At 35.2% G+C, this 123,745-nt stretch overlaps 8 protein-coding genes and 1 pseudogene across 15 annotated transcripts; 1 reads left to right on the plus strand and 8 right to left on the minus strand.

The window, feature by feature from the left end:
- Window positions 1-819: 819 nt before the first annotated feature.
- Window positions 820-4,191, minus strand: LOC132171168 (putative protein phosphatase 2C 51). 2 transcript variants are annotated; one of them, XM_059582411.2, is made up of 6 exons: window positions 4,035-4,191; window positions 2,919-3,228; window positions 2,319-2,569; window positions 2,084-2,210; window positions 1,581-1,755; window positions 820-1,326 (listed from the first exon to the last, which is right to left on the minus strand). In XM_059582411.2, the coding sequence occupies exons 1-6, from the start codon at window positions 4,182-4,184 to the stop codon at window positions 1,089-1,091; spliced, it is 1,251 nt and encodes a 416-aa protein (XP_059438394.2). In that variant the 5' UTR covers window positions 4,185-4,191; the 3' UTR covers window positions 820-1,088. The 2 variants fall into 2 exon arrangements, with proteins under 2 accessions (XP_059438394.2, XP_059438395.2); XM_059582412.2 differs by having other exon boundaries at window positions 2,919-3,209; window positions 4,035-4,122.
- Window positions 4,192-7,302: 3,111 nt separating this feature from the next.
- EOL1 (ETO1-like 1) lies at window positions 7,303-13,335 on the minus strand. Of its 3 annotated transcripts, XM_059579851.2 has the most exons (7): window positions 13,123-13,331; window positions 12,718-12,899; window positions 12,384-12,589; window positions 10,545-12,257; window positions 9,909-10,200; window positions 8,226-8,535; window positions 7,303-7,706 (listed from the first exon to the last, which is right to left on the minus strand). In XM_059579851.2, exons 3-7 carry the CDS (start codon window positions 12,509-12,511, stop codon window positions 7,477-7,479), a joined length of 2,673 nt encoding a protein of 890 aa, XP_059435834.1. In that variant the 5' UTR covers window positions 12,512-12,589; window positions 12,718-12,899; window positions 13,123-13,331; the 3' UTR covers window positions 7,303-7,476. The 3 variants fall into 3 exon arrangements, with proteins under 3 accessions (XP_059435834.1, XP_059435835.1, XP_059435836.1); XM_059579852.2 differs by having other exon boundaries at window positions 12,384-12,901; XM_059579853.2 differs by lacking the exon at window positions 7,303-7,706 and having other exon boundaries at window positions 8,414-8,535; window positions 9,914-10,200; window positions 12,718-12,901; window positions 13,123-13,335.
- A 4,896-nt stretch (window positions 13,336-18,231) lies between these two features.
- Window positions 18,232-26,866, minus strand: LOC132169058 (uncharacterized). Its single transcript, XM_088511051.1, has 9 exons — window positions 26,380-26,866; window positions 26,136-26,303; window positions 22,742-22,999; window positions 22,188-22,280; window positions 21,981-22,082; window positions 20,390-20,691; window positions 19,628-19,775; window positions 19,196-19,521; window positions 18,232-18,843 (listed from the first exon to the last, which is right to left on the minus strand). Exons 1-9 carry the CDS (start codon window positions 26,843-26,845, stop codon window positions 18,232-18,234), a joined length of 2,475 nt encoding a protein of 824 aa, XP_088367177.1. The 5' UTR covers window positions 26,846-26,866.
- Window positions 26,867-36,666: 9,800 nt separating this feature from the next.
- On the minus strand, window positions 36,667-37,843 carry LOC148587931 (uncharacterized; annotated as a pseudogene).
- A 4,080-nt stretch (window positions 37,844-41,923) lies between these two features.
- Window positions 41,924-64,493, minus strand: LOC132169060 (uncharacterized). Of its 2 annotated transcripts, XM_059580150.2 has the most exons (11): window positions 63,638-64,493; window positions 63,397-63,546; window positions 61,005-61,154; window positions 57,499-57,576; window positions 54,670-54,741; window positions 53,533-53,586; window positions 53,324-53,419; window positions 52,632-52,913; window positions 50,435-50,623; window positions 49,996-50,339; window positions 41,924-42,652 (listed from the first exon to the last, which is right to left on the minus strand). In XM_059580150.2, exons 1-11 carry the CDS (start codon window positions 64,224-64,226, stop codon window positions 42,041-42,043), a joined length of 2,616 nt encoding a protein of 871 aa, XP_059436133.2. In that variant the 5' UTR covers window positions 64,227-64,493; the 3' UTR covers window positions 41,924-42,040. The 2 variants fall into 2 exon arrangements, with proteins under 2 accessions (XP_059436133.2, XP_088373134.1); XM_088517008.1 differs by lacking the exon at window positions 53,533-53,586.
- Window positions 64,494-71,292: 6,799 nt separating this feature from the next.
- On the plus strand, window positions 71,293-73,431 carry BIL4 (Bax inhibitor-1 family protein). Its single transcript, XM_059582403.2, has 4 exons — window positions 71,293-71,785; window positions 71,907-72,020; window positions 72,731-72,888; window positions 73,013-73,431. Exons 1-4 carry the CDS (start codon window positions 71,536-71,538, stop codon window positions 73,217-73,219), a joined length of 729 nt encoding a protein of 242 aa, XP_059438386.2. The 5' UTR covers window positions 71,293-71,535; the 3' UTR covers window positions 73,220-73,431.
- An 882-nt stretch (window positions 73,432-74,313) lies between these two features.
- FKD1 (FORKED 1) lies at window positions 74,314-78,664 on the minus strand. The gene is made up of 7 exons (XM_059581676.2): window positions 78,227-78,664; window positions 77,662-77,787; window positions 76,557-76,989; window positions 75,218-75,448; window positions 75,055-75,104; window positions 74,899-74,956; window positions 74,314-74,805 (listed from the first exon to the last, which is right to left on the minus strand). Exons 1-7 carry the CDS (start codon window positions 78,629-78,631, stop codon window positions 74,591-74,593), a joined length of 1,518 nt encoding a protein of 505 aa, XP_059437659.1. The 5' UTR covers window positions 78,632-78,664; the 3' UTR covers window positions 74,314-74,590.
- A 9,749-nt stretch (window positions 78,665-88,413) lies between these two features.
- On the minus strand, window positions 88,414-91,599 carry LOC132171139 (2-oxoglutarate (2OG) and Fe(II)-dependent oxygenase superfamily protein). 2 transcript variants are annotated; one of them, XM_059582375.1, is made up of 3 exons: window positions 91,315-91,599; window positions 89,014-89,766; window positions 88,414-88,896 (listed from the first exon to the last, which is right to left on the minus strand). In XM_059582375.1, the coding sequence occupies exons 1-3, from the start codon at window positions 91,591-91,593 to the stop codon at window positions 88,645-88,647; spliced, it is 1,284 nt and encodes a 427-aa protein (XP_059438358.1). In that variant the 5' UTR covers window positions 91,594-91,599; the 3' UTR covers window positions 88,414-88,644. The 2 variants fall into 2 exon arrangements, with proteins under 2 accessions (XP_059438358.1, XP_059438357.1); XM_059582374.1 differs by having other exon boundaries at window positions 88,414-89,766.
- Window positions 91,600-92,640: 1,041 nt separating this feature from the next.
- On the minus strand, window positions 92,641-101,080 carry NEK4 (NIMA-related kinase 4). 3 transcript variants are annotated; one of them, XM_059583469.2, is made up of 15 exons: window positions 100,957-101,080; window positions 98,968-99,103; window positions 98,817-98,883; window positions 97,787-97,852; window positions 97,598-97,644; window positions 97,434-97,479; window positions 97,226-97,306; window positions 97,088-97,130; window positions 96,901-96,950; window positions 96,735-96,816; window positions 96,578-96,627; window positions 95,442-95,515; window positions 95,141-95,192; window positions 94,059-94,520; window positions 92,641-93,542 (listed from the first exon to the last, which is right to left on the minus strand). In XM_059583469.2, the coding sequence occupies exons 2-15, from the start codon at window positions 99,051-99,053 to the stop codon at window positions 92,907-92,909; spliced, it is 1,842 nt and encodes a 613-aa protein (XP_059439452.1). In that variant the 5' UTR covers window positions 99,054-99,103; window positions 100,957-101,080; the 3' UTR covers window positions 92,641-92,906. The 3 variants fall into 3 exon arrangements, with proteins under 3 accessions (XP_059439452.1, XP_059439451.1, XP_059439450.1); XM_059583468.2 differs by having other exon boundaries at window positions 100,952-101,080; XM_059583467.2 differs by having other exon boundaries at window positions 100,910-101,080.
- Window positions 101,081-123,745: the final 22,665 nt, after the last annotated feature.

Here is a 123,745-nt window from a genome sequence, read left to right on the forward strand (position 1 = left end):
TCTATTAACTTAAGCTTTTAGGACAAGTGGTGATTTAACATTTCATACAATACGATATAAATATAGGAGTAGTAGTAAAGGAGAATGGTATAACCAAAGGGCAAAGGGAGGATAGAGTAATCACATTAGATTAAAAATCCTTTTAATGCGGTTTAAAACATGGGAATTCCTAAATGGAATTGCTGATTTGAGAGTACGAAATGGGATTGTTAGAGCCTAATATAATTGAAACCCTTTGAATCCACGTTAAGAGTAGATCGAGAAATGCTATACACTCTCACACCTTCACTTCAACACTTTTTTTACGTGACTTTTAAAATTATTATTAAATTTAGAATAATTATTATTAAATTTTGATTAATGATGATTTTAAAAGTCACCAGAATAAGAGTGTGTAATATCACTGTAAGTGATGTCCGGCCTTGCTTGAAGAATGGGGGGAGTCAATCATGTGGATAGACATGTTAATGTGTTTCTCCATTGCAGTTAAGTTGCGTTTGGCAATGTAATTTCATAGGCCAAAAGTGCAATTTAAAACCAAATTACAAAAAATGAATTGTTTGAGATTGTATTTTAAAAAAATTGCGATTTGAAAAGGTAAAGAGCCTGCGTTTTCAAATTCTAGGCATTGTAGTACTTTTTTTTAAAATGCACAATTTTAAAAGCTAAACTATAATTTTTAAAGGCGAAACTACAAGTTTCCTAAACGCTTATCTGTGTTTTTAAATTACACATTTTTAAATCATTATTTTAAAATCGCAAACCCAAATGAACCCAATCCTATGACATTTAAAAAAAAAAAAAAAAAAAAAAAAAAACTATATAAAATGAGTCCCTTTTCTATTCAAAGGATTGCCCCTTTAATTCTTTTACGCATTACATAAGCACACACCTCATTCCATTCTCACATTGAAAGAGGGAGCTTGATTTTACCATGATATAAAATACCAAGGAAAAAATAAACGTGGAGCCTATGCTACAAAAGAAGCAAAAAAATAATGACCTTACAAGAATATGACTACAATTTTGGTATAGCCAACTATCTAATTATCACATCTTTCTTTCTTACAAGTTAACCCAAAAAACCATCACAGTGGAACTACAATAACTGACAAATTATCCATGCTACCTTTCTCAAATGCTGTATTCACTATGCATTCTGCCAATGAGGATGAGGCTGAGCAAGAACCTGAATCATGAATAAGATCACACACATCTTGTGCTGTCAAGCTCTCGAAAGTACCGTCAGTTGATACCACCAAAAATCTACTATCAGCATTTAGAGGTTGCCAACTGGTCACTTCAGGCACAGGTATAACACCAAATCTGACCACAAAAGAATGAAAGAAGAAGCTGCATCTTAAATAAATGCGAATATGATAATTGGCGAAAGTGTAACATGAAAATAGATTGGGGCTTCTTTTTCACCTTGTGTGTGTATTACTCATACCTATTCTGACTGTAATACAAAATGGAATCAAGTAACAAAAAAAAACTAAAAAGACAGGAGAAAATTCGGCTATAATCTAAATATTGCTCAGGAAAAAAAAGAAGCTATCATTTTAGATTGGAAATCTCACCTCTTTAGATACACATCACCAATGGATCGGGACATAGCGAGCACGCCATTGACTCGAGGCACACCCCACAGAGAAACATAACCACCAGCTGCTTCGATTCGAGCTCTTTCATCATCTCTATCTGGATGATGATCTTCTGTTAGTTCAGTAGCTGAAAGACTGGTTGTCAAATTACCTGCCATGGTCATCGAAACAAGCAAACAACAAGCTATCATGCTAGCAATAAAGTAAATTTAGTAGTGGATTTCATATTGTTTAATATACGAACAACTGCTTAGCAAAGTCATACTTCATGTAGAAGCACTAAGAGACAAGTGTTTATTGCTATTTTAGCACATATCTAATGGATACAATTACACTCAACTCATCTAAACCTAAAGTTAGGGTCAGTTATCTTTTGGATGCAGGTGATTAAAGAATCAATATCATTAGCCTAAAATTAAAATAAATTTTTTTTTTAAAAAAAAAAGTAAAAGAAAATATCAGATAACAAGTTTGCTGACCAGATTCAATCTTCTCTGTGCATAAAAGGGCCTTTGAGTCCCCGACATTGGCAATTAAAATCTGCCCATCAACAAGAAGAGCTACAGTGGCTGTGGATCCTGATGGAAGCCTCTTTTGAAAAGCTTCCTGAAAGTACAAAATGGAACATAAATGAATATATGAAAAAAAAAAAAAAAAAAAAAAAAAACAGTTTAAAGAGCACAAAGAACTAAGAAGTGATTAGGTTCTACTTGCCTGAGAAAATTTGACATCAATGTCATGGATTGCCATCAACAGTGCTTCTTTTAATATTTTCAAATGCGATATTTCATCAGTTACAGGTAAAACTCCCTTGTAATGCGTTATTAGCTTGTACGAGTTGAATAGAGCATGAATGTACAAGTAATCTAACAGAAGTTTAGAAGCCATCTCACTCGCTTCATTACCTCCATGACCATCAAATACTGCCACAACACCAACTGTAACCTCCTCAAGCCCATTTTTGCCTGCATCCAAGTCAAGCTTCAACTCTTGCAACAATACAAATACAATATATATATATATATTGTCTGAAAAATGGTGCACCTACAAGAGTCTTTCTTCAAGAAATGACATCTTACTTTTGTTCAACAAATGAGACAGTAAATGATTTTAGGGCGCCCTATTATTGTATTCGTTGTACGTATATATTTTTATTCTCTCTTTCTATCTTCTTCTTTCAGTTTTGTTCTGTTTCCACAACTTTTGCAAACCCAGAATGCAACCTCATGCGTTACATCAGAAATTTATAAGTAAAATCCAAACTACAAATAAAATCACTCCTAGCAATGGTAACTTTCAAAAGAGAGACAATACCAAGAAGCAGTATCTTCATATGAAGATGGCATACAATACGATCCTCTTGGTATTCCCTATGTCCCTGAAGTGTAGCAGACTGGCAGTTCACAGTCTGATTTTGAGGAGATCCAGCAGAAAGAACCCACTCAGAACATTCAGGAGACTCTAACACGGCGAAAACCCCACCTTCATCATACGCCATCATACATGACACAGATACTCCATATGAAGATGGAATCATAATAGCTAACAATCCTAACATAACTCCAATTTTAAACCCTTCCATCAATTGATGATATAACTTCACTCCTGTGAAGAAAAAGAAAGTCTAGAATTCACAGAGGGAAGATTTTAACTCCGGAAAAAATCAGAGAGTACAAAGAAATGCGCAGATATCGCAGTTTGGTCCGCTACACAACAGGTGAAAGTGCATAGAAATAAGACAAAGGTTCTCTAATAAACTGACAGTAAAAGTTACATTAAATGGCTGGCATAAAAGTTCATTTCTGCTAACATGGCATCATATTTTCAACTTATCAATCTACGGAAATATATCAAGTAAGAAGTTAATCAGACTTCAGATTTCTCGGCATTTAGTACACAAACAAAGTTTTGGCAAGCAGAGGTTGCAAACAAACATAATATACAGATAAAATATAATCATTAGTGAAAGAAATACCACTTAAAATCAATCACATTTTAGGACATAGAGAAATGGATTAATTAATTGAAGATTAGCACATAACCCATTTGTATTGCTACAAAAAACATATATTAAGCTTAACATGATAAGTTATGGAATAAAAAAATAATAATAACAAAAACCCCAAAATGAAATCATGTACTATGAACTTTTCATTTAGGTATTTATGTACAATGGCGTGTTTTAGCTGTGTTTACTAGTTTCTGAGAAATTGATTAACTATAATTCTATTTAGGGAAACCCATTTCACTGTTTCTGCCAATAGATTAAAGGACTTCGTTTGCCGTACAAACCCTAAATGTGAGCACGAATATCGCAACCACGGAACCTTCAAGCACAAAAGGTTTTCACGTTTTGTTTATTTTCCATCGGTTTCCCAGCAGCCAAACTGATTCTATAGCTAAAAGAAGAGCGATAAGAGTGATCGCTACCTCGCGAGTGAACGTTGCGGCAAGGCAGAGTCTGAGACAAACGAATTGATTACGACGAGCGACGGAGTGAAAGACTTGTAGATGTGACTTCCCTTCCCCCTCCCTCTCACGTCCCCTGCGTGGATGAAGTTTAAAATTTTGCAATGGCATCTCAAGAATTTTCTCCTATTAATTTCATTTTTTTTTTTTTTAATATGCACAAAGTACCCTTTTTTCCTTTTTTTTTTTTTTTTTTTTTTAATTTTTATAAAAAAAAAAAAAAAAAAAAAAAAAAAAAAAAAAACTAAAACAAAAACAGAAGAGGAACTTCACCTGTTAAGTGATACCCAAAAACTTGCAAAGCTGTATTAAACTTTAAAAAGATTAAAATGCCACCTATAACATTAGGGTTTGAGGTTAAACCAATGGAGTATAAGTGAGATGTCCCTTGTAAGTTGTACCCCTATATTTAAAAATTATTTAATTTTTAAATAATTTTAAAAAAAAATTAAAGAAAAATTCGTAATTTAAAGTTTAATATGATTTAATGAAAAATATATATATAAAAAAATATTTAATAAATTGATTTTCCGTGCGCACACTAAATGCAGTAAAATGTTTTCAGGAGAAAACATTTTCAGGGAAAATGACTTCCTTGAAAATATTTTCCGACAAAACCCATTTTACGTCGAAAAAAACGGAACTAAGTTAACAACATTCTGTTAATTAGTTTTAACAATAATCCAACTCGTTTATCACGTGTTTAACTCGTCACATGTATTTCAATACCCCTCAAGATGAACAATTGTATGTTAAGAATGTTCATCTTGGATAAGAGTGATTGAAAAACTTCTTAACTAAGTGCCTTGGTGAACAAATCAGCCAGTTGATTAGAGGACGAAACATGAAGCATTCAAACTAAGCTAAGTTTGATCTTTTCTCGCACAACATAGCAGTCGATTTTGGTCCTCTCATGGAAAACCGAGTTAGCAACTATGTGAAGCACTGCTTTACTGTAACAGAATAAGAGTGCAATTTGAGGGTGTGGTATCTAGAAATCCTCAAGTAAATGGAATAATCAAAGTTAGTTCACAAGAAATAGCCGCCATTGAGTGATACTCTGCTTCTGCAGATGATCTGGAGACCGTGTTCTGCTTCTTGGATTTCCAAGAAATCATTGAATCTCCCAAGAAGACACAGAAAGCTGAGACTGATCTTTTGGTGTCTGGACATCCATCACAATTTGAATCACAAAAGGTTGTCGGGGAGCTTGCATAAATTGACTCAAAGTATGCACTGAGTATGTTAAATTAGGTCTAGTAATTGTTAGATACAATTGCCTACCAATTAATGTTCTACACACTCTGGGATCATCAAGTAATGCTCCATCCATAGCAGAAAATTTGGTATTTGACTCCATAGTCAATTACTTACTCAAGTAATTAACCAACGTCATTGAGAATATCCAAAGTAAATTTCGTTGACATAAGGAAATGCCTTGAGAATTTTGAGCAATCTCCAACACAATGAAAAATTTCAAGGGACCTAAATCCTTTAACTTGAATTGAGTGTCCAAAAACACAATCAAATCTGCAATAGCTTGACCATCATCGCTAGCTAAAACTATGTCATCAACATAAACTAAAAAAGGGCCATAAATTAGGAGCCTTTAGACTTGGTAAACAAAGAATAATTTGCTTTGGATTGAGTAAATCCATGAAGAAGCATAGTTGATGAATATTTGTTGAACCATTGTCATGATGCCTACTTTAGGCCAGATAAAGATTTGTTCAACCGACAAACCCTATTATCTCTTTTTGTGCCAAAACCAAGAGGTGGTTTCATAAACACTTCTTCATCCAGATCTACATGCCCAAAGAGGCATATGTTTGGTCCATGTAACTTATTTAAGGTCCATAGTGCCCAATTCTAGCCATTATAGCCGATGCCAGCTAAACAATCGCCGATGTTCATGTTTTGGCCATAGTAGTTGATGACGCCTAGAGTCGTCGAAGTACAAGTTTTGGTTATAGCCGCCGATGTTCCAATTAATGCCATAGAAGCTATTTCTCAGCCTTTTGATGTTCAAAATCAAACCTCAACGTACATGATCTACTGTTAGGTTTGCGGGGTCGTATTAAGACAAGAGTTACAAGAGTTTTAAAGACAATGGTTACAAGAGTTCAAGAGACAATAGTTACAAGAAATCAAGAAATAATCGTTACAAGAGCTCAAGAAAGTTGAGTTCTTGACAAGAGTTACAATTATGGTTGTTAATGTAGAAGTAAAAGAGACATGTAACATTTATACTATTTTTTTATAAATAGAGTCTTGTATACAATCAAATAATCAAGTGAAAAGAAAAGATGTAACAAAGAATTTTGAACATCTCTTCAATCGAGTGCGAGACTAGTCCAAAAGACAGTTAGTAGGGACATTGATTGATGGACTTTGGTCGAAATTTGAATGAAAAATTCAGGTTCAATGGCCTTGGACTATGATAGCCACCTTAGTATAGGAGGAGATGGGAGATGCTTAGGGAAGACAATCTTCAAGCTATCGTGAAGGCAAAGAAGCCACTAGTTGGTGGAAGTAGCTCATCTTTTACAATCACCCAACAGGACAAAAGGTTATGATGACATTATGATTATGCAAAGGGAAATGAAAACATGAGCAACTACTAATGATTGAACTTATAGAAGAAGGCACTCAAGTAATTGAGGAGAGTGATGCATTATAGCGTTCCATTTGTCAGCTAACTCTGGCCACTTTATTGGATTAAAAATGCTATAAATATTTCCATTTGCTCACTTTTTGACGTAACAGCAAAAATGACAATTAAATAAGAGTCTGTTTGGACTTGCCTTTGAATAACCTAAAAGTGTATTTAACACTAAAAAAATATATTCGAAGAAAAAAATTACATGTATGGTAAAACAAATTGAAAGCGCTTTAATGGTTCAAAAAGCTAAAAAATAACTAAAATACACTTTTAGCAAAAGCTTAAAAATAAAACTTTTGCTAAATAACTTTTTTTAACTTAAAAACTCTATTTTTCAAACACAATCCAAAACAGGCTCTCAAATATGCTAGACTTACTTCCAAATGCTCACTTTCATTTGTTATTTTATCCAGTAATTTGCACTGCCACGTCAGGAAGTGAACTCTTAAAAATATGTGTAGCACTCCTCTTTATTGGATTTTTAAATTATCAATCAATTTATGCACATATTTTCCTTTCTTATATATCAGATAAATACAAAAATTAATGAGTATGAGCACTTAAAAGGGAAGTCCACAATATTCTATTTGTGACAAATTAAATTATATTACCAAAAATATTAAAATACAAATTACAAAATTTGGGTGTAAAAAAGATATGACATGGATCTTACATGCACAAGCTCACTAGTATACAAGGTGGCGATGAAACTTGACTTTTGTTTTTTTTCTTCCTTTTTTTCTAAGTCATATATTGTTCAGGGCCGTTTACACGGCTGTGAAGCTCCAACATTTCTGGATGGTTTGGCTCAACAGAAAGAGCAGCTCGACAGTCACGTAGTGCGCCCAACACATCGCCAATGTGCTCGTGGAATGCTGCCCGCAGATGTAGAAGGTGAACGTCGGCTTTGAATGCAATTGCTCTTGTTAATTCAGCAATGGCTTCTTTCTCCTTGTGCCCGTCCATTAACACTGCTCCAACCAAAACCCACAATATGAACACAGTAATTACCATCCAAGCCTAAAAGGCTAAACTAACTAGTCTGAATGGGGGGCTAAACAGTAAATTTGAACCAAAGAATATGTAGGTACAACCTGAAAGGTCTAAACTTCACCATGACACTAAAGGTGGCGAATTTGAATAAGAAACTCTTGTTCTTTGACAGCTTAGTGATAGTTGTTCCATAATCTTGAACAAGACTAAATCAATGGAAGACTTGCACTACAGGATATAACATTCCATGTAATTTATGTTAAAGAAATTTTTTAGAAAGGGTGGTTGAAACCTTTTCTTTTCTTTTTTTTGGGAGCGAAGGTCGAAACCATTTAACCTTGTAGATTTTGGTATGGAGTTACACCGGCAACAACAATCATCATTTAGTTGTTGTTGATGTCTTCATATTCAATTGTTTGAGATCTTTAAGACTTACAGAAATCTTAGGCACTACTGAATTCATGCAGGTAATGGGGATTAAGGAGGAAAAATCTAACCTGCAGCTCGATATCTGTAAGGGTACACCCGGAGCGGATCTAACTGGGTGACCATCTCCAGGTCTGCCTTTGTGAGTTCACGATCGCAGTACTCGGACCTCTTTTCATAGGCAGATGCATTGTTTCGGGCCTTCTCAATAAGTTGGGTCATTTCGTCATATGCATTACCCTTTTCATTTCTAAGAAAATGAACCCGGGCAAGGCCCTGGTGGGCTCGGGTGTGCAGGATTTTAAGGGCATTAATGTAACAATCGGCTGCCAAGTCTAACTTCCCACAGTCAACATAAACACTTCCAAGATTGTTCAGTGCCTGCAAATGGAGATTTTAGGATTCAAATAAAGATGTATAAATCCAAAATTGTTTACTATGCATGTAACTCATGCCATTAACAGATGGGATGAAGTATGAACGGTCACAACTCTATAAATCTGGATCATTAAGACAGGTTGGCAACATGTTGGACTGATTAGCTTTCCATAGTATCGCTTCCATTTTACAACAAATATATTAACTTCCAGTCAACCATCAATTCACTTTGAAGGCTAAAATATTCTTGCAACCCCTAATACTGGTTAGACCATCCCCTGGTTAACACTGGATGCAGATTAAACAGGATTCATGAACATATACGCAGGCAAATTTGCCAATTTCACGTCCTCCATTAATGAAAATGATTCCCAAAAAACTTATCAAAAAAGGATTCCCAAAAACAAAAAAGAGTGGAAAACAAAAAAAGAACCAGAAAAAAGAAAAGGAAATTCATCATAGATCCTTCACTTAAAGGGGCAAAAAGCCGGGCTACCACCTATCAATCTAGATACAAATAAGTCAGCATTGAGATACGCTGATAAAAGAATCATATAAGAGCCGAGAGCGCTTTTGGTGAAATAAAATTCCATATTGTGTATCCAATTACTGAAAACATTACCCTCTGAAGCGTTCTCATGTCATCAATCAGTAGAGAAAATCTTTCGAAATGCTGAAGAATTTAATCCTTTCAAATGATAATTTAGAAACATGAGCCAGTATGCATTTTATATATTATACCTCTTGTACTGATCAAATTTTGCAGATAGACCAATAACTTTTTGAGGGGTTTCGGTAGGGAGGTATCATAAACTTTTGGAAACTTAAAGTGCCCAGAAACAGGCCTCATGACAGAAAAGACAGGATTATACAGAACAGATTAATATTTAGTGAAAAGCTATGCCTCTCATCAAGGCCAGCCAAATATGAACAAGATGATACAGGACAAGAGCTTCAATGATCAAAATATTATGCTTTGGATTTATCTTCTTTTTTGCTGGGTAGAAATACCACAAATGACAGAACAAAAACAGAAGTGGATATTCAGACAATAAATGTAGTCAGAGAAAATGAAATGGGTCAGCCAAAGTTTAATGTGTTCCAGAGTCCAGAGAGGCCCTTTTGGACCTGACCCATCATCATGTTTTTCTTTCCTCTTTTTTATTTTTTATTTTATTTTATTTGTCAACAACCTTTTCTAACCAGTGCAGCTATTGACCTCCGTTAAGCAGATTTGAGTAATCACAATGAGTGCAACATTATTTAATCACATCAATTTTGCAAAATGTACTTTTCTTTTATTCTATCCACCACTTGTTTCTCCAACAAGAAAATCATCATCAAACCTAAATCATAAGGGTGATAGACAACCATACCTGACCTTTACGCAGCCTGTCTGAGGGACACTTCAAGGCATCTTCAAGAAGTGAAACAACAGTTGAAGAACAAGATGGATCTTGACTAGAGTCGGCCAATGCATAGGCTTTCAGGAAGAAGGCCTCAAAGGATCTCTTGATTTTGATAGACTCCTCTGCTTTTCGGAGCCCTTCCTTACAGTGGCCAGTATCATATAAGATCCATCCCTCATAAACCAGCCGTTCATGTTCACTGGATGCATGTTGGCGAGCTAATTGAAGACTCCGCATGGCTGCCTCAGGACAGTTCAACCTGATCAAGCAATGGTGTGAGATTTCTATTGACCCCAATGTGAAAAGAATAGTACAACAACCTAAAATATCAAATAGGAGGAAAATGGAGCCAAATTCAGGATTTACAAAACCAGAAATAATTCCCAGGAGACAATATATTTAAACTCTGAATCTGAAAACCCTGAGCGGAATACTCACATTAGGTTAGGGATGAGCAAGGACAAAATCACAGGTTACCGAATCACACAAGAAAACATTTGGGTTAAATATACTTGATAAAAAAAAGGTGAGTATAATTCCAGTCCTTCAAACTCCAGGGATGAAATTATTACAGTGCCCAAAAATATTAAAAGCAGTACATACCTCAGGAGAAGCAAAGACTGCCTGAAGTATAGAACCCCTTTCGCAGCATCAGATTCAAGCATCTGGTAAATAACAGACAGAGATCCAATATCATCAACTGAAGACCACCTATCATACAATTGCAGCCAACAATCCGCTGTTGTCCAATTATCTACATGCTCGCGCACAAGAGTACGGAGCTGGGATGCTGCCACCCGTCCCTCAAACATCCTATAATCAGGGGAGAGTGTGAGAATTGCCTGAACATCACGAAGGGCTGACCGGTAATCCTCATGCGCTAAATAGAAACAAAACCGAAGTTCCAAGCATTCTAATGCAAGTTTAAACCCAAGAACCCGATTGATCTCTGCAAGCGCAGCTTGAGCATTCTGTTTCCTCATTAAGGAGGCAGCACGATACATGTAAGGGTAAGTAAGAGTTGGGTCCAACTCTGTTGCTTTCTCAAGGTCCTCCCAACATTTATCGCCTTCACAGTATAATGACCTCTCCTGGTGCATCCATCCAAGAGGGGTAACAGTGGAAATTTCAGAGCTGAGCCTCTCATAAGCCAAAAGTTTATGACCCTTGATGTAACCGAGTCTAGCCAAACCTACAACAGAATAATTATGGCCAGCATTCACAGCTGACTCAAAAAGAGGTTTGGCTTTATCATACTCTTTCCTCAAGAGCCTCACACATCCCAATTGATGAAATGCCATCAATCTCTGCTGGTCTGTTTCAGCAAACTCAATCAACCGTTCCAGGAAACAAGCTGCTTTGTCAGACCGAGGATCGAGGTTCATAGCAACTTCACTTAATAAACAGTACAGAGAAAATGAGGCCGGCCCAACCATTATTGATATCTGTTGTCTGTGAGCATGAATAAATATTTCCACCACCCGATCATCATTTAAACAACCAGGAAGATCACGTAAAAAAACTTGCAAACACGAGGCTGCTAAAATTGGAGTGTTCTCTTCAAGTGCATATTCCATGAGTCCCACCGCATCTTCTCTATTGGAAACCAGCGATGCAAGTTTCCTATCACAAGCATCTTTGAGCCTTTCACAACAAAACTTATTTGCAAAAACTAATATTTCCAGTAACAGATTTGGAGGGGCATCACTTAAACCGCCTGTCATACTAAACTCCTTCACTGCCCTCATACCTGATGTTGAGATATTGTTTTCAGAGAAATCAATGTCCTCACAAAGTGATTCTGTGAAACATCCATTTAGCATAGCATTAAAAGGAGATGAAAGGCCAGATATTTTCTGCCGGTCACAAACTATTTTCTCGTCTCCAATTCTAAAACTGACATTCGTTGAAACTTGGTTCCCATTCATCGAAACACACTCATGGGAATTAACATTGATATCAAGAGGAAGCTGAGACGCTACATCTATAGGCCCAAACTCTTCTGCACATTTACCACAAGTGCCAAGCAAGTCAGCTATAAGATCTTCCCCTTGCTTCTCGTACTTCAACCATGCCCCAAAGATAAGTTTCTCATGGACGGTTCTAGCCTTCTGCCAAGCTAAACGGAGGCTTCTCCGCATCAATTTGACCTCCCCAAGGCCCCTAAACACCTGAAATTGTAACAAATAGAGTTTCGACCTCTCTTGTGGAGGACATGACTCGAGTTCTTCATGAATTTGAGCTAAAACTTCCACGTAATCAACAGGTTTAAAGTATGGGAGTATCTGTGGCTCAGGGACCTTGATTAGAGATTCTCTACAACAATTTAAACCCCCCAAGAAACAAAACACATACCCAAAACTATTTTAATTGACTGAAAAATTAAAAATATAAATATAAAATAAGCTACTGAAACTGAAAATTTTGAGAAGAAAAACTTACATGGATGAAGAAGAGGACTGTGATGAAAGTTTGGAAAGTTTCCCTCTTTCTACTTGAAGCCAAGACTGCGGGTTGAGAGCATTGAGCTGTGTTTCTTTACAGGACTCGGAGGGAAAGAAAGTCCTCATTGAGAGATGAAACAACTCCCAGATCTCCACAATAACTGGATGGGTTTCTCTCTCCACACAATTCAAACACAGTAAAAGCTGGAGAAAGAAAAAAAGAAAAACAGCTCCTTCACAATTCACTACCCTTAGCTGAGACAAATTCCAATACCAAGCAAAAAAGAAATTGAAAAATAAAAAGTTTCAAATAAAACGAACAGTCACCATACCTATATGGGTTTCTTTCAAATAGTTGATCCACTCCAAGAATCCAAAAACAATTCCTTCGGGTTCGTGTCACTCACCAAAAGAACAAAAATTGATTTTTGTTCTTTTGCTTGGCAATCACTATCATACAAAATTATGTTGATTCTACTATACATAAATGATAAACCAGAACCTGCTTTGTTGCCTCTAGTTTACAACAGAATAAAATATCATCAGTCTCTTCAGCATATAAAAGCAAAAAAAAAAAAAAAAAAAACCACCAAATACCCACAAAAGGTTACGTAAGATCTCTACCAGAAAAATGACCAAACCCACATTTTATCCCACCCAATTTCTCCACAAAACGCCAAACTACCAATACCACAAAGCAAAGCAGAGAGAGAGAGGAGAGAGAGAGAGAGACCCACTTCAGTTTGTGGCTTGAATTTGCAGACCCAGATCAGAGTATAGGCGCTGAGACTGGAGATCAGACAGAGAGAGAGGAATCCAAACGAAAAATTATGACTTTAACTTTGTTTCTCTCTTTTTTGTTTGGTAAAAGGGAAAGTTTCTTTTCTTTTCCTTTTTTTCTCACTTTCCTTCCGTTGGAGACCAGAAAAGAGTTTGCAGTTACCCTTTGTGGGAAGTAGTACAAAACTTGAACTGAAGTGCTACAAAACAAGGAAATTAGCTTTGGATTTAAGGATTCAAACGACGTCGCTTTGTGAAATTTAAGCGTTTAAACTCTGTCGTTTTCGGGACTGATGATGTCTTTTTGGGTTAGCATTGCAAAGGCTGGTTGCGTTTACGGCAATAATTGTCCTACCTAATGGGGTCCTTCGTATTTAATGTCCATTTTAACAATGGCAAGTGGAAATTAATTTGGACAGAAGAGGGTCTTGAGCATATATCACTCACACCACTTACTTGGTTGTGCAACACTTGAGATTTGTTAGATAAAACCTCAACCACTCTTGATTAGACCGAATGGGAATGGATAAGATCCTGATTTCTTAGGTGAGGCCCACTACTTAGACCAAATATGATATGTAATTCAAAATTACTGTTGAATTTAGAATAGACTATTATTAAATTTTAATTAAATAATAATTTTAAAAAATATGTGAGAGACGAAACTTTTTTCTAGCATTACTCCTATAAATCACATATCCAATGGTCAATTTAAAAAAGAATTAGATGAGATGGATGAGCGTTAAAAAGAAAATACCAAGTCTCTTTTCTTATAAAGATTTTGAAAGTCTAAAATAATTCGAATCCTAACACTTGCTAATCAAGATTTTTAATATAGAACCATGCCTAAATAGTTATAGGGCCAGGGAGGTAAAGTGAATTGGAATTTTCAATAAATAAGTGTTCAAATTGCTAATAATTTCAGCAAAAATTGTGAGAAGACTTATATGAAACTTATGTGTCTAAATAAGTGTCAAGAATGATGGAGAATGCTAGATACTTTTCTGGTGTTCTTTCCCTTAGGATTTGTTTGAGATTACATTTGAGGTGTCTAAAAATGCGTATAAGACTTAAAAAATCCGTTTAAAGTGCTTTTAAAAGTCTAAAAAACTTAAATATGGCCAAAAAATTACTTTTTGACTTAAAAACTTTATTTCTCAAACTCAATCATAAACAGACTCTTAGTGTTCTTCACATCCTAAATGTATATTATTTTTTAAAAACAAAATGGGAAAATAATATCCACATAAAACTAAGAGGATATTAGAAGAACATTAGAAGAAGTTTTTATTTTTTATTTTTTTAGAAAATAATATCTATATAGGACTAGAAGGACACCATCTAACATTTCCCATGAAATGACCCACACCTACTCCAAATATAATGGTTAATTTTTTTTAAAAAAAAAAAAAAAACAAAAAAATATAAAGACTAATGGGAGAAAAACAAAAATAAATAAACATTTCTCTAAAATAGATATGTCGGTGTACATCATTCTATACAAATTGAAGTGCCTATTTCTTACACATAGATTATAATTTTGATTTAAAAATGTTTAGAATAACAACAATCGTACCTGAAATAATTCACCAATCTGATTTTAATTTAAGCCATTGATCCGTCTGATCAGTTTATTTTCTAGGTTTGATTCTGCGAATAAGTGGTAAGCATAATGTGTGCAACTGTGTGAGTGATTACATATTAAACTCTCTCTCTCCCAAAACTAGGAACAGACACATGTACATCTTTCACACGAATACACGATCTACGGAAACCAGCAAGCGCCGATGTTCTCGCCTTCGAATTATCCAAAAAAAAAAAAAAAATCGTAGCTAATGACTAAAATGACCCTAACTTCCCTCTATGAAATTTAGAATGATACGCTGCAATGACTCCCCCTCCGTTGTGGGAGGTGGGCACTAGGGAGATTCACGAATTTGATTAAAAAATAAAAAGTCTTACCAATTGGCTCCACTCCACTAACATTCCCTGTCAGTCAGGATCTGAACGAATCTTTTTTTCTTCCCAAAACACCAAAAACAAAAACTAATAATTTCTTCTCTTGAATATATGTGTTATCTTAAATTTGTAACCGTTTTATAACTTTGGTTCCGTTTGTTTTGACCTAAACTTATTTTTAAAAAATATTTTTCATATTTTTTGATATTTGGTGTGACAGAAATAATAGACAAAAGAAAATATTTTTCTTTTAATAGAAAAAAAAAAAAAAATTTAAAATTTCTATAAAATAGTTTTAATTTTTGAAAATCGTTGATCATTTTTTCAAGAGAATGATAGCACAAAGCTTTCTCAACGTCCTCTCTTAAAACCAACAATTGAGTACTACTTACTAAAAAAAAACTATTCAAGACTCCTAACGGTCACCCATCGGGGAGTTTAGAAACTTCCTGTCACATCTGTATTTTGACGTGTCATCCAACAGGAAAGGCCAAGAGCAACTCTTGATGTCCCATTACATTCGCGTTTTGACACCCATCTAACAAGGAGGTTCAAGTCCAATTATGTATGTCCTCTTACTTGCTCGTTATGATGCCTAACCAACGGAGAGGTCCAAGAACAACTATGTATGTTCTGTTACTTGCTCGTTCTAATGCCCATCCAACAAGGAGCTGGTTTGAGAGCAACTCTATATGTCTCGTTACTTGCTTGTTATGATGTCCATCCAACGGGAAACTCCTTTTGCACAAAATTGCTTACAATCTTACATTAAGGTTTTAAATAAAATACAACTCAATTACAATTAAGAACCTTTTGCATTGAATAAGGCCAAACTAAAACATAATGAAACACAAATCCGTTTGAACCATTACGTCAAGTCGTCAACCACGATTTTTAAATATGAAAAAAAGTGCCCAAATATTTTTAGGACTTGTCTATAGTATCAGTGCATCACACAAAAATTGTAATCCTAATAGCCCTTTCTATAAAATATAGCAACACTATTTTGAATGCAAACTTTAATTAAAATAGCGAACAACCTCCAAATGACTTGAAGTTTTTCATTCTAGATCCTAACATGTTAAAGAACATGTTTTAGGTCTTGGAACAATTTTTGAGTCTCTAGGGGTGTTTGGAAAAAAACTACTTTCTTTATTATATTTTCTATAAAGCCCGCTCTAATACCATTTGTTGGGAACTATGAGTGCAAAAACATAATTATGTAGCGAAAAATAATAATTCTCATGCGAAGATCAAAGTTTATAAAGAACATGTAAATAACTATGCTATTTAAAATTAATTTTCCAAATAAAAACTACTTGTAGAAAACAACCACTCCTTAACTTTTGCTTCTTGCTTCTTGTGAAACCTTGGCTTTTGGGTAGCAAAGTCGTAAGCAAAAACTTTCATGTTTCATGTGACGTTACGGCATCAGAGATAAAATCTTGCAGATGAATATTTCTTTTTCTTTCTAAATACTTTAGGAATACATCACAAATAACACCAAGAACTAATTGAAATACCTCGAAATGATATAGATATAAATATTATTTTTAGTACATAATGAATACACACAGGTGTATCAAACAAGTGCCACCGATGACAATGACATGACAACCACCATAATTATACATACCAAATATAATCCATCATCACACTAACTGATTTCAAATATCTTTATCACTTAAAATTATATTAACATTTAATAATATTGTTATTATATTATTATCGCACTAATTTATATGTTTATCTTTTGCACTAAATATATGCAAAAAAAAAAAAAAAAAAAAAATGTACATGTAAATGATCTATAAATTGCATTGAATATGGTTTATGGTATGATTAATGTGATTATTACATAGATGATTTTAAACCAATAAGCCTTGCTATTTATAATTTAATGATCCAGTAATGGAATTAGACATTCTATTTGCTAGGATTGTAATACATCAATCACGATGATCTATCTTGATCACGTGAAGTACTGGTGGTTTTGGATTAATGTGCTGGTGTTGATACAATGCACTTAAAGGTAAAAAGTTGTCATTCTTTTCAAAATCTGCCAAAAGGATGATCTAAAACTCTAAGACTTCTTATGACATTGATTTTAAATATTGAGAAGATTATGAACTCAAATATAAAGTGGAAGTCACTTTGATGCATTTAGAAGTATTGAGACCATTACTACAGTTAAAAGTCTTGATGCATTGGGTGATCACATGTAGCATTGTGGAAACACCATTTTTAAGAAGGAATCCATGACCTATATTTAAAAAAAGATAAGGAATTTTCCATTGAGATAGATTTAATTGAATAATTATTCTTAGTCTCTGGTTAGAGCATTTTGGTAAGAGTTACTAAATACTTTTTTTTTAGTAAATAATTAATCTTAGTCTCTGGTTCCCATTGGGATGGGCTTAGTTATTCACTCTCTTGGGAGCCCACTTTCTTGGCTATCTTTAGTAATTCAGGATAAGATATGAAGGTCTCATAAATTCCCAAGGCTGCCATGTATTTGGAAGTGCAAAAAGAAAAAGATTTTTGTCCTATAGCCAAGAAGTGGCCAAATTGCATGTAGGTGCCTTTCTCTTATTTTTATTTTTTTTTAAATATGATCTTTCTGTCTTGTCATTATAAAGTTGATGTATTGGATTATTCCACTATGAATTCGAATATGATGTACAAGATCCCGTCATCTAGGAGACCATTGTAAAAATTAAAAAATCAATTGTTTTTCTCCTCAAACTTAAGGTGAAGAGGATGTTAGGATATACCGTATACGGTAATTTTTCATGTTAGGGTACTTATTTTTGGCTCTCCTTTCACATATAAGCATATAGGATGTTAGCATATATATAGGATGACACTTATTTTTCCTCTCCTTTCACATATTTAATTTCATTATAAAATTCCACACTATGATTTTTCAGGATGCAATACCAGCAGAAGAATTCTAGTCCAACATTATCATATAATTTCATATAAAAAAACATTTTTTTTTTTGGTCAAACGCAGACAGTCACCCCACACAAACATAGAGAGGGAGAGGAAGAGAGAGAGAAAGAGAGAAAGAGAGAGAAAAAAAGGAAACAAATTGAATAGACACTTTAGAGAGGCACCGCCTTGTAGCTACGTTGTGGTACCTTCTTGAAGGTAGCCCATATAAGATCAAAATAGAGCGGAAATTGCACCATAGCAAAAAAGGTTACCGGCAGGCACGTCACTGCATATACCGGGAACGCTGCATATTTCAGCTTATCCTTTAGCACAAAGAAATGTCCCGCACAGAAGGAGATGAGCATTGAAGCTATGGAAACAAATAGCGACGTCAAGCCTACCAAGAGCTTTGTCGGCAAGTCCCTCCCAAAATCTCTCTCTTGGTAGCGTGATGTTAAGATGGCGAGGAACATGACCACAGCTGTGACTGAGAAGCAGAGCGCAACGAGCGATGCGATAGCGAAGATGTTGAATGCCGGCTGGTTTTCGAGCGTTGGAGTCCCACTGTCTTGGTTGACTCCTCCAGGGACCGCGGAGGATGTGGCGAAGGCCACGGTGGCAATGAGTGCAGCGACAACAGAGCATGATTCGGAGGTTTTGCTTAGCCAGTCGCCGCCTTTTTCGACGAGGTCCCTGTGGGTTTCGGTAAATAAGTCTTTTGGGGTCTGGCGCTGCCTGTTGTAGCGGGGGAAGAAATGGGGGGGCATGGACTCCTTGACGAACTACATGAAGCCAATCAAATGGTATAACGACCTCCATAGTTCAATTTTGACATTAATTAGGCTATAAATATGGGGCCATTTAAATAATTAAGAGTTATTATAGTCTAAATTTTATTTTATTGTATGATCAAATGGGTTTCATGCTGCTAATTTTAAATGACGTAGCAAAATATACTTCTATGAAATCTAATCTAAATCTTGCACGAAATGGTTCGTTTCCATTTTACTTGAAAATGGAGAGGGTCTTATTGATCTACCTTTACTATGCTTTTATGAAGCATGACTAAATTAATATAAAATCAGTAATGAGAAAGATTAATATAGAAATGAAATTAAGGGTCGGAATATATACCTGATACCACTTGATTTCCCATTGCATTTGCAACGCTGCACCAGGAATTAGCCATGGCTTATACTCTCCAAGCTTTGCGGCGAGATGCAAGGCACTATTCCCTTCTTTGTCCACAACACGAAACACAGTATCTCTCAGGATGTTTCTTTTAAGCAAGAGCTTAAACACATGCGGTTGCCTGTGCTCCACCGCCAACAGCACTATATTCTTATTCTCTGTATTCATGTCGTGTATGGCGACCGGAAAACGTTTCAGGATTTTCTCCACAATTTCAGTGATACCATTTTTGGCAGCAATTAATATTGGAGTCTCTTCCTTTTGTATTCCCTTCCCTGCCAATAACACAATGTGTAAAATTGGAATTTGATTGATTAAAGCAAAACAATTAAATTTGTTCGTTTGTTTTTTTTTTACCCATCAAATATTCATGTTGTTGTCGCCTGTTCTGCACCGTCAGCAGCATTATGTTCTTATTGTCCGGATTCATATCTCGTATGCCAACCGGAAAATATTCTTGTATGCTTTCTGCAATTTTGTTGACTCCATTTTTAGCTGCAACTAATATGGTAGTCTCGTTCTTCTCCCTTTGGGGGGTTTCGTCCCTTTCTGCAATTAATATGCTTATGCTTGAGCTTTCATTAAACAATTTGCGACAATCATTGCTAAGATGGCAACTTCTATATATGGACGGATTGAATTAGAGAAAATATTTATTTTTCTTTTACTGATCAAAACATTTTTTTTTTTTTTGACATGTCCGCACAAGAGGGGGGAAGGGCATTCAAACTAGTAACCTCCGCTTTATTAGGCGTGGTCCTTAGCCAATTGAGCTACCTCTTGGGGACTTTACAGATCAAAATCTAAAGTAAAACTTCTTGAAATAATTTTTAAACCTTAGTAAAACTTCTTATAAATTGTCAATTTAGGGTTATCATCTTTCAGAAGTTTGCAATATTAACTATCCCATCAAAATTTAATGACTGCAAATTTCTAAAATTTGGTACCTCTAAATTAACATTTTTTAAAGTTTGAGAGTATGATTGCAAAAACGAAAAAATATTAGGAGTAGTAAGTGAAATTTTCTTAAAAAATTTTAAACACCCATCATTTTAAAAAGTCCCTTAAGGAGTTTTGTAAGCTAATCAAAATTAAAGGACTAAAAAGGACAGGCTATTACGTACCTTCTCCACTCGCATCTTTACCCTCGAGTGCCTTACTTTTGTCTCTTTGGTTACCTTGTAAAGATTCAAGGGTCGGATCACTATTTGGCTTCTCCTGATCTTCTGAGAAATTGTCACTGTAGACGCTGCCTTCAGCAATAGTATTATAAGCACTTGTCTCGCCGTCTGTAGGCAATGTCGTTTTAGACGGAGGAGGGGTCGTCCCAGTGTTACCATATTCGTTCATGGAAACACGTTGAAGAAGTTCATTCATGATTTGAACGGACCACACGTGCTTCTCTTTCTTATCCTGTATCTTTAGTATCTCGGTAGATCCTTATTAACATAACACACAAACTAGTAAAAATAAGAAACAAATGATTGCAAATTATTGTATACAAGTATATTAGCTAGGTAGCTATATATATGTGTGTGTGTGTGTCAATGAGATGTAGCAGTTTATGTGTTAGTAATTTGAACAAAAACTAGCATTCTTCCATTGGGATTTGTTCTAGAGATTGCTGAATTGCCCCATTCGCTAGTCTATGAGAAGCGATATTTGCATCTCACTTGACGTGCTTCACACATAAAGATTTGAAGCAATGAATTAACATCTTTATATCCTCGATCAGTTGACCATATCGAGGAACTAACATCTTTAAATATTTGCTTTAATGAAATATTTCTCTAGAAGCACACCCAGAATCTGCATAAAGTCATAATCTCCACTAAGAATTTTTTGAATCTTCCTAGCATAGTCCCAACATCTATCTTTCGCATAATTGCCTCAAAGAAATTACATTCAACTCTATCATAAGCTTTACATGAGTAAAGCTTAAGCCTTATGTGTCATTCTTTCCCCTTCATCCAAAACTGCATTGTATGGATCGAGCACCTCATATTCCACCAAAATATTGTCAGTAATCAATCGATCGGGAATAAAAAGCATTTTGATTCTTCGAGATGATGCTAGGTAAAATCTTTTTCACTCTATTAGCTAAGACCGTAGCAATTAATTTATACAGGACATTGGAGAAGCTAATAGGACGATATTTAGTCACCTTGGAAGATGATTTAATTTTTGGGATGAGTGCTATATATATCTAGGTAGAACTATATATACATATATATATATATATTTAAGCGTCGTTATCAAGAACAGTGTAAATATACAGATAATCACATATCCATCCCCGTACCTATGTAATGTGGAATGCCACAAATTGCATATGGGTAGAAGGTGGTGAAACAATCATATATACTTATTCAATACCAAAAAATGTCTATCAAACAGCCACAGCATCCCTTCCTCCACCCTCCTCTTCCTAGGGCTCTCTGAGAATTCTACGGCAGACGTGTTTTCCTTGACCTCCATAAATCCTACCTTGCCAACTGGTTTCCAAACCCTAACCATCATTATTCACTGGGTTGTTTGTAATAATGCATCCCGGCCATTAAGCATAACCCTCCCTCTTTTGCTCTATTGGATCTGTTTGGGAGGTTATCTCTCATCTTTAAAATAAAACGTAAGTGATAAAAATCTTTGTCAAGTTTTTTATTGTATGTCTTATTAATTAAAAAGAAGAAGAAAAAAAAGTTAGAGGTTATATACTATACTGACAAACCTAGTCCAAGAACGACCAGCACTGCCTTGTATATAAGCTTGACAAATTCAAAACAGGTGATGTAATTAGGTGGAAATGGTTGCTTCAAAGCTCCATTGGTGACTTCAGATCCTGTACGAGACAGCATAATTCATTTGGATAGGATTTGATAAATGGTTTTGTAGAAATTCAATTGTAACTTCGATTGATGAGAAAAATAGTCAGTACCTTTTTTTTCCTTGTTAGTTTGTTTTGCTTCCCCTGCATGTCTTTCAAGGTCTGGATCTGTTTGAGCACTATTCTTTCCCATGATCTTGACTGGTAATCAACAAAAAAAAAATTAAAAAATTCTAAAAAAAGTTGAAAAAAAAAATATCAAGGGGGATCATTCTAATTTTTTAATTTTTTAAACAAATAATTTTATTTTATTTTTTTGAAAAACCAAAGGAGTCATTTCATTTTTAAAAAACAAATTAAACTTTTTTAAACCATTATTTTTGTTATTTAATTTTTATTTTTTAAATTTATAAGAATATTGGCGTGCGATTTTAACATGTCAAAAATTACTGACGTGCGGAAATGCGACACGTTAATAAAATTTTTATTGACGTGTCACTTTAGCCACGTCACTAATTTGTGACGTGTTGAAAAGTGTGATACTGTTTGCCAGGTCAAAAAAACCTTTTTTTTTTTTTTTTTTGTAATGTTTGTTCTTTTACTGGCTTTTGAGGGACATTAATATTGTTTTGATAATTTAAATAAGACATTAAAAACGAAATAATAGTTTAAAAGAAGTATGTGCAGAAAATAAAAATGAAAAAAATTCATTGACATACCATCTCGAACCACATTCCAAAACAATAGAAAGAAGCTGACGCATGTTCTGTAGTTCTCCGGATACTTGGGACGGCTTTTGTTTTTTGTTGATAGCATTGAAGTCTCCATATTATTCGGAGTCTTTTTGTCTAGCTGGGTATCTCTATTCTCGTCAATAACATTCTTTATTGTTGGGTCCAGCTGGAGCTGATCAACCCATATGCCTTCCAAATAACAACCAATGATAAATAATAATTCGTGATACAAAAGATATTATGAAAATAGGAATTACAAGCAAAAGAAATCTAGAAAATGGTATTCTATATATATATAGAGAGAGAGATCTAGAGAGAGAGAGAGAGAGAGTATGCTACTATGCTACCTACTATATTTTTATGAACACTTCACAAAATCCTCATTACCTTTCACGAGTTCTAACATTACATCTCAATGTTTAAAAATTTTTAATTTATAGTATCGAATTTTTAATTTTTTGCAATATGTCTCATTTGTTAGGGTTTTCAGTTAAATCTGGTCAAAATTATCAAAACACTCTTATTTTTTATTATAAAAAAATAAAAAATTGCATAGATTCATGTGTTGGTCAGGATTAATTGAATTTGCAAAAATATCTATTCTTGCACACCTTCATACTTTTTTTTATAAGAAAAAACAAAGAGTATTTTAAAAGTTTTGACAAGATTTAACGGAATATTCTAACGAAGGGTGGAACATTATAAAAAATTGAAAGTTCGATTTTGATGTCATTAGCTAGTGCTAATGTGCTATCCAACGTATTGGGTACGTATCATTGTAGCATTCTTGACCTTTAGGGAAGCAATAAAGAAGTTGTTGCATGACTTTTTATGGATTTTTATTTAGATTTTTCCTATATTTAGGAATGAATGAGGTTATTGAAAAGTTGCTACTAGTGCTTTAATAGTTGAGGATAAAATCAATGACTAAATGCCTTATGTTGCCATTGTTTATATTTAAGAGAACCACATTTAGAGTATGTTTGAGATTGTATTTAAGAAATAGAGCTTTTAAGTAAAAAAGATTTTTTGGCAAAAACTTTATTTTTAAACTTTTGCCAAAAGTGTGTTTTGGCTATTTTAGGCTTTTTGGACCCTTAAAAGTCATTTCAATTTTTTTTACCAAACTGATACTTTTTTCTTCAAACGAATTTTTTGAGTGTTCAACACACTTTTAAGTTGCTCAAATGCACACCAAATAGGCCCTTACTGGCTTCCAGATTGTTTTTGACCGTACCGTTTATACATCTTTTGATGATGATGTGATAATATTTTGCGTTACTTCATGTGAAAATGAGAAGTATAGTCAAATCTTGGAAAGGAGACCCATCAACTTAGTCCTAGCCGGTCCACTAATAGCTGCTTGGGGTATCCGGATTCATCTTTCCCAAAACTCTCTCTAAATAAAACCCAACCCCACGGACTCCTCCTCCCCTTACCCCTCTGATTCCATTTCTTCCTTCCCTCTCCCCTTCTTGCGTGCCTCTTTGGAGGCACTTCTTGCCTTTCTGAAGGCTATAGCAGCCTCTTCAGAGGCCCTATATATCTAACACATTTGGTGTTTTATCTACTTTCAATAACTGCATTGCCCCTTCCTCTCCTATAAATTGTCCGATCAACACCTTCATTAGCCGCTCACAATCTCGGATCTTCATCCTTCTTGAAATCCTTAGACTTGATTTTTTCAAAATCAGATTTATCAATTTCAGGAAGGCTATAGTGCTCACGCGCGACTCCACCTTGCTTGTGGGCGTCTCCGCTATTGTCTACCGCCAGACTCGTCCACATCTAACCACCACACATTGGAGTGTGTGTAACACGTGCTAGAGCATGCGCAACACATGCCTGCAAATAGATCTTACTCGCAGGCGCGTGTCCTCCATACGACATGGTTTGTTGATTGATCTCCGCCACTCTGCCACCTCCAATCACCTATGCCGGTCTCCCTGCGGCCTTCCACTGCCCTTTCATCCATCGATGCTACTATTTAGTTTGTTATGGGTTTTGTATTTTGCTTATCTATTGTTATTTTCTGTGTTTTTTAGAATTATTGTCGCCGTTTGTAATTATATGATTTTTGTGGTTTGGGGAGGATTGTAGAACTTTTTCATTTCTGTTCTTCTCCTTAGATCATTTGGTTGCATCATCTCTAGCACACCAAGTCTTACCGCCTTCACTGGCGACCAATTTTCTTGGTCTTCGTACTAAGAAAGTATAGGCCTGCGTTATTCATTTGATGTATTGTCTCTTTTTTTCTGTTTACTTGTCTTGTTTCGGTAGTCTAGGAACTTTTTGTTTGTGTTGCCCAGACCTTAGTCCTAGTTGCACGTTTAGAAAGATGAGGAATGTTGTTCTCAAAGGCGGTACTACTAACTGCAGAAGCAGATTTTCGCATGATTGAATTAGACCACGTGTTACTTATAAGACAAGAAGAGAATCACTTAAATGGTGCGATTCAAGGGCGGGCAAGAGAGCTTCTGATATTTAAGTTAATAAAGTATTCTTAAAAAAATATAATAGAGAGAGATCGAGTTTTGGAGGAAAAGATGCACTTATCTCCTTTTGGGATGATGATCATTTGTATATATATTAGACTCTCCGTTTGAATTGCCACTTGGTGAGCTTGTACAACTTGTACTTGTACAATAGTAGACGCTTCAAGGCTTTGTAAGAAGCCTTTCTATTCGGAAGACCTTTATGTCAATTGAGTCCTACGTAAGGTCCTCTTAAAAAAGATTGCGACTGACACAATTATTAACCCATATTACATGTGTAATGCTAGGTACTACATTTTCATTCCCATTCGGATATTCACCCGGATGACTTTTGTGGGAACCACTCCAACGAGTGATCTTCCATCCCACTGGCGGATCACTCGTCAAGTGAATAAAATTGAACAAAATTTTGTTCAATTTTTACTCCAAATATTTTTTTATTTATAACTAACAAAATAAATAAATAATTGAACAAAATTTAATTATTGTTTAACTTATAATAATTTATTGTCATTCATAACTTATAACTTATAATGTAACTTATAATTATTGTTCTTCTCCTTAGGGGTTGAGGGGAGGGGGGCATTTGGCCCCTCTCAACCCCCCCTCCCTCCGCCCATGCTCCATCCACTCATTGTGAAGGTAAAACCTTTTCATAAGTGGTTCTTAGTATTACACTATTACTCCAATTATATGCCGGCCTCTCAAGGATTTGGTGTCTTTTTTGCCTAGACATTTAGTTGTTGAGAGAAATGATAATGGGGAAGTAAATAAGAGCACGCAACAGCAATAGAAAGGAAGAAGGAAAGCGGTTTAATTAGTGTACTTACAGTGATAAATGATTTTGTGGTATCGTCCAAGGTGGCTACCACTTCTGAATGCGGAAGGCTTGCTCGCTAGTAGATGCAGCGGTGAGAATCCTTCCTGATTCACTGAGTTGACTAGGTCCATTTTTTTCTCTTGATCTTTATACAGCTGGATTATTTGAAATGCCAAATCTGTCAAGTGCAAAATCAAACCTGTTTTAGCATATTATATTATTTAAATCCTAACACAAACTAACTTAATGCTCACCAAAATAGTCTCCAGCTATGGCAACATGAAGAATAGTCTCGCCATCATTTTTCTTCTTGGAATACTCATAGCCATCAGAGCGACCACAGATTCTGAGAAGACAAAGGAAGGCTTCTTTTTTGCCATGGAAAGCAGCCAAGAAAAATGGGGTCTCGCTGTCCTTATTACGAGCACCCACCAATGAAGGATCAACTTGTGCAATGTATTCACACATACCCACACTCCCCATTGATGCAGCAACGTGAAGAGGAGTATTCCCATGGTCGTTTCTAATTCTAAGAGCCTCCTTGCCTTCTTCTTGTCCATTGGAAATTTCATCTATAAGTTGTTTGACTATCTCTTCTTGGCCATCGGAGACAGCTATGTGTAGTGCGGTGTCCCCTGACCTGGTGACCGTCACCTTGCGAGCCTCTGGGTTGCTTCCATATATCTCGACAACTTTATCCCATTCGCCTTCCATCGCCATTTGAAACAACTCATTCTTGATTTCTTCTCCTCCACCTACTACACTCGCCATTACTAGCTAGGAGCACAAAATGAAAAAGATTTAGGTTTTGGGTTGTGTAGGTGGTGAAAGCTGGTGAGACTCTGGGATTGGTGTATTGATTTATACTAAAAACCGAGTCCTCTGCTATTGCCACACTAAAACACACAACCACACCCCAAAAGGAATGCCTATTCCACATTCTCAAATAGATTACAACCACTTTAATCTCCCGACAATCAGAAACATAATAAACAAAAAGAAATCAAGAACAGTGCAATGTGGCTTATGATAATACATTTTCCGTAAACATGGTTCAGGGAAAAATGTATGAAGTAATTAAGTTTACTGGAGTACACCACTGATTCTGCACTAAGCTGAAATAGATGAAAAGTGAAGTCATGTTGAATAAGCAAAGAGATTAGGCTCTCCACAAGACGTGGGACTGAAGCAAACTATATATGCTTCACATGATCGATGAGTATTAAGGATGAATTTTCCCCATCTTTTTTTACAACATATATAATTTAATTACTCTTCTCTTTTTGAAAGAAAGAATTCCAATCTCATGACTTTAAAAAGAGATACGAGTTGTTTAAATGAGAAAGCAGAAAAATGATAATAAAGTAAATTAAAGGGGTGGCTAATTATTTCTTTCACTACATTAACTGGTCTTCCCACGAAACCAACCGTCCCCATACTTGTTTTAAATGATTTTTACCACCCCCCCCCCCCCCCCCCCCCCCAAAAAAAAAAAAAAAAAGAAAAGAAGAAGAAGGAAAAAGAAAATGTCCGAAAGAAAAGCATCATGTTGAGTCTATTTGGACTGCGGTGTCTTGTTACACAATGTATTTATAATTTATGTAAAGCAAAAGTAAAAGAAAAATGCAAGCAGTGGTGCTTTCGCCTGCAACTTGAACAAAATGACTAATATGCACTTCTAACTAAGAATTTCCCTTCAGGCCTACTTATCCAAATTAGTTGTTACGAGAAAAGGATAGGAACAAGAGTCTCACTTATTATTTAATTAGTATCTATATATGTTATTTAGTTATTAACTATCTATTAGAGTCTACGGTTAAGTCCTAAGTGTTGGGATAGTATTAGAAGTCTTAGGAGATGTCATATGTATCTCTAAGAGTTGTCTTTCAATTATGTTTCTATTTGGTGTTGTAATTAGTCTATATAACTTGTTGCTTGATTAATGAAAGTAATAGAGAATTATATTGGCAAACTCAGTTTGTTTCTTACTTTAGAGGCCCATGTTACCTCGAATCACCTTAAATATATCATTTTATGTTATTTTTCATTAAGTAGGCATGTAACAGTTGATCAGTTTGTCTAAAGCCTAAAGGGACTCCTAGCCAAACTACAAATCCTCTTCGCCTCATCCTCATTAAAAATCTCCTAAATGAGCGGCACTTTCTGCCATCTAGTTTTTTCATCAATAAGCACTTGAACTCTTGCATTTCTGTCCAAAACCCTCATTGAAGATTGAACTACATATCTAAAGGACTAGGGAACCATTTATCTTCTCAAATTTTTATGCTGGCCTGATCCCTCTCTCTCCAAATCAAACCTGCTTTTACAAGTTCTCTAACATTCCAAATACTTCTCTAGGCATACGACGACTTGTATCCAATTCAGGCCTCGAAAATTTTTCCATGGATAATACTTTCCTTAAAGATTCGTGCCACCAAAGTGTCAGAACTTTTAACGGCCCTTATTTCGCCATCAAAGCTTTATTGAAACATCAAATTCGAAAAAAAACTAAAACCCAAACAATAACACTCTCCCTTGGTTATTGTTAAATATTGGTGAAAAAATTTGAATGTCTCATAATCTCTTGAGATCACACGTGTTCTTGGAGGAACAATGAGCAAAGTCTTTTGCTTAAAAGCCAAGGACTAGCTATTCTATTCAAGTAAGTAATTCCTTCTTCATAAAATTCGATTTTGGTATGTGAATATTTTATTTTCTGCTACGCAAATTATATTTTTGTATTGTATATTCCCAACAAAAATTTTCTTTGAAACTCCAAGAGAATTCAGCCCCGGCATCAAGAGTGTGCATGCCAATATTTTCTTTTTGGCTCGATCTGGAAAAAGAAAGAATGGAAAAGAAAGAAATGGGGCAATATGTCGCCAATGACTCTTTCGAAGACTCCAGTGGTAGCTATATATCATGGCTATTCTTCTCACTTGACTCACTTGTTACATCATTTCCAACACGATTAGAGGCAAAAATGGTGAGCCATAGAGACTGATGAGACGGTGGCAATAAATTAAGGTCTTGCAGAAGAGGCGGTAGAAAAATCATATATGCATGCAATTAATGCATTGGATGGATCACCCGAAAGTGGTTTCTCTGAAGTATTGTTTATTGTTTATTAGATTTGTTGATGTAAAAGAAAGGAAAAAAGAAAAAAAGAATTTAGTTGAAAATAAAGGTCAAAGCTGTACATATATATGTTGGCCCTTTATATATTGGCCATTTTTTGGGCCCGATCATTTAGCCTTTGTGGTCTTATTTGATGACCTAGGCCTATAGTTGGTTTGCTTTCAGCGCTTTGTTGATTTTTATTTTGGTCCATAGTTACTATTTTGGCCCCATTTTTGGCCCTATTAATTTTGGCCCAACATTTTTAGCCTATTGTTGTTAAAGGCCTATCTCCGGTCACTGTCATTGTTGCTACCCACAACACCCATCCTTGTTGCCACTACCACCAACCGCAGCAAGTCTCCAGCCACCAACTCTAGCCTTCGCAGGTGGCTGCTATCATCTTTAGAAAAAATAAAATAACATTCAAACTGAAGCTTACAGAATTTTGAATTTAAGGGATATTAGGATATAAGATATGGTAATTATTAATTACCTTAGGATTGACTGTCATTATATTCAATTAGATTTGATTACCATACTTATCTGCCCCAATTCTCCTATAAATAGGAATTTTTTGTATTGTAAAAATATCAATTGAATAAGAGCACAATTTAGTCTTTAACGTTTCAATATGTGGATGTAAGTTATACAACAAACCTCATAAAATCTTTTGTGCCCCAATTCTTCTATAAATAGCAGTCTTTTGGTAAAAGTATTAATTGAATAAGAGCACAATGTAGTATTTAATGCTTTAATATGTGAACTTAAGTTATAGATCGAACCACATCAAATCTTTTGTATGCTTTTTATTCCATTCTGTTGTTCTCTTTTAATTTCTTTAGATTTCTGTTTTCTTTCACCAGGCTGGGGTGCATGAAAATTGAGAGTTTTTAAACATAAATACACTAAATTGAGAGTTTTTGAAGTTTAGGAGAGGAATAGAAAATACAATGAAAATTTAAGGGGATTAAGTGAAGTTTTCTTAAAAGTTTCAAGGACATGATCATACTTTTTTTTTTTTTTGAAAGGAAGGACATGATCATACTACTTAGCTCTCATGTCATTGAATGAGAAAATAAGAAGAAATAAGTAGATAAACTTTCCAGCGTAGGTAAGCTTTTCTCAAGTTATATTTCGAAAACTATTTGTATAGTCATTATTTTGTTATTAGTAAGAAATTTAAAACCACCATTAATCAAAATCCAATAATAATCCATCTCATATTCAATTGTGGTTTTAAGGCTATCTATGAGTGTGAAAAAATTGTGTAAAGAAGTGAGAGTAAGTGCAGCATTATTCTTTTGGAGTAACGCTACAAAACACTTACAGAAGGCTACTCTCTCTAGTTTCTAGAGATCGAGAGACTCTCTTCCTTCTCCTTAAAATGACTAAGGCTTAATTTGCCACCTCCACTTGTGAGGTTTTTCCACCACCTCGATCTAGTGGTTTTCTAAGGGACGAAGGATGGATCTTTGTCCCTTCCTCCTCCCATCCCCCCTTGTTTTCCTTCTTACTTTCTTTTATGTTGTTTTTGTCTTCCTACATAGTTGCTCTTTTTGGTTCCCCCAAATACAACCATTATCGATTGATCTCCACCCTTGGCCCATTGTCCACCGCCGCCGTGCCGCTCTCCACTTCTCTTCCACTCCCCATTACTGGTTGTTTATTGGATCTATAGTAATTTACTGATCTAGTTTTTTCAAGGCCAAATCTGTAAACCCCTGTTAGCCCCGCCCTTAGATGCGCCCCACCACTAGACCTCCTTGCCTCCCACTGGTCTTCTCGTCGCCGCACATGGATATATCGCACTTGCCTGTGAGTGTCTTCCACGCGCCAGGGTGTGGACCCCCTCTCATCTGCACGTGACCTTTCCAAATCATGGCTCCACCGTTCTCTGTCACTACAAAAAAAAATAGCATTTTCTGATGTGGCTATAGTACATATTTTGTTGTCACGTCATTAATTTTCTGACGTGGGAATTTTACCACGTCAGAAAATTATTTTCTGACGTGTGAATAGTACCACGTTAGAAAATTATTACAGATTTAGCAATTTTAAAAAATTATATATTTTCTGACGTGGCTACATTTACCACGTCAGAATTTTCTGACGTGGTAGTTTGCCACATCAGAACATTATATATATATATATATATATATATATATATATATATATATATATATATATATATAGAGAGAGAGAGAGAGAGAGAGAGAGAGAGAAATGCTATAATGCAATAAAATGATCATTTTTGGCCCATAAAGTGTTAGGTGGCAAGAGATCATAGGCTCCATTTATAATTGTTGTGGCCCCACCCACTGATAAGCCTATGACCTCTTACCACATAGGACTAATATGGGCCAAAAATGGTTATTTTATTGCACTATAGCATATCTCAGATATATATATATATATATATATATATATAGATCATTATTATTATTTTTTCTGAGTAGATTTATGACGTAAGACACCTGGCACATCAGGAAATCACCTCCAGTGGCCCTCCCAATTTCAGAAAATGGGCGGAATTTTGAACTTTTTTCCCTCTTTTTATTTCCCCCCTCAACTTTTTCCCTCTTCTTATTCTTTACCTCTTCATTTATTTTCCCCACACATTCTCTCTCCTGTCTCAATCTCCCTACTTCTCTGCGGTCTTGACGTACGGCAGCTCTAGAGGAAGAAGAAAAACAGGAGGGTGAAGAGAAAAAATTGAGAAGCATGCAGCAGATCGAAGAAAGCAGAAGAAGAAGAAGAAGAAAAAGAAAAGGAGAAAAAAAAAAAAAAAAAAAGGAGAAGAGAAGAAGAAGAAGAAGAAGAGGAGAAGATAAGAAGATTAATTTTTGGGTTTTTGTTTTTTCAGATTGATTTTTTGATGGTTGGTTTTAATTTTTTGAAGAATTTTTCGGTTTGAGTTTTTGAAAATGGAGATCGAAAAGAAGAGGGAGAGAGTGAGAAAATGGAGAAAAGGGAGAGCTAGAGAAAATAAGAGAGAGAGAGAGAGAAAATTGAGAAAAGAAGAGAGGGAGTGGCCATGGTGCAGATTTGCACCATGGTGCGTGAGGAAGCTGCCGTGCAGAGGAATTGCCAAAAAAAAAATAATTTGATTGAAAATTAATTTAAATTAATAAATTTTTTAATTGAAAAAAAAAAAATTTCCAGAAATTTTTTTTTAAAAAATTAATTAATTTTTTATTTAATTTTTCAATTTTCTGACGTGGCATCTCTACCATGTCAGAAAATTTTTCTGACGTGTGAGACAATAGAACGTCAAAAAATTCTGATGTGTGAGATAGTAGAACGTCAGAAAATTCTAACGTTCTACCCACTGGCATGTCAGGAAAATTTTTTTCCTGACACCTATGCTTCTGACAATCAACGCGCGTTAGAAGCGCCACGTCAGAAAACTCCAGTGAGAAAAAAATTGTTTTTTTGTAGTGTGTCGTCGCAGCTAGTTATTGGTGTTTTGTTGTTTTTCGACAACTTTCTTTGTGTTTTGCTGCCTTTTTTGTGTTCTTTGGGTTATCATCTCCTAGCTCTTTTGTGGACTAATCTAATATTGGAGTCTTTTGTAACTGGTGTTTGTTCCTCGTTGACGTATCCTATTCGGTTTTCGGTAATGCTTTCCATGCAATAACCACTTAACGGTGGTGGTTGCCTTTACCGCATGGGGCTTCTAACCAAGTCATTTTGCCCTTGTGTACCGCTTTGTGTAGCCCTTAGAGAGGCTCAAATCCTTTTTCAATCCATTGCCTATTGTTTGTTTCCATCTTTGTATTGCCTTTTTTGCTTGGCTTTTGTTGTTGGGGAGCCAACCCCCTTTCATTTGTTTCTTCCCATGTAACCCTTGTCCCATTATTGAATAAAAAGAAAAGAAAAGAAAAGAAAACATTTTCTTTGTAGGTAAAGTATATGGATTAGGTGATGACAGATGTGACCTCGTTAACAGAACCAAGGTTATGCTATATATTAAAAAAAAATAAAAAATCAAAATCACATGTGTGGGTAAAGCAGGTTAGGGTTTGAAATTTTATAATTTTCTGCCCAAAAAGTTTTCCTCTCCTCCTCTCCCATCTCGGCCTCCGCATGCCCACCACCAAGCACTATCACCACCAAATGCCACCCACACCATCACCGGCGATGCCCACCATCCAAAATCTGGCACGTGATTTGCATGAAATTTGGCTGAACGCCACCCACACTGCCACTTGTGTCTAAGGTTAGCAGGCTACTCATCCTCCTCCTCTCTCACGTTGTTCCCTCCTACGAAGCACTGCTGCCACTAAACGCCGCAACAATTGTGGTTGAATATGATTATTGATTGTTGCAGCTGTTTAATAGTAAGTATTTTAAATTTTAGGGTAAAGTCCACATACCCCCTGATCAAACTACCACACAATTGACAATGTTCCCTCCAAACTTTAAATTGTGACAATGTCCTTCAAAAACTAATAAACATTGTTAATATTCCCCCCAAGACTAGCAATGAGACAAAAAAGCCACTATAGATTTCTCAAAAAGACAAAAAAAAAAAAAAAAACCCTATAAATTCAAAAAAAAAAAAAAAAAAACACACACACACACACAAAAAAAAACACAAAAATAAAAAATTTTAATTTAAAAATTATACATTTTTACGGAAATTAAAAAAAAATTAAACTAAAATTTTTATTTTTTTAAACGGAAATTTTTATTTAAAAAAAATTATAGAAAACAAAAATTTTCATTTTTTATAAAAATAAAAATAAAAAAATCGAATTTTTTTAAAAAAATTTGGGCACCGCTTGGATTATTTTTTTGTTAGTTTTAGGTTTTTTCTAGAAGTTTTTTTTTTTTATTTTTGTTTTTATTTTACTAAGGGTAATGTTGTCATTGGGGAACATTGACAATTTTTTGTAGTTCGAGAGGGGACAATATTGTTACATTTGAAAGTTAGGCACTGTTTGGTTCACAGAGCAGACCCTTGGATTGGACTAGCTAACACTAGGTATAACTAGTCCTTTGTTTGGTAACACTCTATTTATAGGAATAGTCTATTCCCATGGGACTACTAATCTCATACACACATAGTTAGTAAAGCCACTCAATTTTGGGATTAAAATTAATGTATAAAATTGCCAAAAAAAACCTACCATTCTCACACCCACGAGGCTCTCACGATCTCAACCTCTCAAAGTGAGTCTCAGTTTTTTTTTTTTTTCTTCGTTCTCTCAGTTTTTTGTTTTTCTTTTCTCTCAATTTTTTTTTTTCTTCTCTCTCATTTTTTTTATTCCTTTTTTTTTTTCTTTTGATTCTCTGCAACATTTCTTTGATTCGGTTTCTCCATCTCTCTATTTTTTTTAAAAAAATTTCTATACCATTTATTTTTCTTGATTCTGTTAGACTGTTTCTCCGTCTCTCTTTCTCTGTACCGTTTCTCAGTTTTTTTTTTTTTTTTTTTTTGATTCTCTATAACGTTTCTCTTTCATTATGTTTCTCCGTCTTTATGATTTTTTTTTTTTTTTTTAATTTCTGTACCGTTTATTTTTTTTGATCGAGTTTGATTGACATTAGAATTCAAGATTTAGTTTGATTCTGTTTTCTCCAACTATATTGTTTTTGTTCGAGAAAAACTAAATGGGTATTGTTAGATTTTATCTTTTAGTAAAGTTTGGACCCAGATTTGATATGATGATTATGTGATTTTTTATATAAATAAATAAAAAAAAGCCCACATACATGACATAATTAAAAACAAAAACAAAAACAAAATTACAGTATAGTTGTTTATGTTTTTTTTTTTTAAAATGTCCTTGATGGTATCAATTGTATTTGTATTATATGGGTATTTTAGGAAATAAGATCACAATATGATTCCATTCATCAACATATTGCATTGTATTAAACTAAGGAATATGATTAGTTAGTCTATTCCAGCGTTACAACCAAACAAATGAATAAGAATAACTAATCTATTTCACACTCTTTTATTCTCCGTGACAGCTAATCATTTTATAATGGACTAGACAATCTGTGAACCAAACAAGGTCTTAGGGTGAGACATTGTCAATTAGATGGTAGTTTAAGGGGGTACGTGGACTTTCCCCTAAATTTTAATTGGCTCTATGTACGTGTTTGAGATTTTTCATATATGTTGTGATTGAATTGTCTTTCTTAGACTTTTCTCCTGCATGCTAATATTTTCCTGTTACCTTCTGATATTTGACTTCAATTTTCTCCCATTAGTGACGTGATTGAACTTTCTAAGAAAAGATAACACAGATTTTAGCTGTTGGGAGCTTAACCTTAGTCGTTTTGACATAAATGGGGCAATTCTTTCACAAATACAATGTGAACCTGTCAGCATTTTCTTTCTCCATACATACATTCATTAAAGGGGACATTTTTTTTTAATAACATATGCTTCTCACATGTTTTTTTAATAGTCATGGGGCACATGTCACTTTATTAGATTGTTTTGTATGAATTAACTACAAATCAGTTTGTAGCAAATTTCTGTCCCATAAAGGCTTATGTTCTGATTTAATCTCCTTTTTCCTCATTGTTTGTGGCCATGGGTATATTTCTTTTAGGGGTGTCAATTCGGTCCTGTTTTCCCGTTTTTGGCTAAAACCGGGGACCAGAACCGGGGTACCCGGTTCTTAGTTTTGGAAAAACCGAGACCCCGGTTATCGGCCGGTCAAGTTTGTACACGGTTTTGTAACCGGTTTATATATATATATAGGTACCAATATTGACGACATCGGGTGGTAAGGAAGACCTAGAGCTAACAGGAGAACTGGATCTCCACATCTTCAAAAGCTAAGATCTAATACTCTCTTTAGACATAGGCTCTACTCCAAGAACTCACAACACATACCCTTGGCCAAAACTAACCCTTAACCATGCCCAAAGACGCCAAAACCCAGGCTTAAGACAGGACTAATAGGTCAACCGAGGTTATTTGACGGGGTGGTTGGATTATAACTGAGAGAGAGATATGGGGGAAAGAAAGCATAATATATATATATATAGTAACACGGTAAAAACCGAGTCCCAAAAATCAGGTACTTGGTTTTTCCAACTCGGAACCAGAACCGGGTCCCCAGTTCTCGGTTTTTTGGTTTCTCAATTCCGATTCTGGTTTTCCGGTAATTTTTGACACCCCTAATTTCTTTTAAGATTTTAAATTTCTACGCTTTTGAGAGCAAGAGGTTACACAAGAAAAAAACTCATCATTCATTAGTAATTAAAACTCACCACATACGGTTGCAATTAAGAAACAAAACCAGCAAGAGAATTATAGTCCAACATTAATATATAATTTCATATAAAAACACTTTTCTTTTCCGTTAAACGCAAACACAGTTACCCATAAAAACAAAGAAAAAACAAAAAAACAAAAACAAAAGAAAAAAAAAAAAACAAATTGCATAAACACTTTAGAGAGGCACAGCCTTGTAGCTACGTTGTGGTACCTTCTTGAATGTAGCCCATATAAGATCAAAATAGAGCGGAAACTACGCCATAGCAAAACACGTGACCGGCAAGCACGTCACCGCATACACCGGGAACGCTGCATATTTCAGCTTATCCTTTAGCACAAAGAAATGTCTCGCACAGAAGGAGATGAGCATTGAAGCTATGGAAACGAACAGCGACGTCAAGCCTACCAAGAGCTTTGTCTGCAAGTCCCTCCCAAAATCTCTCTCTTGGTATCGTGATGTTAATATGGCGAGGAACATGACCACGGCAGTGACCGAGAAGCAGAGCGCAACGAGTGATGAGATGGCGAAGATGTCGAATGCCGGCTGGTTTTCGAGCATTGGAGTGCCTTTCCCCTCCTTCACTCCTCCAGGGACTGTGGATGATGTGGCGAAGGCCACAGTGGCAATGAGTGCAGCGACGACAGAGCATGATTTGGAGGTTTTCTCTAGCCATTCGCCGCCTTTTTCGATGAGGTCCTTGTGGGTTTCGGTGAATATTTGTTTTGGGGTCTTGCCCTCCCTGTTGTAGCGGATGAAGAAGTGGAGGGGCATGGAGTCCTTGACGAACTGCAAAAAGCCAATCATCCACCAGCCAGTATAAAGTATCGCTAATTTTTCAAAAAATTGGTGGCTCAAATGATCCAATATGGTTAGGTCGGATGGGAAAACATGTGAACTTGAATTAGAATGGTTTAATGCTATGATGAATGATATTATACAGTTTATGGAGCATAATGATGCTTGGGAGTTCATTGTAATCCTCCCATGCATAGCTAAACTAATTAGATGTAAATGGTTGTTTAAGATAAAAACTATAACCCAACCTATTTAATTAAACGGTTTAAACCTCTTAACTCTAATTTACTAATTTGGTGCTGAGTTTGTGGGTCGTGTTTAAAATTAAGAACCCAATAATGCTAATGTATATCATTTAAAATTAGGTATTACAAATGTGATGCTAATGGCGCAGCTCATGGGTTAGTTAAGATCGCGGTGCAAGAATTTACGGAGAAAATTGATAGGACTCCAAGTAGGACTCGTCATACACATCCGCCGAACCCACATTATTTGGTCATGGAGATGGATAAGGAAAACTAACGTGAAGATCATGGGCAGTAGTGGTGTTTGCCATGGGCCATGCTGTGCAACATGGCTGGGGTAATGGGGTTAGTGTTATTGTTATCTTATAATAGGAGTTAGTGGGAAGTTTACTTACTAGCACTACAAAAAAACATTTTTTTCTTGACCAAAGGTTTCTGACGTGTCAAGCATACTGACATGCCAGAAACCTTTTTTGACGTGTCAGTATTGACGTGTGTCAAAGGTTAAAAAAGCAGGTGTCAAAACTTCCAATTTTTTGACGTGCTAATTTTGACACGTCAGTAATTTCAGACGTGTTAGAAATTGGCACGTTTAAAACATTTTTTTGACGTGGCAATTTTACCACGTCAATATTTATTGACGTGGCAAAAATGCCACATCAAAATTTTTTTTGATGTGGTAATAATGCCACGTCAAAAAATTTTGACGTGGTAGTTTCACCACATCAATAAATTTCTTGACGTGGTTAAACTGCCATGTCAATATTTATTGACGTGGCACACGGTTTGATACGTCAATAAGTAGTGACGTGTCATAAACCTGCCACGTCAATAAAATAGGTAATTTTTTTTAATTTTTTTTTGTTCCTCCGTATATATTGTCTGAATTATTCGGGTTTATACCTGGATTTACGTGTTAACCTGATAGACAATTTGCAAGGTCCAATACAACACAAATATACAAAAGAACTATCCATCGTCCATATCTACAATTTACACATCTACTACATTGATACATCCAAAAAAAGTTCAAACACAACACAAATATACAAAAGAAGTATCCATCTGCCACATGTCTCTTTAATATTTCAATATTGGCGCCTTTGTGATAATCATATTATGATGCTTAACTTGATTATTTCCTATTTTATTGAATTCCTCATATAAATGTGTGTGGCGCCAGCATATGCATGTGGTATGGATTAGCTATTTAAGTCAATTTGGATGATCGAGTCCTGAACTTAATAGAGTAACAAAAGATATCTTTGCGGATTCTTGGGGTAATCAACATGGGGAACTGGCTGGAAGTATACACCCATGCCCTAGGCTTCTTGTGTTTGTCGATTTTCATTGAATTTGTGCTTTCTTAAAAAAACAACTTAGTATACAGCCCATGCTAAATCATTTGAGAAAGAAAAGAATTAGAGTATACGTCCATGCCTTATTCGTTGCTTAGGAAAATATATAACTTCATGCCCTTAGGTTGGCAAATATTAAGAAATCTATATATAATTGAAACATTGGCATGTTATTATATTATTTGAGTATGATTAGTGGTCGATATCAAAACCCTACCTTTTATCTTTATTGAATCAAAAATCAATTTTTTCTCTTGTTTTAATTGCGGAATTAATTTTTATCAAAATTTACCAATCATCGTGGGAATGATCACGTACTTGCATCATATACTACTGTTTTGATCTTGTGTACTTGCGAGTTAAAACGTAGCAAATATTATCTTCTCATTTAGGTAGTATTTGTCACAACAAGTTTTTGGTGCTGTTGCCGAGGATTGAGTTAAATTCTGTTTAAATTATTTCCCTTTACACTACAAAAAAAGGATTTTTTATTGACATAGGTTTACTGACGTGTCAGGCTATCTGACACGTCAGTAAACCCTCCTGACGGGGCAATCCTGACGTGTTTCAGTCGTGAAGAATGTGGGTGTCAGGAATTGGCAATTTCTGACGTGCCATATTTGGCACGTCAGAAATTCCTGACGTGTTAAATCCAACCCGTCAGTATTTTCTGACGTGTTAGATTTAACACGTCAGGAACATTTTCTGACGTGTCAAATTCTGACACGTCAAAAAATACTGACGTGTCAAATTTTGACACGTCAGTAAATTTTTTTAATTAAAAAAAAATCCATAAAAAAATTAAAAAAAGAAAAATTAATTTTTTAATAATTTTAAATTTCCTGACGTGCCAAAATTGACACGTCAGGAAATTTAAAATTATTAAAAAAATTATTTTCCTTTTTTAAAATTTTTTCTGGATTTTTTTTTTTCAATTAAAAATATTTTTTTTAGTCTGAAACAGTACATTTCTTCTTCCTCCCAGCTCTCTCCCTGCTGCCTTCTTCCTTCCTCCATTTGCACTCTCTCTCTCTCTCTCTCTCTCTCTTCTTTCCTCCATTTGCACTCTCTCTCTCTCTCTTCTTTCCTCAATTTTCAAAAACCCAAACCCAAAAAATCAAAAACCCAAATCAAAAAATAAACTTTATCCTTCTTCCTTCTTCTATCTTCTTCTCTTTAAATAAAAAATCAAAAATCTCTCAAATCAGATCAAAATAAACCAAATCAGAGCTTCTTCAAATAAAAAATCTCTCTTCTTCGATCCTCTTCTCTTCTCTTTTTTTTTTTTCCTTTTTTTTTTTGGCTTATTCTCTTCTGCGATCTTTTCTTCTCTTTTTTTTTTTTTTTTCTTCTTCTGCTTCTTCGATCTTCTGATCTTTTTTTTTTTTTTTTTTTTTTTTTTTTTTTTTCTCTTCTTTGATCTTCTGATCTTCTCTTCTTCTTTTTTTTCTTTTTTTTTTTTCTTTTTTTCTTTTGCTTCTCTTCTCTTCTCCTTTTGTGTTTTTTTTCTTCTTGATCTGCTTTTCTTCTAGCAGCCGTGCAGAGAGAGTGAGAGAGAAGAGGGAGATTCAGAGAGATTGAGAGAGAAGAGGGAGATTAAGAGAGAGAAAAAAAAATTTGGAATTAAATAAGAAAAGTAGATCTGGAGAAATAATAAATAATAAAAGAGAGAAAGAAGAGGGAAAATTAAATTGAAAATCCCGCTTTTTTGTTTTTTGACGTGCTAAATTTCTGACGTGCTAGTTTTGACACGTCAGTAAATATATATATATATATATACCTGGTATTTTTTTTTTTTAAAAGTAAAAATAAAAATACTGACGTGCTAAATTAGCACGTCAGCAATTTATTATATTATATTATATATCTATGTATATATATATATAAACCAGATAAAAAAAATAAATAAATAAAATAGAAGGCAAATGCAATGGGCCATGCCGGCCTTCCAATGCACATCCTGACGTGCCACATAGGCACGTCAGGAATATATATATATATATATATATATATATATATATATATAAAGAAAAAAAAAAGTGATAAAAGAATTCCTGACGTGCCATATGTGGCACGTCAGAAATTCTTGACGTGCCAGATTTAGCACGTCAAGAATTCCTGACGTGCCAAATTTGGCACGTCAGGAATTCTTGACGTGCCACATATGGCACGTCAGGAATTCCTTTTATCATATATATTTTGTTTTTATAAATCATGTTTATTTTATATTATATATGTATAAACATTATATTTATTGACGTGTCAAAGTAACACGTCAATATTTACTGACGTGTCTAATTTTGACATGTCAGTAAATATTAAATTATTATGTTATTTAAATAAAAACTTTTAAAATAAAATTGAATTTAAATTTACTAACGTGTCAGATAGTGACACGTCAGTAAATCCTGACGTGTTATATTCAACACGTCAGTAAATGTTGACGTGCCACTTTTGGCACGTCAAAAAAAAATTTGTTGACGTGGCAAAAAAATGGAACTGTTTGACACGTCACAAAATTGCATTTTTTTTGTAGTGTTAGTTTGTTATTTTTAAAATTTTAGTTTTAAATCTATTCTATTTTTATTTTTTACCAAAATCTAAAATTTTTATTTTTCTATATATATATATATATATATATATATTTGTTCTGTTTCAATTCTGCGGACAGCTTGCGTTCTGTTCATGCGATCGAGCGTATACCAGAAGCGATCAAGCACACACCTGCGATCGAGCGCGTACTAAGAACAATGTGTTTCTCACATGTTTTTTTAATAGTTATGGGGCATATGTCAATTTATTCGATTGTTTTGTATAAATTAACTACAAATTAGTTTGTAGCAAATTTCTGTCCCATAAAAGAGGTATGTTCTGATTTAATCTCCTTTTTCCTCATTGTTTGTGGCCACGAGTATATGTCTTTTGAGAGCAAGAGGTTACACAATTAAGCAAAAACTCATCATTCATTAGTAATTAAAACTAACCACATACGGTCGCAAGAAACAAAACCAGCAAGAGAATTATAGTCCAACATTAGTATATAATTTCATATAACAACACTTTTCTTTTCCGTTAAACGCAAACACAGTTACCCCACAAAAACACAGGACAAAAAACAAAAGAAAAAAAAAAACAAATTGAATAAACACTTTAGAGAGGCACCGCCTTGTAGCTACGTTGTGGTACCTTCTTGAATGTAGCCCATATAAGATCAAAATAGAGCGGAAACTGCGCCACAGCAAAAAACGTGACCGGCAAGCACGTCACTGCATACAACGGAAACGCTGCATATTGCAGCTTATCCTTTAGCACAAAGAAATGTCCCGCACAGAAGGAGATGAGCATTGACGCTATGGAAACGAACAGCGACGTCAAGCCTACCAAGAGCTTTGTCGGCAAGTCCCTCCCAAAATCTCTCTCTTGGTATCGTGATGTTAAGATGGCGAGGAACATGACCACGGCGGTGACGGAGAAGCAGAGCGCAACGAGTGATGAGATGGCGAAGATGTCGAATGCGGGCTGGTTTTCGAGCGTTGGAGTGCCCTCCCCCTCCTTGACTCCTCCAGGGACTGTGGATGATGTGGCGAAGGCCACGGTGGCAATGAGTGCAGCGACGACAGAGCATGATTCAGAGGTTTTGTCTAGCCATCCGCAGCCTTTTTCGATGAGGTCCTTGTGGGTTTCGGTGAATATTTGTTTTGGGGTCTTGCCCTCCTTATTGTAGCGGGTGAAGAAGTGGAGGGGCATGGAGTCCTTGACGAACTGCAAAAAGCCAATCATCGAGTATAAAGTATCGCAAATTTTACAAAAAATATGTGGCTCAAATGATGCAATACGGTTAGGTTGGATGAGAAAACATGTGAAATAACTACTCTTGAATTAGAATATATGGGTTGATGCATGCATGCTATGATGAATGATATGCAGTTTATGGAGCAAAATGATGCTTGGGAGTTCATTCTAATCCTCCCATAGCTAAACTAATCAGATGTAAATGGTTGCTTAAGATAAAAAGGGATTCAAAAGAAAAGAATGAGCAACATAAAGTTAACTAGGCCAGAAAACAATAATTATAATGAGACTTTTCGATCGTCAATCTCATGAAAAGATTCATTCAGAATTATTATGACACTTATGACTCATTTTAATTTAGAGCTTCTTTAATTGATCAATATTGATAATACAATTTTTATTTTTTATTTTTTATTTTTATTTAAGTGACAAAGGACAATATATTACCGTGGAAAATATATTTTTTTATACATAAAGATGAATCCAAAGGACAATATATATATTACCATGTCACTCTCAAAGCTGGCGAAACCAATAAGTACTGGATTAGGCCCCCCCGGCCCTGAGACGACCCCGATTTAATGTCTCCATATTAGTAACTACTAAAAAATATTTATTTCATAAAAAAAAAAAAATTACAAACCTACCGTCAATATTCTTTAATTAATGCCCTAAATTATGGTAAACAAAGTAATTGGAGAAGGCATTAGTATCATTTAATTTTTTTAAAACTTAATCAAACATTCTATTCTTGAAACAAGGCTTAAAAAAATTGATAGCCTTAAATAAGGAAATCAAATAATATTAAAGTCATTCTTGAATATTAGATTAAATGCTAAGAAGATGAGAAAAAGCATCCATCTCTTTTACACGTTCAAAATGGGAAAACAAATACTCAAAACAAACAACATTCATCTACTATAACATGTCGTTCAAAATGGGGGAAAAAAATAAATGCTAAGAAAATGAATGTTCCATTCTTCAAATAAGGTAAAGGAAGACCAAATTAAAAACTAATTAATGGTTTAGATTTATTTTCAGAACAAAATGCTTTAAAATAAATTTTACAAATAGAAGAAAGTGATCCAATTCTCAAATTAAATTATATAAAAAGACTTTATCCTTTTACAAATGGATGGATCGCTTATGGAATTTTGTTAAGAACACATTCAACGTACAAAAAGAATTTTTCGAAATTAAAGTTGATAAAAACTTATCTAAGATATTCAACAATGTCCTAATTAAGAAAGACTAAATGAATTAGCCAAATTAATAATTGAAAAGGAGATGCTAGAAAAACTTGAATATAAAAACTTAATTTGTAATTTTTCATTCTAAAATGAGAAAAATGATTTTTAAAGACAAATATAATATTAATATATTTAATTAATATTTAAATATAAGGAAAGAGCCTTAAACTTGTCGTCTTAGGTTTCAAAATGTATCGAGTTGGTCTTGATCACTCTCCCCTACTAATGGTAGCCTTGTTCATGGCAACACCCATACATTCTCTCTCTCTCTCTAAGCACATTCCACTTGGTTTTTGGCCATCTTTTGCTTCTTGGTTGTCTTCTTCACCATCTATCTATTTCTTTTCCGTAACACTCCGGTCCAAATTAACACTAGTAATAAAGATGGAGTATTTTAGACTTTAGGATTAGTTGGAATCATGTTTGGATGCTTCAGGTTGAGTTTCTAGGCTGGAAGGACCTCCGAGTCAGTTTTTAACCTGGAGGATGGATCCTCCAAAGGAGAGGATTGATCCTTTCTGCATAGGATGGATCCTCTGCCGCAAAGGATCAATCCTTAAGAGCCATGAACCCTAAGGCCTAGGATCGATCCTTAGGGCTTTTTGAAGCCCTAGTGCGGTCCTACCTCTGTATATTTGTACTTAACCTAGACCAAACATTGTTGCACAAATTCAAGGTATCGAGAGGCTGTCAGAGAACCTTGCTTAAGAGAGTCATTGTTTCATCAGTTTGAAAGTGCATTCGGGAGTTTCTAATTAGCCCCACACGATTAGTGTGTTGGGAACTATGAGTGCAAAAACATAATTGCACAGCGAAAAATTATAATTTCAAGCTAAGATCAAACTTTACGAAGAACGAGTAAAGAACTATGCTACTTATAATTAAACTGTAAAAACATAAATGACTTACTTCAAGAAATCAGGCACTCAATGGCTTTTGGGCAAAATTTTGCTCATTGCTCTATAATGAAGAATGTGTGATCTCAAGGATTATGAGACTTTCAGATTTTCTCATCAATGGCTAAAAATAATCAAGTGAGTGTGGGCTCTTTTCTTGCTCTTTAAAACTTCACTTATTCTCGAGAGTTAACTCAAAAATACTAGTTATTAGTAAATACTAAAGAATTGTAGAGATTGTGAGTCTTGTAATAGCTTTCGGCTTCTTTATTGGCTTAGCACAAGAGAGAGGAGAAAGATAAAAGCAATGCAGGGCTCCTTTCCGATTATTCTCGTACTTGTGAAAGCCTTAATTATCACATGTACATTATTTTTGAATGCCCAACCAAAATGTTCTAGCCAGAGACTAAGAATAATCCAATTCATAAAATAAAATATTTTATCTCAACGGAAATTTTCTTTATCTTTTTTAAGAAAAATGACTTCGATTCTTGAGAAAAACTTTCTCACAATACTACATGTGATTACCCAACACATCGGGAATGTTGACCGTAGTAAAGATTACATCCATAAATGTATCAAAGTAATCGACATTTCACATCTAAGTACACAATTCTCTCACGATTTAGAATCAATATCATAAGTAGTCTTTAGGAGTTATTTCCTATTGACAATTGATGTTGATCAGACAACCTCATCTACAAGCTCGTCTGCAACCGTCTAGACAGGCCTAAAAACGAGAGCCTTGTCTGAAGTCTGAAGTCCACAACTAGAAACCAAAATTTCTTTCTCAAGCTAGGAAGGAGATACTTCTAAAAGTTGTGATTTAAGCGATCCCAACATATGCCATGAGTATCTTTCTTTTGCCAAAGGAGTTGTATAAGGAGATAAATAGGATAATGCAATGTTTCTGGTGGGGATATAAGGAAAATGAAAAGATGATTCACTAGATGAGTTGGGATAAAATGGGGTGCTCCAATGTGCAGGGAGGCGTGGGTTTCAAAGATTGGTATAGAACCTAGGCAGTTTGGCTGCCACGATTATAAAAGCGAAATATTATCCAAAGGAAACTTTGGTGGAGGCAAAAGTAGGGAGTAGACCGTCTTTGGCATGGAGAAGGATTGTTTCGGCCTTGGACCTATTTCAAGAGGCGTTGCTATGGCAGATAGGGGATGGGAAATCTGTGCAAGTGTGGAGGGACAAATGGCTGCCAATATCTTTGACATTTGCTATTCAATCTCCATGTAGGGTACGCTCGGGAGATGCAAGGATACAAGCGCTTATGGATCCCATTTTAGGTGGCTGGAATCAAAATCTCATAAGGGATATCTTTCGGGAGGAAGAGGCAGAGATAATTCTAAATATCCCTGTGAGTAAGTATGGCCAAAGAGACATGATGATATGGAGAGTGTTAGAAGAGTTAGGGTTTGAGTCATTAGGGTTTTAGGGGTAGTTTAGTCTTTATGGCATTACCCTAATCCTATATAATAGGATGCTTGTATTAGGTTAACATAAGTTGAATAAGCCGAATAATATAATAACCTTCGCCTTTTGTGTTTAAACCGTTCATATAAACTATAACATGGTATCATAGCCTTAGGGTTTGAATCCTTTGTAGCAGTGTTTTTCTGCTATATTTGTATATATATATATTTTTTTTCAGTTGGCAGCACCGCCCAAATGGGCTTAATGCGCACACAGGCAATACCTTCTTAGAGCTAGCTCTCTAGAGCACTTTTTTTTTGTTTTTGTTTATGGTGACCGGATCTCTTCCAGTGAGAAAAAAAAAAAAAAGTATTTAGTTTGTTTTTTATGTTTTGTGATGTTGGCTCGCCTGTTCTGTGGTTGCCAGCATTGTCTGTAGTGGTTGGTGTAAGGTGCCTGGCGTGGTGCAGCAGCCATCGGGAAGAAAAAAAAAAAACCAGCACTATAGTTGCTGTTGGGGTGCGAGTTCTTGTTGCTGGGTATGATGGCCGGCATATTTTGTAGTGGCTAGAGTTTTCTGTCTTCTTCGGCGAGCTTCGGCGATACTCCGAGAAAGATTCGACGTGCTTCCAGTGACTTTTTTGTTCTGTTTTCAGTGTTTTTCTTCTGTTTTTAGATACTACTAACATGTTTTGTGTGTTTCCAACCAGTTTTGAAGCTCCAAAAAAGTTCCGGCGTGTTTACGGCGAAATTTTTTTGTTTTTCCAGTATCTGTTTTCCGGCGAAACTTGTTGGTTAATCATATGAAATATAATTATTGTTAGTTGTTGGTTGTTGTTGGTGATCGATGTATCCGAATGGCCTTGGTGTTTTGCGGCAAGAACCAATCCCAAGTTGTTATTGATCGATATATCCGACCAGTCTTGGTGTTTTGCGGCAAGATCCGATCAAATCTTAGTTGTTCAAGTTTCCGATGAGTTTTCGACCGGCGTTGTTATTTTGTTATTTATATTGTGTATTCCAAGTTGTTCCAGCTTGAGGGGGAGTGTTAGAATATGTTTTTCTAGTTGTTTTTCATTCGCTTATATCTTCCAAACTGGATTCATATGATGTATATGCTCCAACTTAAGGGGGAGTGCTAGAAGAGTTAGGGTTTGAGTCATTAGGGTTTTGGGGGTAGTTTAGTCTTTATGGTATTACCCTAATCCTATATAATAGGATGCTTGTATTAGATTCACATAAGTTGAATAATATAATAGCCTTCATCTTTTGTGTTTAAACCATTCATAGAAACTATAACTATGAGCAACAGCGTTGGGGGAATTCTCTGGTCGCAATACTTACTACTTGGCAAAGGACAGGAAATTTCATGTGGCAGGGGAAGGAAAACTATTTGGAGTCTGAAGGTTCCAAATCCATCCAAAGTTTTGTTGCGGCGCGCCTGCAAAAACATCCTACCAACTAAAGAAAATCTACAGAGACGTGGAGTTATCCAAGACGCCACTTGTTGTTTTTGTGCAGGAGAGGTGGAACCAGTGAAACATATATTGTGGGATTGTCCATCCTCAAGGGATGTGTGGGGAGTTTGTAATAAGTCCATACAAAAAGCTCAATGTGCTCGATCTGAATTTTTGGAGGCTGTGGAAGTAATAAGCAAAAGGTGCAATAAAGAGGAAATGGATTTGTTTGCAATTCTAGCACGAAGTATTTGGAACAGACAAAATACAGTTGTACACGGGGGACTGTTCCATCATCCAAATTATCTTGGGCATGATGCAGAGGATTTGTTGAAACAATTTGGACAGGCCCAAGAAGACTAGAGAAAAGGTGAACCCAAGGCCAAGACAGTAAGAATGGTGAGGTGGTGTTGTCCTCTAGGTGGTTTTTACAAAATCAATTGGGATGTCGCCATTAACACATATTTGAACAGGATGGGGGTGGGGTCATTATCCGAAATTCTGAAGGAGGGGTGATTGCAGCCCTAAGCATAGTTAAACAGGAAACCCAAGAACCCGCGGTAGGGGAGGCAATGGCAGTGTTACTTGCAGTGGAATTCGGCAGGGATATTGGAGTGATGGATGCTATTTTAGAAGGGGATTCGTTGCAAGTTATCAAATCCACCAATGCTCACTCTCCTAACTGGTGCACATACGGCCACATCGTGGATGATTTCAAAATAGTGCTTACAGGATACAGAAGATGGGAGGGTAGAGATAGCTTCGTACAGGAAATGCAGCGGCTCATGGACTTGCGAAGGATGCTATCCTGAGGCATAATGAGCATATTTGGATGGAGGAGACACCCCCATGTATTAAAGATATTGTCCATTTAGAGCGTTAAGCTCTTGTTGTTTAGAGTGTAATACTCCAGATATTTTTCCATGAATGAGATGACGAAATTAGGTCGACAATTTTTTTTATTTTTTTTTAAAAAAGGTTTTGATGGTGTCCTTTCTAATAGTTTAAAATTAAGACATTTATTTTATGATTTGTGTGGAGATCATGATTTGAAATTCTTGAAAAAGAACATGTGAATTAATGAAAAATGGTAAGATTCTTGACAATGCTAACTCATACAAAGAATAAACTATTTTCACTTACCGAAGCAAAAACTCATTAAAATTTGTTTAGGCATTTTTAGATGCCTCGACAAATCCTTTGAGTAAGGCTCCGTTTGTTTCAACCTAACATAATTTATGGAAAATGTTTTTCGTATTTTTTGTTGTTTGGTGCGACGTAAAATAATAGTCAACGGAAAATATTCTCCGTTTGACTGAAACATTTTTCTTTAATTTTCAAAAAATGGTTTCCATTTTTAAAAACCATAAACCATTTTTTGAGTTTGAACATCTTATTTTCAAATCAATAGACCCAGTTCAAACCATGTCGGGACTTACTTGAGACCCTACTGGGACCCACCGAGCCCCTACCCGGGACCCGTCAGGACCCAACAAAGGCCCCACTATGACCCAACTGAGACCCGCACGAGACCTACCTTGGACCCAACTAGGACCTAGCCAGGACCCCACCGGGAAATGGTTGGAACACAGCCGAAACCTGATCGGAACTTAGTCGGGACATTTTTATAATTTTTTATTTTCCATACATGCCAAACACCATAAAGTGTTTTTCACTGAAAACATTTTCTGACGGAAAATATTTTACATCAAAACAAACGAAATCTAAAAGAGAGCTTGGCTAATTCGAGTTAGGGTAGAGTTGTATGGGATATATATTGGCGTTTAAAGGTTCCATGGGTAATTGGAATGGATTATATTTGAATAATTTTTAATTAATAGGGATTAGAAAGCTTTGTCTGGACAATTGCAATTTGGAATTACAATTGTCGTTATTTGGAGCATAGTTATTCGAGAAAAGTTATTTTATAGTGAAATTATTATGAAGAAATTCGAGCTCTAACAAATTTTGTAAGAATCTTATATGCAGGTTTTGAGGAGAGACATATTTATAGCTAGCATAATGCTTATTTGGCATTTGGGCATGCTTTTATGGCCGGAATATTAGTTATACAAAAAGGATTGCGTCCATAGATATTTAAATTCTACAAATTATTGAATTATTATGTTCTAGTTTTGGTTATACTTTTATGATTTTTAAAAAAAATATTTGACATATGGAAAAAAAAATAATAATAATTAACAATTTTTTATTTTAAAAAAAAATATTAAATCAATAATCAGAAGAAGAAAAAAAGGTTAAGTAAATGAAATTTGGGATCATACCTCGTACCACTTGATTTCCCACTGCATTTGCAATGCTGCACCAGGAATTAGCCATGGCTTATAGTCTCCAAGCTTTGCCGCCAGATGCAAGGCACTGTTTCCTTCGTTGTCTACCACTCGAAACACTGTGTCTTTTAAGATATTTCTTTTGAGCAAGAGTTCATATACATGCGGTTGCCTGTTCTCCACCGCCAACAACACTATATTCTTCTTCTCTGCATTCCTATCGTGTATGGCAACCGGAAAACGTTCCAGGATTTTCTCCACAATTTCAGTGATTCCGTTTTTAGCAGCAATTAATATGGGAGTCTCCCTCTTTTTCATTTCATGGTTTTTTCCCGTCCCTGCAGCCAATGACACAATGTGTAATGGGCTTTGATTAAACTGTTTACAACATTCAATTCATCGATTAAAGCAAACAAATTTGTTTTTCCTTTACCGTTCAAAAGTTCATGTGGTTGCCTTTTCTGCACCGTCAACAACATTAGACTCTTCTTGTCTGCATTCATGTCCTGTATGGCAACCGGAAAATGTTCCAGGATGCTCTTCGCAATTTTGGTGACACCACTTTTAGCTGTAATTAATATGGTAGTCTCGTTCTTTGCCTCTCCAGGGGGTTTGTTTATACCTGCAAACAACATTGTGCAGGTAAAGTAATGTTTGGCCTTTCATTAAATAGATTGCAATTATCATTGCTAAGTTTTCTCTTTTGCTTGTCAAAAATTAAGGTAAAACTTATTTAAATAATTTTAATGCTAATATGAGCTATCAAGTTTAGTTTTGTTAAATCTCAAGAGGTTAGTCTAATGTTTTTTCTAACTCGTGATCTGTTATGGAGTCATGAGTCATGACTTCCACTCCAATTACAAGTCATGAAATCAAATATATTAGAAAAATATAAGTAGCAGATAAAAAATTTGTACTTCTCTTGTACTGAAACTAGCACTAACTGATGTTGTTTCTGTATTTTCTTTCTAAAAGAACTCAAAACAAATATAGAGAGAAAGAGAGAAAACACTTGAAATGTTGGGAATTATGCCCTAAATTTCAAATGATTTTATATCGATATTTATGTTGACATTCAAAGTTTGTAGTAAATATAAGTTGTTATTCACAGATTAAATTATTTGAGCATAAGACATAGTAGGAGAAAACTTCTTTTGTCACATATCAGGGGTTATATTCCTACAAGGTCATGCCATTCGAATTAAAGAATGCTGGAGCAACATATTCGAGGCTTGTGAAAACTATTGTTCAAACACCAAATCCGTAAAAATGGAGAATTCTACGTTGATGACATGTTTATTAAAAGCATCAAGGTACAACGTCACCTGTCTGATATGGAGGAAACATTTAGCATCTTGAGGGAAGTATAAGATGAAGTTCAATCCGGCAAAATGCGCATTTGGAGTCGCATATAGAAAATTCATAGGATTCATTATGTTCAGAAAAAGGATCGAAGCAAATTTAGAGAAAATTGCAACAATGCTAGAGATACAACCGCGCACAAAATGTGAAAGAGCTACAATCGCTCAACAGAAGAGTGGCTGCGTCAAGAGTTTCATCTCCAGATTAACAAATAAGTGTTTACCCAATTAACTAGGCTCTTCAACCTATGCTAGCGGCTGCACCCATTTTTCCCATTGCAGCTGAAAATGATTGATGTGTATAAAGTTTTGAGTTTTTTTGTACTAAAAAGTGGAAAATAATAATAATAATAATAATTGTTTTGTAGTATTTTTTTTTTTTTTTGGAAATTCTGCATAAACAGTAACAAGCGAGGGGATGATGGGGTTTGCCAAACACTCCCTAGGATACTTGGGAGTTGGGATCATCAAATTAATGACAACACTTACCTCCCTCGTTGAGATTAGGATCCACTCCAGTTTAAATGAACAAAAAAATATCCAATTAGTTATAATGGAGAGGTATTTTTGTCCCATCAAAAAATGAAAATACAAAAATACCCCTCAAATATAACTAATTGAATATTTTTCAGTCTATTTAAACTGAAGAGGATCCTATTCTCCCTCGTAGAAGGAGCATGCTCGGCATTTAATGCCGACCAACCCGCGATAAAGCGGAGTAGGGACAACTCTTTTGCCCAAGTCAATAATCAACTTTCTTAGGGCTACCACAAGCAACCCAACCACAAGACAACACGGAGCAAATAAGTACATGCCCACTTGTCCACTCAGCCAGGTAAACGGAGATATAAGAAGGAAGGTAAAGTCTTGCCCAACACACAACACATCCATCTACTAATACGAAGGGCTCCTTAACTAAAAGAGCCCTATAATTTTATGAATTTTATTAACTTAGGACTCAAAGTTTTTCTTCTTTGAACTTGTGTAGGAAAGATAGTCTATTGGAGTCTCTAAAGTTCAAAAAATCTCAATTTCACCTCTCGAGCTTTTAATTTGATGTAATCTATCCATTCCATTAGGGTTTGGCGTTAAACGAACATTAAAATTGATGAAATAACCTTTATATCCCTGAAACTTTTATAAAATTTCATATTTAACCTTAATTTTACATTAAAAATTTTAAAACACAAACTCCCACCCTCTTAAAAGTCTCTTGGGAGTTTTGTAAGCTAATCAGAAAGGACTAAAAAGGTTATAGAGGGTATTTACCTTCTCCAGTCTTATCTTCACCCTCACTTTCCTTGCTCTTGTCTTTCTGTGTATTTGGCTCCTGCTCTTTCCAGAAAGTGGGGCTGTTGGTGACGCTGCCTTCAGCAATAGTATAAGGCCGTGTCTCGCCCTCTGTTGGCGATGTCACTTCTGGCGCAGGGGTCGTCCCAGTGTTAACATGATCTTCATACGAGGAAACACGTTGAAGAAGTTCGTTCATGATCTGAACGGACCACGTGTGCTTCTCTTTCTTATCCTGTATCCTTCTTATCTTGGTAGATCCTTTTTAACATAATATACAAAGTACGATAACTAAGAAACAAATTAATGCATATTGTACGCAAGTATATATATTTGTCGATTAGAATCTTCTCCATTTCATTTGAACTCAATAATATTCGGTCAATTAATTATATTGAAAGGGTATTTTTGTCTCTTCAAAAAGTGAAGAGACAAAAATAATCCCTCTAATATCCAGAGGATCATGTTCCATATTTGTCAATGCCAGCATACATGTTAGCAACTTGAAAAAATTAGTGATTAAATATTTGTAATCAGTTTTTGTCATTGTATATAGCTCTTATACTTGCTAATCCATTTAATTTTTTTTGTTAGCTTGTCGGTCATAAAAACGATTACAAAGTAATGTCAATAACAGTTACAAGTAATGTCAAGAATACTTGGTTATATACCTTGTCCAAGAACGACCAGGAGTGCCTTGCATGCAAGCTTGACAAATTCAAAACAGGTGACGTAATTAGGTGGGAATAAGTGATCCCTCCAAGCTCCTGCATGTACGACACAGAACAACAAGTTTCAGAATGTTGATGGAGCTCACCTTCATCTAAAAAATTATTAATGTGGGGTTTCTCTCAAATTCTTGCATGTTGATGGAGCTCACCTTCATCTCTTTCAACTGGAATTGTTTGAGCTCCATTCTCTCCAATGGTTGTGACTGGTAATTACCAAAAAATTATTTGTACTATTTAGCTGTAAAATGCATCTTGAAAACAGCAAGCAAAATCAAGCATTACATTTGAACGTGAAAGTAAAAGTATCAATTCAACAATTGCTCTTTGTTTTCCTTAATAATGTCTTATGCTCCATTTGTTTCAGTATAAAATGGTTTTCATTGGAAAATATTTTTTTGGGCGCATATATTTTCTTAGAAATTAAAACATTTTTTTTGTCGAAAACATTTTTTGGGATGCATATGGAAAATCACAAATATTTATTATATTTTCATTCAATCATATTAATCTATAAAAATCAATATTTCTTCGTAACATAAAAATATTAGTATAAATTTTTGTTTTAATAAAAAAGATAATCTAAAAATTTGAGATCCGACAGTGGTGCACTAGGACACCGCAAGGATATTGTCAAGCCATTGCCAGGACCCACCATAAAAATTGACAAATACATGTCTCGGCCTAGGCCGAACATCAATGATGTCCCGACAAAGTCCTAACAATGTCACCGTGGGGTCCCAATGGAGGCCAAGTAGTGTCCTAGCCAAGTCTCAGCAGTGTCCTGACGAGGTTCAAGCAATGTTCTGTGTGGGTCCCAACGAGGTCCCAGCGGTATCCCAAAAAAGTCTTAGCTGTGTCCCGTGAAAGTCTTAGTAGTTTAAAAATGAGAAGTTCAAAATCAGAAAATGATTTACAATTTCAAAAAAGGGAAAACCATTTTATGAAATTTAAATAAGTTTTTTTTTTGGTTGTTTTCTATTGACTATTATTTTCCATCACACCAAACACTAAAATATACAAAAAAAAATATTTTTCAAAAATCATTTTACGCCCAACCAAATGGGTGTGATTTCTTCAACACCACATGACAAATTTCACATATCTAAAACCAAGAATATGATTAAGGGATCCTAAAATGAATTGGAACGATGCATACATAATTCTCATGTCCAGGCGTAAATCTGCCATGATAGGGTGTTCTTGTCATTGGTTGATATCTTTAATTTTAATATTTTTAATTAGTAGATAAAGAAAGAAAAAAAAAAGGAACAAATTCATTCACTTACCATCTTTAAACACTCCACTGTTTTTGTTATTTGTTGATTCCGTTGATGTCTCCGCTTTTGGTGGCTGGTAATCTTCGGTCAATGCACATATAAAAACGAATCAAGAATTAATAATGAGAAAACCTTTTGTCAAGACAATCCTGATAACACCCATTTCACAGCCATTAATTAATAACCGACATATAAGTAAAAACAAAAAAAGTGCACAAAAATAAGTTTGGATAATAATACACTAGATTTTAGGGTGATAAAATCTCTAAAGGGTTAACATTTCATCTCTAGGTGTTACTTTTGAATCTAAAAATGAGTTTTGAGGCATTAAAAACAAGTTTTGATGCATTAGAAATAGGTTTTGAGACATTAGAAATATGTTTTGATGCATTAGAAACGGGTTTTGAGGCGGGTCACGGCTGGCAAGTTTTGAGGCATTCATCGCCGGCCAGACACGTGGGTCTGCATGGCTATAGTTTTTTTTTTCTTTGGTGTGATTGTTTTCACTTTTATTTTTTGCATTTTTCTTAAATTGATGATGTATCACATAATAATTGGAGGCTGCAAAAAATGTGTTATCAGGATAAACCTGATGGTAGGGGCTTTCATTAATAATCCATGAAAGACTGAATATAAACGATATTATCAAAATAGTAATGTTATACAAACAAAGGAAGTCTAAAAAATGATATTACATAATGACATGCTCCTAATGCCCTAGAGAGTGGATTGACCACGTACCCCAAGTACTTTTTAGGGGTGGCTCGCAGCCACTAGGGTGGCTCGACCACCCCCCATCCGTGTCGGGGGTGGCCAATCCACCCCTGAGTGGTTTTCCAGGGGTGGATCAGCCACCCCCGCTTGTTTTTGGGGTCCCAAGCCACTCCAAAACCACTATTAAGGGTGGCCGATCCACTCCCTAAGGTAACTCGGCCACCCCTAGATACCTTGGGGGTGGCCCGACCACCCCTAGGAGTGGTTCAAAACCACCCCAAATTATTATTTATTTATTTTTTTTGTAATATATATATATATATATATATATATATTTTATTATATTTTATATTCTACAAGTAACTTAAATATAATTTTAACTATTTTTTCTCTTCGATATTCACAATTTTAAATTCAGATAGAGTAGAATAGAAAAGAATCGCAAACCCAAATGAGCTCGATGTAACTTGTTCCGACTAAAAACTGCCTGAACATTACTCGTGGGTCATGGCCACCCCAATATATGGTAGATTCCCAAAGCTAATTTGTGTCACTATTTATGCTGATCCTATCCCTAATGCACTCTTTTTTTCTTGTTTTTTTTTTTTTTGTTCTTGAGAGAAAACTTGATGCATACATGGCATTATAGATGGTTCCCCACAAAATTATGGAACATAAAACAGTGTAAGATAAAATTATATTGGTAAACACAATTCTTTTTTTTTTTTCCCCTTATATAAGTAAGATTTTATTGAGAAAAAAAAAATGACAATATTGGCGCTGGGGCAAACCCCAAAGAAAGCCTACTCCTAGGGAGGAGAACGGCCACAAGAATGAAGCACATAATAATAATAATAATAATAATAACCCTAGTTAATCTGAATTGATCTTTCTACCATAAATATGCATTTTGATTTTTGGTTAGTGGCTCTACTTCGGTTAATGCATTGTGTTTTTTATTGAGGTTGTACATGTACACTCATTAGGCATTCATGTTTTCATTGAAGAAGAGGAAATTTGTCAATGCTAAATAACAAAGTTTCAAAACTTCTCACTGGTTCACATCAGGCTAACCTCAGTGAATAAAGACTAAATCATGTCACTAGGACTTCTGTATACCCCTGTTCCATATAAGGAAGAGCAGTTGTATGCATAGACTGCATGGTTTATAGAAAGATACTCATGGGTGCGCTAAGGCCTATATTTAATTACTTAATTACTATGTAAAATCAGGCTTTATAAAATCTTCAAATTAATAGCCCTTTTGAGTTGATAGCACAGACGTAACTCACGCTTTTTTATGAATCGTTAAGAGTGCCTCTTTATAAACCACCACTACTTTATTTTCACAACTCATCTTCCCATGTATAGGGCGAGGGTATTACAACCTCTGGTTTGACAATTTCATCCGTTCAAAAAATTGGCTTACAACATGTTAAGTTTTTCTCCCTTTTTTGCAAAATCAACATCTATAAAATTTATTCAGACAAATCTGGCTTGCATAGTGAAATAAAACGGTACCATTTTCCTCTAAACGGTACCGTTTTCCACTGTCAAAAATTAGGTTTAAAAAACTAATAATAAAAAATTCATTAAAACTTAAAAATTATAAATTAAAAATAATAATTAAAAATCTAAAAATATTAAAAAAAAAAAAAAAAAGAGGTGGCCGGTTGCCAAGGGGTGGCCGACCACCCCATTTTTAAATTATTGATTTTTTTAATATTTAATGAATTTTATAGTATTTCTTCGCCAAAAAAAAAAAAAAAAAAACTATTTTTTTATTGCCCAAAGTGCAGTCGTTTTGGGCTACAACATGCATACAGTAGTTTTCACTACTACATGCAAGCCGGATCCAATTCAGACATACATTTTCTTTTTTCAGTAAAAATTAGCCTGCAATGGCATGGTATTCATTGATAAACCTTTTGCTTCAAATGCCTTGATATCCAGATGGTGAAAGTTAAGTTGTAGTAGATTTTGAAAGTGCATGTGTGTATGAAACCTCGTATCAATTGTGTATATACTAGGTGAGATTGAAGAATTAATATAGATAACTCTAAGAAACTCCAATTATAATTTCGATTGACGTGGCTAATTAACACTTAATTAAGCATTACTCACCTGAATGTCGCGGCTTTTGTCTTTCAAGGTCTGCATTTGTTTGATTTTGAGCTCCTTTCTTTCCTTTCAAACCGAGTGCTGGTAATTAAGAAAAAAAATAGTTGGGTCATCACCACATATATAGCAAATGAATAATAACAACAAAACTTTGCACTATGTCCGTTTGGTTTTGTGTATGCACATCTTTTTTACCATTAAGTTGAAAAATGCAGCTTGAAGCTGCAAGAAAACTTAGGCTCCGCTCTGTTTGTTTCAACATAAAATAATTTTTGAAAAATATTTTTTGTACTTTTTGATATTTGGTATGTGTGACAAAAAATAATAGTCAACTGAAAATATTTTCGGTTTGACTAAAAAAAGTTCTTTAATTTTTGTAAAATGGTTTTTTTGTTTTTTAAAATGGTAAACCATTTTTCGAGTTTAAGCTTCTCAATCTCAAATCGTCGGACCCAATGGTGAATATACATAGGGGCGGGCAAGAGCGCCCGCCCCAACAAAAATTTTGAAAAAAAAAATTTATAAGATAGTTTTTTAATTTTTGAAGCCCTCGCCCCTACTTCTTTTCTTCCTTCTCGTTCCTGTCTTCCTCCTCTTGGCTTGCCCCTGTCTTCCTCTTCTTCTTGGCTTTCCTCTTGGGGAGTACTAGGGAGCCAAACAAATGAACCAAAAAAAAATTTTAAACTGACGTGACAGACCGTGAGTGGCAGACAAAGGAGAGAAAATTGCATTTTTTAAAATTTAAAAACCCTTACCACATAATTTAAAAATTTTTCTAAACTTATTTGTTTGGCTTCCAACCACTTTTCTTCCTCGTGTATTCCTCTTCTTTTTGGCTCGCCCCTATCTTCCCACGCCTCTCTTTGAAGTATCTGAAGAGTGTTGGTTTGTGGCATAGAAGTATCTAGAGGACCGATTTCTAGGGAATTGCTAAAGTCTCTTGAGTAGGTGAAAATATTAATTACTTGGTGTATAAGAGATAGGGGGGAGGTGAGGTGGCTGCATATGAAGAAAATAGGGATTGAATCCCCTGCCATTAGAGGAGAAATTAAAGATTCTTCAATTATTCATCCTAGCCATCCAATTTTCATCAAATAGTCTATACTACGCCATGTGTCCCGCTCAATTTTAAATAATAAAATATTAATTCACTTTAAAAAAATAATAAAATAAAATAAAAATTAAAATAACCAAAAAAAACTATAGGGTGGCCGAACCACCCCATTTTTGCCATTGGGGGTGGCCGGCCACCCAACCTGAGCCATCGGGGTGGCTTCGGCCACCCCCAACCGGCCCTTGGGGTGGCCGAAGCCACCCCCTTGGCTCAGATGGGGTGGCTGGCCACTCCTATGGCAAAAATGGGGTGGTCCAGCCACCCCATAGTTTTTTTTAGGTTATTTTCATTTTAATTTTCTTTTTAAAAGTTAATTAATATTTTATTATTTAAAATTGAGTGGGGCACGTGGCATGATGTGGGCTGTTAATGAAAGTTGGATGGCTAGGATGAATAATTGGAGAATCTCCAATTTCCCCTTCAATGGGAGAGGATCTTGATCCAGGCAGCCAGAAAGCTTCAATCACCTTCTCTTTTTTAGTGTTTTTTATTTTTTAGTTATTCTCCATGTAGTCTAACATTGCTAAATTCACACTACCATTATTTTTATTATTATTATTAAAAAAAAATCACATTAACCATTTTAGGTTGCTATAAGTGAAATAAAAAAAATATTACATCTTTTTTTTGTGTGTCATTTTTGCTTCTAAATGCATTTTTGTTTTCATTTTGTTACTAAACATTAGTAACAGTAAAACAAAAAAACACTTAAAAAAACATTTTGTTTTCATTTTGTTACCAAATAACTAAATAATTTTTTAGTGATAGAACTTTCTAATAAAATTTTACCGACAAAAGTTATATTTTCCAATCAATCTTAAAATGGCTCATAGTTTAGTACGTCCCTAGAATTTTCATTGTCTAGTAACAAAACAGTAGTTTTATCTATAAACATATATATATCAACGTTGGCCAACAAATCAGTTAGCTACTTCTAGTGCCATTTTCTACCATTTATCTTGCGGGGTTGAGTTTTTGAAGGGTAATAATTAAATTTAGGTGGACCAAAAAAAAAAAAAAAAGGCAAGATTTAAGGAATATGCATCTAATAAATGATGGATCATATAGACTTCATAAAAGATAAATATTTTACATTAAAAAGACATATGTTATTTTATAAAGTATTTTTATTTTAAATTGTATGCATCATATTTTTTTTATTTATTATATAAATACAATAAATAAAAATTTTAAATATAATTTTATTATTTTAATGTTGTCCCTACTATAGTCAATTTCTAGATCCGCCACTAGTGGGACTAGGACCACTGTTGAAATTTCACCAGAACTCTAAATTTTATGTTAGATCTTTTTTTGTTTAATATTTTTATGTTGTAAATAAAAATGATTTTTATAAGTTAATATGAATAAATGAAAATATAAAAAATATTTGTGATTTTGGTATGCACCAAATGCTGGAAAAATGTTTTCAACAAAAACATTTTCTTACAAAATGATTTTCTTCGATAAAAAACATTTTATGTCGAAACAAACGGAGCCTCAATTGTTAGTATGTATCAATCAATCTTACAGTTTGTTTTCCTTAATAATGTCTTAAGTTGCTTGTAATTTCTTGAATTAACTTTTAGCCCATCGACATGATATTAAAAATTTCGGATCAAGTTCCCTGGAATTCTTAGGGGAATTCCAAATTTTGGAATTAAGGATCTAAGCCATCCATTTTAATATAATGGCTACTGTCATGCCACGTGTCCCACTTATAATAAAATAATATTTAAATTTTAAAAAGAAAATATAAAATAAATAATAAAATATAAAATAAAAATACTTTGGGGTGGCCAGCCACCCCATTTTTGCCATGGGAGTGGCTTCGGCCGCCCCAAAGGTCGGTTGGGGGTGGCGGCCCTTAGGGGTGGATCGGCCACCCCTAAGGGCCAAACCCAAATTTTCTTTTATTTTGGGTTTGGCCCTTGGGGGTGGATCCATGGGGGTGACTTTGGCCGCCTCCAACCAGCCACCCCATTTTTGTCATATGGGGTGGCCGGCCACCTCAAAGTTTTTATTTATTTTTTATTATTTCTGTTAATTTTCTTTTTAAAATTTAAATATTATTTTATTATAAGTGGGACACATAGCATGCCAGAAGTCATTAGATTAAAATAGATGGCCGCATCTCTAATTCCAAAATCCTGAAATTCTTAATTCCAGGGGATCCTGATCCAAAAATTTCATATTTTCAAAACCATGAATATATATATATATATATATATATATATATGAAAAAGTGGCTCTATGAAATTGCTAAAATGACCAATACAGAAATCATTCTGAGCATCTCATGGATCAAATCTGCCATAATATGCATGTTATTGCCTTATTAATTGTAAGATATTTTACTCGTTAAAATTAAAATACAAGTTCATAATTCACGTACCAACTGGAATCGCTTTCCGTACCAATCCGAAGAAGTTGGCGCATGTCTTGTAGTTCTCCGGATAGCACGGATCCTTTTTGTCATTGGGATTCTTTCTAGATACAATTGGTTGACAATTCGATACCACCTTGAGCTCATCAACAAATATGCCTTCCAAATAAAAGCAAAGGATGAGAATATATAATCGTGATAGACACCGCTGAATCTAAATTATATGATAAAAAAAAATAATTTAATATCATAAAACCAAAGGAATTGTTAAAAAAAACATATTACATGCATAATAACGGACGGCATGCTTTCATACGATGTGTGTAAGAACACTAGTACCAGCTTCCATAAATTTTATTTTTTTCTCAGAGGAGAAGATGTCTCTCATGAAAAATCTCTCAAGGAGATAAAGTATGGCATGATTCTGAAATGACTAAGTTTTGTCATATCTTGGTCACAAGATGCTGGACGAAGTGAGATTATATATGGGTGTTTCACTCTGTGAATTAAGATAGCAAATAAGTGTCCATTTGGAATTAAGGACAAGTGGGAGTTTGTTGGAAATGGTGTCCAAAACTCTAATTGATTAGATAATGTTTTGATTATTATTACAGAACAATAGACATATACACTTATATTCTTGCATGACATATATGTGTGATTGTGTATTGTCCAATTATATGCATGTGAGATCTCTAATATGCATTGTATTTGAGTGATAGTGTGGGTATCACAAAAGATTGAGTAATGATATAAGGAGGACTAGAGAGTCCTCCTAGAGTCATCTCAAATATGATATGGTATCTAAAATTACCATTCAATTTGAGATGATCATTATTGAATTTTAATCTATTGGTGATTTTAAATGTCACATCACATTTGAGATGACTTTAGGAGAACTCTAATCCTTCTTATATCATTATTCCAAAAGATCATACTCAAAGGTCCTTACAACTTATAAAACCTATTATTTTTCATAATCATAAATGGAACTGGGAACTTCATCTAAACTATAATATATTAAACCTCAAATGACTTGTCTTGGTCTTAAGAAGCAGGTAGACTTCAGGTTAATATGTTGGGGTACTGGCAGAGTTATACTATACACCGAACAGGACAACATGAGCCTTTATACTGGAATAACAAATGATGTATGTGCACGACAACTTGTAGCATTTACTCTAAATCTTGAGGAGTTCGTGAACTAAGATATAAAGTATAGGTTACTTTGATATATCAAAGAATGAGACCTATCATCAGTCAAAATAACCTCAATACATTGGGTAATCGCATGTAGCATTGTGGGAACACTAGCTTCAAGAAAGAATCCAAATCATTTGTTAGAGAATAAAAAGATAAGAAATAATGTTCTTGTTTTAGATTTAACGAGAAAGATTATCCTAAAGCTCAAGTTCAAGTGTTTTTAATATTTATGTACACTAAAAAATTTGGATATTAAGCATATCCAAATTTCCATTAAGTATTCATCCAAAAAAATAAAAAATTCAAGTAAGAGAGAATCAAAGCGCGTTAACACTACAAAAATTGGCAAAATAGTGACATGTGGAACATGACATTTTAAGCTCAAAAAATGTCTCTATTTAATTAGGGACCTTCGAATAGTGACATTTTGCAAATGTCCTTAATTATAATGACTAGAATAAAAATTAGGGACGTTTGAACAATGCAAATGTCCCTACAAGGTGACATTTTTTGCAAAAACGTCCCCTTTGGGAAGGGGACGTGGCAATAGTGTGCATGTAATTTTTTTGAAATGTGACACTTTGCACCATTTAAATGTCCCTACTCTTTAAAAAAAATATAAAAAAATAAAAAAAAATTTCCCAATATATATATATATAGAGAGAGAGAGAGAGAGAGAGAGAGAGAGAGGTGTGGCTGCCAGTTGGGGGTGGGGGGTTGCCTTCGGGCCACCCCAAGGACATCTGGGGTGGCCCACGAGCCACCAAGTCTCTTTTTTTTTTTTTAATAATTATAATAATTAATTTTATGTGTTGGTGAAAGATGAAAAATTTTGAAGTTTTCAGGTGTGTATAGTTGTTTTAAACGTAAACTTTGAACACCAATATTTCCAAAATTAGAAACATTTGAATAGTAATTTACTGTTTAAACATTTATATTCATAAAATATGGACGTATGAATAGTGATGCATAAATAGTACTAATACTATTCAAACGTCCATATTTTATGAATATGGATGTTTGAACAGTAAAACATGTCAAATTAGTGATGTTCATTATTTCAAACATCACTAATTGGGCTTTTTTTTGTAGGGTAAGAAGCGGTCTTTTGTGCAAAATAAATAAGAGCATGCAACTACAATAGAATGGAACCATGAAGTTCATATATATATATATATATACACAATAGTTTACTTACAGTGATAAATGATAGTGTGGCATCGTCCAAAGTGGCTACCACTTCTGAAAGCGGAAGGCTTGGCCGCTAGTACATGGAGAGGGGTGAAGCCATGCTGATTGACAGAGTCTACTAGGTTCTCAAACAAGTGTATTATTTGAAATGCCAAATCTGTCAAACCCAAATGAAGCCTGTTTTAGCATTTATCGAATTACTCTTTTTTATTTAAGAAGAATAATGTAAATATAAAAATAGTGCTCACCAAAATAGTCTCCAGCTATGGCAACATGAAGAATAGTCTCACCATCATTCCTCCGGGAATAAAGAAGACCTTCCGGGCGACTACAGAAACTGAGAAGACAAAGGAAGGCTTCTTTTTTACCATGGACCGCAGCCAAGAAAAATGGGGTCTCGCCATCTTCATTACGAACACCCACCAATGATTTATCCACTTCAGCAATGCATTGACACATTCCCACACTCCCCATTGATGCAGCAACATGAAGAGCAGTATTCCCTTGCTCGTTCTTCACTTTAAGAGCCTCCATGCCTTCTGATCCTTTGGAAATTATTTCTATATTTTCTTCGACTCTCTCTTCTTTGTCAATTCTAAGAGCCTCTTTGCCTTCTTCTTGAGAGGAAATTGCATCTACAAGTTTTACGACTATCTCTTCTTTGTCATCGGAGACAGCTATGTGTAATGCGGTGTCTCCTGACTTGGTGATCTTGGCCTTGTGAGCCCTTTTGTTGCTTCTATATATCTTCACAACTTCATCCCATTCGCCTTTCATGGCCATGTGAAACAACTTATTCTTGATCATTCTCTCTCCTTCCCCTTCTATACCAGCCATTACAAGGAAAAAGGAAGACAAAATAAGTAGGCTTGTGTAGCAGCTGGTGGAACTGGGATTAGTGTATGGATTAATACTAGAAACTGGAGTCCTGTGCTATTAATTAATGCCACACTTTTATCCCCAGCCAATCAAAAACATAATAAAGAAACCGAGATCAAGAACAGTGAAACTAATTGATTCAACATTTGGGTTATGATAATATATTTTCGGAAAAATGTATGAACTAATTAGGTTTATTGGAGTACACCAGCTATTGCTACAGAGGATTGAATTTCTACAGCTATAATGCACTACTCAGCTGAAATAGGTTATATAAATGATGAGTCGTGACAACCGACAAGTCTAGAATGGATCATTCCACAAGACTTGGGACTCAAGCAAAGTATGTTCCACATGATGAGTATTGAAGATGAATTTTCCGCATCTTTTTTTACAACATAATTTAATTACTCTTCTCTTTTTGAACAAAAGAATTCCAATCTCATGACTTTAAAAAGAGATACGAATTCTTTAAAGGAGAAAGCAGAAAAAAGGATAATAAAGCAAATTAATAAAGGGGTGGCTAATTATTTCTTTAACTAATTTACAGTTCTTTTTGTTTATTTATTTACTTTTTTTTTTTTTTTTTTTTGGTGTAGTAGTTCTTAATCATTTAGGTCCCTGATGATTACAGGAAAAATAAAAATTTAGTTCTTACAAAAAAATCCTGTCATAGTTTTTTTTTTTTTTTTTAGTAAATCTAACAATAATCGAGAGAAAAAAAAAGAAAATCTCGTCCGAAATTTTTAATAAAAAGATAATCAACTTGATTGAATGCTGCTTTAATTTATGCATTATATTTTGTTTTTGCTTAATTATTCTAAATGATAACCGACCATATATGTATAGGAAGCTCGGGCCAGTGGGCTACACATTGAGCGATGCTTTCCCATTGAAAAAGAAAATGTCCAGAAGAAAAGAAAAGTAGTATCTTGAGTCTATTTGGACTGCGGTATCTTGTTACACAATGTATGTAAAGCAAAAGTAAAAGAAAAAAAATGCAACAAAAGGTGCGCTCTGCGAAGAATAAATAAAAAGAAGTAACAAGAAACATATATAGATGCAAATTTTGATTTTGGATTTTGTAGATCTTGGCGTGTGCTTTATGGCATTTTCATAATGATTGATGCTATTTTTTTTCACTTATTTATCAAATTTATGTCACACACATTAGTGTAGGGTGTTTTAAATGACTTTTTATTAGTTGTTAAAAAAATAAAAAGCAAAAGCATAAGTTACACAAAACACGACACGTTAGTCAGAATGATATAGGTGTGATAAATGGGTATGAAAAGTATGGGTAATGATTGGAGGAGATTGGATAAATCCGAATGAAAAAGCGGTCGCCGTGGCTCGGGGGAGGCAGTAGAGTGTCGGAGGAGGGGCTGGAGTTTTGATTTCTAGAGGAAATTGGATAAATCACACATGGCGATGGATAATACCTTATATGTGGTGGAAATAACTGAAGAAAAAATATCCCCAGTGAGAAAGAACATGATAAGAGAGGAAGAGGGATAAATGAGGGGAGGAGGAGGAGTGAGAAGAAACATGGCAAGGGACGAAGAGGGATAAATGAGGGGAGGAGGAGGAGGGTCTCTTCTTGACTGCAAGAGAGAAAAGTTTGAAACCCTAAGCGTGAGAGCCAGAGTCCTAAATTATATTCTTTTGGCAGCTAGCTTTTAATCTAAAGACATTCAGACTATAAATGTTAGGTGTGAAAGACAAATGAATAAAGAAATTTAAGAAAACAGTGGTTATTTAACATTTATTTATATATATATATATATATATATATATATATATATATATATATATATATAATTATAGTTACCTGAAGTTATAAAGAAAAAAAAAAAAAATCTATTGATCCCCAATCAAATTATAAATGAACCTATATCGAAGTAGATTTATCAAATTTAAGAGTAAATCCTTATTAAGAATTTTTTTTTATTATTACCAAATTCAAATAATATATTTTCCCCCTTTGAACAAAAATTTTAGCTCCACCACTAATGATGGCTTTTTTTTTTTTCTTTTTTTTTTTTGGTCTTTCTGTCTTGTTTTGTTTTCCTGTAATCGTTTTTGTTTTTGTTTGTAATAATGCTCGGTCCTCTCTCTCGATCTGCCTCTTGATGCCCCTTCAGGTTTGTTGCTTTGATCCAGACCTTTGGGTTGTAGATGTGAACGTTTTATTCTGGCTTTCGGGTTGAGGAAGATGAGCTTTGGCTTAGGGTTCTCTGCTCAGTGTCAAGGAATAAGAGTTACCTATACATTGGTTTGAGTCTGTTTTGAGTAGATCTGCTGTTTAATTTGAAAATTAGTCAGTTTGAGTCTGGAATGTAATATGTCATCTTTAACGCTTGTAACCTTGTAACTTCGGCTATAGTTGCTTTAGAGCTTTTGCTTTGTATTATTTGGGGTTTATGCTCGTTTATCAATGAATGAGACTGAACTGATTCCTTTAAAAAAAAAAAGTTTATACGGAAGTGTTTATCTTCTAATTGTGTATGCATAACAATAAGGCAAAAGACTTTCTCTTTTATTTTTCTTCTTCTTCTTTTATTTATTTTTTTTTTTGAGATAAATTTAATACTTTCATTAATAACTTAGGAATAAATAGCTTGCTCCGCATCTCTATTTAAACTACAAAATTCTTCAATCCAAACTTGATCGAAGAATTGGTGGACTGCTACCCTTCCAAGACAATGGGTTGTTGTATTTGCTTCCCTTTTAATATGCCCAAAAAAATGAATCACAAATTCATTGGATGAGTTGGAGCCGAATGAGTGCGCCAAAGGATAGGGGTGGAATGGGCTTCAAGGATCACACGTGTTTCAATAAGGCTTTATTGGCAAAGTAATGTTGGAGGTTGTTTCAATCTACAGATAGCTTAATCTCAAGGATTATGAGGCTAAATACTACACAAAGAGTTCAATCCTTGAGACAAACCTTGGAACAAAAACCTCTTTTGTATGGAGAAGTATCCATGAAGCCTGTGATTTTGTCAAAGGTGGCTTGGTTTGGAGAATTGGCAATGGTTTCAGAGTGTGAATTTCGGGTGAGAAGTGGCTACCCACTCCATCTACGTTCATTGTTCAATCCCCACCGAGGATCCTAGAAGCCAATGCGATAGTTAATGAGCTCATTGATGACGTAGCGAAAGACTAAGGTAATTAATCAAATAGCAGTGTCTTTGATTTTGGAAGGAGAAGCATCTTCGTCTTCTACACAAAAGATAAAAACAAGTCCGCAGGTTAAAAGAAAGATAAAACTTCGAATAGTATTTGAGAAAAAATTCTTTGACTTGATAATGATTTAATTAATTGAGTTTTACATAACAAACTAGCTAGCCTATTTATAAAAGAGAACTACTTATAAAGAAAATAAACCTAAACCTAGTAGTAATAGTAAACCCAATCCTAGTAGCAATAATAAACCTAATCCTAATAAAGAAAGGAAAATAATTAAAGCAAATCTAACCATATTAAGGAAATGAAAAAAAAATACTAATACAATAAAATAAAATCCTCATATAAAATTGACAATCAACGGGAATCATGACAATCTTTCATTTTTTACTTTCATTATCTAAGAACGAGTAAAGTTTTGATTAAGTAGCGCTGCTTCAATATTATTTTTGATATTTTCTTTATTTTCATTTTTACCAAAAACAAAGGTAAATATCGTCCTACATCAATCGACCAGACACAAGGTGGTGGAATCAATAAGTGAGATCTTATTACGGTCAACATTTTCGTGCATTGGGCGATCGTATGTAGCATAGTGGGGACACCTTCTTCAAGAAGGAATCCAAGTCTTTTGTTATAATAAAAGTGATAAAGAATATTCCTCTTATTTTAGATTTAATATAAATAATTATTACAAAGCTTGGGTATGAGTGTTTCAGTGGAGTTTACTATACTTATATGTACAAGGTGAGATTGAGTCTCACATGATACAAAAAATAATCATATAATTAAATGAGATACTTAAGAAAAAGAGGTAGTGAACTACGTGACAGTATATTGACTTTGGTTCAACTATGGAATGATTTCATTGAGGGATAATATGTAATAAATAAGTACATCACAGGAATTAATTCATTTAAATTGAAAATATAAATTAAAGTACAGCCACAATTTTTTAGTAGAATCAATTGTGATTAATAGTGTCGTGTGACATGTTTAGGATGATAATGATCACAAACCTATTGAAGCTAATTGTTAATTTTTCCTTTATATCCCTCTTTGAGTTAATGTAAATTGATTATTTATTTTGGATATCAGTTATGTATTTATTTATTTGGGATTGTTTTAGTTTATAAAACATGGGCCAAAGAATTTAATTTATAAGTAGTTTATTATTTAATTCCTAAAGGCTTAATTTTTAAAAGAGCTTTGGGCTTTTGAATTTAATTCCTAAAGACTTAAAGAGAATTCAATAAGCATTAGGCAAATGGAATAAAACCCAAGCTTGGCGTAAGTAGGGCTAGGAGAAGCTAAGCGGTACATCATTCTCTCCCACGGCCGGCCACTAAGGGAATTAATTCCTCTCTTGGCTAGTTCTCATATTTCTATTAGGACTCTAAAAGGCTCTTTTTCCACCTATCTAAGTAATTCCAAATCTATAAATAGAGGATCCATAAAGAAGCAAAATCACAATTATAATTGCAATTACAATTACAATTCTACAAGTTGAGAATTCAGAGAAATATACGAGAGAAAAATATATTCTCTCATGCTTTTGCTTTTCGCTATTCTCTAGTTCTTGAGAATAGTTTTATGAGACCACACTCACAATCATGTTTAGCCATTAGAGAGAAGATCTAAAGGAGTAATCAATTCTTCATGAACATCTAGAACAAGAAATCACATTCAAATCATGTTCAGTTCAGTCAGTTACCAGTTAACTAAACTAGAGAAATTGTCAGTAACCCTACCAAAATGGTGCAATCCAGTTTTTGGGGTGTTACAGTATGTCGGTTGGCTTACTGTCTTACAGAGTCTAAGAGTTTACATCGGGCTGTAAGTTTTCCTTATGTCTGTAATCTGAATCTCTAACACAATGATTTCCTAGATTTGGCTGCCTTGGAGTTGTTTTGTCCATTGATGTGTTCTTTGAATTTTTTACTTCGTAAACAAACTTGTTGTCTTATGATTGTGATGTGCATGTCTTACTTTGTGTTCACTTAGTTTATATTATTAATAAATTTATTGTGTTTGGGAATGCTACACGATCCACGTGTTTTATAAAAATATAATTAGAGTCATTCTAATCACGGATAACTGGAAGCTTAAGACATTTCAACCTCTCTACCATTCTCCATTAGAAGAGCGACGTCGGAAGCAAGTTAGAACTTCAATCTTTAGATTGACTTTCCTTGAGAGTTTTTTTGTAAGGTCCCATCAGAAGTCCGTTCTAACGAAACACTTGGGAACTCGCAAGTGTCACAAAGTTAGTGATTCAACCCTAATGGCATCCTCAAGCGTTCTAACGACAGCTTGCAGAATAGTTGATAAAAATGAGAGCCATTTTTTTTGGAATTTTTCATAAGCTCTAGAGGGGTTCTAGGGTACTTGGTGAGAGAGTGTAGAATGATCCTAGATGATTTCTAGATTCATTTTCCATCACTAAAACAATGTGACCATGTGTGGATTTTCTTAAAGCTAGCTTTGAACTTTACCCACACACTCCACACTTGAAGTGTTCTTGAGAGTTTAGCCAACAAACATACACAACTATTTTTTTTTTAAATGTCTACCAAATGGTCGGTAGAAAAATGTATTATAAGAAGATTGGAGAGTTCAAAGACTTATAGGTGGCCGGCTAGTTGTATTATAAGAAATAAGATATTGCAAAGGGTTGTACGTTTCCTTTTATCTTGCAATTTGAATTTTTCAAATATTGATTTTTCGGGGTTGTTTGCCCCCAAAGTAGTTTTGAGATCTTTAATGTGTTCAAAGTGTTTTTCCACTTGGTAACCAAAATTCTTGTGTAGCAGTTTGATGTGATTTTATTTCTTGGGGAAAATTCATTTTACCTCCTGAAATTTGAGATGCTTTTCAATTTGAACCTTAATATTTTAAAAATTTGCAATTAACACATTCTGTTACTAATTGCCATCTAAATACACGGAAATTGCCAGCATAGGAGCAAGGTGAGAGGCATTTGCTCCTTTTCCATTTCGCTCTAACACCCACACGACACCCAAAAGGAGTTCAAAGGGGGTTGACGAGAAAAAAAAATCAAAACAAGCGTTGGTTTTAATGAGGGGCAACTGTGTCATTTCACTAGCTAGGTTGTGTGCAAAATTGGAAGACGCAACATAAAAATCCCACGTGATGTCATTTCCATCTACTTAGACGGCAATTAGTAACGGAAGTTGTTAATTGCAAATTTTTAAATATTGTGGTTCAAATTAAAAAACACCTCACACTTAGGGGGGGTAAAGTGAATTTTTCCGTTATTTCTATTACGTGATGTCATTTCCATCTACTTAGACGGCAATTAGTAATGGAAGTTGTTAATTGCAAATTTTTAAATATTGTGGTTCAAATTAAAAAACACCTCACACTTAGGGGGGGTAAAGTGAATTTTTCCGTTATTTCTATTAATATATTATCGTCCCTTCTTGCTTCCTTGGGTTATTTCAGTTTATATTTCCTCTTCCTTATTGCAAAGTCCTCAAGCCAATGGAATTTTATGATATTTATAAGGGATCAACAGGTATGAAGGAAGGGTAGAAACTAAGCCACTGTTTGTTTGGACGTAAAATTTTTTCAATAAAATATTTTTTCTATTTTTCGATATTTGGTATGATCGAAAATTTTGATCAAATGGAAAATAATTCGGCTGACCTGAAAAACCTCCTTTTAAGTAGTTTTTCTTTTGTGAGTTTCTTATTTCTTTTCTAGAGATGTCTTATTTTATGGCCGTCCGTTCCAGAGAGAAAGATCCCAACGTTACGGGAAAGTAGAAACAGATCGAAGAGTCTTGGCTGCGAAGGAATCCCAATCCCAAGTATATACCAAAAGTGTCTAGAATTTTTCCGGTTCTTCCACTTCTCTCCAAAGCTTGTTCCACGTGTAAGCTTCTCCTTCAACCCCCATCAGAACCACACGTGTACGCGATGCATCAAGAACTTTCTCATCTCCCTCTATAACCGCTCTTCTTACCCACCTACTCGCAGAAGCAGAACCGTCTGTCATTCACTATTCAGCGGCATAACTGATCAATTTTGATTTTGTTCTTCGGATTTACGAGGAAAATGTGGGCCCAGCCTTACCGGAAGGGTGACCTGGAGGTCGGAGCGAGGCCTCTCTACCCGATGATGCTAGAGAGCCCGGAGCTCCGGTGGTCCTTCATTCGCAAAATCTATTCAATCCTGGCCGTGCAGTTGCTCGTCACCATTGCCGTCGGCGCCGTAGTCGTTTCGGTCCCTCCAATCGCAACCTTCTTCGTCAGCACCGGGGGCGGGCTCGCCCTCTACATCGTGCTCATCATCTTGCCCTTTCTTGGTATGTAACCTTTATGTTTTGCGAAATCAGTTTTTGGAAGTACTTTTCTTGTGCTTTTTGGTTTTTCTGTTTTGTAAATTTTAATGTTTGACGTTTTTTGTTGTTGTGGGGAATGTGGCAGTGTTATGCCCCTTGTACTACTACCACCAGAAGCACCCGCTGAATTACTTTCTTCTTGGGATTTTTACAATTTCTCTTGCGTTTGTGGTTGGATTGACTTGTGCATTTACCAGTGGTAAGTAATTGTGATTTCGATTTCGATTTTGAATTCATTTTCCATGTTTATGTATATTGCTTGATTTGGCTCATATTGCTTTATTTTGGTTGGGAATTGTAAATACCTTGGTTTTGCCTGTTGAGCAAGTGAGATTTGTGGTCGTTATGTATTTTGGATTGTCCTTTTGTACTTGGAACTGAAACCCTAGTTCGGGATTAAGATGTTTAATTGTGGTATTTGGGTGTTGTAAAGAAGGAAATTTTTGGGTTAGAATCCTAATTAAGTTTGCAATTAGAAAGTTTTTTTATTTGGGTTGTCTTAATCCCGTATGATGTAGCGGATTTTATGGTTAGAAGGGAAGGAAGAGAAGTTTTACAAACAAGTTCTCTGGGATATGGTGCAATTTCAGGGACTATTTTGAGATGGTTTTTGAAAACTAATTTTCATTTCTTAATGGCCCAGAAGCTTAAAAACTGTAAGTTTCAGGTTAGAGATCTAAAACGGTGGAGACTCCATGCGTTAGTGTTCTTAAATTAAAGGGAAATTACTTCCTTTATTAGTCTTTAAATAGGCAAGGCTTTATAATGCCATGTTCCTTAAATTCTTTTTATGACAGAATTATGTTTGTTTAATGGTGATCACATTCATATTTGGATGTTGCTTGGCATGTTTTCTGTGAGGAGTTTTGTCTGACCTTTTGAAATCTCTGGTATTTCAACTGGAAACAGGGAAGGTTATATTGGAATCCGTCATTCTGACGGCTGTGGTTGTCCTGAGCCTCACTCTGTACACATTTTGGGCAGCAAGGAGAGGCCATGATTTCAACTTCCTTGGGCCCTTCTTGTTTGGCGCTGTAATGGTTCTTATAGTATTCGCCATGATTCAGGTAAGCTGATTGCTGATTATCCCACATCGGTGGTTCCCTGAATCTCTATGAAATCCCCATTTGAATATGTTGCATCTAGTTTGCTAATAGCGGGTTGGTTTTCTTATTATATCTGGCTCTGCAGATTCTGTTTCCGCTCGGCAGGATTTCTGTGATGATCTACGGGTGTTTGGCGTCTCTCATATTCTGTGGCTACATAATTTACGACACTGACAACTTGATCAAACGCTATTCCTATGATGAGTACATTTGGGCTGCGGTCTCCTTGTATTTGGACATCATCAACCTCTTCCTGTCGCTTTTAACCATTTTCAGGGCTGCTGATTCTTGAAGTAATAATTTGGATCAAAGACAAAATTCTTGTCAACAAAATTAATGTTCTACTTCTTTTTTCTTCCTCTTTCACCGTGGGTTAACATTGTAAACCATTTCAGTGATTGTAGTGATAGATACTTGAGTTTTACTTTGTTCAGTTGCAAATTTGTATATGATGCTTTCTGTTAACCGTTTTGTCGATAATGGAAGGGAGCAATTTGAACATTAGTGTACTGCTTCTGCAATTTTTATTGCCTTCATTTGGGCAAGAGGGAGCTTAATGGTCGTCGAGTGAATTTGCTTTTGGGTTTTCAAGTATCATGTCTTCTGTTTGTTTTTCTACCTCTCTTGCTTGCTTCTAAGGGTTTCTTTTGATGTGCTGACTACTTAAGCATCTGAAGGTGAATCGCAACCGTTTTCTTCCGCCTAAAATAGGTCATAACTTGACTTAATTTCATTAGGACATGAATGAGACTCAGAGCTTGTTTAGGATTACGTTAAAGAATTTTTTTAAAAAAAATACTTTTAATATTTAAAAAGTTGTGTTAAACAAAAGTTAACTCGTTTGATATTGATTTTTTTTACTTTAAAAATTGCAAAAACGTATTTTTAGTAGAAGCTTAAAAATAAATTTTTTTACCAAAAAGCGTTTTTTTTTTACTTAAAAGCTCAATTTTTCAAACACTCTTAGCACCTATTTGTAATTGTGTTTAAAAAATATAGCTTTTAAATCAAAAAAATATTTTGCCAAAAGTGTTTTTAAGTTTTTTAGATCTTTAAAAGCGCGTTTAGACTCTTTAAACGCAATCTTAAACAAGTCCTTAATGTAATTTATGCTAATTAAGCATGTGGATTTTCATTATGGTAGTCAAAAGCATGCATTAGTATTTATTTGTATTTATTTAACCACATGTAGATTGGAGATTGCAATGTGAACCACTACTGTCCACTTTACTTTCTTGTGACTTGCTAAAGTTGTTGTACAGTTTTTACCTTAAAGGTTTGGGCAAGAGGACTAAGCAATGCCAACTGGATTTACAAGCACCTTTTTTGATTGAAAATATTATATGGACAAATAGCATATAAAAACAGGATTTACAAGATTGAAAATGTTATGACAAACAGCATATTTTCATAGAATAACTAATTAATACGATCCATATCTGAAATCATAGTCAAAAAGCAGGGCAACTGATCGAATAATATTTGCTCTTACTTCAACTCAAAGCAGCCTTGATCCCTTTCCCACTCGTTTCTCCTTTCCTTCTACTAAAGCATTGAAAGCTATCTCTACTATCTTTTGCTTTTGCTTAGGGCCTTTACCTATCTCCATAGCTAGATCAAATTGATTGTCCTGATGCTTATTCCTTCCCAGCAGACAAAAACTTCACGCAGTGTGAGAGTTCTTTTTTTCTGCCACAACATAGAGAAGCCTTGAAACTCCTTGAGTCCAGATGTCATATTCCCTCTGATTCTTGCACTCAAACTCCACAATACCTCTTGTTTCTGTCTTCAATCCAAAGTAACGTCGATGCTCTCCCCCATCAAACAGGTGTCTTCCCGGCCATGCTGGCATATCCTTGTACAACTCCATTACCACATCTGTCACCCCAAAATCACAAGTTATCAAAAAGTAAACCTATTTGTATTGAAGATGAAAAAGTGGAAAAGCTGATAAAGATAAGAGTGATTTACTCTTTTTCTTTTTGGTGATGGTCCCTGCAACATGTTTGCTCTTCATCTTTAGCATTACCTGCAAAAAGTGAAAGCAGGGCTAGTGATAAATCACATAGCTATCATAATACCATTTACTGATCATTATCATTAGTAGCTTTGAATAAGGAAGCTAACCTGGCCCGTCCGATGAATATAAACAGAGACAATCTTCCAATGAAGATCGCCTGCACGACGAATCCGACGTTAATTTGTATATTATGTGTAGGAATTCTTGTTAGTTCAGAAAATGGCAAGAAGAGTTTGATATCATAGAATAGAATTCATTTCTGATGATTACCTTTGCGGGTGCGTTTAAGGAGTTCACTGCCCCTAGCAAGAAGGTCTAGGCCATAGTTGCCTAGAAAATTCTCAAGGGGAGCAAGCTCTTCACTAGAGCTGCCACTAGGATGACCATTGTTCCCTTTAACACAAAATCCAATTCCCATTCCTTTGTCCAGCGGTGCAACTGCTGCAACATTCAACACTTCCTTCAATGCTCTTGCCTTCAAGGTTGCTGCCCCACGTAGTGCTGCATACAAAGTACAGGGTTCAATAGGAGTGACATTTTGACGTTTCAATACTAAAAATTGTATTGCAGAAATATTATAAATTGAAGTGATTAACAAATAATAGGTCAATTTATGCTTGGAATTCTATTAAACCCAAAGATTACTCGTTCCTTGAACCCTACCCCAGCAGATAGAAAACCTCCAACCCAAAACCCATAAACTAGAGAGTACCGGGCAGATCACCCACCGAACCATTCTCATGTCACGTCAATAATTGTCCCATGTTTCCCGGTATGAGACAATAGGTGTGAAGAAGGTCATGGGACATGAAATACTTGCAACAAGAAATGTCACCAACGGAGTGTCGATACATTTGGCAGACAAGTACACTGAAATTCACAAGTACACTGAAATTCACTATAAGAAGCGACAAACATCTTGTAAAAACGGAACTGTTCATTTCCTTGGTGTTAAACGAGTTTGTAATTTTAGAAAGTAACGATTAAAAACGCAGTTAAGCGTTTAGTAAAATTATAGTCTGACTTTTAAAATCGCAATACAGCTTTTAAAATTATAAGTTTTCAAAAAAACACTCACTTACATACAATTTGAAAATGCAGATTTTTTATATTTTTAAATCACAATTTTTTAAACAGCAATCCTAAATCATTCATTTTTTACGATTTGGTTTAAAATCACACTTTCTACCTATAAAATCGCAACGATAAACCCACCCAAACCCTCTGACCTCGACTGTTTTAGTCATAATCTTTCTTCTCAAAACACCCTTTGTTTAGTTAAGCATTGGAGCTATATCTCGTCGGCACACTCCAACAAGCTATTTTCCTAATTTCCTTTTTAATCTTTTGCAGGTACTGATTAATTTTTATCTAATGCAGACACAGATTCTGCGGACATTAAAGCAGCAGGAAGGCAGCTGATGATCCACAGCAGTATATACTGCTTATCATCAAACACATCCGAAGGAATTGAAGTTTGCGCCAAGAATCATTTGAATTCAACCACAGAAACAGAGTTTCAAGATAGTCTTTGGTGATAATGATTTTAGATAACATTTCTTTGTAAATTTGAATTTTGTCGATTAATTGATTATTGTATGTATCTTACCCGTAGCTGCTGCAGCTGTAAGAGTAACGATATCGTCAGGAGAACGGACATTAACAGCAGAGCTAACAACCGAAGCAAGCTGATCACGCTCAGCTCCCATGGCTTCTGCAGCCTCCACACACTGCGCAGCTACTAATGTTGCGGCTGATGCCACCGCCATGTCAGTCTTAGCCGACTGCTCATTCTTTCCTGACGCCGAAGAGGCCGCTGTGGCTGCCGTAATGGCTGCTATGGCCGCCGCCACCGCAGCAACCGAAACAGCTGCGTGGATCTGGGCATTGTGGGTTCTGCTTTCCTCTTTCTTCTTCTCTCGCCTGTCCTTCAACCACCTCCCAACTGTTTTGGATCCACCGCCGGGGTTGCCATTGCTATTGCCGGAGCTGGCACGCCCACCATTGAACAGATGATGTATGGTGTTGTTGGCACGGAAAAACTGCACGCACAAACAAATACAACATGATTTTTTTTTTTTTTTCTCTTCTAATTAATACAACATGATTATTATCTATAAAAGACAAAAGGGTGTCACATGCTTTAAAAGGGTGTTAAGGGAAAATTCATTGAAGAACAGAAAATGGAAGGGCTTTCGTCACAATGATGCCTTCCTCACGCAATCTGCTGGCAGAATTGGCTTCATTTTTCACTGTTTTTTAGTCAAGGGAAAGGACTGATCTACGTGAGCGCGCAGAGCTGTGTAAATATTATAACAGAGGCTTTTTATTTATGTATGGAAATGCAACAGCTTCCGTCAGAAGCAAAAGATATTATCGCTTACTTGTCAGAAGGAGGGGGAGCAGATAACTATGCATACATCAGTGACGGTTTCTCTTTCACCAAAACAGGCAAAATTATAGACAAACATGACAAGACCGCATATACAAGAGTAGAGTAAGGTAGCTTACTTGTTGGGAAAAAAAAAAGTGAAAAACAAAACCCAAGAGATAATAAAAGAAAGAGTACGAGAAACGATTATGGGGCAGAGAGAAACAGCAGAAAGTTGAGATGTTCTATGGAGATCATCAGACTAATATAACATTCATTAAAAAATAATAATCAAATAATATGTTAAAAATAGTATATAGGAGTCTTGAATTACAGCAGAAACCTTAACGACGTCATCAAATTCCTCAGAGGGAGAAACTGGTGGGCTATCTGTTCCTGTTAAAGAACCGAGGCCGTTCAAAGGTTCGCTACTGTGAGATAGCCTCCCTGACGTCAATGGCGACACTTCCTGTAAAAAACCCATTAAGCACTTCAAAAACCCAGATAAACAACAGCCAGAAAAAACAAAAAAAAAAAAAAAAAAAAAAAATTGTGTGTGGGTGCTACTCTGTATTTTTGGTTCCCATGAAAGAATGAGAAGAAGAAGAAGAGGAGGAGGAGGAGGAAAAGAAAAAGGCTAAAAGTTTTGTTCTTTTTCGAAGTACGCACATGCAATTTTCGTTTTTTTAATTTTTGGTGCAAAACGTATCGTACACAATTGAAAACGGGAAAAAGAAACAGAGTGATGGAAAGGGATCCTCTGTTCTTTTATGCTAAGTGTGGTGGGGAAGAAAAGAAGTGCAATAAATGACTTTAAAATCTCTAGGCATTTTTTTTCCTTTTTCTCACTCTTTCCTGAGAGCCAAACAGAGTGTTAAAGTTTCTGAAACACGAATCTAAGCAAGCACCTCTCTAACAGACTGTGACATAATGCGTTCAAGAACAAGCTGGGAAGTAGCAGAGGAAGCGAAAGAGAACTGGTTCCCAGCTGAATGTGTAGTCGGTGGAAGCTCCTCTGACTCGCCGGAGATATATTCGGGTATAGAATTGGTGGCGCAAGAAGAAGAGCCACTGGCTGACTTGGAAGCCATGCTCGAATAAGAAGATGAAGAAGAATAATTATGATGATGATGAAGAGGAGGAGGAGGAGTAGGAGGAGCCAGAGCTTTGGAGACTTCAAGAGCCGAAGCACTCCATGACCTGGATAGAAACTCCATAGGCAATCTTGGGCTCTCCGGCAGCTGGGTCCCGCCGCGAGTGGTGGACCCAGCACGTCGAGAGTACTTCTTAATTGGTAGAAGCGTTTCTTCCATGAGAATGGCCTTTGGGGTTTTGGAGAGAGGTTTCGGGAGTCTTATATAATAGGCCAAATGTCTGGTCAACTGTCAGAATATGGTCAAATGGCATATAATATATATATATATATATATATATATATATGCTTTATTGTCTTACCATTGGGTCACCATTATCAATCTCTCACCATCACCGCTAGGGCTATTGAAATATGTTGGCCACCCCGTTAGCTGTTTTGGGTTGGCAAAACAACTCTTAATAGTCACAAAGAAATACACTCCGACCATTTTGTGTCATTGTTGGAGCTACTTCCAACTTGCATTAGGGGTGGCCATACTTGTGGGCCAAAGAGGTGGTCCGGCTACTTTTAATGGCTCATTTGAAGTTACTCGAACCACCCTTTCAACCACATTTTATGGCTTGGAAGACATTCTTTTTCTTTTTATCTATTTTTTTCCTTCTATTTTATTGTCGCATAATGGACTGTTCATTTTAAACTGCTCAAATAAATGTTATTGCAGCTGATATAATAATCAGTACAATACCTAATTATTGCCCGGATCTGAATCCATTGAGGCCAATAAAACAATTTTATTGTTTGAAGAGATTAAAATTGGTATAAAATAGACATTTTAAGAACGGTTTTACGAAGAAAGGGAAAAAAGGGAAAAGAAAAGACTTTGTTAACCATGTGCCTGCTCTTGTTAATTGTTATATAAAAAGGAAGAATGCACCAAGAGAAAATATAGTGTGATTATTAATCCTATCCGGCGACCTTTTTTTTTTTTTTTTTTTTTTTAAGGGGAAATCATTCTAGTCTTATTAATTAATGAAGGATCACGAGCATAAAGCTCTTACATCATAGAGCAAAAGTTCTGAGAAAATCATAGCCGAAGGTACAAGGTTACAAGTCATAGATACATACATTACAATTTGACGTTCAAGACATGTCTATAACATCAAAATCCGCTAACCCATGACTAATCTTCAGTTGTAACAATAAGTCTGCTTTAGACAGACTCAATCCGATACATAGGCAACAACATCCTCCTGCCGAAACTCATCCTCCTCAACTCGCAAGCCAGGAACTTATTCACATCCTCAACCCAACAAGTTAGGACCACAAAATACAGGGAAAACAGAAAAACAGGGAAAAAAAAGAGAGCCCACAAAACACCATCAGAGGAAGGCTGCCAGATGATTCTAGCTAGAAAGCGAAAAAACCACGCGTAGGCGCATGCGAGTCACGAACCGTCGCGGGGTTGCCAAATTCAAAAGCGACAGGTGTCGTTGGAAGTGGGCGGGGCTGGTGCGCGAGGTGGAGTGGTGCGTGTCGAGGTGGGTCTCACGGAAGGACGTAGATCGAGCTTTGAACAGTCCGATCCAAAAACCCCATCAACCCCAGAAAAAAAGACACGGCAAAAATGATAGACGATGCACTCGGCGTTGAGCCTGTAACAAAAGAAAAATAAGCAAAAAGAAAAGGAGGAGGGGGGGGGGAAGAGTCGGGGAAGGGAGGGCTCCCCTCCCTATGCGGCTAGGGTTTTTGTTTAGCTAGTGCTAATCCTATCCATTGTATTATGTGTGAAATCAAAGTTAAAATTAAAGATAAAATTGCATACATTTTAAGATTTGTGAGTCATGCATTTAAGAAATCCGCGGACGGTTGTATACTATTGTAAAAAGTATTTCTAAATATAAAATTAGTTTAAAGTATTATAAAGTATTACAAAGATAATTGGAAGTGGATTAGGAATTTAACTTTACTCTTACAACTCTTTGATTGTCAAAAAAAAAAAAAAAAAAAAAAAAAAAAGAAAGGGGAGCGAGTAGAGTAACTACTTTATTGCATGCACATGACCATGATAACATTTACTCATTGTAAATCGCACAGAAAGGCCTTAGACAGTGAAAACTACACAAGAAGGCTTAGACAATGAAAACTACAAGTGTTCTTTCAAGTCCGATTGAATCATAGTCTGACCAAATTCTATCAAAACTTGAAACTTATGGTAGTTTATACTAATAAGGCACGAAGGGTATTGCAAGGGTCATGCCCCTGTTCGCGTCCCCTTGCATTAGGGGTTCAAATAGGATTGAAGAGTCTCGCAACAGTTATGCCCCTATCTGCGTCCTCTGTTTTGGTGTTAATACCTCTTTATGCGACCATTATTAAGAGGACTAGGTCATTTTTGTAAAAAAGTAGGGTGAGCTCTCCTACTTTTTTGTTGTATTTTTTGCGCCGTGATTTTTGCTTTAGATCTATTGTTGAAGAGCTCATCCATTTTTTTAGGTCTCCTACTTTCTTTTTCTTTCATACCAAGAGTGAAAAAGACTCTCCCGTATAACATTTTTTCCAATTCAATAAAAATTAAAATTAAAATTAAAAAAAAAATTAAAGTATGTACTCCCTAATATGGTAATAAAAATTATCATTAGATTAAATAACAAATAAAGTACATATAATATTCAATGTTAATTTTCACCGACACGTCGAATATTGTTAACCGCTTAAAAATATGTAGCATTTCCTTATAAAGGTTGAATTTAATGAACACCACCTTTTATGAAAGAAACAATAAACTCTTTTTCTTTCTAAAAGTAATTTAAAAAAAAAAAAAAAAAACTTTAATCTTAGAGATCTTATATCTTGATAATTACAGATTTAACTTTTGTAGAAACAGATTACTGAATGCCTCAAACACTTTACACATGAGAAATGAAATTTACGTTGGTTTGAGAAGATTCTTTGAATTTGCATGCATGCTTGAGTGGTGGCTTTCAGGCCAATGGTCATTTTGGCTCCAACGACGCCGTAGCCTCTGCTATTCCACCTCTGACATGCCACAGAGAAGCAGTAGCGAAATCCTAAGAGGTGACCAAATTGACAGTGTTTCTTAACCTGTCCACCGTCTTGGCAACGTCCAACCCCGACAATCTTCGACGTCCAAACAAAACTTTAGCTTCGACTCCATGCCCATGCACCTCTTGCCACAAAGCTGCGCACCAGAGAGGGACTTATGCTAAAATGCGCGTGCCTGCCTACGTCATCATCCTTTACTACCCAATATATATTTTTCTTTTTTCTTTTTTCTTGTCAGCTTTGTTTTTCTAAAGGTGATGATTAACTACTGACAAAATCGACACCCTTTATTCCGTTTGCCAGTTTGCCTTATTTTCTCGATGATCATTACCACCTTTCGTTTTCCATTCCATTTCAAATGCATGTGTGTTTTATGCCTTTTTTCTAGAACTTCTCAACATGGCCCCTATTTACCTTTGGATAATGCTAGACATTTTAAGTGATTTTTTTCAAATTGCTTCTTAAATAATGTGGTAAGCATTTTTTTTTTCTTAAACAAGTGTCATTCTCTCTCCTTTATCTTCTACTCCTCAAAATAATTCTTTTCACACCATTTGAAAAGAATTTTAAGACACCTAACGGCCCTCTTTAGCTTTTTCTATCATTAATAGACAAAAGAGCCATTTTGGGATTTTACTCCCTCCTTTGTACTTAACCATTTCATATGGCACTGCATGGCAGTAATTATATGCCAATCACCAAGCATTAATGTCTATTTGTGAGTGTGGGTACAATTTTAATTTTGTTTTTTCTAGGCCAAGTGTTAGTACAATTGACCGCACACCTTTTGCTGAGACTGCCTACAAAACCGGCAAGGAGTGAGAGTATGGATGCTTGTCGAGTGTGTTGGCAGAGAACATCTCAGATCCTTAAGCCATTAAACTAAATGGCTTTAAAAATTAAGAATAAAAAGAGAAAACAAAGCATAAAACGGTGAGGCCGAGTCAGGCTTGGGTGCCTTTGTTAAATGTTTTTGTCCAATACTATTTATTTCATTTTTTCAACCTTTCTACTTTTTTATATCATATCAATCACTTTTTATAATTATTCAAATAAAAAAAATTACTACAAAATAAAATTTCTTCATTTTTCCATTCCAAACAATTTTTTTTTTTTACATCAATCAATTAATTTTTGCTACATTATTGAACCAAAATTCTTTAACAAACACACCCAAGGTTACTTGCTACAATAGTTGCTTCATTTATAGCAGTTGGAGATTCTTCTAGCATAACCACCGTACCATGTCGCATCGCATCCCCATCCTTTAATCGAGGATACCTAGATAGTGTATAGAATAAACCTTGGAGTACTGGTGCCACAAATATGTTTGTTATTAGGTTTGCTAATTTGGTGTCAAAAAATGTAATTTATTCTCGATTGAAGCTTCGTTTGCAAGAGTGTTTACTGGAGCGTCTAAACGGGTGAAGCACATAGTAAAACCCGAGAGCTCCATTCAATGCACATTCGCTGAACCGTCCAAACGGATGAAGTACATAATAAAACCAGAGAGCTTCGTTCGCTACACATTCACAAGTCCGTCTGAATGGGTGAAACCTCGTCCAAACGGAAGTCAATACCGTCCGAACGGAAGTACGTTGTTGCCGCATTAGGATTTTTCAACTTCAACTTGTACTTCTATAAAACCTTAGTTCTGTTTGAACAGCGACCGTTAGTCGTCCAAATGCTGCCGTGAACACAATTTTTCTAAGCAACTGAGAGGCAAATTCTATATTGTGCTAAGAGAGGATTATCAATATTCAAAGCTTCATAGCTATTTTCTTTTATAGTGTTGTTGTGTTTGAGAAGCTGTTTTGTTAATCAACGATAAGAAGTCTATCGGAAGATCCGATAAAGGAGAATCACTTCAAGAAGATTGTCAAGCTAGGAAACAAGTGGGAAGCTTGTTAATCTTACAGAGCCTAAAAGTTGCAAAAGGTTGTAAGTGTCCTTGTATCTGTTCTAGATTTTCTTTTAATGATTTCCTAGGTTTAGTTGAATTTAATTTAGAACAAATTAAATTGGGAAACAAATTTTCACTCGTTTCCTTACATGTAGTATCTAGGTAACCAAACAAAGCATCATCAACCGTCAAAAGAGGAAAATAAAAACCTTTTTACAATCATAGATTCAAATAAATAAATGCATACACACATAGGGAGAGCAAGGATTTGTGTACAATTTTATTGACATGGACAAGGGTTTGATTCCAAAACAAAACTGTATTAAACTTTTCAATCTTTAAATCCCTATAACGATATTACAAGTTTTGTGTATAAGTGGATTTTTGTAGCCACGGGTTTTTTTCAAGGCTTTTTATAGATTGTTACCTCTTATTCATCCTATTGTATTTGAATTATAAAACGTGGTCATAATATGAGACTTACACCTACTAAAAATGAGAAATATTTTTATTTCTATCTTTTTTTCATCGCCATACAAGAGACGGGCAAATCCACGAATGAATGACACAAAAGGAAAAAGAAATCTTAAAACAATCATACTAAGTAATTCAAACTCCTCAAAGTGCTCAAAACCAAGTTCTTCCAATTGCTTCAATTCATCTTTGCCACATTCTCTGCACTGGTTTGCTTAGCCAGGTGCTTTTGTTTTGCCTCATTCCCAATTTTCCTCTGGAGTTCCAAAATCTCATCAAGCTTTCTTTTCTCCTCATCAAGCTTTCTTAGCACCTTAGCAAGCTTTCTTTGCCCATCATCAAGCTTTCTTAGCACCACATCTACCCCACTCCTAAGTTCTTCTTGTTGCTTCAATTCATCAATGCTTATTATAGGAACACTAATCTCAGGACACCCAGCGAAAATGCTACCGAAGCACATCACATTGTGAAAACAATTCAACTTTGTTGAGCATGTGTACAGATATTCAAGGTGAGATTAGAGCTTATCTAATGTTACAAAATACTATTTGAATTCAAATGTTATGGATGAGATTAGTTAGTTGAGCATTATCCGTAACAATACCTTTAAGAAACCCGAGCAATTTTGAAAACAACGTGTTACTCCTTCCACTTTCACACTTCAAATTAAATAATCCAACACTAGCACTAAATTTAGTTTGGTCGGTGCATCCTAACCACAATGGCTCAGATTCTTAGCATCTGATGGATTTAATCTTTTCGGTAATATGAGCAATACTTATAGTACTTGGCCGGTAATGTTGGTACCGTACAACTTACCTCCGTGGATGAGCATGAAACAGTCTTCTATTATGTTATCTCTGATTATCTCTGGCCTAAGTTCACCCGGACTAAAGATAGATGTATACTTAGAGCCCCTAATATTAGAATTGAAGGAATTATAGGATGTTGGAGTATTGACTTATGATATAAACTCCAAGGGTTACTTCACGATGCGTGCGGCCTTGGTGTGGACGCATAACGCATATGATGATTTGTCTTTGTGGTGTATGAAAGGGCACACTGCATGTCCATGTTGTATGCGTAATACTCGTTCTAAAAGGTTAAAAAAATGGCCATAAATTTGCCTATATGAGGCATAGGCGATGGTTGCCAATGGATCATAAATTTTGAAGGGATAAGAGATCGTTTGATGGTATGCAAGAATTGAATCCTCCACCAAATGTGGTAAGTGGCGAAGAGATCATGTCATGGTTAGATGGAGTTGGATTTGTTGTTGATCCGCATTGTGTATGGAAAAGGTGGGGGAACTGTCAGGGTTGTATTGATGACCCAGTAAAGTGGAAGAAGCGGAGTATCTTTTTCACATTGCCATATTTGAAATATAATTTGTTACGTCACAATCTTGATGTCATGCATATAAAAAAAAAAAAAAATGCGCTCAACAATATTATAGGCACGTTGTTGGACATGAAAGGTTAGACGAAGGATAACTATGATGCACATCTTGACTTAGAAGAGATGAGTTTGAGAGGGGAACTTCACCCAATACGCACTCACCCTAAGAAAACGCTTATACACTACATGCTTGCTTCACAATCTCTAATAAGGAGAAACATGACCTTTTGGTGGTATTGGAAAATGTAAACAAATGGGTATGCTTCAAATGTGTCACATTGTGTGAAACTTAAGAACGTTGTATTAGGGGTTTGAAAAGTCATGATAGTCACATCCTCATACAACAACTCTTGCTAATTGCACTGCGTGGATCCCTACCAAAGAAGGTTATTAAACCTTTAATAGAGTTGTCTTCTTTCTTTAGAGAGATTTGTTCCAAAATACTGTGGTTAGAAGATTTGGATCACCTTGAAGGTAAAATTCCCTTCATTTTATGCAATTTAGAAAGAATCTTCCCGCCATGATTTTTCACATTGATGGTGCACATTGTCATACATTTGGTTCGTGAATGTAAGTTAGGTCGACCCGTTCAATATAAGTGGATGTATCCTATTGAAATGTACAGTATGATTAATTCATTCATTGTAATCTTATACTCCAAAGTATGCTACTTACACACTTTTATGTAATATAGGCGCCTACATCACAGTTGTAAAGTATGAATTGTAAATCTTTTACACTTTATTTCTGTAAATACAATCAACCTCCACTACATTGAGTAAGGTAGAAACACAACAGAAATATGATGGTAGTCAGTAAGAACAATACAAAGACTCACGATTGTTCCACATTTTCTTAATGAGGCAGATGCTGTTCCTTACCAATTTATAAAGAAAAATGCTAGATATTCTCCTTGTGTTCTCCTAGTCCTAGGTAGATATTATTTTCTAAAAATCAAGTGAGAGAAATAAGGGTTTTTTTTTTTTTTTTTTTTTTATACCTTTTAAAAAAAATAATATCTACCTAGGATCAAAAAAACACTAAGAGAACACCTAGCATTTCCCAATTATAAATAAGACTCATCCAAACTTCTATTTGACTACGGCACGTGGCAAGATGAGATTGAGCCACATCACAAAGGCTTAATTGACTGCGCTTAGAGTCCCAGTCGACTAAGCATTGTAGTTGCCAGAGGTAGAATCCAATTCATTTTTTCACTCTAAAACTCTCATTTCTCTCTCTAAACTTCTGGAAAACATGTGTAAGTTTAAGGGAAGGGTTCATGAGTAGCGGAGCTATGTGGAAGTGGATCCTCGATGTAGAAGTGTCAGGGTGCTCGGGAAAGCAAAGTTTTTGAGGTACGAAGTCTAAATTATGTAAAAGAAGGAAAGTATGAATATGTGGAAAGATGATGAATGAACATTATCATGATATGAACTGTTTTACTACTCCATATTATGGGATATGGAGTTAATTATATAATAAAGAAAATGAAAAGGAAAATATTAATGTTTTTATTACTATGTACAAACCTCTCTATGTGTTTATATATATAACATGTATGACACTTCGTTGATAAACTCTTTTATGAAAACCCTACATATGTAATAGCTGTTTTGTAAACAATAGTTTGAGGGATTTTCAAAAGGTAATATGGGGGCTCAAACACTCGCATAAATTGGTAGAATGGTTATACTCACTGAGCCATGGACTCACATATTCACCAGTCAAATAATCATAATTTTTCAGATGTTGCTGAAGAAAATGTCAATGAGGACCCGTACACGTGTCTTAACATCTGTTCATAAGGCTAGTAGGAAGCCTCTACTTTTGGAAGGACTAACCTACTATACTCAAAGTTAGTTTTGGCCTTTTTGCTTGTGGCACTTTTTGAGAAGATAATATCATTTTGTATTCTCCCATTCATCTTTGTTAGAATCAATTATCGGATATGTGAGCCCGTGAAGGTGTGGTCTTACATATCCAATAGTTAATTAGATGCTCTGGTACATTACGTTTTGAAGTGAGTTTGTGATTTTAACAAGAAAACAAAATTATTTTTCCTCCCCAGGAGTGAATGAGAGTTTTGTAATTGGGATGATGAGACCCCTAATCGGCCAATTCCCCTTACTATAAAACCGATCTTGGGGTCATCCTCATTCTTTTTGCCCTTGTTTTCTCTCTTTATCTTTTCCTTTTATTCATTGAGTCGTTGTCTTAGCCAGCTCTTTCGGAGCCATACTCAACAGCTGCGAAGCAAGACCGAGCCACCATAGCATTGGACCGGGCCAAGAGCCCAAGATGTCGGAGAGTGATTCGGGCTATTTCGACTGGCTGGTGACAGACGAGCATTTGGAGGATCCCTCTTCAAAGCCATTACTTTAAAACCATGTTGGACCAAAAATCACATACCAACAAGATGTAGCTTAACCTCAGCCAGAAAGTGAGTTTGTAAGTAGAATCTTTGGAAAATAGGCTTTGGTTCGCACTAGCGCTATACTCTAGGACATTAGTTCGAGTACAGAAAGTAAATTGCTCTAAATGCAATGTGATGCTCAAAAACCAGCAATTCACAAAGATCAACGGGAGAACTTATACATATTTCATTTCCTCCAATAGCTATTACTGATAGCGGTTCACCTATATACCACTACAGTTCTGAAATTGATATCTCATGAAACTTGTTATGCACTCTGCTTCAGTAATCTTCTTGTAGGTTTTACATCAAAAATTTAAACACAAAACCAAGGCTTTATAACTATCACTTCTTCCAAATACCATTGTGGTAGGAAGTAATAAATATCTAGAATTGTTGGCCAGTGGTAGGAGCTCACCTGACCAGATCTTCAAGGTTCAAACGGTTGAGATCCATTCAGGTTGATTGCAGGCAAATCTCCTGCAAAGTGCGCTTCTTTGCTGCAGCTTTCACCCTTTTTTTAAATATTTAATTGCAGTCTCTTGAAAACAGCAACAGACAATTCATATCTCACAAATACTCCAATCAGGATGCCAATTCAAGTACATGAATGACATCCATATGCAACTAATCGTTCAAATTAGTAGCTACTAAAAAGATGGATTAAGATTACTCACCATGTATGAAACAAGAAAATATTTCTCAACAAGAAAGCACTAAAGAATTTTTTTGTTCTTTTTCTGTGTTTTTACTCCCTCTTTATCAAAATCATTGGTAACATAAATAAAAATGGTTCTCTCCAAGTAAAAATGAGGCAACTAGAGAGCTACAAACTAAAGCATACTTGAGTAAAAAAAGTCAGATGTAGATAGCATAGAATCAGAATCCATGTTAGAATGGGGAAAAAAAACAAAATCAGCACTACAATGGTAGAAAAGATATTGAAAGAGGGCTTGACAAAAATCCAAGGAACTACTTATCTGTTAGATTGCAAACCACTACCACCGTAGTATTGCTTGGTGGTTTCACATGAGAATTCTGCAAATGTCATCCCATCCTTTAACCGTGACGATAGTGGTGGAAGTATTTTTTGAATTTCTTGGGTTAGTTTATTTTGGTCCTGCGCAGCAAGATTTGTTTCCCCATTAGATACCTGCAAGTCTTGATCACATGACATTGAGCGTTTCATAGGATAATCTGCGATAGAGAAAGTTTTATTCCATGCAGGCTGCAAGAACACAACAAAGGTTTCTCTGCTCAAATTTCCTAACTTAGCAGGTCTAGAGACAGAGTGAAGGGTTGAGCGAAGCTTCCCTTTTGATAAGATATCAGCCGATTCACCCACCTGAATGATAAAACTTTCAGGAGAGGCCTTCACCATACAGACATTATTCTTGTAGGGACTGAAAATTTGCAAATATGTGTGGTCACTAAGGGATGGACATTCCTCATCACCGAACACTGAAAACAGATCTTTTGGTTCTGTTGCTTGTGGAAAAGATGGGGAAAGAAATAAGGGAGCTGTCAGAACAGTGAATATACCATAGTCGTAATGCCATTGCTGCCACAGATTGGAATGAAGTCCATATGATCCAACTTCTTTACCATTTGAATCCAAGTTCGGGCCTTCTGATAGGCCTTGCTTATTACTTATGGAAATGTTTTCGTCCCTTCTAACATTTGCCTGTCTTTTCACTGTTGCCTTGCTCCTCCCAGCTTCTTTTAGAACAATGTTGTCTAGAGCTGAGTGATAGTGAATAAGACGCCCTTTTGCTGCAGAGGACTCCAATAAGCTCTGCTCAAGCTCTTGTCCACCAATGGCCCTATCACATATTCGTGCAATGCGGAGCCCTAGATCCATCATGCAAAATCCAATCTTTCTAAAAGCGTTTCCAAGATTTTTAAATTCACTATCCAGAATTTCTCTCATCATACCATCTTCTAGATGATCTTGTTCTGAATTCAGTAAGGTATCACCTCTATGACTTGGTTTATTTTGAATGGATTCTGGACCTTGTGCATATCTGAGTTGCATTGCAAAAGAGGAGACACTTCTATCTGGATTCTTCAAAGGAACATCACTCCCCAAGTTATGCTCCTGAAGAAAGTACAAATAGAATTTGAGAGCAATAAAACACTTCTAAAGAATAATTGCTTTTGAACTAGAATTTTATATTTCTATTGTGAAAGAAGAAAAGAAATTGCACACAGATATGACTGCGACTAGGAAGAAGGTAAATGATGTATCTCATCAAGGCTTTTAACACAATCTAGTGCAAGCTCATAAAAACAACCAACCAAAAGAACCACAGAAACATACATAAACTGACTCCCAATCGCACACCCAAATTTATTGTTCAAAACCAAAAGTAAAGAATACAATGTTCAAGACACCAATTTTCTTCCTGCAACAACACCAGCCAACTACCATGTCAACAATCCATACAAATACCTAACTACATTTATACAATACATACATGATACAACCTTAGCCAAAAAGCAAGAAAGCCAAAAGTTAGAACATATGAGGCACTACAAAACTTCCCAGCAATCACCAGCCCCATGACTGATCGAGAAGCAGCCCATTTCTCACCATCTGATTATTTGCACATCATTCTAATAGTGGACAGTACCATTCCAGTTCAGTTATATGTTATTGGAACACATAGAAAATAAAAACAAATGACAAAAAAAAAAAAACAAAACAAAACAAAACAAAAGAACATCAACAATGAAATACACAAATAACTTCTTGGCTCATGGAAATTTTGTTAATAAGCCATACCAGATAACTTTCTCAAAAAATTCTTACAAAAAATACTTCTAAACTGTGTTCTCAGCACCATTTTCCAATTTCTCTGGCTGCTCCTTGAAAATAAGAACCTACTCCAAAATTTTGGAGTCTCCTACATGTTACTTTCTTTTTAGTTGTTGTTACGATCCTTTTTTCCCACATTGATTAAATATAATATTAACCATGTGTATATAATTTCATGAGCACCCTCTCCTTACAGACCGGTTTTCAATGGTAAGTTTTACCCGGGGTTTATTTCATTTGATGTCAGAGCCAACCACGCAGCCACCGCGTCAAGTATAGAATTGGATCAATCCAGTTTAACCATGGAATCGAATAGGTTTCAGCTTTGTAGTCGAGCCACCTAGAAGCCAAATTAAAATGTTTTGGTACTATGTACGAGCATAGTATTAAATCATTGAATATTGATAAATGAATGGAGCCACTCAAAGAAAAAATGCTACAATCGTATCAGTGTCGATAGAGTGAGCCGTCGTGTATATCGGCTACGGAGCACGGTGGTATGTTACTATTGGTGTCTCACATGATGAGTTAAGTCTAATCTAAATTATATATAAGCTCCTAGGCACCCTCTCCGCAAGCCGGTTTTCAAAGGTAATTTCTATTATAGGTTTGTATAAGTTGCCAAGAAAATAAGATTCGAAATTTTATAATCTCTTTGTGCTTTTCCTTCTACAAAGGAGACACAAGATTAACTCAGCCCAAACAAATAAACAGCACCAAAAGTACTAGACCTGTTTTCTCAGGAACCAAACACACTCAGACCAAAACTATTCAGAAAATTTTTTTTTTTAAAAAAAAGAAGCGAATATAATCAAATGCGGAAATGACCTTGAGAATGCGTTTACGGTCGTCGGGATTGAGAAGGGCAAGCCGGTGAGCGAGAGGGAGGAGGTCTCGGCGGAGAGTGGAGGCGTCGGGGACCCCACTGATCGATAGCAGGCCCGGGCCCGTGGGCCCTAGGGCTTCCATTACGTCTCTGCATATTAATTTCAGGCTTTCCCTTTCTTCTTCTGCTAATGACAATGACGATGGAGTAATTGTTGAAGACAGAAGCATGAGATCCGAATACTGGAGCTCGTACAATTCCAAGACCTCTGCTTCTTCCATGTCTCTGCGAGCACCACGGCGGAGGAGACAACTTTGGGCCTTACAGTTAAAGGTTGAGATATGGGCCTTTCGCCACTTGCAAGCCCAAATTCCAATTGGGCTCACAATTTTAATAACGATCTAACAAAGTTTTCTTTAAAATTGACTTGAAAAAATTACTTTTCATCTCATCTTTTAAACTCATATCAGCTCTTCGAGGGCTTACTTAATCGGCTGTAAACCACGCCTAATGAAACAGAGGTCACTAATTCAAATCCCCCTCTTCCGTCCCTTACATGAACATGTCAAAAAAAACTCTTATCAGCTTTTTAGGGCATGGGATTTATATACACCGTTAAAAATATATGTATTAATCAAAAATACATGTGAAAATTATATACTTAAAAGACATTTGTCATTTTAATAGACTAAGTTACATAAATTTTTTCCGACCCAATTTAAAATATATATATATATATATATATATATATATATATATATATATATAATAAAAATAAAAATTGGTCCAATTTTGATAAAGATTTCTGGATTCAAGGGGAAAAATCCATTTGTCTTAGGGTGCATTTAGTATTACGATTTTTTAGATAAAAAGTACAATTTTCAACCAAATTATAGAAAATGAATCGTTTGGGATTATGTTTTTAAAAAAAATTGCGATTTTAAAAATGTAAAAAATATGCGTTTTAAAATCTAAGGCAAGGGTGCTTTTTAATCACGTTTTTAAATTTGCATATTTTAAAATTGCTATTTTGAAATCGCAAATCCAAACAGACCGTTAAAATAAAACGAGGAAAAACTAATTACTATTGATGGCCTCACAAAAATATACCATATTAAATCGATTTGATACAGAGAGCCTGCATGTCAACCTTCCAAGGAAGATGAAAAATCACATGTATTCCAAGTTTGCTTGCTCCAGTCCTCGTGAAATAATTCATAGGAGAAGAAAAAAGAAGCCCATAAGAGATCCCTCCTTACCCACCACCATTTTCAAATCAAACCTGAAAGGAATTGTGGAAATTGACATAGCCCCATTGCTCAAGACACTCACGAAATTCATCTCCATGACTTCTTTCAACTTGTATAAAGCAATCTCTTTTTGGAGCTGAAAAACACCCTACCAAGTACCTAAAACTTAAAAAGATCAGTCAAATTGTCTCTATTTTGGGGAATAAGAGAAGCACTCAGTTTCTATCAGTCTATGCTGCCTTCAAGATGAAGACTTACAGCTACCTACTCTTTTAAGTTTCATATGTCAAAAGGTTGAAATAATGTACATTTGCAACTATCACATGGCATCATCAGTATTCCATCTAAACTGCTGTCTCCTTGAAGCTCTTAGTCAACCATATTGCAGTTTCCCTGGGAGAGACTTTCTCAGGCCCAAATGGCTTCAACAACACGCCAAGCTCCTCAAACCTTTCTTGTTGTAAGAGCCGTGCGCTGAACTCAAGCAACCCTTCCAATGCCTCTGCACGTTGCTGGTACGACGAGGTGTCAAACCGAGGCTGTCGTGACTCGGAAGATGAACGACTTGAAACACCAGTTGTTGGATTGTGATCAGAGCATTCACTGCCACTTCCAGTAGCTCCACAGCCGGCATCATTGAAATCGGGCCTGGAAAAGGTTCTGTCCATAACTTGGACTGTACATTTGTCCTTTGTGATTGAGAGGTCAGCACTGGCTGGTGAGTTGGAAGAGCATTGTGCAGGTGTTGATGAAGTTCTATGGATTCGAAAGAGTGGGTCTTCCGAAGAAGCTAAGGGGAATTCAGCCATCTTGTCAATCCGTGGGGCATTGACAGAGACATCTGGAGACTCCATCCTGTGAAGGAGACCAACATTGGCTCTATAAGGGGTTTCTGAGGCTGCAGCTCTTGTTGAATATGGAAGAGATGCTCTTCGTGCTGGCAAAGAAAATCTTCTCTCTGGAGTTTGTGACATCGGAAGCTGAAAATAAAAGCATTTGCTTTAAAACAATCAACCACTGACATATAATTCAAAGACAAAAGACTTGGCATCTTGATCATGATCCTTGAATCCTCTATAGATGTAGAGGGTTGCAGAACCCCAAATCACCCATCTTTAATGGATGATCAACAATAACAAAAATCCATTATCTCAATGACATTAACTATATGATTCTAGATTATCTTTGAAACACCTTGAAACAATTTTTTATTGTGGCATGAATTAACAGAATACAGTCGGGCAGTTCACAATCAGGGACAAAAACTTTTAACTACATATATGTCAAAGGTAAGGTGGATTTAATACGGGGTCCTAACCTTCTATTGCAAGCCATGTGGTTGATAAGGTACCAAACGCTATATTTTTTCCAGTTTGAAAATTGAAAAAAAGAGCATAAAGCATTAAAAGTCCAGGAAGATGTTCCATCACCCACCACTAGTAAGAAAAATAAAGAACTTGAGATGCTGCATTCACAATAGACATGTATATACTTACTGAGTCACGTTTTGAACCAGTGTGGGATATCTTCAATGGTGTTGTCTGTCTCCTCGGTGTAGCAGAAACCTTTCTTGGTGTCAATCTTGGAGTCTTGGCAACACTTGAAAACTTAGTGGTTATTGACTTATCAATATCATATTCTTTGTGGAGGCAACCAACATATAATTCTGTGAACTTTTGATTCAAGCTTGGGAAGTCCTGTGCTCTTTGAGAAGAACACAGTGAGTCCTGTTCAGTTCCAGATACACTAGGATTCAAGGTCCTATCATTGCTAAATGACCTCCTCTTCTCTTTGACAGAATGAATGGAAATTGTTTCTGGCTCTACAAATCTTGTTCTCTTTATGTAGTTAGAATCAGACCACTGGACGGGGAAAGTATTCCGTCTGGGGCTATTCAGTTTTAGATGAATCCTAATTATGTACGGTTGAAGATGTGGATGAGTGAGCAACTCGGCAGCCTGGTAAAACCAAGTTACACTTGTGGTAAGTCTGAAGAAAGAAAGGAGAAGCATATACATTTGACTAAACCACATCGAGTACCAAACCCCAACATGACATAACATGAACTTGGATGGATAAGGATCTTATGGGACATCAGTCCAATGCTTCAAAATTGTGCCCATACTTCTCAATGTGTCTTAATCAAACAATCTGCTTTCTAGTTAAATATTCCTTTCTAGAACAGCAGAAAGTTTCCATCCCTACAAAACTTTACAGAATGTATATAAAAGTTTCATGTGCATAAACAATTCTCATTTTTTGTAATGCAATCCTAAGTATCATACCTATAGGTTTCATTATCATATAAATACAACACACAGCACCTCATACTCTATTCAATAATTCAATGACAGGCATGGAAGTCACTCAGGTACTATATCTACAGTGCAGATACTCATATGCACCTTTCAATACCAAATCCAGATGGCCAATCAAATAAAAGAAAATACACTCGAGGTGTATCTCTTGTTTCAAATAATGATATTCTTGAACTGTGTCTTTGTTTCCAGATCTACATGTATGTGTTGATAAAGAAAAAAATATGTATCTTAAAATAAAGGAAAAAAATAGAGCATACACTTGGTCTAAGCTCTGGATTCTTCCGCAGCATGGTTTTAACGAGCCCTCGACTGAGAAAAGAAAGAAAACCCAGAAAACAGGTTAGAAAAACCACAGCAGTGATCACAGCCCACATCATTTATGAAAAAAAGAGGGTGTCATTTTAAAAATATCATTATTATCTATTGAGATAGAAATTCTCAAGACATTACATAACAGAAAAGAAAAAAGAAAAAAGAAAAAAAAAAACAATATAGAAGGATAATAATTTCAGAGGAACTTAAGATCAAGATTCGCATGGAGAGAGCAAGCAGACTCACAATGCACCAGAGTACATGGTCGGAAGGGGAGCCACAATAGACTTATTTATTTTGTTAATCAGAGCTTGCATATCCTGCTCAGTAAAACAAGACAGAAACATGAAATATTTATAGAAAAGTGAGCCAAATAAACAGGAGCTAAATGCAAAAGCGAAAGAAACCATTATAATCACACACACAAATAACAAGGGAAAGGGAATCATTCCTTGTACTTAACGCAACTTCAATGAGTCTATATTGATTCCAATCACATCTAACAGAAATTATCTAAGCTTAAACTCACTATTAGGATCTCAAAGAAAGACATTAATTACTGGCAGACTAAAAGATTGTTATAATTAAATTACCACTTCTTTGTAATTAAGGTTGCGTTTGGCATTGAATTTCATAAACAATAAGTGCGATTTTAAACCAAATTGTAGAAAATAGATTGTGTGGAATTGTGTTTTAAAAAAATTACGATTTAAAATGGTAAAAAATCTGCATTTTCAAATTGCATGTAAAGGTGTTTTTTTTGAAAACGCATAACTTTTTAAATGCTAAATTGTGATTTTAAAGGCCAAACTATAATTTTGCCAAACGCTTAGCTGCATTTTTAAAAATTACGTTTTCAAATCACACATTTTAAAATTGTTATTTTTAAATCGAACTTTTAAAATCGCAAACCTAGATGGAGTACATTGCTCCAAGTAATCAATCAAAATGCCAATTGCTCATATAAATAGAAACCCCCTTTCTAGATCAGTTTCAAATGAAGAGAGTCAACGAATTTGCAGCATTGTGAGTACATTGCTCCAAGCTCAAAAAAACATGATATTCCAAAGAAACCAATGATGTCAGTTAAAACAGTACTGAGACTACAGAGCAAATCAATGCTTTCCAAACAGCATTAGCACAAATCACATCATAATGAACTTTTCTACATAGTCCCATATGATCCAAAAATAGAGTTCCTGTCATCATCAAATGGTTCCTGAAGCCTACTTAATTGAAGAAAAGAAAAAAAAAAAAAAAATGAAAGTGATCATTACAATAAATGCCCCGTTATTAAACAATGTTACTAGCTGGGGGGAAAAGGCAAAGACACAATACAAAAATGAACAAACACATTTAGGAACTGCCAGTCAGAAACTTACAAAAGCTTTAAATGCAGGCTTGTGAGCAGCCATTTCATATATGCAGCATCCTGGAATACACATCACCTTATATATTATATACACATAAAAATCAAGCAAAAATGAACAATGCTTAAGTCTAGAGTGATAATAAGAATTCAAAACAGATATATTCTACCTAAAGACCATATGTCTGATTTCGAACCATAAGGTATATCAGCAAGAAGCTCAGGGCACATGTAACTTGGAGTTCCCACAACCTGCATATAGAGAAGAAAATCCATGGTAACTATACAGAACAGAGGGTGGGAAAAAGACAGTCATATCAATTCGTGTTAACTTACAGAAGAAGCAAGATCATCAGAAGTCAACATCTTAGCAAGACCAAAATCACCTGCAACAAATGTGAATATTGAATATGGTAAAACTAATTAAAATATAGGACTATAGACCAATGCATAGTTGGACGATGCAAACAAAAATTACAATGTACATCAATAAAGGGGACAAAGAGAAAAATCACTCACTCACCTAGACGTGTGTCTTGATCTTTTGTTAGAAATATATTTGAGCACTGACACAATTTTGGAACACAATCAGTGCCAATTAGCTTTTGGCATTTCACATATAAAATCCAACAAGCTTTTTCTCTATTAGTTTACCACTAACCTTGACATCACGGTGAAGAATATGGTTGGCGTGCAAGTATTCAAGTGCCATGAGGAGTTGAACTAGCCATTTACAAAGTTTCTGCATTTACAACAATTTCAAGTATGAAACAGAATGGAGTTCCATAGTTTTCACCCAAGTTTCTAACACAGAACAGTCTATTATATTTCAGAAAGGAAAGTAGAATCTTGGCAGCCAGAGTGACAACCTCTTCAGAAAAATGAACACCATTGGCCCTTTTAATAGCTTCTGCCCTGTGTAACAAGAAGTGGTAATTATGCAAAGGTCAGAAAAATAGGAAGAAGAAATCATGTCCAAGCACATTGAATAACATTAATCAAATAACTGACTTGAGCAGGAAATATAACTTACATGTCTCCTCCTTCACAATATCCTATTACAATGCATACAAAGCAACCCTGGAAGTGAAAACACCAAAATGTCAATCGTAGAACTAATAGTAATTGGGGACATAAGTTCCTTAAAATGCTTGGGGTCAGAATAGAAAATTTATAATGCCTCATTAGAAGTTAAACACACAAATACACACACAATGCTGACCTTTTCCACCCAGGAGTCTTTGTACTCCACAATGAATGGATTCCGCACTTTAGAAATAAGCTCCATCTGCAGAATTAAGAACCAAGAGAGCATCTTACAGGCTGAAGTTATAGATAGAGGTACAACAACAGCATCATTCTTTAAAATGCCAACCATTCGGGAGCATAATATATTTAATACATCTATTTTGACAATGACATTTAAATTCTGGTAATTAAGAACTATGTCTAGATCTAAACATCAACCAAACCTAAGACTTAATACTTTACCCAAAAGCACCTCATAAAGAAGCCAACACGCAGATATAAGCAACTATAGCTTCTCATAAGGATGGGGATTAGAGGGCTATAAGGGAATGGAAAGCTAATATTGTGTCAACAAGAGACAAAAATAGAGGTTATTACTAGGGAGGTGATTCGTAGTTTATGAGGTTGTAATCATGTGAATTAGTTGAATTTGGGGTCGAGAAGGGTACCAGGAGGTATTATGTTAATGTGGAATAGGCAAGTGGTGTAAAGATTGATGAATGCATGGGTAGGCTTGTGGGAGCATGTTCTTTCAAATGCGTTACTGAGAATATCAAATGGACATTTGCGGGTACTTATGGGCCAAATGATGATGTGGAAAGATGTCTTTGGGATGAGTTGGTTGGAGATGTTGTGGTGTATATTTTAGGGGTTCTCTTATATACTTCCTACGTACTAGGGTTGCGTCCCTATGCGTTAATGAATTTACATTTACTTATAATAAAAAACAAAAAATAAAAAACTATAGCTTCTAAAAAATTAGGATCTGTTTGTTAAAATTTTCGTTTTCTTTTCTCTAAAAAAAAACATTAACAAACAATCCAAACACAAAACACTCCTAAAAAAATAAAAATAAAAACCACATTTATGTCATATCAAAACACTTTTTCAAATCGAAAACAAAAATACCCCACAAACCACTAACAAACAAAGCTTAAGTCATCCTGACAGTTTCCATATGGTTTGCATTTTCAGAACATGGAGAAAAATATAAAAACACTAACCTCCTGGTGGGCAGATCTACGAGTCCTATCAGTTTGGCGAGCAAGACGGATCTTCTTCAACACATACCTAAATATAGGAAACAAAAATTCTCCCATCAGACTGGTTCAACTCTTAAATTACATGTTAAACATAAACAGGAATTGTCCTCACTTCTTGTTTTCATGTTTATGCCTCACAAGAAGAGCAGAACCGAAAGAACCTTTCCCAATCTGCTCGAGAATTTCATACTGCTCCATTTTAAGCCTTACCACTCCCCCCCACTTGGCGTGTGAAAGAGTTTTCAATCCTAGAAAGGATTCACAAAGCAAAATTTAGTATGAAGGATCATACACAGTTGCACACACACAGACATCATAAAAGGAAGGAATAGTGAGATGACAGCTATCTTCTTCAGTGGTTGATTAAAGGATCCTAGCTAGACACTTATCAGCTATGGACATACTAATGAAATAATGCAGAGATGTCTGCAAACTCGCAAACAAGTATCTGAACCCCACACCACATGATGAACTACCTAAAAAGGTACTCTGGACGTCATATGAAACAAAGGCATGCCATAAGAAGGCATATACATGAGGATGTAGCAGGCCCATAACAGCCCATGATTTGAGGATCACAGCAAAACTATAAAGTACGTGTCCCATGAATTAGTGGTTATATGCACACAGGAAGGGGTATACAAATAACAATTGAATGGGGTTTTTGGTCTGCAAAACATACAATACAGACTTCTACATGCCAGATTGAGATGGATGCCATCAAAATATAGGTGTCGTAAAGGGCTTTAAATTGTCATAACCCATCCAATAGTGGCCAAAGGAATTGCAAACATTTATACAACCCAAAAGAGTCACAAAGCTGGACACTAAAAGCACTACATTAAGTATTTTACTTTGGAGTTCTCCAAAACATAGGTGTGGTACTGCTACAGACCTCCATAAGATGCATTTTTTTTTTCCTATGGTCACCAACTCGTTCATGGGCAAAAACTGCATAACTTGAACCCTTTTTCTTTTTGTTACAGGCAAACATAACTCGCATAGCCATCCAGGATTGAATCCAAAACGTCGCCCTCCATCCCTTGTCTTAGGGAAGGAGGAAAAGCCATTTTGTCAAAAGACCATTGGCATTACTCTTTGTAGTGTTTACTCACTGTGTGCATAGCAAGAGAAACTCTTGATATTTAGGTGTAAAACCCTGAGATTTTCATGCTTGCAGACTGGTACAGACTATAAGAAATTTCTTACATCTTTATGAAGACAAATAATGGTAAGATTGTCAAGTGCATCACTCAGTCCAAACCCTATAAATGCATCAAAACATAACTCTAAGTGCAAAAAGATCTTATCCATCCAGAAGAAACTCTTTATGGTCACCCAAGGATTATCGGACTGAAATTCAGTTTTGTAAATGAAGAATGCCAAAAAGGAAAAGTTAATAATATCAAACTCTAACCAAACTGTAGCAAATACGGACACAATAATCATAATTTGACATTAGTTGAAACATAACAAGTACATTTACATTCCAGAAAATTTAGAAACGAACTCATTGATCTTACTAGAGCATTAAAGTAACTTTTTTAAAAAAACACTTAAAAGTAAGAAAGGGGGCGTACATATTATTGAGCCTAAAGCAAAATGCCACCTTTCTATTCAACATTAGTAACAATGGTGTATGTGCCTCCATCATTAACTACCTACTTGTGCCTACAAATGCAACCTAAAAAAGTGAGCTCATTAAAGCCCTAACACTACCATTTTGAACAACTATGGGAAATAAGTGAAAACAAAAGCAACGAAAGCTATAAAGAAATTATCTTTGGGTTACGAGTATGAACTGATTCAGGGCCAAAACATTCAAGTAAGTCCTAAATAAAGCACAACCCACTACATATAATTCACAAATCTTCTCACCCAGGGCAAATGGGAAAAAAAAAATCAAAGATTCAACACCCACCCACCAAAAAAAGAAAAAAGTAAAGACAAGAAAGATACCCACAAATGAAAGCTCAAGAAAACAGGAAATTTACTAAGTAAACTTCAAAAAAGATGAAAAATCGTAAAGAACAAAAGCTAAAAATAGAAAGTACCTGAATGTTGAAGATGACTCTGTGAAATATAATAATACTTACCTTACCTTATCCAAAAAAATAAATAAAAAGAACTGGGTGAAGTAGATCCCCCAGTTATTGGTTGAGAGACAATGGGAAGCTCTTCAGTAGCGTTTGAGTTTGGGGAGACGGGAGATAGTTGAAAGACAAAAACAGGAACCCAAAAAGCTCTTTACCCACTCATTGTCATATTTGTATATTATTTTATTTGTTAGGGAGGGGAAGAGCGGCAAAAAGAATTGAAAAGAAAGCAAAGGTGATGCTGTTACCACTCTACCCCCACGCGTGTGTTCAATTCAAAACGCAAGCAGCGTGAGAGACGGAGAGAGTGAGAGTGGGGCCCCAAGGCATTTAATTTTCTTTGATATGGGCGTTGTTTTAGATTCCCAGAGGGGACTGAAAGTGAAAGCAGCGCACGGACGAAGGAAAGGAGGATCCGATTCTCTACACCCGGGTACACTATCCATATCCTGTGTTCTCATGCACTTTTGGGAAAAATTACTTCGGAAAATGCACTCACTCAAGGTATATATTATTATTACAAAAAAAAAAAAAAAAAAAAAAAAAGTATATATTATTAGATAATTTTTTTACACGTGATTAGATAATGTTAAAATTATTTTTTTCACTGGTTAACGTGTCTCTAACCACATGCTAACAATGTTAAAAGTTGTATAATAGATGTAGCATTATTCAGAGATAATCTGCATTTTTAAAAGAAAATTACAAAATGTGAATGGGTTGGTAATGTGTTTAGAGAAACAACTTCTTTAAAATGTGCAAAACTCGAGTTTTATGTAGCAAGACCTTGGGTGTTTTTTATAAAACGCAACATTTTAAAGTCTTAACTGGGTTTTTAAGAAGCAGAATCATAAGCGCATATTACCAAGATTGTCTTCTACTAGTACGAGTGGATGCATAAAAAGGGAGTTTTGTGCTCTTCCCTAATTGACATGAATCACAAAAGACTGTTTTATTAGAATTCTCATTGAGAGTAGGCAATTTATGTGCCTTTATTATACGAAAAACATTATTGAAGGAAGAGTGGCCTAACCTATAATGCCACATAGATAAAGAAGTTCTTAATCCTAACAAAGCAGTAAACAACAACTTGAATTTTGATGAAACACTCTTGAACTGTAGAGGATGCAACCCGTTTCACTCATTCCTGCGAGAAGAATTGCATGCATCTGAAGGTCCTTGACAAAGAAATTAACAAATGTGAGTATAAAATAACAATCATTGTCTTGACAAAATTTTTGGATGGATAGTAAGTTATTTGTAGCTTGAGGACAATGTAAAATATTTTTCTGGAGAAAATCAAAATGAGGAGAATGAAGGATAGCTAAACCAATGTTCTCTATTGCAAGTCCTCCTACATTGCCAACTGCTACGGACTCATGCCCCTGAAAATGCTTCTATTGAAAGTTGGCTCCATTATCAACAAACCACTGCTGGTCTTCAAGGGAATTGTTGATATGGGCCACCATGACAATCAATTGGTTTAGAGGATGCCTTCCCTGGTATGAGTGATCCATTCTATAGAAACAATCAAGACCATGGTGGCTTGTTTTGCCACAGATTTGGCAAAGAGCACGGGTTGATGGCTGAAGGGAAGACCATTGGAGGGAGCCGGCTACCACTATGGTGAAGTAGGTTTACCATAATTAGTAAAGCCCTTTAGTTGTCTAGGGTGTGGAGAGAACTTGTTGATTGAAACATACTTTGAATTTCTTTTGAAGGATTGATAATTTTGCTTTGAAGGACCACCAGTACCCTGGTATTGCACAAAGAGTACAAAGTTAGAAGCATATGGCACTGCTGGTTACGGAGCATCTCATGGTTGAGAAGTTCATCCTGGAAATCTGCACAGGACAAAGGATTATCTCTTGTAGTAAGAGAATAAAAGGTGATGAAGAAGATTAAGTCTTCATCATCAATTGGCTTGTCTATCACAGCAAATTGGTTGACCTAAGATTTGCAATCTTCAAGTATTCTGCGTTGGACTTGGGTCCTTGATGCATGCTTTGGAGTTGGCGCTTCAAACGTGATACATGAGACCTTGACTAGGATGCAAATCGATTGGCCAAGGCTGTCCGTACCTATTGAAAGATATCGAGGCCATAGACAGTGGCAAGAACTGACTCAATAAGAGTCACGTTGATTCAGTTGAGAAGACATTGATCCTTCTTGATCCAAATTGAGTACAATGGATTAGGGACCTCCTTGCCTTGATCATCAGGCATGAATTTAGGTGGGCAGGGTTCAAGACCATCCACAATGTCCATTAGCTCGTGGCCCTTTAGTATAGGAACAATCTGAGACATCCACAACAAGTATTTGGTTTCATCTAGTTTGTAGGTAAGAAACTGGTTGAAGATTGGGACAAAAAATGTGGTAGTAGGAGCAGGAGCATTAGAGTTGCTGCTTGAAGCCATGAGAATAAATTCAGCAGAAGTAAATGAAAGGATCAAAGAGAGAAAGTTGGTGTTAGCCTATGAAGGCTCTGATACCATGAACAATTTTGTAGGGGTTTTAGTTGGCATGACTAAAACACAACAAAGAATTTTTATTTATAGTTGTTGTACACGGTAAAAATCAAGAGAAAATCTGGACCTAATCTGCCAGGATACAAATATTTACACATAAGGAAAATAAGCAACATAGTAACGGATTATTGAAAGTCACATATGCACGCAATCTTGTCTAACTCTCTAAGTCAATTCTTGGGTAGCACGAATGGATGTGTATGGAAGGTCTTGGACAACACGCTTGGCTGTGTAAGGAAGGTTTCTTTGAGTAATAACTAGAATATTTTGCACCACATCTTCATGAATCACTATTGATTCAGATTCATTGATTGCAGCTGGATCCTTGTGCATAGTCGGACAACTAGAGGTTTGATTTGCATGGGATACGATTGTGTTGTGATGAGGTGAATCCTTGATTGCTGAGTCATTTACTCTAACATTTTAGATTCACAAATTAAGTGGATTTCACAAAATTGTTTGATAGATGTGACATTGTCATTTTTTTTGTCAAACTAAATTTGTTAAGGGATATGTGTGTTAGTGTAGATGAAGCTCCTGCACCTCTCAAGGCTAGATCAAATTCAGCTGCAATTAGTTATGCTATAGAAAATCTATCTCAAGCTCCACATTCGCAGGCTCCTCACCGTAGATGAATGTTATTGAAGAAATTAATAATCAAAAGGAAAAATAAAATAATAGCGGAATAAATAAATGGGACAAAAGATTTTATGTGGTTCGGTGTATGACCTGTATTCACAGGATAAAGTTCTAAGGCTACATTTGCTCTTATTTCACGTGATGATTTTACAATACAAATTGTCCATATTTATAGCGATGTTGAGAGAATACAAAATGGTATGATTGATAAAAGGGGAAAAATCACTTTACCCCCTTGAAGTTTTAGAAGTTTTTCAATTTGAATCCAATGTTTTAAAATTGGCAAAGTACCCTCCTAATATTTCAAAAAATTTCAATTCAAACCCTCCGTTACTAATTTCCATTTAATTAGACAGAAATCATCCCACGTGTATTTCACGTGGGATTTTGATGCTCTCTATTCCAATTTTGTCATCATTAAAACCTATGAAATTATGTAATTACCCTCATTAAAGTCTATGAAATTACGTAATTACTCTCGATTTCATAGGTTTTAATGAGGGTAAAATTGGAATAGAGGGCATAAAAATTCCACATGAGACGCATGTAGGATGATTTTCGTCCAATTAGACAGAAATTAGTAACGAAGAGTCTGAATTGAAAATTTTTTAAACATTAGGGGGGTACATTGCTCATTTTTAAACATTGAGGTTCAAATTGAAAAGCCCCTGAAACTTTAGGGGGGTAAAATGAATTTAACCCTTAATAAAATCAAATCAAAATTGAATATATCTTATTTGATTTTATTAATTACAATTGTTAGGTTTATTTTTGCCTTATTTAATGATGTTTGTAATTTCCTATTCTTCCTCAAGTGTCATGGTGAAGATTTGATGTTTGACAATGCTCTCTGCCTTCTCGTTAGATGGGGAGTTAGGACGGACTAATGACAGGACACAGTGAAGAGCTCTCGGCTTTCTCGTCAGATAGGCGTCAGTACAGGGATGTGACAGAACTGAAGAAGGAATTCCAGTGTCCCTCGTTAAATGCCTTGTCAAGACGGACTTATAACGAGACTGAGTTGATTTTACTCTCCACGTCACGACACGATTCATTTACCGTTAAGACGAGAAGAAGGATTTTGTCTCTGTTGGATGCACGTCAAGACGTGAGGTACAATTTTCATGGTATCTTGGTTTTCTTCCTTGTTTTATCTTCTCATTGCTCTTGGAAAAGCATTGGATGTGTTTAAGAAAGTGTTCTACATTGTTGCGGTACCCAGACATCCATTGGGCATCACTTAGAAGTGATTAGGTCATTGGGAATGAAATTCCCATCAATTGAGCGTTATAGCGGGATACATGACTAGAAAACAGGGAATTACAGCCCAATTCCCATCATAACGGGTTTGAATCCCGTCAGGACGTAGCTGATTTCTATAGAAAGTTTAGAGCCTTTGTTGACCTAGCAAACATCCGAATTTTAAGATGCTCATTAGAGAAAAAGTTGTAGATCTAGGAAAGAGCTTTCCAGAGACGTTGAAAAAGTTATGGCTAAAATACTCAGACTAGTTTTGTCTCTCCAAATGACATTTCAGCTTTATGACAAGTTTGCCCTTTCTCTTTGTATATAAAGAAAATGATGCTTCTTTGAGAAGGTTAGACTTCCAAGCACGAAATTAATGAGGGAGAGTCTCTAGAGAAGGTGGATTACCTCTCTATGTTGAACCAAGAAGGATTGGGTTGAAGGCCATCGTTGCTTTCTCCCTCTTGATGTTTGTGAAGCTTTCTTTCATGCTTCACCATTGTTGCACCAAGTAGAGTTTCCTAAAAAGCTTGAAGTTTTTCACCACTTGGGTTTTTGTTTTTGATTTCAAACAACACCATACATATCACTCAATCGCAAAGAAGTTTATCGAAGGGTCGGTAAGGAGAAGCGCTGTATGAAGGTGGCACGATGGAGACAAGCTGGGAGGTTTGTCGTTCTTACTAAATTTAGAGGTGCTCAAGGGTATGGGTATCGTCTATTTTGTAACTGTGAATCTTCATATAGTAATTTCCTGGGTTTGGCTTCCCTAAAGTGATTTTTCCCTTGAGATGCTCAAAGGATTTTCCACTTCGTCAACAAAATCTGGTGTTGTGGTTGTGTGAATGTTCTTTGTTTTTGTGTTGATTTATTTTTAAGTATAGCGTTTTATTTTCCTTATATAAATCACTTATGCATTTGATTTGGGGGTAGAACATGATCCTCCTTGTTTTTTCAACGATCAATGCTAATATATTCTCATAATATTAAATCTCACGGATTATATTCTAACATTCCACCTCAAACTCAAGATTAATGAAATCTTGAGTTTGATTTTTTTTCCTATTCTCTCCAGTCGAGGGTGGAGGTGATCAGAGAAGATAATTAGAGATGCGCCTTAAATAACAATAGGAAGGCCAACTATGGGCCAAAATGTAAGCCAATTCTAGGCTAAGATGGCTAGGATTTTAAACAATACCACAAAGGTCGTACATAAATGGGTCAATTATGGGTTGAAAAGGGGTCTGGGTTTTTAAACAATACTATAGAGGCCAAAGATATTGGGCCAACAAAGGGCCAAAAATTGGTCTAGGTCAACAAAGGACCAACAATAGACCAAATAATGATTAGGCCAACAAAGGGACAGAAGATGGGCAACTTTTCCTCTTTTGATTTTTATTTTTTTTCTTTAACTGAATTTTTTCTTTTCTCGCTTTTTTTTTTTTTGCAATTACAAGGAATATCTTAGACGCAAATTACAAGAAACTAGGATAAGAATTACCTTAATCCCATAACCAAACATAATCAAATCTCATATGTAAACCAAAACATGATATTCCTAAACTAGTATATGAATATTTGCACATTCAAATAAGGGTAAATCAAACCCATTACCAAACACCATTCATCTTCTTCAAATTCTTCCCCAATTTACAATACACGCTGCTTGTGCCAAAAATGGGCGTTGGTTATGGTGTGGCTGAGATCTGGATGGTGGGCTAACATTGGTCAGCCGGGGCAACTGAAGTAGCAGCTCATTATGGTGGATCGGTAGTAGACAGCGTGATGGCACTGGACTTAATGAGTCAGAGAGCTGGTTGCTGCTGGGCTGCAAACAACACTACTGAGTGGCGCTGGCGATGACTGTGACAAGTGGCGCTGGCGATGACTGTGACAAACGGCAACAAAGGTTGCTATTGTTGGCTGTGATGCCCCAAGTTTTCTATAGTTAGTTATCCAAAATCAACCGCCGCACTTAAGCCTAGAAAACCATTTTTGTAAACCCCAAGGGTGTGCCTTAACCTTAAACCAAGCATTCACTTGAAATTAGCCCTAAAAACCAAAATCAAACTATTTAGCCGAACGTTCGGCAGGGGACCGCATCAAATGTTCGTTGACCAAAATTTGACCCACTGGGTATTGATCAAACGTTCCACGGCAACCCTATAACCACTGTGCAATAGTACATCGAACGTTCACCCATAGTACCGAACGTTCAGTGACAGTCTGAAAAGCATTTTTAATCCATTCTCCACTTCTACAGAAGAGGCATGCCTCCTCACCCCTATAAATACCCTCATTCGTCCTTTAGCCTCCATTTACACCAGAAAATCTAACCCTAAAGTGATAGGAGAGCTTTTAGAAATGAAGAAGGGGGTTTTGGGGGAAATTTTGTTATCTTGAAGGTAACTCTTGAACTTTCACTAAGATTTTATGTTATCTTGCTATTATCTTTGCGTTCTTCAAGTTTTTAAAAGATATCATGACTTGTGAGCCATTTTTCCCTTGGAAGAAAAGAGTAGTTTTCAAACGTTTTATAAACGCTCGCTTATTTCTTGGTTTTCTTGTATGTTATGCTTCACTATGTGTATGAACTTGTTTAGAGCCTATGGTGTAGTTTCTAACATGGCGACCTTAGAATAGAAGCCCAAAAACTTGGCATTTTTTACTTTGCCCGAACGTTCTCTAAGTCTGGTCGAACGTTCGCCCATTGGACAGAATATTCGCACAGAGTCCAGAATGCATAAAAGTAGGGTTTTGTTACCTTTTAGCTAGGCGTATTCAACTAGGACCTTTTGTGTCTTTAGTAAACCTTCTAGCACTGCGTATAACGATAGCCATGTTTTGTTATAGCAGGAATTCAAAATGTTGGACTACTCAGGTAGGTGTACGAGGTAAGTAAACACTTACGACTGCTTTCCTTAAAAACGTGCGATATGTCAGCTGATTGAGCACACGTATGATATGAGCATGTCTACTTTTTGTATAACTAGGTAACTGTCTTAATAATTGGATTAATAAGATGCATCGTATGACATGGTACATCGGTACGTGCAGTATAATTGCCATGGGTTTACTGTATATACTTGATTCTATAGTCAAACGTGTGCGGATGTGTAATATAGGCCTTTAATCCAATTGTTGTGTTGTGACTGGCGCAAGCATAATTGGCAGGTCACTATAGGACGTACATTATTAATAGCGTGGGCCACCCGAGGTTGGACTCGGTCAGTCTACTAGTATATGAATGGTAGCGTACAATGGCCGGGACATCAGCATTGTATTATAGGTCCCTCGGGACAGCGCCAACCCTATTGAAAATGGGTAATATTTTGGGTATACCATACATGATAGTTATCATCTATTAAAGCATTAGTTTTCTGCATTAAAACTTTTAGGCGATTGCCGCTGGAATTACACGTCTTTATTTTAAATAAAACAATGCTTTTATGGTGTATTAACAGAGACGACATATCTTTCAAATTCTTATCGAAACTGTAGGTTTATTTTTATTCATTAATAACTGGCTCATTTCATACCCGACTGTGAGATTTACTTACTAAGTCTTTAGACTTCCATAGTTATTATATCTTGTAGGAAACCTCTTTCCACGAAAAGGATAGTGGTGTGATTGCCACTTCAGGTTGCTAAGATGAGACGAAAATCTATCTTGTATAATCAGGTTTGATTATATTATCTGCATTTCAATTAGTAACTCTATGTCTATAATCAAAGATAATGTATGCTGTAATTATGATGATTTTTAGACTCATATTTATTTCACATTCATATGCATTTACTCTGATTTTACGTGGTTCGGTATATGACCTACACCCACAAAATAAAGCCCTAAGAATATATTTGCTCTTATTTCACTTGATGATTTTACAATACAAATTGTCCCTATTTATAGGGATGCGGAGAGAATACAAGATGGTATGATTAATAAAATCAAATCATAATTGAATATATGTGATTTGATTTTATCAATTACAATCAATACTAATATATTCCCATAACATTAAATCTCACACAATATATTCAAGCAGTTATCATCTACATGACAATTCAGTCCTTTGGGAGCTTTGCAATTACGGAAGTTTATCCAACCTGCAACATCAGTGTATTCTGCAGAAGATAAGAAGATCACTCATGAATGGAATTCTAGAAATTATCTCAACGATTATCACCTGGAGATCAAGGCTAATCACATCATCACATCATAGTTATCTTTATCATCATTTACATCATATTAGAATCTAATTGTAATATGAAGGTTGATTTGTATTCTGCATAGTAATGAGAAAATTCATTTTGCCAAATTCATATTATTTCAATTTTCTTTCAATATATGTGTCTATGATGCATATGGAGTTGCTGTTTTTTCTCCCTTGTTTTATAGTTTGGTCTATTGAAACAAATTTCTTTTATGCCTTGGTCTGATTTATTCCTTATAAGTGAAAATTGTTTTCAAAATAGTTGTCCAAACACCTTAACTATTGTTTTCCGTTTTCAAAAACTGTTTTCGAAAACAGTTTGCCAAATGATTTTTAACGAAAAAAAAAACAACATAAATCAGTTTTATGTTCCATAAGGTAATAGACCAATTTTTTATTTGACCCCGCTTTTTAAGTTCCATAAGGTAATCCTAAACAATAATTGAGATTTATATAATTTGATTTAAGCCTAGTTCATACCTTTCTACAGTCGTGCCTGAGTGATTTCTGGTTTGAAGTTCGGACCCTATTTGTGGTCCACTTCGAATGTTTTTCAATTGCATTTGGATTATATTGGGTCGAGGCCAACAAAGTTAAGCCCATTTATGTATCAAATTTAACATGCAGCAAACAACAAGACTCGCAATAGAAAGCTTGAGCCTACACTTCAATCTTCCAAAGTAAAGATCTTTAAATTACGAGTGCGTTTGAGAGGTTTAAAAATACATTTAACATTTAAAAAATTCGTTTGAAGAAAAAAATACCCATTTGATAAAAAAAATTAAAAACACTTTTAAGAGTCTAAAAAACTCAAAAATGACTAAAACACATTTTTTTTAAAAAAAATTATGCGTATTCTAAGAGTTGACGTCGTTTAGGTACAAACGACGTCAACCAACGTCATGTTGTTTTATGGCCACATAATATCGTTTTGTTAAACGATGCCAACTGGGCATTTTTTTGTAGTGTGTATGGCTACATTTTTTTTTTAATGCAAAAATCAATCATAGTATTTAATAATGCATAGAAAAAAAAAATTATTTAATAAGCTCTCTTCAGTTATAAGAACCAAGCAAATTAATGTCCCTTTCAACCACCATCCATTTCCTTCTTTCTTTTCTTTTCTCACTTTTCCCTCCCTCATCCATTATCTTCCACAGATTCTTTGGCATTTTCATATTCCTTCTTTTTGGAGCCGGGGCTTCTAAGAAGTTCTTAAATCTTGCATATTATTTCTTCCATATTTATTGGCGAAACAGCATGGGCTACACATGTAATAAGCCAAGCAAATCATGTCCCTTCCATACTTAGAGTAAGCAACGAGAATACTCTTCAATTATATTAAGTTAATAACCAAACAAATGTACCTTTCAAGTTCAACCACCCTCCTTGTCCACCTCCTTCTTTTTGCTCCCTTTTTTCGTCCTTTCTCATTCACTATCTTTCCAAGATTCCTTGACCTTTTTACTTTCCCTCTTTTAGGAGCCGAGTGTTTTTGGATGTTAGAATACTTGATATTATTTTAGGTTAATTTTTATTATTTTATGTATTTTAGGCTTTAGTCTAAGGTTTTTTGCCCACTATTCATTTTCTCTCTATAAATATAAAGTTATATAACATAGTTTAATACAATTCAATATAGTAAAGATGTAGCCCTAAACTCTCTTTACGCTTCTGCTTCCGCTCTCTCTTTCTATTTCTTCAATATATTACATATTTTGATAAGGAGGTTACGGACATCGACCTATATGAGCCACTAGAAGTGGCATATAAGGCATGGATGGGGATCTGTGAGAGAGATCATGTGGCGGAATTGAAGTCTGATTAGTTATTGAAGTAGGTCTCATATAGACTCTCTCATCCCAATCCATACGCATATGTTTAGACTGCTTGGTGTTAATTTCGGAACCGATATCCTTAGCAACAAACTTGTAAAAAAGTGGAAGAGAATGGATTTAGGTCTTTTTAAAGGGTATAATTATGAAGATGATCATGTAGTTGAAGGGGACTTGAGTGAGTGATCATATAAAAAGAGAGCATAAAACAGAAACTAATTGTTCCCTGACTACTTATGTACTGATGATCATGAAGAGTGCCAAGTTGGTAGCTAGGCTGGCCATAAAGATTAAAGAAGGTTACGTACACCTGCAGGCAGACACCAGGCACCAGGCACCAAGGACGTTGACATATTTAGGGCGTGGTATCGTACCATAAATACTTTATGAGAAGTAATACTCATATGGTTCATGAGGTAGTGCCAATATAATCTTTAAATCTAAAAAGTCGGCATTGGTGGTAGATCCACTCGTATATTTTCATTGGACCACTGCAGGTCTATATCCGCTGCCTCATATTCTCAAGGCCTACCTTTACTTACTTGTGGTGATATTTAATAGATTGTTATAAAATTGTTATATTGTGATAAGGAGATTGATATTTTGGGAAGTCTTTTAGTGAACTTATAAGATAACATGATGAGACACCACACAACTTAAAAGCTTAAAATTATGAGTTTGAGCCTAACAATGTTATATTAACCACTCACACTTCTTACATCTTTTCAATGTGAAACTTTATCCTTTTTACACTTACACATATATACTCAACAATCTCTCTATTATATGTGTGTCTATCACCACATTGCTATATATACTCCCCTTCAAAAGGAATCATTTTATCAATCTTATGGCCCTCTCCAATATCTCTTGTGGGCTATGTGAGTTTTTGGCCTCGACACACACCTTTGTCTATACTTCTGAAGGACTCTTGTTGTGCCTTATGCCATGAACTTTTTTGCTCATTCTCTGGGGACCCTTTATTTATGCTCATAGGCCATAGCTTGCACCTTTGTTGTAACTCCATGAACCATTGTCAAGCTCATGCCATGACCTGTTGCCCTTCACTCAAATGCTACTCATCCATGCTCGCACCTTATACCTTTTTGTTCATACTCCGGGGAACTTTTTGTATGTGATTGCTCCATATATTCCACCATACCACACATCACAATGTGGCTTTGATACCACTTGGTAGGTAGATTGATACTTTGGGAGGTCAGCCTATTACACAGCATGTTAAGACATTATATACAACGCAAAAGCTTGGCTCTGTTTGGCAAAGGCCAAATACTATTCCTCAAAAAATTCAACTTCCAACATTCTTACTTTTTATATTACATTAATCAATTTTGACTATTATTCAAATAAAAAAATTACTACAAAACAATTTTTACTTCATTTTTTCAGATAAAACATTCTTACATTTTCTCCATATCAATTAATTTTTGCTATAAAAAAATGCCAAGGAAAGCCCTAAGACCTTTACCAAACAGAGTCCTTAAGCCTATGGGTTTGGGCCTAACAAAGCCATATTAATCACTCATACTTTTTACATATTTCCAAAGTGAGACTTTATCCTTTTTACGCCAATCAACACATATGGAATTGGATCCTCTCCATTTCATACCCTCTCCTTTAGGATTTTTTGTTAAATCTTAAACGGAGGTTAAAACGACTAAGATACCCCTATTTAAAAAAAGAAAAAAAAAAAAAAGGAAACATGGCCGTGAGTCGTCCTTTTTTCTGTTTTTTTTTTTTAATTAATATTATTTTTCTAAACTAAATGCATAATTACATTTTTAGAAATTTTATGGGGGTAAAATAGACATTTTTACATACTTGCCATTTAAGTTATGGAAAAACTTTAAAAGGATAGGAGGTGAAACATCATAACTCATCACATTGCAAGTGTTTTTAATATTTAGGGGACATTAAAAAATACTTGGTTGCAAGGTTAAGACTCAATTTCAATGGTTTTGTAGACATGTCCATTTGTGATGGTCTATTTATTGTCACGAAAGGAAGGTTATCCAGAATCTGACACACAGAAGTTAAAGAGTTGAAGGAATTGACCTGAAGAGGGATTTGAAAAAAGGCTTCAAGAAAAGCAGTTGGAAAAGGTTTCCACAGGATTAAGGACAAGGAGAGAAAGCATATTAATTTCTAGCAGGCAAGAAAAGGGAGGAGGGGAAAGATAGTAGTTGACAATACTTTTCATGATGGGGAAAAGGATTGCTGGAGAATGTGAAGTGTTAGAACAAGTGCTAGTTTCTTTCACTTTGTAATGTCGATCTTGCCTTTTGCAATTCCATTATAATATTTCTTTTTGAAGATTCTTCTCTTTTACGATATATATATATATATATATTCAAGTTGATTCAATTCTATATATACATACAAACTTTTGTATGCCTATAAGATAATGTTAAAGAGCAAGTATACAGAGCTAACAACTCTCGAAGGCATTTGTTCGGTCATAAATATATGTTCTACATTTTCAATCATATGTACTCATAATTCTTTGGCATGTGTAAATTAATTAAGGAATTGAAACCACCAATATTGGTGTTTTACAGAGAAAAGAAAATTTAAAACCCGAAATGCATAAACAACATGATTTTATTTTATGGATTTAAAGTTAAACGGAAGATTCTTTGAGTGAGGTAGCGGAAGCGAAATAATTAAAAGTTAAGAATCAGAGGCGAAATAATTAAAATTTAAGAATCAGACTCAAACTAGAGAGAAAAAACTCATGAAAACTTGTGTGTGTGTGTGTGTGTGCGCTTTTTTTTTTTGAATAATTCTAAATGATTTTCAATGCTCCAGTCATATAAGGGTGGCAATTCGTGTTGGCGTGTTGGGTTCGAGTTGTGTCGAGACATGTGTATAGGACTATATAGGTCAACTTTAACACGACTCATTTAATTAAACATGTCGAACCCTTCAACCCTAACCATTTAATTTTGTATTGGGTTCGTATCAGGTTTGTGGGTTATACCAAAAATTGCTTGCCGTTATATTGCGTGTCGGCCGGGTTTGGATTGTGTCGAAGCATGGGTATATATAAAACTATATAGGTTAATTCTAATTTGACCGATTTAATTAAACAAGTCAGATTTTTCAACCTTAACTCTTTAATTTTGTATTAAGTTCGTATGGGGTTCGCGGGTCGTGTCAAAAATTGTTAGCCTTAAAGTCACACTCACACAACATTTACACTCTTATATAAAGGATAAATTAATTGGAATAAGAAAAGGAAATTACTTATATAGACAATTCCTATTATTATTTGTAGAATATATATATATTTTTTTAATAATATAGAGAATTCACATTTGTTTATGTATATTTTTATGTAAAATGGCTAATCAAAACCCACTATATCTAGTTTAGCTAATAAGGTTTTTTTTTTTTTTTTTTTTTTTTTTTTTTTTATATATATAATAAAAAAAAGCATAAAACTCTACAAAAATCATAGCCACACGCTATGAGGTTACAAAGTCATAGATACAAACAAAAATTCTTTCAATCAGATGCTATCTATGACTTCAATATTCCGCTAACCCATATACAAATACAGTTAAAGAGTAAATCTGTTCCGAGCAGACTAGATCTAAGACATGAGTAGCCAAATTTTCTAACAAAATTTATTTAAACCAGGCGTGAGAGATAACCCCTCACACCTAATTATCGAGGCCGTGAGAAATAACCCCTCACACCTAATTATTCCTCCTCACTCATGATGGCAGATCTAGAGAGAATAAATCTCTTATTCAAAACAAAAAACACAAACAAACAACCAGCTAACAATTTTTTAGGAGAAGGGCTGAGAGACAGCTTCTAGGTTTTCTTTTCACTAATGAGTTTTAAAAGACACCATATATCCGATTATCTCTTCTTCTTTTTTTTTTTTCTTTTTTTTTTTATCTATATCATTTAAATTTTTATTTTTTTTAAATTTTTTTATAAGGATTGTATTTTTCCTAAAGATCTTACTTTTCAATTTTTGAAAAAAAAAAAGAGATGTAGAAAGAGAAATAGTATTAATGAGATGGATATGTGACACTTCATGTACAAATGCAACAAAAATGTATTTTACATTTGAGATGTATAATCCGATGTAGAGGAATTTTTTAATGTTTTGCTTATCTATTTTAGATAAAAGTAAGAAATAGCTAAGCCATTTGAGTGCTCTCATATTATCCCAAATATTCCCAAATATTTACTTAAATAAGAAATTGTGATTGAACTTTTGCTACTAATTTTTTAATGGGGTAGATGGTTTGACTTTCTCAACTTTGGGCATTTCAATTAATCTTATGACTCCACGTCTCCCTCGTGCCCTATCTCTGCTATTCTATAAGTATGGGCCATGGCATTCGCACCATACGCCCCCACAACCTTAATTTGGACCTCAAATATTTTATGTGACCACACCACCACCTTCATCTCCCTTAATTTCATGTTCTCTTTCGAGTTCCATTTCAATGGCAATCTTTTTTTGTGGTTATATGTGTCTCTCCCTTTCTTCTATATACCTTGCAGAAACAAAACAAAGGTTCAATATAAGTTTCAAAGCACTAACAAGTACAATAATCATTCGTCAGCTTGTGATGCAATAACAGTGTTCCCACATATGAATGGGTGTTCATGTTTCAGATGTCCTGCTAACTCAATTATAGCCTTAATGGGTTGTCCAAACAGTTGACATGTCCCAACAACAACAGAAATTTGATCCTATTCACGTATAATAATGTTTTGAATCAGACCATTGGTCACTCATACTGTCGTCCAAATGCCTGAAATTATTCCATGTAAGTCAACCATTAATGCAGATAGAGAAATCATCATGGCGAATGCCAAAGATGGCTGAGACTGACGGTGACTCTCAGGTAGATATGATTCTCTAATATCCCTGCTTGCGTCATTCAACCACTTTAGACTACACTTTGCCTTTAGTTAATGAATGAGCTCATTGCAGGGCAAGGCATCTGAAGGCCAAAGCTTAAGCGAACATGCTTAAGCTTCTTCTCTAAGTAGAAAGGTTGGAAAAAGAAGAAGCACACCAATCATGTTGGAAAGGTTATTGCCAAGGGAGTGAATAAAGATAGAGAGAGATCAAAGGTATAGGCGAGCAGAAAGTGTTTCCACTCAGGTATTAAATCTTCCTTCTTACTTGAATCATGTTTAGTGATGAATCCCACAAGTTCTTAGTGTGTGGATTCACGGACGACCATTAATCATGTTTGCAATATGTTATAGGGGTAGGAGATTGACCAGAAAGCTGACCAAAGGAAAAACGTTCCGAGCCCGAAAACTAACCTCGAACCATCCAAACTTGATTTCAACTAAGGCTAAGGTCCAAAATAGTTCGTCTCTTAACTAGGGCTAGGACCGGGAAATTACAAAAGTAGTGGAAGCTTGGTGAAATGACATGTTGACGTGGCATTGACACCGTGCGCTTGAAGTGTCAAATGTGGTACACGTGGCAGATGAATTTGCAATTTATTTGCTTTACGAAAACTTTTCTTTTCTTTGGGGGTTCTTTCATAAAATATTAGCAAGAACTTTCATTCTGGTGAATAGATACAAAGGACGAGTAGCACGCTGGCTTTGTTGGTTAGTGAAGTTAACGTAATAACATATAACAAGCTGATATTTTTGACTCGACATAATTCTTGACAGAGATAGATCATCGAGAAACTGCTTGTTTGAGAAAGTGATGAAAGCTTTAACATACTTAATAGTTTTATATTCAAAACCTCACCATTATTTTTCTTAGAAAAAACTTAATTATTTAATCCAACTTTTCAGTTCCTCTTATATTATTGGGTAGCTTTGTCTCCTTCAATTATTCATGCATATTATATGCCGTCCATGCATTATGAGAATGGTATAGGAGACTGTTTCAAACAAGATCCCATTCATATTCAACATCATATGGTTTGGTCAATTAATTAAACACCATAGTCAGATAAGAGGAAATCCTTGCCTGTCTTAACTAGTTGTCCCTCTCTCTGTCAGCCTCATGCCCGTGACTGCAGTGTAACCAACACGTACACTTGGTTTCTTTAATTGTGCATTTTTTATGTCACGTACATGCACACTAGCTCTAATTATTTGATCCATCACTTTGTTCAAAATTGCTTCCCTTTTATCATGTCCCATTACTCTTAGGTATTCCACATGGTTTGAGTATAATATTAGCTTGTGTATATCTAAGTTTTGGGCATCATTTCCTTACAAGTTGGTTTTTAAGAACTAGTTCTATTTGAGATTTGTATCGTTTGGTATAAGAAGCAATTATTAGAGCCTAATATATAATTCGGCCATATGTGGACAACAATATTTGACAAGAAAGAGATCATGATATACGAAGTCTAATTAAATCGGTCTTAATGGATTTCTTTTTCTTTTTCTTTTTCTTTTTTAATTAAAAGGGTATCATGAAAGTGACTTTTCATAAAAAGTTATAACGGTTGATAAATAGTATATATATGCTTGAGATACCCCATCTCTTATTCATGCTTCCATGAATCAAGGCAAGTGCACTATCTTCGATCTATATATGATAGATATTCTAACATAAACTGCCCATGTCAAGTATAGGACTGGACGCAGCTCATTAAATATGGGATCGAACGGATTGCAGCTTTATATAATTCTTTTGAAACCCTACCCTTACAAGCTAGTTCTTAAGGGTAAATTCTATACGTTAAGTTTGTATCATGCCTGCCATCTATATCTAATAGTTGATCATCAATGATTTGTTCAAAGGGTTTTGTATATTGTAACTACAGCGAAGCGAATGCCTGTTTTTTTTTGTCCTGGTTCTCTCGTTGTCCCTTGTCGAGCTACTTGACTACTTGTTATACTATACAAATATTTTGTTGACCATTGTCTTAATAAGACACTTAGCTTGCACTTATCACGGGTAATTCTCGAGCTAATAAAACTATGTTTTAAATTATTCTTTGAAAAAGAGTATTCCATGGGGATCAAAAATTATTTTTAAAGTAAGAATTATTATATATATACAATTAAAAAATGTAACAGCATGACTCTTTGGCTTCTATAGTCAACATCATAGAGTAGGGGATCGAGTTGCTCTCACCTAAAGAGAACACTTTGAAGCTATAATATTATGAGATCGACAACTAGAAAACATAATAGTGATTATCACACTTTGTTATGGTTTCTATTCTAACATAACGTAATAATTAAGGAGGATAAACTTTAAGTGTCCCACACCAATGCGTTGACTTAAGTGGCAAGGGTGTTGGTAATTTTCATCAAGTCTAAAATTCAAATATCTTTGAGCGCAAATAATATCTTGAAGCCACGTTCCCTGGCAAAGTTAGAGTTATAGCTGATCTGTGTGGATGTGACTCTTTGCACGGGTCTAGAGTTTGCCTAACATGAGTAAGTATACGAAGTGGCCATATCTTGAAAGAGTTTCCCGTCATTAAAAAATAAAAGGGAAAACTTCATAAAGACCTCTTGAACTTATACGTGTTTTGAGAAGACATCTCAAGTTAAAAAGCTCTCAATTTCATCCCTTCAAACTTTTAGTTTGATGCAATCTACCCCCATCCGTTAGAATTTGGCGTTAAACAAATGTTAAAATTGATGAAATGACCTTTTATACTCCTGAAACTTTTATAAAATTTCAAATTTATCCTTAATTTCATATTATTATTATTTTTTTAAAAAAAAAAAAAACGAAAAAAGTTGAGGGTATATATTTTGGTATTTTTATAGCCTCAATTAGGATTTAATGCCAAATCCTAACGGAGTGAGTAGATTGCATCAAATTAGACGTTTGATGGGTGAAATTGAGAGTTTTTAAACTTTGGAGAGATCTTCTCAAAATGCGTAAAAGTTCAAAGGGCCTTTGTGAAGTTAACCTAAAAAAATAACTTTTATGTCATTGTAACTTATCTTTTGTTAGTAAAATTTCTTTGTGAGTCTGTGACTATCAATACCCGTAGACGGAGTAGTGATTTTTTGCACACCGGGGTGCTTGAACGGTGTTAAAATATTATTTTATTTTATTTTTTTATTGTTCAAATATTATTTTAATAATATTTTAACACCGGTGTGCTTACTAATCAAGCATGCCGGTGTGCTAAAAATCACTACTCCCCATAGACGTAGGCCTTTGTATTAACCCCATATAAATGCTCAGAAAAAAGAAACATATAAATATTAATTAAATCTCCTCTGTATGCATGATTGATTCATTTCATTTTCTTTTATCTACTATATTCACCATTTAAAATTTCACATTGTCGTGGGAAACTAACAAAGCTTAGGGTTCTTTTATTTAGATTTGGAGCTATGCGGTTTCATTTTCAACTTGTTTGATAAACTACTGTCGGGTTATTTTAATAGCTTCTTTAATAAGGACCTTTCAACAGCACCTATTAATTTAATCCTTGTATCAAGTTTGATATAAAAAATTTGATTGGAAAAAATTATTGCAATCTTTAGGGTTTAAGATGAGTGATTAATTAATTAATTTTTTTTTTACATGTCCACACAAGAAGGAGGAGGATGATTCGAACTAGTGATATTTGTTTTATAAGGTGTAGTCCCCAACCGATTGAGCTAACTCTTGAGAACAAGTGCTTAATTAATTTATAATAGGAGCTTGCTAAATCTTGTAAAACTAGGTTACTCAAACTGATATCAGAAGATGATATGGACAATTTATTGATTGGAGAAAATAATATTATTCTACTATGTTTGAATGACTTGCAAGAAATCTGTGAGAGAATAATAAAGCCCTAAAAGAAAACCAAATTCTATGATTGGACTCTTCTCATAGCTAATACTTTGTCTAATCTCAAGCACTGGATATCAACTAGTAGCTTCGCTCAAGTTGATATCAACCACCACATAGGAGGAATTTTTTAAACCAAAAAAAAACCTTTTTTTTTTGGTTTTGTTTTAATAGGTTAAGTGACGCCGGGTAGAATTAAGATTGTTCTGATAACGTAAAATAGCAGTAGAAACTAAGAATTGAAGATTGAAAATGGAATTAAGGAAGAGATAAAATAACAAATAAGAAAGAGAAAGACCGTAATTGCCTCAAATAAGCAAGCAGATAAATAACTTTAAAAGGCTTAAATTTAATTGATGGTTCAAACTGAATTGAAAAATAACAAAGATTAGATGCCTTTATATAGGCTGAGTACCTCCTAAATTAACAAAGAAAAGAAAAATCAAACATAATTGAAAAGGAAAACAAATCATAATAAGAAAAGGAAAACAAATCCTAATAAAAAAGCTCCTACATCATTAAGACATAATTACAAAATTAATCAATATTGGGGTTACAATGATTTGCAATAAACTTTATGTGGTATAAAAATGTTTTAAGAACTTTCTGTTACATGCAAAAATAATAAATAGATCTCTACATTCAACTTTTATATAATTTTTTTGATAAAAATTGTCAAATGTCACATCAGCAACAATAAGATTACGTTTAACTCATAAGATGTATTTATTATTTGACGAATTCTGCCAAATCTTTTTTGATGAAATTATGACGTGTCTTCGAGTGAGTTGGCGATTTAGTGACATGACAAAAATTCAATCAACAATTTAATTGACCAATAAATCTATTTTTAAAATGATAAAACGTGGTCGAGTATAAGAAAAAGAAAATAGATGTACTAAATTTTAAGCGAATAAAAAACCTTTTCCCATCATACTGTATACAATCAAGGCATTTGCGTCATTCCTGACACACAATCAACGAGAAAGACAACCTGTAACCGGTTAGATGTTGACAAGTGTCCCAACAAGCTACAAGCCAACCTTCCGTTTGAGGACAGATCACCTGGAACTGTGACTGCGAGGGCGATAGCTGTGCAAGTCGACAGGAGCAGTCAAACTTAGCCGTTAAAAGCGACAGTTTTTATTGCGTAAGCAAGTTTTTGAACGTTACGGGTTTGACCCAAAATGTTTGCTTGAGAGAAAGAGCGAGTCGGTCTGAGTCACATCTTCCGTGCCAACTCAAATGGGTCGGTCTTTGCTGATACACTGATATGTTTCTTTTTTTTTTTGGATATTCAAATCAAAATAATCTTGCCTACTAGCTAGAAACCAACCTTTGAAGCTAGAAAATTATATGCTAAATTCCTATGAAAAACATTTATTATTAAAATATTAAGAGAAATTGAAAAGTCATATTGTTTTACTAATTATGAACAGTTGCATCAATTTGTAAGTAACTTTATTCTTAATTAATATTACTCAATTGCACTTTATTGATATTTATTTTACATTTTATAGAAGTTATTGAATTTAGGCCTAAGCCAAGTTGTTCGGAAACGGATCCTCTCCATTTCAAGTCGGTCATTGAGATTTGAAAGGTAAAATTGTCCACAAAAAGTGAAATGGCAGTTTTACCCTTTTAAATATAATGATCTGGAATTGAAATGGAGAGGATCTTTCTCCAAGTTGTTCATGTCATCCCTAAGAATTAAGATAGACCAATAATCTTAACAAACAAACAAAAACTAATGAAGTCTCACTATTTGGTATATCCGGAGACATTGCATTTATCTCTTTCTGTTTTATAGTCTATGTTAAATATATTATTAAATATATTGAAGATGAAAGAAAGGGGAGACAAAAGAGAGCGGAAGCATAAACAAAGTTTAGGTCTATATCTTTACTATATTCATGAATTATATATTAAACCATGTTACATAACTCTCTATTTATAGAGAAAGAATGAGTAGTAGACAAGAAACCCGAGTAATGCTAGAAGTCATTCTTATGTCCCTCTTATGTCACTCTAAAAATGATGCGGTTTCTAAAATCTCTATTGGGCTTGTGACTGATCATTATTGAATTTTGATTAAATGGTGATTTTAAAAGCCACCTCATTCATGAAGTGACACAATAGTGACTTTTAAGGTAATAAATAACCTAAAATAATATCAAATATATTCTTAACATCTCAACTATTCCAACTTATGAGTGGCTTACATATTCTCGTTATAGGTATCTAGATTCGAAGCCAACTTTAGAATTTCCAAATTAAATGCAAAAAGTCCATCCAAAATACATTAACAAACATAACCTAATTATTTAATCACCATCAAGAATTAAGGCACCTTTTTAGTTAGTAAAATAATGGAAAAGCATGTGTTCCAAAGATACGTTTAATTAGCCAGTGTGCTCTTAACATCTCAAGGATGAAGGGGTATATATGTCAAACATTGTCGGTGGAAATCTTATTACGTGGGGAAATCGCCCACGAATCTGCTGCATGCGAGTAAAAGATTTGAGATATATGCTAGTGGTCTACAAAGACAATTTTAAGCTAAAGTGTTTTTAATGGAATACCAACATAGTAGGTTGCTAGGTTTGAAACAAAGAAAAACGCTAGCCATACCTACTTAAAAATCATGTACACCTAGCACCTGCTAATGTAGCAGTGGTGTCCAAAACAAATTGCGCGCCCGAAATACTTGAGGATGGTGAGATCACCACCCCCAGTCATTCTTAGGGCTAGTCATTTTCTTTGAAGTTAAGGGGTGGTCAATCACTCCCGTCGAGCTCTCATTAAACTTTTGAAACTGATAATTTTCAAATGCGTATAGTAGAGAGTAATGACCATCCCCGATGAGCTATTCAGAGTGGTTGTGCCTAGCATGATAGCCTAACACGGTGCCACCACATTAATTAACACATGAGGAAGAGTGCGTAAGTCAAACCTACCAGTAGCATTATTCTTGAATCTAAAATTCAATTAACCCATTAACTGGATAATGTCGAGTCATTTTAAGCATAAGTTGGCAGCCTCAATATTTTGCTAGGAAGTAGTTTGAATCGATATGATTTTATCTCAATTAAAATTAAGGGAAAAATCATATTTAGATCTTAGGTTTTTATTTGATTTAGATTTAGTCCTAGGGTTTTTTATTTCAAGAGTGAGGTCCTTAAGTTTTGCCCAATTTTAAAATAGGTTTCTCTATCACTTTATTGTTAAAATCAATAGTTCGCCATCTATCAAATGTGTCTCATTTGACACATCTATGTGTCATATTGATTTTTTTTTTTTAATTTTTTAATTTTTTTTTTTATGAATGACTTAACACTTGTGACGTGACATTGTATTAGAGTGTCACATCATTGCATTAGAGTATTTATAAAGTGTCAAATGAGACATGTAGCAGATAATAAACCATTAACTTTGATAATAAAGTGCTAGAAATACTAATTTTAAGGTTGGACAAAACCTAAGAATTGTATACTTAAAACTTAAAACTCAATGACTAAATTCAAATCAGATGAAAACATAAG

This window comes from Corylus avellana, chromosome 1 (genome assembly GCF_965113065.1).
Source record: "Corylus avellana chromosome 1, dhCorAvel1.hap1.2, whole genome shotgun sequence".
Lineage (NCBI taxonomy): Eukaryota > Viridiplantae > Streptophyta > Magnoliopsida > Fagales > Betulaceae > Corylus > Corylus avellana.

What these genes read in the sequence shown, in the direction of transcription:
- LOC132171168 (XM_059582411.2), bottom strand. Translation starts at nt 4,184, where the DNA reads ATGCCATTGCAAAATTTTAAACTTCATCCACGCAGGGGACGTGAGAGG. An exon ending in CCGCAACGTTCACTCGCGAG is followed by an intron (nt 3,229 to 4,034) that starts GTAGCGATCACT and finishes TGTGAATTCTAG; the next exon opens with ACTTTCTTTTTCTTCACAGG. An exon ending in CACAGAGAAGATTGAATCTG is followed by an intron (nt 1,756 to 2,083) that starts GTCAGCAAACTT and finishes TGACCATGGCAG; the next exon opens with GTAATTTGACAACCAGTCTT.
- EOL1 (XM_059579851.2), bottom strand. Translation starts at nt 12,511, where the DNA reads ATGAGGACTTTCTTTCCCTCCGAGTCCTGTAAAGAAACACAGCTCAAT. An exon ending in CAGTCCTCTTCTTCATCCAT is followed by an intron (nt 12,258 to 12,383) that starts GTAAGTTTTTCT and finishes AAATTGTTGTAG; the next exon opens with AGAATCTCTAATCAAGGTCC. An exon ending in ACAGGCTGCGTAAAGGTCAG is followed by an intron (nt 8,536 to 9,908) that starts GTATGGTTGTCT and finishes CTCCATTTGCAG; the next exon opens with GCACTGAACAATCTTGGAAG.
- LOC132169058 (XM_088511051.1), bottom strand. Translation starts at nt 26,845, where the DNA reads ATGGCGATGGAAGGCGAATGGGATAAAGTTGTCGAGATATATGGAAGC. An exon ending in GCACATACTTCTTTTAAACT is followed by an intron (nt 22,281 to 22,741) that starts ATTATTTCGTTT and finishes TTTGTTGATTAC; the next exon opens with CAGTCAAGATCATGGGAAAG. An exon ending in GGTGCAGAACAGGCGACAAC is followed by an intron (nt 19,522 to 19,627) that starts AACATGAATATT and finishes TGGCAGGGAAGG; the next exon opens with GAATACAAAAGGAAGAGACT.
- LOC132169060 (XM_059580150.2), bottom strand. Translation starts at nt 64,226, where the DNA reads ATGGCTGGTATAGAAGGGGAAGGAGAGAGAATGATCAAGAATAAGTTG. An exon ending in ACGGAAAGCGATTCCAGTTG is followed by an intron (nt 57,577 to 61,004) that starts GTACGTGAATTA and finishes CTTAATTACCAG; the next exon opens with CACTCGGTTTGAAAGGAAAG. An exon ending in CCTGGTCGTTCTTGGACAAG is followed by an intron (nt 52,914 to 53,323) that starts GTATATAACCAA and finishes TATGTTAAAAAG; the next exon opens with GATCTACCAAGATAAGAAGG.
- BIL4 (XM_059582403.2), top strand. Translation starts at nt 71,536, where the DNA reads ATGTGGGCCCAGCCTTACCGGAAGGGTGACCTGGAGGTCGGAGCGAGG. An exon ending in GACTTGTGCATTTACCAGTG is followed by an intron (nt 72,021 to 72,730) that starts GTAAGTAATTGT and finishes AACTGGAAACAG; the next exon opens with GGAAGGTTATATTGGAATCC. An exon ending in TAGTATTCGCCATGATTCAG is followed by an intron (nt 72,889 to 73,012) that starts GTAAGCTGATTG and finishes CTGGCTCTGCAG; the next exon opens with ATTCTGTTTCCGCTCGGCAG.
- FKD1 (XM_059581676.2), bottom strand. Translation starts at nt 78,631, where the DNA reads ATGGAAGAAACGCTTCTACCAATTAAGAAGTACTCTCGACGTGCTGGG. An exon ending in TACAGCTGCAGCAGCTACGG is followed by an intron (nt 75,449 to 76,556) that starts GTAAGATACATA and finishes CTTTGTATGCAG; the next exon opens with CACTACGTGGGGCAGCAACC. An exon ending in ATATTCATCGGACGGGCCAG is followed by an intron (nt 74,957 to 75,054) that starts GTTAGCTTCCTT and finishes CACTTTTTGCAG; the next exon opens with GTAATGCTAAAGATGAAGAG.
- LOC132171139 (XM_059582374.1), bottom strand. Translation starts at nt 91,593, where the DNA reads ATGGAAGAAGCAGAGGTCTTGGAATTGTACGAGCTCCAGTATTCGGAT. An exon ending in ACCGTAAACGCATTCTCAAG is followed by an intron (nt 89,767 to 91,314) that starts GTCATTTCCGCA and finishes TACTTTCTTCAG; the next exon opens with GAGCATAACTTGGGGAGTGA.
- NEK4 (XM_059583469.2), bottom strand. Translation starts at nt 99,053, where the DNA reads ATGGAGCAGTATGAAATTCTCGAGCAGATTGGGAAAGGTTCTTTCGGT. An exon ending in AAGACTCCTGGGTGGAAAAG is followed by an intron (nt 97,645 to 97,786) that starts GTCAGCATTGTG and finishes TTTCACTTCCAG; the next exon opens with GGTTGCTTTGTATGCATTGT. An exon ending in GTGTTCATTTTTCTGAAGAG is followed by an intron (nt 97,307 to 97,433) that starts GTTGTCACTCTG and finishes TTGTAAATGCAG; the next exon opens with AAACTTTGTAAATGGCTAGT.